This window comes from Aquarana catesbeiana, linkage group LG03 (genome assembly GCF_042186555.1).
Source record: "Aquarana catesbeiana isolate 2022-GZ linkage group LG03, ASM4218655v1, whole genome shotgun sequence".
Classification (NCBI taxonomy): Eukaryota; Metazoa; Chordata; class Amphibia; order Anura; family Ranidae; genus Aquarana; species Aquarana catesbeiana.
In genome coordinates, this window is record NC_133326.1 from 313,021,237 (window position 1) to 313,165,415 (window position 144,179).

Here is a 144,179-nt window from a genome sequence, read left to right on the forward strand (position 1 = left end):
TCCGTTTGAGGAGAAGGGCACGCTTAGGGATCTGATGGATAAAAGGAGATATCTATTTTAAGTCTTAAAACCAGCCTTAGCGTCTACGTGTGTAGCCAGAAACCTGGAGGTATGGTCGACACAAATACAAAAACACATCTTTTGGCAGGAACTTCAAGAGAACAAATTCTTAAATCCTTCCCACTCCTCTCGGCATTTGGTTTTCTGGCAGATTCTTCCGCGGAGTCGGTTAGAATAACAGCTAGGTGAATTTGGCCTTGGTGAATTTGGCAAGAAGTCTCTGGCTTAAAGCCTGGTCAGGTGACTCTCCTCAGTTGCGCCTATGTGATCTACCCTTAACAGGGGACCATCTTTTTGGCCCTGGTCTGCAAGATGCACTAGAGCGCACGGCTGACAGGAAAAAGGCCTTTCCTGAAAACAAGAAAAAGCCGACAGACAGAAAAAAATTGTGTGGCCAAAGCAGGCAGCAGGGTCCAAGGGAAAAGGACAAGAGGCCCAAAAAGCATTGGACGGGGCACAAAGGCAGAGGTGAGGGGGGTCTTGCTTAACCCTCCACAACCCGCCCCCCTCCCCCCTGAGACAGAGTTAAAGCGACAGCTCTGGGCCTCCAGATTGGAGACTTATTAGATCAGAAGGTCCTGATCCCGGTCCTTCGGTCAGAACCGGGCAAAGGCTTTTGTAACCATATCTTTGTCATAAGGAAGCCTACGGGGAAAGTATCGTCTTATCCTGAACCTCAGGTCTCTAAACTACACGATCAGGTACAGGACATTTTCGCATGGAAATAGTGTTTTCAATCAGAAATCTGCTTTACCTGAACTGCTACACTGGATTTGAGGGATGCATATTTGCACATCCCTTTTCATCCAGCTTGGCAAAAAATTGAGGCTAGCCGTCAAGATGGGATCATAGATTTTTCACTTTCAATTCCAGGCCCCACCCTTCAAGTTGTCATCAGCCCCACACATCTTTTCAAAAGGTCTTGGGAGAAGCACTGGCTCCGTTGAGGTTAAAAGCGATTGCAATCATCCCTTATTTGGACAACCTCCTAATGGTGGCAGAATCATACCAGAACCTAGAGGCAGATCTCCAGACCGTACAGGACTTCCTACAGTTGCTGGGCTGGTCAACAGAGAGAAGTCTTCCCTGATTCTGGCCCAGAGGGTGACTTATCTGGGATACGAAATTTGTTTGATAAAATCAGATTTTCCTCCCGCAAGAAAAAATCTCAAAGATAGTTCAGCCGATTTCAGCCTTGCAGACCAATCACTGGATCTCGCTCAGAAAAATCTCAAAAGCAGTAGGTCTGATGACCTCTTGCTTTCCGCAGTTCCATGGGCAAGGTTACACCAACGACCACTGCAGCGGTTTCTGTTAAGAAACTGGGATGGATACACAAGTTCCCTAGAGATGAGGGTTTGGATACCCTCCAGGATAAAAAGAAGCTTGTGGTAGTGGAGGTCACAACCTCACTTGACAAAAGGTCTGCAATGGTCCATTCCAATATCCCAAAGGATCACAACAGATGCAAGTTTCTGGGGATGGGGAGCCCATCTAAAACAACACAGTAGTACAGGGAAGATGGTGCCCCAGGGAAGCAAAGGCTTCATCAAATCAGAGGGAGCTTCTGGCGGTACAAAGAGCCTTGGAAGCATTTTAAAACAGATGTCAGGGGTCACAATCTGCAGATTCTAGTCGACAACATTGCTACTGTTGTATACCTCAACAAACAAGGAGGAACGAGAAGTCGGATCCATCAATTTATAGCCCAGGGGATCTTATCATGGGCGGAAGGGAATCTGGCCTTCGATCACAGCAGTACACTTAAAAATGAACGCAAAATTGCCTGGCAGATTATCTCAGCCGCTACCAGGTGTGTCGAGACAATTGGTCCCTCCACCCGGAGGTTTTTGCAGAACTTACCTAAGGATGAGGATCTCCCGAAGTAGATCTTTTTGCAAATCAGAGCATGCAAGACAGAGAAGTTCTTTTCCCTGAACCCAGCAGATCAATCTCTGGGGATCGATGCTCTAGCAAATCTACCTCTGCTATGCCTTCCCGCCTATCAGGCTAATTTTGGTAGTCCTCTGCAAGTTTCTTCTGGAAGAAACAGATCTCATCTTAATAGCTCCTTTTTGGCCCAAGTGGCCATATTTTTCCCTGCTGTAGATTCTGGTTTCAGAGCCTCCACTCAGCCTCCCAAAGAGACAATACTTATTGTCTCAAGGTCCAGTGTTGCACCCGCAGGTGGCATCCGTAAACTTGATGGCTTGGTATCTGAAGAGAAGATACTAAGCTCCCAGGGATTTTCAGACAAAGTGGTCAATACCCTAGTTAATTGTAGGAAGCCACTTACAAGAGCTATATATTCCAAGGTTTGGAAGAAATGCAACTCTTGGTTATCTGAAAAATCAAAGACTGACTCGCAACGTTCCATCAATTTTGGAATTTTTTCAGGAGGGTGTCGACAAGGGTCTTTCCATTAGTATGTTAAAAAGGTACACAGGTATTAGTGTTTTTCTCCAGTATTCTTTCTAGGAAAATCCCACTATAGTTAGGTTCTTTAAATCAATATCTAGAGCTAAGCCAATAGTTGTTAGAACATGTCTAACCTGGGACCTGTCTCTAGTCCGTCAGGCTCTGGTAGAGTTCCCATGAAAGATAATTCAGTTAAAATACTTACGCTAAAGACAATTTTCCTGGCAATTATCTCAGCTCGTAGGGCAAGCGAGTTGCAGGCCCTTTCAGTCAGGTAGCCTTTCCCCACAATCTTTGAGGATCGGGTTGTGTTAAAAACAAACCCGGGGTTTTTGCCTAAAAGGTAGCCAGTTCCTTCCACAGATCTCAGGATATTGTGCTACCAACCTTTTGCAGTATGCGAAGGACGAGAAAGAAAATAAATGTAGTTTCTTAGATGTCAGGGGAGTTCTTCTCGTCTATCTAGAAATCACCAAAACCTTTAGGAAAACAGATGCCTTTGTTCTCTTTTCAGGAACACACAAAAGGAAAGTGTGCATTAAAGCCACCTTAGCCAGAGGGATAAAGAAGACTATTGCTGAATTCTACAGGGTTATAAAGGTTTCTTCACCTTTTGTTAATGCGCATTCAACAAGAGCTTTGTCTGCGTCTTGGGCTGAAAGGGATGAAGCAAATATGCAAAGCTGCCACCTGGTCCAGTTTTTCGACCTTCATTAAACATTATCGCCTGGACCTCCTATCTTCTCAGGAGCAGGCGTTTGGTCATGAGGTACTTCAGGCAGTGGTCCCTCCATAGACTGGTAAGTTCTGGCTCATTGTCTCATGGGCTGTCTTGGAAGACGCCTTGAGAAAAACAGAGTTAGACTTACCGATAACTCCTTTTCTGAGAGCCTTCCAGGACAGCTGGATTCCCACCCAGTTATGTCTTGAGTTATGTGTATTATGCACATGTTTTGCAGGTACCTCCTACGGTTCTTGAGAAATACTGACATGGGACCTGAAGGACTGCCCTTTTATCCGGTGAGGGTTAACGCGTTTCCTGTCCTAGTAGGAGCAGCCCTAGGTTTCATGGGCTGTCCGGCAAGACTCTCAAAAAAGGAGTTACCGGGTAAGTCTGACTCAGCTTTTTTTCATATTTACTGTTGATACTACTCTATTAGGCCAGGTTCACATATGTGTGGACGCGGGTTCGTGCCTGGGGTCCGGTTTAGGTGTGATTCGGGTCTGAATTTTTGCCTGAATTTGCACCTGAAGCAGACCCACAGGACCCTTTTGCAATTCACTCCGCGGCCTCCCCGGACCTGTGTGAACCGGCTCCATTGAGAGGCGCATCCAATTCACATATATGTGAACCCAGCCTTACACGGAGACCCCAAAATGAATTACACAGAAGCTCAACATTTCTGAAGCTTTTTATTTTGTGGACAAATTAAAGAAAAAAAAAAAAAAAAGCATACTTTAAAATATGTTGGCTTACAATGTTGTAAAAGATTATATCATATCATCAATATATCAGAAACAACTTTTAAATAGACCAACAGCAGTATGAAAACCCTAATCAAAAAAAGGAAAAATATTGATGTGACAACCAGAGAAAACAAAAAAACGGTAATGGCATCATCCAGATGATTGGAAGGCAATTCATGAATATGACATGACCATTCTACATATAGTACCATAAAGTGGTCCCATATTTGATATTTCCAACCTGATTTTTATATAGTGTCATTAGAGGTTTACTACAAAACTGTAATAATGCAGAGCTAAAGAATGCATGATGCCCATGGTGTGAATTATGTACTTATTATGTGTAAACACTAGCACAGCTGCGCGAGATAAAAAGGAAAGGTCATCACCTTCCTTGCCATGGTTTGTAAGCAATTTCCAGCAGCCCTAAGGCTCCATTCACACTAGCGCATTTTTTGATGCATTTTGCATTTTGCAGAAATGCACGGGGATTTTTTAACATGGGTTCCTATGGAACATGTTCACATCAATGCCTTTTTGTTTCTCTGCATTTTTGGAAAGGGTCAGGGACTTTTTTTCATGCAAAATGCAGCGTTTTGCATGTAATAGAATTCAATGGACAAGCATCAAAAACGCAAGTGCACCGTTTTTGCAGCGTTTTTGCCGTTTTTTTTTTTTAATTTTTTTTTTAGACTGTAAAAAAAAAAAAAAAAAAAAAAAAACAAAAAAAACAAACAAAAAAAAAAAAAAACCGCAAAAACGCAAATCGCAGCAAAAATGCCGCAAAAACGCTGCTCAAAAACGTGGCAAGCATGAAAAAAAAACCTCCAAAAACGCCCAAAAGCAACATGCATAGGTGTGAATCGAGTCTCAGAAACCAGTTGCTTATCTTTCCCAATAGAGGTCTTCTTATACAACTCAATACACAGCCTTCAAGCAGTTATAAACATCCTAAACGGCTGAAAGTTACAGTTTTGTCAACAATCCAGGCACGAAAGGGAATACACTTTATTCTTTTTCACAGGCTGTAAAGCAAGGGCACACATATTTTACACTGTAAATTCAATTCATCTTTAATACCTAACAAACCATATATAAAATCTGTTACACAGATAAGAATTTGAAAAACATGATGTGAATTGCCCTGCAGCAACAAATCACATACAAATTCCAGCTTTTTTTTTTGCACTACAAAAGTGTCCAAGTCAAAATATCCATACACAGTCCAGGATTTTAGGACTTGCATAAATTGTTTTGCTTAAAGCAGTATTAAACCCTTAGGCAAATATCATATTGCAGTTTACCAATTCTTAGATGCGATTGATGCATTTGTTTTTTTAAGTTGCTTTTCTTAATTGTCACCTAGTTATCTAGCTAGCAAGTCTGTTTCAACCGAACAAGCTATCCTCCAGATGTAGCAGCCAGAGGGTTGAGAAAAACAATTTAAAAGCGGTTGTAAAGGCTAGAGGTTTTTTACTTTAATGCATTCTATGCATGAATGTAAAAAAAAAAAAAAAACCTTCTGTGTGTAGCATCCCCACAGCCCCTCCTACCCTAATAATTACCCAAGCCCCATCTCTATCCAGCGATGTGCACACTATCCCGGGTCTCTCTATCCTCATTGGCTGAGACACAGCAGCGGGAGCCATTGGCTCTTACTGCTGTCAATCACAGGCAGTAAGGAGGGAGCAGGGCCATGCTGTGCCCTATGTGTCTTGTGTGCTCTAGGTGTGTCTATAGCGGCTTGCTACAGGGGCACTCACCAAGAGGGAGGGGGCAGGAACACTGACGGGGGACTAAGAGGAGAATCTGGGCTGGTCTGTGCAAAACCACTGCACATATCATGCAAGTATAACCTGTATTTTAAATGTTTTCTTTTTTGTGAGCTTTTAAATATCCCTTTACCACTAACAGGGGTGCTTACTAGCTGGCAAGATGGGCTCGGATGTGTTCGGGATCCTAGTCCCAACCCACCTGCCCGATCCTGCCAGGAATCCGACACTGCACACAGCTAATCACAGGCAGTGAGGCATTTCCCGATCGCTGCAGCTGCGGATCAGGAAAGGTCTCACTGTCTGTGATTAGCGGTGTGCAGTGTCAGCTTCCTGGTAGGATCGGCAGGTGGGATCTCGAACACGCCCGAGCCCATTCCTACTAGCTGGATCACCAAGTGAAAAGAGGGAAGAGCCTAAAAAAAGAACACCAATGCAGCCACCGCATTTAGGGATTGGTAAGCTGAAATATATTATATTTTGGTTGTGGGTTTAATACCGCTTTAATGCCAAGGCATTTCTAAGGGGCAGGGCATGTGAGGACTAAACTGGACATCACTTTATGATTAAATTAGCCATGCAATAGGGAAGAACTGAAGTACAAGCACATACAACGTGTACTTTACATAGCAACTTTCAGCAATGAACTAGCCAATTTCTGATTGGCTTTTATAAGCCTCTGCACACTGATGTTCATTGTGCAAGTTTTGACCTTACCTTGCTACAAAAGTACTTTGCTATACAATGGCTAAGGTGGTAAAAATATGAGCTCCTGTTTGTTGCATCCTTTTCGATGCACAATGATATCACTTACACTCCATTCAACCACATACAATAAAAAAAATAAAATAAATAACAGCCTTGACATGGGATTAAAAATGAGAGCGTTCTTAAATTATGCAATTCAAGTACAAAAACACTTTGTAAGACATTAAATAAAGAACATAATATTTACTCATCTTTAACTACTGCCATTGGGTTAAGTTCACTACTAATTTATTGCAAGGAACTAAATTGGTCTGTAGCCAGTCAGAATGGACTAAAGTATTATATTCCATAAAAACCTTCCCTGCAGAGAACTTCGCCTGACAAATATTCTGTATGCATAAATACAGTATGCATAAACATGGTAAAAGAATGCTCAAGCACAATCCAGCTTGAGAAGAAAATCACATATTTTGCTACTTCGTTAAAAGTAAACAAAATGTTTGATGTCCAAAAGTTACAGCACCACTGTTATATCCATATAAAAAAATGGAACAATTGATAATTTCCTAAAAGAAGTGTAGAGCATGCAGTTCATGAACAACTGCATCACACAGCCAACATTAAATACAAAGCGCAACTGTGACTACTCTAATATGCTTTTTCCCAAAAATTTAAATTTTTTTAAAATTCCTACCATAAAATAATTGTTACTACTACAGCTTACAGTTTAATAAAAATAAGGGAGGTAACATTTTAAACAAAAAAGGCTTCAGTTAGTCAACTGCAACTGAGGTTCAGTTCTTTGTGACTGCAATAAAACTGCAGCGACACTTGCATAGCTTGGAACACGCAGCAAATCTTAAGCACTGCTGCTTTCTTGTGGTTGGTCCTCACAGTGGTTACGCATAGACACATGCTCAGTATGGGGCTGAGATGGCGGCTGCCCGTTCTGAACAGACTCCGAGTTACAGGGTGCTGGAAAATAACAAAAATCAAAACAGTTAAATCAAATCAATTCTATCAAATATAAAACTTCTTACAATTTTCACTGCACAAAAAAACTTGCAAACTTTATTGTTACGTCCTGTGCTTCTAGGAGGGATCTTTAATGGTTTTGATTTACTACTCTTCACTCAGCCTTGCCTTCAGGGTAGCACAGCACTGGAATCAAAATAGGATTCCAGCTAGGACAATCTGCCATACAAGCATAAATACCTTAAAAATTGTTTTCTGCATCTGAACCAGACACACATAGGGGGTAATTTACCAAAACTGCATGGTGCAAAATCTGGTGCAGCTCTGCATAGGAAACAATCAGCTTCCAGGTTTAATTATCAAAGTTTATTTAAACAAGCTGAAATTAGAAGCAGATTGTCTACCATGCACAGCTGCAACAGATAGAGTGCTCCAGTGTTAGTAAATCTCCCCCTTAACGTAGTGTGGGTATTTAGTGGTAACTGATGTGAAACCAGGCTCAGTATTCCAGTAGTACTTAAAGATGCCAGCATTACCTTCATCCTGTAGCTCTAGGGAGGTGGGGCCCCACTGTCAGGCAGCACAGATGTGTGGGCTGGCTAAGCATGCTGGAGTCTGGCTGGGAGGGTGCCATCAGAGGAAGTGGTTGGGGTGGAGGAGGCTCCCCGCTCTGTGCAGCTGCCCCCACCACCAGAGATTTGTATGGAGGTCTTGTCATGCCTGCCCCATTGACAGCTAACCCACCCTGGTGTGCTGCAGATTCCTCCACTGACATCATCTGGAGGAGGAGTCACAGGACTGAGAGGAACTGTCTGCAGGACTGGAGAACCAAAAGGTGTGTGTGATGGTGGAGGGGTGTGTTCGGACAGAGGTATGAGGGGTGGGAGGGGTATCTGGGTGACACAGACATGCGGAAAGGCTATGATGAGATTTACATTTTACTTTAAGCTTAATGCGATCTGTGATTTTGTTATGTGCTTTGCTTTCATTCCTCCATTCAAGACAATGTAAGTGCATTGGAAATGCAAGAAACATCTTCAAAACACATGCAAACTAGCCTTGAAGGAAAGTAAAAAACACAAGAGCACTTACCTTCCAAGTTAGGCAAGTTGCACGATCCGCTGTCTCCATTAGGCATCTGCTCATTGGAATTCCCACCAGCAGCTTCATCATAGCCAGGATCATACTTCTCTTCCTTTACAGCCTGCTTCTTTGCATCCTCTGCAGGAGAAAAAAAAAAAAAAAAAAAAAAAAAAAATTAAAAAAAGTACATATGTTTAAAAACTACAAGATAAAATTTCACACCAGTTAGAACATATATTTCAACCTATAATAACTTAGATAAGTCATTTAGTCTACAGTGCAATAGGAGGAAACATACAGAAGACACTAGCCTGTTAATACTGCTCCACCTAGACAGGCCTGTTAGTTACTAAGCTTAGTATGCAATATATAATGCTAAATGTGCACAATAAAAAAAAAACATTTTAAATAAAAAACAAAAAACCGTGGCATCTTTAAGGATTTACTTTAAAGCATAAAAATGAGGGTGATACACAGTCCAGGTAGAAAGATTAGGCAGCTTACAAACTTCTAAAGTAGCAGATGAATAAGAAAAAAAAAAAGGAATAAAAAAAAAAAAAAAGGTAAGAAGAAGCAGCAACCTACCCTGAGCCAACTGCAAGTCAAATGTATACTGCACTTCTTGAACCTCTCTGGTCCCCTCTATGCCCTTTAGATGGTCTCTTAAATCCTTTAATTTGATGTAGTGATGTACCTTGTCCTGAGCACGGGGAAACTGTGCACACCTGGCACTTGAAGAAGGCATAACATAGCAAATCTGTAAACAGGAAGCAAAAATTTGAAAGATCCCCTTTCCTATCGAGTCCTACAAATGCATTCTTTATTTTCAAGGATGACAAAAAGGTCAGTTAAGCCCTTCACTCCTAAATAGGGAGAACTATTTATGACTGAACGCATGAAACCAGAGGTGGACTAATGATTCGGGCACTCTGGCATCCCGCAGAACCGGGCTGGATTCTCCTCTAATTCACCTCTCAGGGGCTTGCTACTCTGTGCACCTGACCCTTCACTGCATGGGATTTAAATAGTAGTTTACCTGTCAGTGGGTGTTTGTACGTGTCTACTGCCTGTGTGTGCGCGCTACACCGGGACAACACTGGCTGCATGCAAAGGGACCGCTCACCCACTGTATACACAACATGTAACAGTACACAGGATCCCTGATAAAGAGACAGTCCATGACCTGGAGAGCAGTCCCTCTCCTTCACCCACTACTGAGTATGGCATCATCCAGGTCCCTGAGCAATGGGGTCAGTCCCCGTTTTAAAAACAATTCCCTCTGCCCTTCTTTTATTGGCTTCTGTCCCCCTACTAAGTGCATATATCACAGTTCTAATCCCAGATTGGTAAAGACAGTCCCTGATATATAGAGACAGTCCATGTTATAGACAGACCATTTTAAAGACAGTCCTTGTTCTGTAGAGATAGGCCCTGTTATATATAAAAGACAGAACTTGTTATAGAGAGACGGTTCTTGTTATATAGAGACAGCCCCTATTCCGCAGACTGTCCTTGTTCTGTAGACATGGTCCTTGTTGTATAGAGACAGTCCCTGTTCTGTAGAAATGGCCCTTGCTATATAGAGACAGTCCCTGTTATACTGTATATAGAGACAATCCTTGTTATATAGAAACAGTTCCCGATATACATATAGAGATAGTCCTTGTTCTTTGGAAATGGTTCTTTCTCTATAGGAGAGACATTCATTTTAGAGAGATTGTCCTGTAAAGACAGTCATTGTTTTCCCTGAAAGTTCTGAGGTTTATGTGTGTCTGCGGGACTCTTGCTTGTGGCACAGCAATCAAATACATTATACAGGTAAGCCTGGATTTTGTTTAACTATGCCCCATAGACCCCTCCCATCTGTTAAAGCAACTTTGCCTCATCCACTGTTCACCGTGGTGGGCTAAACAGGCCGCATTACTTATCTTTCTTTTCACAGGGGCCCTAGATGTAGTACCCCAACAGGGGGGATCGTTTGAGCATTAACAGGTGATCAGCAAGTGCAGCAGGTGTGTTAAATAACCGAAACAGATCTTTTGTGGCTTCCACTGCAGCAGTTAAAAGCCGACATCTCCTGCTCCAGATACTATAACAAGAGCCACAAAAGAGAAGTTTCAGTGTATTCCCTTTGTGTGGGTGTGGCTTGAGAGTGGGCAGGAACCCTGGAGGCCCCATGATCTGTTATTCGCCAGGGGTCCCACGAGTTGTCAGTCTGCCCTTGAACCCAAGACACTTTTACAGTAGTGGAAAGAGCACCTGCACAGCAAGACAAATGCCACATATTGAAGAGTACCATTTAAAAAAAAAAAAAAAAAAAAAAAAAAAAAAGAAGTTAGGTCCCTTTTTTTCACGTGTTAGGGTGCACTTTCAGCCCAAACAAAATGTATGGGTGTGGCCTTAATGCACATTAACATGTTGTGTTAACACTGTGCATAACCATTAGATATAGCTCTTGTAAAGATTATAAGATGATAATTTTGAGCCTGGCTTCACACTAGCGTGATCTCAGAGATCACATGTGATTCGCACCCGCACTGCAGGTGCCGATCACATGCAATCTCCGAGCAATGAGAGTTCAGCCATACAGTTGTATGGCTGAACTCGCACACAAAAAAGTGCAGGGACTTGTTTTTCCCCGCACTAGAATCGGATCGCATGGGTGTTCTCAGATATGCGATCCGATTCCTGTTTCAGTTCATAGTTTGCACTGCAATCTGTGAACTAAACTGGGGGTGTCATTAACTTTGTTAATGACACCCGCAGCGGTTCGCACAAGGCAGTGTGAACTGCACGCGGGAGGAGAGCACTGCGGGAACCGGCGTTGGAATCTCGCTGGTTACCCTGGGTTCACTTGTGTGAACCCAGGGTAAAGCTTCTCAAGATATAAAACACTGAATGTCCATGTGAGGACTTTTTTGGCATAACTGTTCAACCATGCACTGGACCGCGTTTGCAAAATGTAATAAATTCCAAACAAACATTTACAAACATATACTTGCCTCTGCTGTGCAGCTCGTTTTGCACAGAGTGGCCCCGATCCTCATCTTCTGGGGTCCCCCGCCTGCTCTCGCGGCTACTCACAACATCAGATAACTCCCTAGGAGAAGCGCTCTCCCGAGGGGGTTTCCTTGCGGGCACGCTCCCGAGTCCAGCATTCAGCATCCATAGATGCTGAATGTATGACTCGGCCCCGCCCGCCAGCATCATTGGATTTGATTGACAGCAGCGGGAGACAAATGGCTGTGTTGCTATCAATCTATCCCATCAAGAGCCGAGAACCCCGGCCAGAGAGACAGCGCATCCCCGCGGGTCAAGTTCCAGGGCTCAGGTAAGTAAAATGGGGGGGGGGTGCATTGTTTATGCACTTTGTAATTCCTAAATTGAAAACTAAAAACTATTCATAGCATTTTTTTTTTTTAAAGCATCCTCGCATTTTTCACAAGTTCTGGAACATTCACATTTTAGGACACAACATTAAAAACATTTTGTTGGTGAAACTTGTCATTGGATTTTCAAAGCAAAATACTGACTGTATCTGTATCAGGAACTCTGTGTGGCTGGACTCCAAAATCAAACTTTTTAATCTTGACACCAAATACTTCTTTACTGAAAATTTCATATATACCTGCAAGGAAAAGACAACAATGCTTCAGGCATGCTACGATTACAATAGCGCGTCATATAGTAAAAGAAACAGGTGTTGTCTCACATTTTCCGTTAAAGGCAGCTATACGTGGTTTATACTTCTGAAGCTTCTGTAAAAGGATTCTTCCACCTTCCCGAAATTCTTTGCTGGAAAGTAGAGAAAGAAGTGACATTAGGATATAGTGAAAACTGATGTGATGAAAATTCTGTTCTGCTTCTAAATCTAGATACATGTTACCCTCCAACATAGTCTTTTAGATCTACTAGCAACTATGCCGTGTGAAAGAATCATTAAGATGTTACTAAAGGTTAATTTCTTTTTTTTTTTAACGAACTAGTTGCCGAACGGGCCATAGTTGAATGATGGCTACAGCTACAGCGCAGTCGGATAACTCTAGGAGGCCGTCATATGAATGAATCGTGCACACACCTGGGAATGTCCGTGACCCACGGGTTATCAAGACCCAGCACATCACAGATCGGGGTAAAGGGCCAATGACAGCGGCCCTTTACCACGTGAACAGTGTGATCACTTGTAAACAAATCGGAGCATCTCTGGTTCAGCAGCTCCCATCATCGGTACAGCATGTGAGAAAGGGGGGGGGGGGGGGGGGGGGGGAGCCGGGTGCAGCAGCTCCGTGGGCTGGACCTGAAGTGCCCACAACACTGATCCCCCCCAATGCCCCATCCATGGCTCACCCGTGCCCCATCCAATTCTAAATTTATGTCCCTAGAACACCTGACGGTGCTCCCTGCATGTTGGGCCTCTATGTGGCCAAACTGTGTAAAAGTCTCATACATGTGGTATCGCCATACTCAGGAGGAGTAGCAACAAAAATGACACCCCAAATCATTTTCATGTACATGCTATGTGTTACAAATATATCTTACAAATGGACAACTTTGTGTAAAAAAAAAAAAAATAAAATAAATAAATGCGTTTTCATTTTCTTTCCACATTTTCCAAGAAAAAAAAAAAAAAAAAATATATATATATATATTTTCAAAAGGCTCATTATGCCTCATAGAATATAGGTTGGGGTGTTTACCTTCCAAGATTGAGTCATTTTTTTGGGCTTTTTCATTGCCCTGGTGCTCCAGTACCTTCAAAAGTAAGAGGTATTCTAGAAATGATATGTGTAATTTATGCTCCCAGAATGCCTGACAGTGCTCCCTGCATGTTGGACCTCTCTATGTGGCCAGGTTGTGTAAAAGTCTCACACATGTGGTACACCCAGGAGTAGCAGAATGTATTTTGGGGTGTAATTTGTTGTATGTATATGCTGTGAGAGAGAAATAAACCAGTTAACATGACAATTTTGTGAAAAAAAAATAAAATAAAATAAAAATCAATCTTCATTTTGCAAAGAATTGTGGGAAAAAAATTACAACTGAAAAAAAAACTCACCATGCATCTTACTAAATAACTTGAAATGTAGAATTTATAAAAAGGTGTAAATTTGGGGGTTATTTTTACTTAAGCTGGATTCACACCTATGCAGTTTTAGTGCTTTTCGCATTTTGCAGATGTGCACTACAGAACATGTTCCATAGAAAACAATGTTAAATGGACTGTAGTGCAAATCTGCAAAATGCAAAAAGCACTAAAACTGCATAGGTGTGAATCTAGCCTTATGATCCGCACACACACGATCTGAAAATCGGACGACAGATCGTCCGATTTTTTTTTGCCTAATAGTCGCAAGTCTAAATTGAATAGGTTACTAAAATCACGAAAATTCTTGTACGACAGAAAAAGAAATAAATACATTCGGAAGTGATGTCATGTGTTGTAATGTATTTGTATTGTATTTTCGGACGACAACTGTACTGACTAAATGAAAATCGTACGATCTGGTATCAGACGAGGAAAATTTTCTTGCTTGTTCGATCGAATAATATCGGATGAATTGTCGTGATCGGCTCTGATTTGGCCACAATTTACAAAGAAAAAAAAAAAAATACTAAATTTGCAAAATTTTAACAGAAACAAAAGAAAAATGTTTTGTTTTTTTTTTAACAAAATTTTTTGTGTTTTTTTTCAATTATAGCACGAAAAATAAAAAACCCAGTAGGGATCAAATACCACCAAAAAAAAAAAAAAAAAAAAAAGACCATTGAAAATGGTCAAAAGCCAAAATAATTGTACACATGGCCAATATAGTTCTCTAAAAATGTTTTTCAAGACATTTCTGAAGCGTCCGCTCCTCCCCTATGCTTTGGCACCAAAGCCAGGCATCCAATGGGAAGGAGAAGGGGGGTATTTATAGAGACCAATGGAGGATTTCAGAGTAGGGCCACCATGAGAGAGGGAGGACCACATCCAATGGGAAGGAGAAGGGGGGTATTTATAGAGACCAATGGAGGATTTCAGAGTAGGGCCACCATGAGAGAGGGAGGACCACATCGGGAATTTGCTGCTCCAGGTAACTTGCCTTTTCAACCTATGGGGGCTTCTTTAAAGTAGCTGTTCTTCTTTCTGACTAGATACTGACTTTTTAGGTCCCTCTAGTACATACAGGGGCTTTTGGAGTGTCAGTCGTTCCTTTAAAAGGAAGTTGTGGATGGTGATGTTGCCAACTAAACCAACCACTCAGCTGATTACAGGTAGATTTACCTTATTTTTCTTATTTACTCTGGCTATTTTATACAAATTCCCTGGGCTTATCTATTAAGCTCCTTCCATTTTCCTCTGCATATAGGTTTGGATTCCCTATTATCCTTCAGTGCTTGAGCATGTTCTGACTTACACACCACCCTCTATGGGACACCATATCCTTTCTTCTGGGTTTCCTCCTGACCTTTTGGCCCCATTTTTGCATATATATATATCTTACATTTTGCTACCAATACATCTTCATATAGGTAAATATTTGGTCCCTATGACCCCAGCCAATTTTGGGATTGAATAGATGTTTTTGTATAACTTTATGGATTTGTGTACATTGTATATCATTGTATTTATTTGTATCGTTTTTTCCTTTCAGTAGACAGTGCTTGACAAATGTAAATCTCCTGAGGAAGCTACTAATCAGTAGTGAAACATGTAGAGAATTTTGTCATTTTTGCACATTCTGAAACGGTCTCCTATTAACTTGATGAATTATATTCTGTTGATTTTAACTTTTATAAAATAAAATTATTTTTGTGTGTCTTGCACCTTAAAAAGTCCCAATTCATTTGTTTATATTGGTCTGAGAAAACACTATGGGGAAGATTTACTAAAACCGGTGCACCCAGAATCTGGTGCAGCTGTGCATAGTAACCCATCAGCTTCTAGCTTTTATTGTCAAAGCGTAAAAGATAAGTTCACCTTTCTGAACATGTTACACCCATATTTATTGTGTAACGTGTTCAGCATCAGAACTCCCCCCATGTTCAGCTTCAGACCACTGAATGACCGCTGGTTAAAGTGGTGCAGCAGCTCTAAAAATTGTTGTCACTATCCTTAAGCTGGCAATACAGAGAGCTAAATGGGCCAAAGCCATGGGTGGCCATGTTGGCACCTCCCAAACATCCTTCGATATGACAACTGAAGGAACTAGGCAGAACATTCTCAACCTATAGAGGGTCAATCAGATGCAGGCGCTGTTTGTGTATCAGATGAAAAAATACAATAAATGGGCGGCACAGTGGTGTAGTGGGTAGCACTCTCGCCTAGCAGTAGGAAGGGTCACTGGTTCGAATCCCAACCACGACACTACCTGCCTGGAGTTTGCATGTTCTCCCTGTGCCTGCGTGGGTTTCCTCCGGGTACTCCGGTTTCCTCCCACACTCCAAAGACATGCTGGTAGGTTAATTGGATCCTGTCTAAATTGTCCCTAGTATGAATGAATGTGAGTTAGGGACCTTAGATTGTAAGCTCCTTGAGGGTAGGGACTGATGTGAATGTACAATGTATATGTAAAGCGCTGCGTAAATTGACGGCGCTATATAAGTACCTGAAATAAATAAATAAAAATAAATAAGTGGCAGGGAATATTCCCTCATTCATAATGTTTAGTATAGATGTCTGAACCAGTTATTCTAACAACCGTGGGTGCCAGCTTTACAATAGCTGGCAAGGGAGAATCCCTTATCTTAACGGTTTAGCCTCAAAGGGTGAATTAATATTGTATGGCCAGCTTTTTACTAAGCAAATATGCAGCACAATTGTGGTGGGTGGGTTACAATTATGAGCATTCCTATACAATACATAGGCTTAACAATCCTTGCATATGTGTAATGTTAAGACAGGAGGTTCCCTTGAACCATCTATATTGACTCTTCTTACCTAGAGAGGTCCTTGCTCCCTGGAGTTGTTCTCTCCACCATGTTAGTGAAGCCAATGCCATATCCCTCTGGAAGCCCATGGTCATCAAGGTGGTTCAACTGTTTGTCACTGAGCCCTGATAGGAACAGACATTTCCCTGGGAAGAACACTTAGGAATTACTAGGATTTCGAGAAAATGGTGACTTACTTGTCCATGGCCATTCACATAAACCAATACATTTTATAAATTCACACAGGTGGGTTAGGGGTAAAAAGACATTTATGGAAATGCTTATGGGGCGTATACACGGTCGGACTTTTCAGCTACAAAAGTCCGACAGCCCGTCCAACAAACTTTCGGCGGACTTTCTAACGAACGGACTTGCCTACATACGATCACACAAAAGTCCAACGGATTCGTACGTGATGACGTACACCGGACTAAAATAAGGAAGTTGCCAATAGCTACCCTAGCGTGGGTTTTTGTCCGTCAGACTAGCATACAGACGAGCGGATTTCTGGGTCCGGCGGAGTTACGACGTAAAGATTCGAAGCAAGTTCCAAATCTAAAGTCCTTCAGATTTGCAACTGGAAAAGTCCGCTGAAAGTCCGGGAAAGCCCACACATGATCGGATTGTCCGCCGGATTTGGTCCGTCGGACTTTTGTAGCTGAAAAGTCCGACCGTGTGTACGCCCCATAAGTTGCCTGTCCATTTCTGCCCTTAATACTTCTGATCAACTATCTCAGAACAAGCAAGTGAGGTCAGAACCGCTGAACTGCATATTTATTCCGCACAGTGAGCCAAAGTATTGAAGTGAGAGTATAAGCACGATAGACAGCTACCTAGCATTTTTCAAAAAAAGTCAGCAAGGACTAAGTACATTTATTTCACACAGGTTCCCGTTAAAGAACATGTATACCCATTATTTCATATTCTTGATAGGTGGCTGCTGTACCACATACTTGTATGAGAAAATCTCCTGTTCTCTTTGTATTGCTTCCTGTGAGTGAAACACCATGGATTGCTCCAGCCAGTCTGCTCCTGCCAGTCCCTCTGCTTTCCTTTTAAAAAACGGACCACACTAAGCAGGAGAACGCACCATGGTCAGTTCTCTGGCCATGGTGGGAACTCCTCCAGAGATGAGACTTGTCCTGAGACAACCCCCCCCCCCACACACACAGCCATTCACTAGGAAGTTCAGTGTGCTGTAGTTTATTCTCCCAAGCTCTTATTGCAGCTGAGAACAGAGTGAATGTGACTGTTTATAAAGAAAAGGGTTATAAAAAAAGTTATTTATAACGTTTTTATATCTATACTGAGTGTTTTGCCTTTCATTTCTATTTTAAACTGAATAGGTTGTTTTAAAAGGTGAGGGTTTACAATCACTTTAAAATTCTATACCCTTTACTAACATTACTACAACAAAGTCTCAGGCTAATAATGTGTTTTACACAATTAACGAATACCAATTACTGCATTTTCCAGATATTATTTAATTGGTATATTGTCCCCAGCATCGCAAAGGGATTTATAGCAATTAAAATCTGCCACCTACACTCTGGTAAAATATTTTTTCCTATCAAATTTGTACATCAGGGAAAACTACGATGGTGATTTAAAGATAGCAAACAGTGTATTTGCTCAAGTGATTGTAAAGGCAGAAGGTTTTTTTTTTTTTTTAATCTTAATACATTCTATGCACTAAGATAAAAAGCCTTTTGTGTGCAGCAGCCTTCCTCAGCCCCCCAATATTTATATGAGCCCCATCTGGATCCAGCGATGTTGTAGGAATGTCTCGGCTGCCTGGGACTATCCCTCCTCATTGGCTGAGACAGCAGTGCAACACCATTGGCTCCCGTTGCTGTCAAAGTCAGCCAACGAGATTAGAAAAGGGTTGGGGCAGGGCCATGGCTCCGTCTCTTAATGGACACAGGGAGCTGTGGCTCGGGGGCCCTCATAGCAAGCTACTTGCTGTGGGGGGGCATTCAACATGCGGGAAGGGCCAGGAGCACCAAAGAGGGACCTGAGAAGAGGAGTATCTGGGCTGCTCTGTGCAAATCCGTTGCGCAGAGCAGGTAAGTAGGTTTGTAATTTTTAATTAAAAAAAAAAAAATTAACAATCACTTTCAGATGGGGACTGGTTCCTGTCAAGGTTGATGAAAAAATGTACTGATCAATTTACAATTATTTATATAGATAACAGAAGCTGGTGCAGTGAATATCCCAATCTGGGGTGTGGTATCACATGGATCCTGATAATGACTATCCAGATCTGGGTGATTGGTAGAACACAGAAATTTGCTGCCACAACAGATCAAAGAAGGAAAACATGCCGCAGATGACTTACAAAAATGGTTTCCAGGACCTGGGTAATGATGGCCCTTGTAAGCTGCCATGAGACCTGGGTTTATTCCAATCTGAAGAGAATTGAAAAAGTACAAGTTTAACATGACTGCATTGAAAACAACCCACAAAAAGCTGTAAAACTTCAGGCTATTGTTTACTTACAATAACTATGTCCAAGTTAAATGTAAGAATATCTGGCAAAGTTTTTGCCAAAATTTCAGCTTCAGGTACCCCGTTGAATCGGTCCACTTTCCTTTTCACTTTGAAAGTGTCAGTAATTTTCTCTTGTTTTCCTGATTTCGGGGTCTTGGCACTCTTCGCAGGTTGCTTCTTTGGTTTAGGTTCAGCTGGAGCTTTACCCCTTTTCCTCTTACCCTTTGTTGCACCTTCTGAACAAGACACAGAAACATATATACACTACATATAGCTAAATGACCTCAGCAGGCCTTTCATTCAAACTTCCTGGTCGAACGTTATAGTTCGAAAACTCTCAACTCCTGTTCCTGAGACAACTTTACATTTTAAATTTTACCCTCACTACTACTACTGCTACTAATACTGGTGACAATGATTAGCAGGACAGAAAGTGAGAGAGCATCTAGAAAGTTTTGACTAGACACACACTTGAATGTATTTGGTATATTGCCCAATATATGTACATACTACTAAGCAAACCACTTTTTTTTTTGTCTTTGCTAAACAAAATGATACTTACTTCATTCACCAATCCTGACTACAGAGGAAACTCACAGAAAACACATGCAAGGGCCCGATCACACAACATGCAGCGCTTTTTTTTCCTGCATCAAAAACTCATGGAAAGTATGTTACATGGATTCCAATGGCATAGTTCACACTAGTGCAGTCAGTTCCAGTGGGAAAAAAATAAAAAAAAGGAAGGAGGGTACAACATGATGCTTTTTTTCCCCCACGCAGAACTATACCAGTGTGCATTACAAAAGTTCACCAGACCCCAGTACAATGACAGGAAAAGGAAGAAAGATTATGTTAACTCCTCCCATGATCCTCTTCTGGTTACATGTATATCTAGACAAGACGGAGCACAGAAGGCTGTATCTGAATACTGATAGGCTCCATCAAGAGTGGATGTACCCAATAACGCTTTGCAGACTCAGTAGTGCAATGGTCAGAACCATGAATAATAAATAAGGGAAAAAAAAAATAATAAAAAACGCATCTGGAATGCATCCGAAAATGCATTAAAAAAGCGCATGCAGAAATGCACCCGGAATGGATCTGGAGGACATTTTTGTGCCGTGAACTGGCCCAAAAAAAAAAAAAAGTTGTGATCATGAATATTTGTCTAATTACCCTTAAAGGGAGTGCATGTCTGTTAGAACATCCAGTGTGTGTTATTTTATAAGTGCAGTGTGAGAGTTCTTTGTATGTGAGCGTGTTCTATCTTTATCTCTGATGTGCAGATTTAAATTGAAAAGCCTGGTATGAGAGTGACGCTGCATTGGGTGAAAATTGGGCTGACTTACAAAAATAAAACAGTAGAGTTATTACTGCAGACCCAGAACAGGTGTGTTCATACCAGGTGTCCCAGCACTTTTGATGTAGATTCATGTTCCTAAACAGTGACAAACCAAGCAGTAAGAGAAGGCTGAGGATGACAGCCCCACAGTTAAAGCAGAGTTCCACCTATATAAAAAACAACAGCTACAAAAAGTGTAGCTGCTGACTTCTATTTATCGCACACTCACCTGTGCCACGGTCCAGCGATGCAGGGGAACGAAGCCCTGCTCCTATCCTCCTCCTCCTCTCTGCGGCGCCGACATTGTCGCTGTGGCTGACGTGCCGGGCGGCATGCTCAGATAAAGGGTCTGGACCCCACGCCTTTTTTTTTTTTTTGTTCAATTCAGCTTTCAGTGGGAACCCCGTTGACAGGTGACGACTCATTGGTTGTTAGGGACACGACGGCCCCCTCCTTAGCAACCAGATTTATACAGTGTGTGTTTTACAGTGCTTTTAAAAGAGAAAAAACAAAAAACAAAAACCGCAAACTGCATGCAAAAACACATTAAAAAAACGCTGGTTTAAAAATGCATTAAAATGAAGCTGCATATGTGTGAGCCTAGACTTACAAGCTGACAAAAAAAAAATCTAAGCACTGCAATGGGTTTTAGGTCTTTTTCACATGGACTTCAGCTTGTATAACAGTAAGATTTGACAAAGCATTTGCAGGAGCATTCAGTAAGCTTTGTTGAAGCTTTTAAAGCACCATTGAACTCCAATTTGTAAATGTTGAACATAGATCCTAATGGGAGTTCTGATGGCCACTTTAAACAAGCTATTAGCGCAGTGGTTCTCAACTCCTGTCCTCAGGACCTACTAACAGGGCAGGTTTGCAAGATAACTGAAATACATCACAGGCGATATTTTCTGCTCAGTGATTGCAGTATTCTAGTCTGCATCTCTCCAAGGTAATACTTAAATTCTGGTCTGTTAGTGGGTCCTGAGGACAGGAGTTGAGAACCATTGTACTAGCGGGATTCAGAAATTCTTGAAGCTTGTTGAAAGCCTGCTAGCCACTTGCTTAAAAAGTGGAAATCAACACTCCCGTTAGACACCTTTCAAACTGGGGCTTAGTATTAGACAGGTATCTGCACCCACTTCCGGGAATAGACTCCTGCGGGAGTCACGCCCCCTCCAGCACCGCCCCGTTGTCTCCTGGGAAACACACAGGTCCCAGGAGATAGCGGGGACCACTTAGGATGTGCATCGTGACTCACGCATGCGCAGTAGGGAACCGGGAAGTGAGGCCGCAACGCTTCACTTCCTTATTCCCTCACTGAGAATGGCGACGGCAACAGCCGAGCTATTGCTCGGCTTCGGCATCGCTGGACTCCAGGACAGGTAAGTGTCCGTTTATTAAGTCAGCAGCTGCAGTATTTGTAGCTGCTGGCTTTTAATAATTTTTTTTTCAGGTGGACTCCCTCTTTAAACAGTGTTTTCGGTTTGTGGTGCTCAGAAGATGCGAAGATCTGCTTTAACAATGCCTTGCAGAGTACGTTTTCACAACACACAATAATGCATGCTGTGAATAAGCACTTACTGTTTGCTTGCACTGTGTAAAGTTAAAAGGAGACCATACAGAGCAATATGCATCAGTGTTTATAACTTGTATTTTTGTCCACACACCTACGTAAATGCTACAGGTTGTTTCTATTGTTGCAGTAGGTATGGCTAACCTTGACGTTTTCCTCGATTCCTTTTTTTAAAGTCAACTATCCATTACTGGCCAGATCATGTCACTTAATGTTTCTCATGCTGCAACCAAAAAAAATCCCAATTGGGAATTATATAAGACCCATGGCTAGAAGTCCTCCCATTATTTTCCAGAAAATGTTCAGCCATAGTATAAAATAATTACCGTAATTGAACTAACATATGCTTTAAGTGTACCAGATAAGCAGCTTTACCTTGTGTTTCCTGTGGAGGCTCTGGGGCTTCTGTTGCTTGCATTTTCATGGGCTCAGGGCCGAATACACCATTCATACTATGAAACATTTGATTCTCGTTACCAAGCATGCCAGAAAATGCTTGCAGCTCGTGGGGTGGGACATCTGTGAGGGTGTGCAGAGTCCTTTGTTCGTTGCCCAGTTCCATATTTGGTGAAGCATTCATCATTTGATGGTATGGGTAACCATAAAACGCCTGACCTTGCTGGAAGGCGTAATAGCTGAAAAGAAAACCAGCGTGAAAAAAAAAAAATTACACAAAAGTATTGGTAATGTGACAGCTGTACGCTATATTTGGACTATTTAGACGCAAGAGTGATTTCCTTGCACAATTTCTAATCTCAGTAGAGGTTTTTAAACCCACAAGATAACCTTACAAAACCACCTGGCAACACAGCAGGAAAATAAAATTAATAGAAATATTTTTACAACGGCCTTGTTCACATGAGCTTCAGCTTGTATAAAGAGTAGTGTGTAAAGCTTTCAGCAAGCTTTGAACACCTTGGTTGAAGCTTTTTAATTTATCTCTGGCTTGAGGATGTTAACTACAGATTTTAGGGCTCATACACACTAGTGCACTGTTACATGTCTTCATGCACTGTGGTGCCATTCATTGTGAATGGCACCCCAATACACCCTCCTGATGCACGTTTGTTGCAACATACTGCAACTCACTATGCAATACAAAAAAATACTGCAGGTCCTTATTTAGATCCACTGTGGTGCATCAGACAACCAATTCTAAGGATTGGACTGCCTTAACCACTTAAGGACCGAGCCTCTTTCTGAGATTTGTTGTTTACAAGTTAAAATCATTTTTTTTTGCTAGAAAATTACTTAGAACCCCCAAACATTATACATTTTTTTCCTAACACCCTAAAGAATAAAATGGCGGTCGTTGCAATACTTTGTCACACCGTATTTGTGCAGCGGTCTTACAAGCGCACTTTTTTTGAAAAAATACACTTTTTTGAATTAAAAAAATAAGACAACAGTAAAAAGTTAGTATATATATATATATATATATATATATATATATATATATATATATATATATATATATATATATATATATATATATATATATATATATATATATATATATATGACGCCGAGTAAATTGATACCCAACATGTCATGCTTCAAAATTGCGCCCGCTCGTGGAATGGCCTCAAACTTTTACCCTTTAAAATCTCCATAGGCAACGTTTAAAAAATTCTACAGGTTGCATGTTTTGAGTTACAGAGGAGGTCTAGGGCTAGAATTATTTCTCTCGCTCTACCGATCGTGGCGATACCTCACATGTGTGGTTTGAACACCATTTTCATATGCGGGCGCTGCTCACGTATGCATTTGATTCTGCACACGAGCTCAGCGGGACGGGGCGCGTTTAAAAAAAATAGGATTTTTTAAAACAGTTTACCTGTAAAATCATTTTCTTTCGAAGGACATCACGGGACACAGAGCCACAGTAATTACTGATGGGTTATATAGGTATCACTGGTGATTGGACACTGGCACACCCTATCAGGAAGTTCAACCCCCTATATAATCCCTCCCCCTTGCAGGGATACCTCAGTTTTGTAGCCAAGCAATATAGTGTATTAGAAGAGGGGCGGGACCTCTGTGTCCCGTGATGTCCTTCGAAAGAAAAGGATTTTACAGGTAAGCTGTTTTAAAAAATCCTATTTTCTTTCTCGAACATCACGGGACACAGAGCCACAGTAATTACTGATGGGATGTCCCAGAGCAATGCTACCTGAGGGGGGGGAACCACGACCAAGTAGGGTGCAATCAGACCTGAGGACCCTGTACCGCTGCCTGCAGCACACTACGCCCAAAGGCGATATCCTCATGCCTTCTCACATCCACCTGATAGAATCTGGTGAATGTATGAACTGAAGACCAGGTTGCGGCCTTGCAGATTTGAGCCATAGAGGCCCGGTGATGCACTGCCCAAGAAGCACCAATAGCCCTTGTGGAATGTGCCCTGATCTGAAACGGAGGAATCTTCTGTTTCAAACCGTAAGCTTGAATGATCAACTGTCGAATCCATTTAGAAATGGTAGCTTTTGACGCTGCCTGTCCTCTATTGGGACCCTCTGGCAGCACAAACAAAACATCCGTCTTGCGGATCTGAGTAGTTGCCCCTAGATAGGCCTTAACTGCTCTAACTACATCCAACGAATGTAGAGATCTCTCTTCCGGAGAACAGGGATCTGGAAAAAAGGAAGGTAGAACAATGTCTTGGTTTAAATGAAAATCAGAAACCACCTTCGGTAAAAAACTAGGATGAAGGCGTAGTACCACTCTATCCTTGTGTATAATCAAATAAGGCTCCTTACAGGAAAGAGCTGCTAATTCTGATACTCTTCTAGCAGAAGAGATGGCCACCAGAAAAATTAATTTCCTTGTCAACAAGACCAAAGGAATCTGACTTATTGGTTCAAAAGGCCGTTTCTGTAACACAGCCAGGACCAAATTCAAGTCTCAGGGGTTTAGGGGCGCTTTAACCGGAGGATTAAGACGCATCACCCCCTGCATAAAGTTTCGGACCAAAGAATGCGAAGCAAGTGGCCGCTGAAATAATACTGATAAAGCAGAGACCTGGCCCTTGATGGTACTCAAGGCCAGCTTCATCTCTAATCCCATCTGCAGAAAATCAAGGATTCTACCTATGACATATTTCCTGGGATGCCAACCTCTGGATTCACACCAGGTTATATAAGCCTTCCAGACTCTATGATAAATCATCCTGGAAGCTGGCTTCCTTGCATTAATCAAGGTAGATATGACAGGACCTGAGAGCCCACGACTCTTCAGAACGTGGGTCTCAATAGCCAAACCGTCAAATTTAGCGTTTGTAAGGCAGGATGGAACACTGGACCTTGAGATAACAGGTCTGGGCGTTCCGGTAGTGTCCACGGGGAACTTACCGTCATCCTTACTATTTCTGCATACCAAGTCCTTCTGGGCCAAGCGGGGGCCACCAGAAGTACCGACTTCCTTTCCTGCCTGATCCTGCGAAGGAGTCGTGATAGTAGCAGAATAGGCGGGAATGCGTAAATCAGTGAGAACCGATGCCACGGAATTACCAACGCATCCGTCCCGCATGCAAGAGGATCTTTTGTCCTTGCCACAAATCTGTCTATCTTTTTGTTGAATCGGGATGCAAAGAGATCTACATCTGGAACCCCCCATCTTTGGCATATGGCCCAAAAGACATCGGGATGCAGATAGCATTCCCCTGGAAGTAACTGCTGGCGACTTAGATAGTACGCCTGCCAATTCTCTATTCCCGGGATGAAAACTGCCGATATGCATGGCACATGCATCTCTGCCCAGACTAAGATCTGGTTCACCTCTTTTTGAGCAGCTCGGCTCCGGGTGCCTCCCTGATGATTGACATAAGCCACTGCTGTGGCATTGTCGGACTGGATCCTGACCGGACAACCCTGTAGCCTGATAGTCCAGGCCTTTAGAGCTAGATGTATCTCCCGGATCTCCAGAATGTTGATGGGTAAGGTCCTCTCTGTCTTGGACCATACCCCTTGGACCGCAGCCTGTTCCAGAACTGCTCCCCAACCTGACAGACTGGCATCTGTTGTTACCACCGTCCAGGTAACCGGTAGAAAGGATTTCCCCTTCTGCAGGTTTTCGGGTATGAGCCACCAATTGAGGCTCTGACGCACCGCATGCGACAGGTGCATCGGAAAGTCTAATGCCTGAACCTTCTTGTTCCAGGTCGACAGAATACTGTGTTGCAGCATTCTTGAGTGAAACTGAGCATAGGGAACTGCTTCGAATGAAGACACCATCTTCCTTAGTAGCCTCATACAAAGGCAGACTGAGGGACCATTCTTGGTCCTTACTGTCAGAATCAGCTCTCTCAAAGCAGTGATCTTTGCCTGGGGTAGAAATATTTTCTCCTGGCTTGTATCTATAATCAGACCTAAATACTCCAGTCTTCTTACAGGTTTTAGGAAAGACTTTTCTAAGTTGAGGATCCAACCCAGGTGTTCTAGATACCTGACCGTGGTCCTCAAGTTTCCATTCAAAGAGGCTACCGACCGGTCTATCAAGAGCAGGTCGTCTAGGTATGCTATGACAGCTATACCCTGAGCCCTTAATCTGGCCAGAGGAGGAGCCAAGATCTTTGTGAACACTCGAGGCGCAGTGGCTATCCCGAAAGGCAGAGCCACAAACTGGAAATGGCGCCCTCCTACCTCGAAGCGCAGAAACTTCTGATGAGCAGGAAAAATGGGCACATGCAGATATGCATCTCTGATGTCTATTGATGCCAGAAATTCTCCTCCCTGCAGGGTGGGAACTACTGTTCGAATTGATTCCATGCGGAAGGATTGAATCCTTAGGAATCGGTTCAGATCCCTTAAGTCCAGAATGGGCCTGACATCCCCATTTGGCTTTTGGACCGTAAAAAGGTTGGAATAGAAGCCCAATCCCTGGTCCTTTGCGGGAACTATCATAATGACCTCCTGCGACAAAAGTCGCTCTAACGCTAGAAGGAGCGACTGCTTCTTCTCTGGGTCTCTGGGAACATTTGATCTGAGGAACCGAGGAGAGGGGAATTCCTGAAACTCCAGCTTGTACCCTAAGGTTACCGTGGAGATTACCCATCTGTCCTGGAAGTCCTCCTGCCAGAGCTCTGAGAACTGTCGCAGTCTTCCCCCCACTTGAGTGAGCAGGGGCGCCCCCTCATGCAGAGGTCTTAGTGTTTTGCCTAGTAGGCTTCTTTCCCCAGGACTTCTTATGTCCCTGGGGTTGACTCTTGTCTCTGGACCCCGATGGAGGCGGCCGTCGAGACTGCCTGGAGGCTGAAGCCCCCGGTGCTGGGGAAAGAGACCGTTTGAAAGAGGGACGCTTACTCTTCTTCTTGACAGGTAAGAGAGTGGTTTTCCCACAAGAGATTCTCTTGATATAGTTATCCAAGTCCTCTCCAAACAACCTTGCACCACGAAATGGAAACCCAGCCAGTAGCTTCTTACATGGTGCTTCGGCTGACCAATTTTTCAACCATAGGATTCTACGTATATGCACCAACCCCAGTGAAAGACGGGAGGTTTGCACGATAGAATCTCTAATGGCGTCAACCACAAAGCATAAGGCCGCTGGAAGGTTAGCAAACCCCTGGGCCTGCTGTTCAGGTAATACTTTGATGACCTGCTTAACATGGTCTCTTAAGTATTGACAGACTCCAATCGCTGCTACTGCAGGTTGGGCCACTGATCCTGCTAAGGAGAAAACATCCTTCAATAGGGATTCCATCCTCTTATCTACAGGATCCCTGAGCATCTGAGCATTGTCTACAGGACAAGTCAGGCTATTATTTACGGAGGAAATGGCGGCATCAATAGCCGGTATTCCCCACATTTTAATAAACTTTTCTTCCATCGGATAAAGTGTTGAAAACTTTCTCGGCGGAAAAAAACTTTGTCTGGGTGATCCCACTCAGAATAAATGAGCTTTTCAAGTAAAGTATGAACAGGAAAAGCATGTGCTGCTTGGAAAGGTTTCAGTGACCCCAAAGCAGAAGAGGATTCTTTAGCAGTTTCAGGTATGGGCAACTTAAATGTGGAGCGGACCAATCCAGTGAGGATCTGCACTAAGACTTTCTCCTCTTGGGAAGTCGCAGAGGGTCCCTCTCCACCTGAATCCTCCGAAGAGGAATCATCCATCCCATCCCGATCCTCTGAAAGGGATTCATCTCCTTTATCCCAGAGCTCCTCTGTCTGAGGGTCTTGGGGAACAGAGGAAGGCCTAGTGCGTTTTCTTCCACTGAGTGAAGACGTAATCACGGCCATTAATCTTTCCTCTAGACCATTAATGGTTGAGGAAAAAACCTCTTGTGTAATATATACAGGGGCTGAAGTGCCAGAAGCAGGTGTAACCCCTGACCCCGATGGCTCTCCCTGGCTAGCCGTCCCTGGCCCATCTTTAGGGGGGGGGGGAGGATGCTGCCGACAGGGGGCCCTCAGAACCTGAACGAGATCCCCTAGTGTCTCTGGTTCCTGGGGTGCTTGAACCTCTTCTACCCATAGTGCAAAGCAACAAGGTGTGAGGTATACAAATGAACACTGCCCGCTGAGCGATGTAGTCTGGCTAAAAGCCTTGCTACCCAATGCTCAGTCTGGTGTTACTTCAGTAAATGCTGCCTAGGAGAATGCCTGTGTCCCACCTTACATGCGACCGTCAGCTCTGTGTCTCTCAGAAGGCTGAGTGCACCTGTACAGAGTGCCTTTAATAGCCTGCAGCTGGCCTGAGTGGGAGTCTAAGCACTCTGTGCTGACGTCCCGCCCCCTCCTCTACCGCCCCCCCCCTCGAGTTTTGAAAAAAACGAGCGCTTCCCGCGCTGCCGACTCTCCTGTCATGCTTCCGGAGAAAGGCTGGGGATGGGGGGGGGGGGGGAGGCTGGTAACAAGATCTGCCTGAACGGCTATCTTGAGAGATGGTGGCCATTAGGCCGCAGAGCCCGGGTGGTATAACCACTTTCTAGACCCCTGTGGCCCATTCTCTAGCCTGGGGGGGAACATTCAAACATGAGAAATCCCCCTTTCCACCTTACCTGTTTGCAGCCTGCTTGAGACGCTGGGACATAAACAGCGATTACAACACCTGAGACAGAGTCAGCATGTGTAGGTTTGTGCTCTTGGCAGCCCCCGGTGGTCACAATATGCATAGCATGCATTTACCTTAAAGGAGAAAAGCCACTAGAACTCAAAAATTCTGTGGAATCTCCTCTTACCTTATCCAGCCGCAGGGTGCTGTTTACACAGACCCAATCTTCACCTCTCACGGTGGGCTCCGTTTGAAAAAACCGTCAGAGACTGGGGCCCCCATCAGTAGGGGGATCCAACAGTTCTGGGACCGTAAAGCACCTCGCCAGAAATTAGGAAGTTTAAAGCCATTTTCTGATCTGCGGGGTCCAGCTCTCTAAAAAGAGAAGCATTACGGGTAAAACCTCGTTTCTTCGGACACGAGGCCCGGGTACCATTCAATTCGGCCATGAAAAGACACTTTGAATGGATCCGGTTCGCCTGGCTTGCTCCAGTATAGGATCTTAGGATATTCCCTTTGGAGCTCAGCACAGGACATCTTTACACGTCCATCACCTAAGACACTGGCGTAAAAACTGAGGTATCCCTGCAAGGGGGAGGGATTATATAGGGGGTTGAACTTCCTGATAGGGTGTGCCAGTGTCCAATCACCAGTGATACCTATATAACCCATCAGTAATTACTGTGGCTCTGTGTCCCATGATTTTCGAGAAAGAAAAATTTTTTTCTTATTTATTTTACACCGTTTAAAAAAATAAAAATAAATTGTGTCACTTTTATTCCTATTACAAGGAATGTAAACATCCCCTGTAATAGAAGAAAAGCATGACAGGACTTCTTACATACGAGATCAGATATCATAAGACCTCAGATATCATATTTACACTAAAATGCAATAAAAAAAAATAATAAAAAATAAAAATAATAATTTTGTCATTTAAAAAAAATAAAAATAAAATAAAATGGCCCTTTAAGAGCTATGGGCGGAAGTGACGTTTTGACGTCACTTCCGCCCTGCAATGATATGGAGATGGGTGGGGGCCATCTTCCCCTCACTCGTCTCCATACCCAGCAAGGGTGAAGATCCGATCGCCTCCGCCGCTGCCGATGGCTCCGGTAAGCGGCGGAGGGCACTGGAGCGTGGCAAGAAGGGGCCCTCTCCAGTCACCGATAAAAGTGATCTCGTGGTGAATCCGCCACGGAGACCACTTTTAACTGTAACTGGACCGCTCACTGAAGAGGAGGATACTGGGGTTATGGCAGCTACCTGCTGCCATAACACCACACCTCTTCAAACAGCCGACCTATAACGACGGTGGGCATTCCGGAAGTGGTAAATATACAACACACATTATTCCACACTTTAAGCCTAAATTAACATCTGATGCGATTTCACAGTGCGATTTCTGCTGTGACGGGTGTGAAATAATGCAATTTTTGAGGGGAGTGGGCATAGCTGGAGATTAACCACTTCCATACCGGGCCTATTCTGGCACTTCTCTCCTACATGTAAAAATCATAATTTTCTTGCTAGAAAATTACTCAGAACTCCCAAACATTATATATGTTTTTTTAGCAAACACCCTAAGGAATAAAATTTTCCTTGTTGCAACTTTTTATGTCACACGGTATTTGTGCAACAAATTTTTCAAACGCATTTTTAAAAAAACAAAACAAAAACAGTTTTATGAATTAAAAAGAACAAAAAACACTAAAGTTAGCCCATTTTTTTTTATGTTACGCTGAGATCTCCGCTTTGGTTACTTTCGCTAGCCCGGCGTGACATCGTAACGTTGCGCCCGGGCTTCCGACAGTCATATAGATGACTGGGGACCATCTGGTCACCGGAAATCTCTATGATCGGAGAAGCACCGGAGGGCGCCGGGAGGGATGTCCCCTCCCATCACCTGTAAGAACGATCAAGCGACTGAACTGTCGCTATGATTGTTCTTACAGTGCACAGAATCGCCAGTTTTAAAAGATGATATCTGAATGATGCCTGTAGCTGCAGGAATCATTCAGATATCCCCACTGAAAGTCAAAGATGTCATATGACGTCCTTGGGCTGGAAGTGGTTAAATTTGCACCGCATCCAAATCATGCAGGACCCCTTTTTTTAACCGTATTTTTTTTTTTTAAATCACCGGCCTTCATAGTATTGACCTCTCAACACGATTCAAGATTTAAATCGATTTTTCCCCAGCCCTACTTCATAGAAAACAATGTATTTTCAGATGACATGTGAATCTATGAATTTTGGATCGCATCAGTGTGAACTAGGCTTAAACAAGCTGCAAGTAGACTTCAGCACTACTTGAACACCTGCTAGTAGTTTGTTAAAAGTAATAGCCTGCACTCCTATTAAAGATCTGTGTTAAACTTCCCCATACTGACAATTACTTTTTTGCTTTAAATGCCTGGCAAAAGTTTTCTGTACACACTGTTCTTATACAAGCTGAAACCTGTGTTAGCAAAAGACTAAGAAGAAAACAAAGTTGAATGAGACACATTTAGTGGTCTATTATTTATTCATTTTACAAATTAGAATCTTGTGTGAAAATAAAGGCAGCCCAATAGTACTTGTGTGGCATTTGGAGGACTCCAGCAGTCTTTAGGGCTCCTGCACACAAGGGTAATTATTGCTCTACACCACCCAGCTCAGCCTATTTCTATGGCAAGTACGATAAAGGGTTTCCAATCAGCCACAGACAGGAATCCCATTTAAAGTGTTTGTTACCCCCGGATTTCATATTCCTGATGTGTTCCTGCTGTACCATTTACTTGTATGAAAAAGTATCCTGGTCTCTTTGTATAGCTTACTTTGTGTGAAATCCCTGGTGCTCCATTCACTGGAAAAAGTTCAGTATACTGTTGCTTCTCTTCCTCCTAATTTATATTTTTTTAGATCTATATACAAATATTATGCCTTTCATTTCTTTTAAATGCTCTGTCCTACCAGCAGAAATGCAGGGAAAGTAGCCCTTTTTTCTTTTTTTTTTTAAATAAAATCACACAACCATCAAGCCACATGGTACTACAGCAGCATGCAGTTTAGCATGTGTGAAAACATGTCACGTTTGCTGATGCGCAAGGATGCCATTAGGAGTTAAAGGCAACCCCACACTTCTGCTAAAGAGCAATGTGCCTGTGGGTTGGGAACACACGCAATTCTGCGTGCCTTTCAGACCCATAATGTGACTCTAGACCACATGTCAAACACAAGGCCTGCAGCCCGAATCAGACCCCCTAGGCCAGTAATGGTGAACCTTGGCACCCCTGATGTTTTGGAACTACATATCCCATGATGCTCATGCACTCTGCAGTGTAGTTGAGCATCATGAGAAATGTAGTTCCAAAAAATCTGGGGTGCCAAGGTTTGCCACCACTGCCCTAGGCCATTCTATGTGGCCCTTGCACCTCTCCTGCTGCCCCTCACTCATCTCCACATTGTCAGAAAAGTTGGCAGCAGAGAAGATAGAAATCCTCTGCCAGATCCTGCACTTCTCCATGCAGCCAGAGAGGCTCATCTCTGCCCCCGTCTCAGCAATCAGCAACAGAGTACAGAACTCTTCCTGCAGATCCTGTGGCTCTCTGTGCAGCCACAGCACCCCCTCTTCTCTGCCTCCCCTGAGCTGACCCCCAGCCCTCCTTCAAGACCCTGCGCTCTCTGCTTCCCAGCTCTGCCCCCAGCAGCACAAGGTAAAAGGTGGGTGCTCTGTGATGTAAGGCAGGGAGGGGGGGACACTAAACTTCTGATGGTGGTGTGGTGTGGGGGGGTTTGCTTTGGACATCTAGTCCTACAGATACAACTGGCTTTTTGGGAGCAAACAGAATACAAATGTGGCCCGTAATTTAATGGGGTTTGACATCCCTGCTCTAGACTAAATCAATGACAGGCTGACACTGTCTGCATGTAATTGCACATGCAGTGAATTACCTGTGGTTAAACTGAAGGCATCTACTAAAAGGCTGCAAGCAGGCAAGCTATCACAGACGAGACATGCACTGTCTCTTCTGCAATAAAATATACCTTCCTGCCTAAACATAGTCTTCTGAGACATGCAAACTGTGCAACTCAGCTTACATTGCTGGCACAGTGCCTGTGTGCTGAGCTGACTGACTCCTTCACATGCACAGGAGTTACATTGTCCTGCGCTAGCCAATGGAGATGCCCAAAGACTGCCAGGAAGAAGATGCCGGTGCCAGTGAGGGACCTGGATCACTAGAGACGAGGAAAGTTTAGTGCCACTTTAAAGTGAAACTTTAGTCAGAGATTTAAGTCCTGCTAGATCACTTCAGGATGGCCCCTTTTGCAGGTATAGCTATATAAAACATTAAAAATAAGTACCTGTACTGTTTAGAATCCAGTAATACACGGTCTTCCCCTAATCTGCACATGCTCAGTTGCTCTCCATTTTTAGGCACTGCCGAGTTTGTAGAGGCCAATTTACTGACAGCCTTAAAGTGGCATTAAACTTGTCTATCCTTTATAGCTAAGAAAGTTGCTTCTGTTTATTCTGCAACTGCCATGGTGCTGCACATGTGATCAGTTATGACAGTTTGGTTGAGGACACAGGCAAATATTAGGCCTCATGCACACTAGACGTTTTTACAGCAGCTGTTTTTGGCTGTAGACGTTTTTTTCTACAGTCATAAAACTCTCCGTCATGTTATCCTATGTGTCTATGCACACATAGGCTGTTATCTGCAGTTTTGGGCAGTGGCGTTTTTGAGCAGTAAAACCCCAAATCTAGTGGGTTCTGAGCGATGTTTTTCCGCTGTAAAAACGCTCAAAAATGTCACTCGCCAGCGTTTAACATTTTTGATCCATTGAAAAAAAATAAATACATTTTTTCCTTCAAAAAAAAAAAAAAAAACGCTAAAACACTAACCTGGAAAAACGCTAAAAAAACTCACTGCAAAGCTACTGATGTTTTTATAACGTTATTTTAACGTCCAGTGTGCATGAGGCCTTACAGTTAGCAATCCCAGCATTCCAGGAATGTAACCATTTTTTTTTAAATTGACAAGTTTTGTTCTGCTTTATGATTTACTGCTGTTCAGGGTGTCTGGGCTTAAGCAAAATGGCGGCCTCCAACAAGAAGAATCAGGAGCAATGCTGGAGGCAATTTACAGCACACAATAATTTTTGGTAGCATATTTATTAATGTAGTTATGGGAAAGGTTCCGCTTTAAGGAATGGACGTTCGCCCCATGCAAGGGGACAGTTCACATACACAGTCAGGAGTGCACATCTGTCCCTTAGACCCCTTTCACATAGGCTTTCTGATCAGGTTCACCTGTCAGTTTTTCAGGCAGACCTGATTGGACGCTCCAGCCATCTCTATGGAGCAGTGGATGTCAGCGGTGACCTGTCCATGAAATCCAGAGGGGTGGGGACCCTTTTTTTTCTATCCTTCTGGAGATCGGATGAAAATGGACAGGCGGTCCGTTTTCATCCAATCTCCCCACAGAGAAGAGCGGGACTCTGACATATCCGTCTCAGCACAGTGAGCTGAGACAGACCTGTCATCCGCTTGCTCAGCGGATGGATCCCCCGCTAAGCAAAGCGGAGTCCATTGGGCGGGCCGCCCGTGTGAAGGAGCCCTAACTGCAGATAATCATTCCAAAACGTGATCAGCTACAGCTGATGGAAAATGCCTGGCCATAGCCACCACCAAAATACACTGATCTGGGTGATGTACAGCCCTAATTGGCTGTGGGGGTCGATTTGCTAAAACTGTAAAATGTCAAATCTGGTGCAGCTCTGCATAGAAACCAATCAGCTTTCAGTTTTTTTTTGTCAAAGCTTAAATTAGAAGCTGATTGGCTCCCATGTACAGCTGCACCAGATTTTGCATTCTCCAGTTTTAGTAAATCAACCCCTATGTGTTTGAGCTGTTAGTGGGAGCCCTGATTTATAAAGGGGGGGTAATGGCCGTGATCTCCCCTAGACTCGTGTAACATGTCTGTGATCTGCATCATTTTCTCCTGGGATGTCTGCACTCTCTGACAGCCCTCTCATATGTGCATTACACATAGCAAACATTGGGGGTTATTTACTAAAGGAAAATCCACTTTGCACTGAAAGTGCACTTGAAAGTTAAGTCACTGTAGATCTTAGGGGGACATGCAAGGAAAATAAAAAACAGCATTTTAGCTTCACATGATTGGATGATAAAATCAGCAGAGCTTCCACTCATTTCAGATCTACCACTTAGATTTAGGGCGACTGTACTTCCAAGTGCATTTTCAGTGCAAAGTGGATTTGCCTTTCGTAAATAACCTCCAGTGTGTGTGGGGCCCTTGGGTGATGTCAGGGGTCTACAAACTATGGCCCTCCAGTTGTTCAGGAACTACAATTCCCATCATGCCTAGTCATGTCTGTGAATGTCAGAGTTTTACAATGCCTCATGGGACGTGTAGTTCCGCAACAGCTGGAGGGCCGTAGTTTGAGGATCCCTGCTCTATACCTTGATGAGCCCTGATCAGGACTTGGTGACTGTAAATATGTTGATGGCAGATGGGTAGCAGTCCTCCTGTCCTGTATGTGGGGCCTGCACTGCTTAATACATAGAAAGTGATCAGAGAATACAGGACAACAGCTGTTTACACTAAACAGGGGGGCCCTGCTGCTGACCCCCCACACTGTCCTGCCATCACCTAACACACCACTACCTGCACTTACCCGACTGACAACAATGCAGGGAGATCTAGCTGGACTCAGCTACACCATGGAATATTCAAGTCAGAGCCAACTGCATAGTAAAATGACAATCCCAGCCCCCTACACACTGTCCTCACATATACGATCCTATAATAGCTGTGCATTGCCTCCGATCAGAACAACTATAAAGGAATGAATGGAACTGCTGCCTTCCATCCTTCCACTTCTTCCCTCCATAACACACAATGGCCGGGGCTCTGCGCCTGCGCACTGCTCCCTCCCTGTAGGCCGCTGTTAAATACCCCCAAGAAGACAGCGCCTCCCCCAGCTCCAATGTGCGGCCATACCTGCCGGGGTCCTGAGCCTCCATGGTCCTTCTGTGTACAGTGAGGAGTCCGAGACCCCCTGAGTTCTCTCACCGAGGATTCCGTACACACTATGGAAGCACAGGGGTCTCTTCAGCCGTACAAACACACAGATCACACGTCACCGCACCGACGGCCAACCAGAGCAAGACTACGCGGCACGTGATGACATCCAAGGGGGAAGGGGGATTAACTCTCTGCCTGCTGGGGTCCAGGCTACTAAGGGGGATGGGGGGTCATTGCTGCACCCTGGTCGGCTTGTATTGTACCCCCGTGATTGTGGATTCAGCTACTCACTGCAAATAAACATTCTATAAGGAAGGGGAGTTACATAGACATTGTGTGATCACATCTGATTCCTAGTATTGATTACTGATCAAACCATCCCTATGGATCTCTATAGAAGACAATGCAGAGCTTGGAGCCCCGAGCACATAGCCGTGTTTGCTCCTCTAATGGAGGTTACATGGTAGTAATGGAGACTATTTGTTGTCACAGAAAGTAATCAGAACTCTAGGCTGGACCCAGACTTACTTCCACTCAGGAGAGCTATGAGGATCTGCTGCAGGATGTGAGAGGCCAGGTGAGGAAGGTGTAGTGCGCATGTCTGTACACCTGTCATCACACCTTCCACTCCCAGGTTGTCACTGTACTGCCTGATTATCTAGCAATCAAATATGTGCAGCTCCTTTCTAAAAAAAAGAAAGCTTCAATCTGAGACATTGCACACAGGTGTTTTCTTCTCAAAAGAATGCTTTAAATCATTCTACTGAGACTTGGAGATGTTTAAAATAACTGACACTGCAGTAGGATAACTGACATTTTAGGATAACTGCCTCCTCAGTGATCTGCTCCACGTGGCTAAACTGTACATGGATTAGATTCAGAATGAACAGTTTTCTTTTACTTACAGAGATCATTCATTCAGTACTTGTCCTCTAATTGTAGCCCCATAGCTTTCCCATTGGTCTGCTACACCTATAGACAGGGCTGATGAGAGGATTTTTGACACCATAGGCAAAACCTCATTTTGCCGCCCCCTTGGCTCCACCCCAGTCTCCACCCCTTTGCCCTGCCCATGTATACCCCACCTTTTTAATGAAGCGCCCATCAAATGCAGTCTCACCAGTGCCCATTAAATGCAGCCTCACCAGCGCCCATCAAATGCAGCCTCACCATTGTCCATCAAGGCAGCCTCACCAGCGCCCATCAATGCAGCCTCACCAGCGCTCATCAATGCAGCCTCACCAGCGCCCATCAATGCAGGCTCACCAGCATCCATCAAATGCAGCCTCACCATTGCCCATCAATGCAGCCTCACCATTGCCCATCAATGCAGCCTCACCAGGACCCATCAAATGCAGCCTCACCATTGCCCATCAATGCAGCCTCACCAGCACCCATCAATGCAGCCTACCAGCGCCCATCAATGCAGCCTCACCAGCGCCCATCAATGCAGCCTCACCAGCGCCCATCAATGTAGCCTACCAGTGCCTATCAATGCAGCCTCACCAGTGCCCATTAAACGCAGTATCACCAGCGCCCATCAAATGCAGCCTCACCAGCACCCATCAAATGCAGCCTCACCAGCACCCATCAAAGGCAGCCTCACCAGCGCCCATCAATGCAGCCTCACCTGCCCCCATCAATGCAGCCTACCAGTGCCCATTAATGCAGCCTCACCAGCACCCATCAAACACAGCATCACCAGCTTCCATCAAACGCAGCCTCACCAGCGCCCATCAAATGCAGCCTCACCAGCGCCCATCATTGTAGCCTCACCAGCGCCCATCATTGTAGCCTCACTATCGCCCATCAAATGCAGCCTCACCAGCGCCTATTAAATGCAGCCTCACCAGCGCCCATCAAATGCAGCCTCACCAGCCCCATTAAATGCAGCCTCACCAGCGTCCATCAAATCCAGCCTCACCAGCACCCATCAAATGCAGCCTCACCAGCGCCCATCAAATGCAGCTTCACCAGTGCCCATCAATGCAGCCTCACCAGCGCCCATCAAATGCAGCCTCACCAGTGCCCATCAATACAGCCTCACCAGCGCCCATCAAACGCAGCCTCACCAGCGTCCATCAAACGCAGCCTCACCAGAGTCCATCAAACGCAGCCTCACCAGCGCCCATCAAATGCAGCCTCACCAGCGCCCATCAATGCAGCCTCACCAGCGCCCATCAATGCAGCCTCACCAGCGCCCATCATTGTAGCCTCACCAGCACCCATCAAATGCAGCCTCACCAGCGCCCATCAAACGCAGCCTCACAAGCACCCATCAAATGCAGCCTCACCAGCGCCCATCAAATGCAGCCTCACCAGCACCCATCAAATGCAGCCTCACCAGCGCCCATCAAATGCAGCCTCACCAGCGCCCATCAAATGCAGCCTCACCAGTGCCCATCAATGCAGCCTCACCAGCGCCCATCAAATGCAGCCTCACCAGTGCCCATCAATGCAGCCTCACCAGCGTCCATCAAACGCAGCCTCACCAGCGCCCATCAAACGCAGCCTCACCAGCGTCCATCAAACGCAGCCTCACCAGCGTCCATCAAACGCAGCCTCACCAGCGCCTATCAAATGCAGCCTCACCAGCGCCCATCAATGCAGCCTCACCAGCGCCCATCATTGTAGCCTCACCAGCACCCATCAAATGCAGCCTCACCAGCGCCCATCAAATGCAGCCTCACCAGCGCCCATCAAATGCAGCCTCACCAGCACCCATCAAATGCAGCCTCACCAGCGCCCATCAATGACTGTTTGCTTGCTTCCATTAATTTGGGAGATTTAGCATGGAACATACATTCTACCCTAATAATTATGCTACCAACATTAGTGTGTGCTGTAAATTGCCTCCAGCATTACTCCTGTTTCTTCTTGTCAGAGGTTGCCATTTTGCTGAAGAGCAGTAAATCAAAAAACGGAATTAAACCCATTGATTTAACAGTTTCAAAAAACCTGGAATGCCAGGATTGCTAACTGTCACATTGATTGTGTCCTCAACCAAACTGTCAAACCATCAAATGGCTGGTGTCATAACTGATCACATGTGCAGCACCATGGCAGTTGCAGATCAAACAGAAACAGCTTCCTTGGCTGTAAGCCCGGGTTCATACTAAAGCGAACACAGAAATCGCATGTGATTCGCACCCACACTGCTGTGCCCATCACATGCGTTGTCTGTGCAATGCGAGTTCAGCCATACAGTTGTATGACTGAACCTGCATTGGATTCGCATTAAAAAAGGTGCAGGGACTTTTTTTTCCAGCACTGGAATCGGATCACATGGGTGTTCACACCTATGCGATCTGATTCCTGTCCGAATCCACAGTTTGCACTGCCATTTGTCATAGCTCCCAACTGTCCCTGATTTGGAGCAATGTCCCTCTGTCCCTCTTGCCTCCTCATTTATTCCTCATTTTGGTCTGATCTATATAGATGTATATAAAATGCACTTTTTATCTACCAAAAAGTGTTTTCCAGTGCTAAACCTTTCATCTAATTTCTAAATTGCTGTATTTGTAAATTCCAAAAGCCAATATAAAGGAATAGTAGTGGTAAATAAAGCACCTGTGGGTTCAACCAATCTTGTTTTTTTGTACAATTCTCCTTTAAGGGGGCGTGACCAGGAGTGTGTCCTATGCCTGCATACGTTTGCTGATAGGTGTCCCTCATTCCCATCTCAAAAAGTTGGGAGGTATGCATCTGTGAACAAGTCTGGGTGTGTCATTAACATTGTATTGACACCCGTAGCGGTTGGCAGAGGGCAGGGTGAACTGCCTTTGGGGGGGGAGGGGGGGGGGATGTGATGCAGATACCGGTGCTGGTTCCCACATCACTATAGTGGAAATCCAGGCTAAAGTATAGGAGGGTTTAGTTCCGCTTTGAGGCTGTCAGCAGATCCGCTTCTACAAACTCAGCAATGCCTAAAAATAGACAGAAACTGAGCATGTGCAGAGCAGAGTAATACAGTGTATTACTGGATTCTAAACAGTATAGACAAATATTTTTAATGTTTTACATATCTATACCTGCTAAAGGGACCATCCTGAAGTGATCTAGCAGGACTTAGTTTTCTGACTAAAGTTTCACTTTAACTCAATTTAGATCTGATTCGATCAAACAGGGTTGACCAGCCAGGGTGGCAAATTATTGATCACTTGCATTGATAAACAACATTTGGTCACGCATTTCATCGTATTTTGATGGAACAGGTTATGAGATTACATGGTTGAAACTAATGCCGCGTACACACGGTCGGACTTTTCGTCTACAAAAGTCCAACGGACGCCGACGGACTAAAGCTGGCTGGTAATCCGATCGTGTGTGGGCTTCTCCGGACTTTCAGCAGACTTTTTCAGCCTCAAATCCGACGGACTTTAGATTTGAAACATGCTTCAAATCTTTACGTCGTAACTACGACGGACCCCGAAATCCGCTCGTCTGTGTGCTAGTCCGACGGACAAAAACCCATGCTAGGGCAGCTATTGGCTACTGGCTATGAACTTCCTTATTTTAGTCCGGTGTACGTCATCACGTACGAATCCGTCGGACTTTTGTGTGGTCGTGTGTAGGCAAGTCCGTTCGTTAGAAAGTCTGCTGCAAGTCCGCCGAAAGTCCACCGGAAGTCTGTCGGACAGGCTGTCGGACTTTTGTAGACGAAAAGTCCGACCGTGTGTACGCGGCATAAGAGGCGATTGATAAGTATCTTCCAATTATTAATCAAAATTCATGTCTCTGTCTGTAGCATATTGATTGAATTGGTTGACGACTATAGATCGATTATTCTTATAGGGAGAGATTGATCGGAAAATAAATCAATCATTAAGGCTGGGTTCACACTGAAATTGGATGCGGCTGACAGCAGGGGTGCAGTGCGTTCCTGTTCTCCATTACAGGGACGAATCAGGCACGAATTTCTGCCTGAAACTGAGCCAAAGACGCACAGGACCCTTGTGCAATGCGCTCTGCGGCCACCCCTCGGGGATGTGTGAACCGGCTCCATTGATAGCCGGGCATACTCTCCTGTCATGCGAATTGGATGAAACCCGCATCCAATTTGCATAAGTGTGAACCCTGCAGGGTTAGCTACCAATATAGCTTGTTCACACTATGTCTGCTTAGCTGCCTCGATCTGCATAGATCATTACAGGGCCAACACAAGGACACATAAAAACATTCGTTTTCAATGCGCCCTTTTCACACCACAATGCTGCATTGAGGTGGGTTGTGGTGCATTGCATAAAATACAACTGATATGATATGCTGCGATGCATTGACCTAAACAAAATGTCTTTTTGTGGCACTTCAATAAAGTTTAAAAAGGAAACAGTCCCTCCCTTCCTGCCCTGCACTGCAAGGGTATTTTTATTTTGTTGTGCCTTGAGTTGGACTTTAGGCTGGGTTCACACTATTGCGAATTGGATGTGGGTTCCCTTGCATCCAATTCTCATGACAGGAGACTGTGACCGGCTCTCTATGGAGCCGGTTCACACATCTCCAGAGCGGCTCTGGTGCGAATTGTACAGGAGTCCTGTGCGTCTTCTAGTTTATTTCAGGTCCAAATTCAGACAAAAATTCAGACTGAAATCGGACCTGAAATGGTGAACGGGGTCGCACAGGACCCCTGCTGTGAGCTGCTCCGTGCTACAGTGTGAACCCAGCCTTAAAGTGGTTGTAACCCCTTACATATACCCAGTGAAGTGACTGGCCTCAGGTGAGACAGAGATGAAACAGTTCCTCCCACATAAGCTGCACCCGGTTATCTGCAGTCCTCTCTTCTCTACATTAAAGTGCAGAATTTATAAAGCTTGTCTGAGGATTCACAAAAAAAAAAGAGGCAGAGAGCTGAAATCACACACTGCAGAGCTCAGCGAGGAGAGCTCTGAGAGCTGATTGGAGGGAAGAGACACACACCTTCCTCCACACAGCACACAGGAACAGAGCTGAGGCTGTCACTCTGCTGGAAGTCCCTCCCCTGTCCCATTTTTTCTCTTGGTGTCAGGAAAACTTGTCAGATGTGGGTTATACTGATAACAGAGGAGAGGAATGAAGCAGCAGACAGAAATTACATTTAGTGTGCTCTTAAGACAATTACACACTATAGAGGGATATACCTTGTTCATATTTTATGTCTGAGGTGTACAACCACTTTGAAGTAAAATCTCAGCTAAAGCCTAACTGGTTTCAAAAATGCTCTATCCCCCCTTCCTATACTGACTAACCTCTGTAAAGCCTCATACACACGATCAGATTTTCGGACGACCGTTCGTCCATTTTTTGTGGCATGCTAGTCTCATGTCGAAAGTGAAGAGGTTACTCACAATACGAAAATTCTTGTACAACAGCATACAACATCAGAAGTGATGTCATGTGTTGACTAGTTTTGTATGTTTTCTTTTGTTTCTGAGCATGCGTAGTCTTGTTCTTACGATTTTTATCAGACGTTGAGTTCACGTACGACAAAAATGTTAAAGTCTGCACATCCAGCTTTTGTCGGACGAAAAATCGGAATAAGCTGTTGAACGCACCGTACTAATGATCTGAAAATCAATCGGTCATTCGTCAGAAGAAATTTCCGATTTCCGTATTGTGTGTATGGGGCTTTAGAAAGATATGTTTTCAGCTTGCTCATGTGAGGTGACTTGATCCAGCTCGCCTGTATCAGCCAGCGGTGACTGCAGGGGAGAGGAGGGAGCACAGGCAGCGACTGCCCCATGGGAGCCTATGAGTAATGTAATCGCTCCCAGCTTTCACAGCCCTTGTTGGGTGTGCTCTCCTTCCCTTGCAGTCTCCGTTCGCTAACACAAGGGATCATGTGACTGAACTGCAGTGGGCTAAAATAACAAAAAGTTCTATCATATGTAATGTAATTTTCAGTTTCCTGGTGCCTATCCATGGCAGCATACTACCACATGTGCATAGTTGCCAACAGTCCCGATTTTCCCGGGACAATCCCGATTTTGGGACCCTCGTCCCAGATGGAGGGTGTCCCGAATCGGGATTTTCCATAAGGAAAATCGGGAATGTTTTTTTTTTTGTTTTGGAGCAGCTGGCTCCAGCAAAATGGCAGCCGGCGCCGCTGCTCGATCTTCCCCCTAGTGACTCTCCACTGAAGGAGAAGACAACTGCGATGACGCGGCGTGTCTTGCCGAAACTAAGTTCCCCTGCCCCGTACTGCGCAAGTGCTGCGCCTGCGCAGTACAGGGGGTCCATACTTGCCGAGGGGAACTTTCTCGGCAGGCAGAACACCGGCCGGCCGCACCTGCACTGAAGGGGGGTGAGCGGGGGGTGAGGGGGGCTGCACTTATAGAGGGGGGGCTGCATTGAGGGGGGGTCTGCACTTATAGAGGGGGGCTGCATTGAGGGGGGGGTGGCTGCACTAATTGAGGGGGGGGGTGCATTGAGGGGGGGTCTGCACTTATAGAGGGGGGGCTGCATTGAGGGGGGTCTGCACTTATAGAGGGGGGGGCTGCATTGAGGGGGGGGTCTGCACTTATAGAGGGGTGGCTGCACTAATTGAGGGGGGCTGCATTGAGGGGGGGTCTGCACTTATAGAGGGGGGGTGGACTAATTGAAGGGGGGGCTGCACTAATAGAGGGGGGGCTGCACTAATAGAGGGGGGGGTCTGCACTAATAGAGGTGGGGTCTGCACTGATGGAGGGGGTCTGCACTGATGGAGGGGATCTGCACTGATGGAGGGGGTCTGCACTGATGGAGGGGGTCTGCACTGATGGAGGGGATCTGCACTGATGGAGGGGGTCTGCACTGATGGAGGGGGTATGTACTGATGGAGGGGGTCTGCACTGATGGAGGGGGTCTGCACTGGGGGGGTCTATACAGACTCTGCCGGGGGCACCTGATGCAAGGACAGACTCTGCTGGTGGCAGGCGACGTGGCTAGTGACACGCTCAGGGATCCCACTGATTCGGCATTATGGTGAGTTGAATGATTTAATTTTATATTACAATGTAATAATAGAAATAATGAGCTTCAATCATCCTGACACCATAACAACCATGGTGCCAGGATGATTGAAGCGTTAACACCTGGCGTTTGGAGTATCTTTATCTGCTGATTGTTAAACTTTTTAGAATACACATATTTCTATTGTGTAGGATCTGGGGCTGCTGTCCCCCCCCTCTCCCCCTTTCCCTCTCCATCCCTCATTTATCTCAGACTCTAACCACACCCTCTTGAGCCACACCCATTTAAGCCACGCCCACATTTACACGTAAGCCACGCCCATTTTTCGCAGCGGCGCATTGTAATTTTTTATAGGACATGCCCCGCCCCCTAATTATTACACCGCTCCACCTACAGCCAAAAAAGTGTCCCACATATTTTTTTTGCAATGTTGGCAACTATGCATGTGTGCTGCCATGGAGGCACCAGGAAAGGTAAGTATACACATCTTTCTTACAGGTTAGTTAGTATAGTGTTAGATTGGGGGGAGGGAGCATTAAGACTATTTAGGCTTTAGCTGGAATTCTACTTTAACAGTTAAGGCCCCTTTCACACGGGCGCTCCGATCAGGTCCGCCTGTCAGTTTTTCAGGTGGACCTGATTGGACAATCAATTCACCGCTATGGAGTGGCAGATGTCAGTGGTGACATGTCGGCTGACACCTGTTGCTATCCGATCCTGTCTGCCAAATCCAGACAAATGGTGGTCCTATTTTCCATCCGTCTGGTCGACAGGATCGATCTCCCCATAGAGGTGAGCGGGGCTCTGACAGGTACGTCCCTGCACAGTGAGCTGAGATGGACCTGTCATCCGCCGGCTCAGCAGAGCGATCCCTGCTGAGCAAGCGGAGTTCGTCAAATGTATCCACCACGTGTGAAGGGGGGTGTGAGGGGTTGGTTAAACCCGCTTCGAAACATGGCTTCGGACATGCTTTGTTAAAGCTCTCTGAACGCCAGTCAAAGCACCTGTCACTAAATAAAATGGTTAGCTTACAGTCCTGTTTACACCTTGCTTTTGCCTGGTGCTTCGGTGGGCTTCGATGAGGCTTTGGTGGAGCTTCGATGAGGCTTTGGTGGAGCTTCGATGGGGCTTTGATGAGCCTTTGGTGGAGCTTCGATGAGGCTTTGGTGAGGCTTCATGGGGCTTCGATGAGGCTTTGTGGGGTTTCGATGAGGCTTTGTGGGGTTTCGATGAGGCTTCGGTGGGGCTTCGTTGGGGCTTTGATGAGGCTTTTGTGGGGCTTCAGTGGGGCTTCAAGTGATCTTTGCCATTGACTTCTATGGAGGCTTTGAAGACGCTTTGAAGCACAACTAAAGCGACATGGGGTATAATTTTTTTTTTCTTGTCCAATTTATTTATTGAATTTTAGCAATTAGTATACATAAGTACATTTGGTGGCAGCAAAAGAAAAAATCACATATATGGTAATAATATTGAGTTGTAGTTCCAAGATAAACTAAAAGTAGTTTAACTAAAACAATTTTAGCATGGATATAAGAGAGTGTAGCAATAACTCTCGGTGGAGCTGCTGGTTTAAGCGGGCTTGTTACCTTCACTCTCGACACCTCTGTTTCACCGCCACCGGGTCTAGGGTTCCGTTGAGTCTACCTCTGGACGATATAAGCACCAACACTTGAGTGGGTTTTCCAATGCTTTATTAAACAAATAAGGTAAGTAGCAGGAAAGAGGTAGTAGGGAAGCTGCAGGGAAGCTCAAATACCTTTCTGTTGTATTTCTTCAAAACATTCTTTGTAATTGAACACTTGCAATTGAATAGTCCCCCTTTCGTAGGATTCAGTCTTTGCCCGCCTGGATAGACATCTCTCACTTGCCTAGCAGCCAGTACGCAGCACGAACAAAAGTCTCTGCCACAGACTTATCTGGAGTAAAACCCGTATGATCCTCTGCCACAGGATGTATTGGTTTGTAATGAATGTCAGATACAGTACTTGAACCTTTAAGCCAACCCAGCAGTACTATACTGTAAGATTACTTCGGAATGCATCCTCCAACCGAATCACCAGGCCCCTCTCCAGACCAGCACTCTGCATGATCCTTCCATGACGGGTCCTCCCCTTGGATCTCCTCGGTTGTCCAGCTTCTTCACTCAGGATAGACAGCTCAGGACCATTCCTCTGCTGCTGTGGTAGGCCCCAGACAGGCTTCTGGGCCCACCCACACGCCGCAGCGACGCGGGCCTCCAGAACGGAGGACCATGAGGTGGCACTCCCAGTGCACCCCCATCGGCCAGAAGGGCCAGCAGGTGGCTGAAAACGAACCCTAAAACATGGCGTCTGTCCCATAAATACCCTCTCCCAGAATGCAACTCGGAAGACCACCTCCACCGAGTTATCTCCCCGGGACAGAGGAGCACTCATTCGCTTCAACGCGTTGCTTTTCCAACACCTGCCGATGGTGACAACGACACCCACCAGCACAATGCGGAACTGCATGCAAAGTCAGCCAAGCTGGAACAGAGGCGAATCTAACTTCCTATAATAAGTGACCCACTAAATTTACCTATCAGTGGTAGATAAAAATCTACCAGCGCTACAAGAGGATAAAAACATCTTAGACCAGGTTAATATAAGATGACCTCAGATAATAAAAAAGGTCTTAATTATTATCAAGTGTATAGTTTAAAAATAAATAAATACATTTATTATAGAATCTAAAATCTTATACTGCATATTGGAACTATCTTTTATTGGTAAGTTCTAAACATTTTATAATGATTGAAGATGGAATAACCAGCAACTTGTATAAGGCAAATTGTGATGAGGCGATGACCCAACAAAGGTCTGTGTGAACTGTCTTAACGTGTGCGGCCATAAGATTTCAGACAGCAGGCCGCAGCTATGGGAGGAAGGTAAGGTAAGTATACATCTGTGTGCTGGGAAGGTAGGTAATCTTAGGTCTGGCGTGCTAGGCAGTGAAAGCGACTCTCAGGGTTCTGTTTATATCACTAAATGCTACGCCACATGAGGTAGAAAATACCAGATATATTGAATGATGTAGGCATTGCATCATTTATCAGATACTTATGAATAATGTTTAGAAGATACAGCCTTTAACATTACATTTTTTTTGTTGCCCCCTCATGTAATGTCCTCCTGGAGACACCACACTTGCATAGTACTTTATTCCCTGTAGTTTTTGGACAACCAGAAAAAAAGATAGAAAGTATTGTTAGCCTATAAAATGATGCAATAGGTTTATAAATGTATTATAAATATTGTAATGACTTTATTGTTTTTACACGTGACTGACAATGGACAGTTCAGCTCAGGACAAGCAGCTGCCCCGTCCACTACAGGAAAGTCCACTCCGTGGAAGAGTCGGCCGGAAGTACATTAATAGTGTCTGTGCCTCCACAGAAAACTCAGCTGCAGGTTTCTGCGGTTTCACATTCTATATGAATGTGTTTCTACAGTATGAATCTGCTGCTTAGATTTCGCGGGTTCCGTCATGTTTTTTTTTTTTTGTTTTTTTTTTTACACATGAGAGGTTGAAAGGCCGCTGTTCCAACCTCTCTGCTATTGATGCCTGCATGGTCTTCGGAGTAATGGCCGCCATTGTAGAATAGGAAACGCGCTTGGAGACCTAACTATGAAAGAGTTTGTCCTCTTGCAGCAGAAAACTTCTGATGTCATCCCGTTGTACGTGCAGGACACTGAAATAGTTACAAGGTGAGCTTACGGGAGAGGGTACTATTAGTGGTGTGTGCATAGAGGACATTAAAGTGCAAGCTTTTTTTTTATTATTAGTCTTCGTGTAAATATGTACTGTGCATATATCCATTTTCTGAACTTGCGAGAGTAATTGAGACTGTAATAACCTTGTCTAGTGTTACAGAACTAGACTCCCTTCTACCTTCTTTAGTTCTTATGCCTAGTCCCACCCTGATGTTTTCCCCTGGCTGACTAGTACGCTTGTTACTGCCATCTGCACATGCCCAGGAGACAGATCCGCTTCTTCTTGCAGCCTGCACATGTTCAGTAGAATGCCATTTGCTTCTATGGTCATGGGAGACATCCTTTTTCTTTCCTCCACTGTCTGCGCATGCCTATTACAACCTATAGGCTTCTATGGGCCCAGGAGACATCCTCTTCTTCCTGCACATGCTCAGTAGAGCACCATAGGCCTCTGTGGGAATGGGAAATTGATCATTTTCCCTGCACATGCCATTGCAACATTTGGAGATGGGAATGAGGGACTCTTACTAACAAATGTATGTAGTCTTATGAAACGCCCCTTGCCACACACCCTTAAAGGAGAATTAACCACAAGTGGCCTTTTTTTTTTTTTTTAGATAGAAATAGTTACCACCGCTCTAGGCAGACCAGGTTGAAGTCTCCTGTCTTCCACTGTGCAAAAGGGTGAGAGCCCCAGGTGCTGGCAGTTGCTGATGCAATTGTATTCGTGCAGGAAAGATCTGGACAGCCGCACACAGGGTGTGCATACCCCTGTGTGTGGCTGTCCAGATCTTTCCTGCACAAATACAATTTTTTTTTTTTTTTTTTTTACCACTACGATTCCTTTATATTGGCTTTTAAAATGTACAAATGCAGCAAATTAGAAATCAGATGAACGGTTTAGCGCTGGGAAACGCTTTTTGAAAGATAAAACGTGCATTTTATATACAACTATATAGATAAGACCAAAATGAGAGACACATGAGGAGGAAAGATGGACAAAGGGACTTTGCTCGAAATCAGGGACTGTTGGGATCTATGCATGCCCATTAAAACTTTATAGACTTCTATGGGCCCAGAAGATAGATCTTCTTCTTCCCACTGCCTGCACAAGCTCAGTGAAGCACCATAGGCTTCTATGGGCCCAAGAGACAGATCCTCTTCTTTCTGCACATGCTCAGTGGAGCACCATAGGCTTCTGTGGGAACGGGAGACTGATCCTTTTCCCTGCTGCCTGCACATGCCCATTAAAACTTTATAGACTTCTATGGGCCCAGAAGATAGATCCTCTTATTCCCACTGCCTGCACATGCTCAGTGAAGCACTATAGGCTTCTATGGGCCCAAGAGACAGATCCTCTTCTCCCTGCACATGCTCAGTGAAGCACCATAGTCTTCTGTGGGCCCAAGAGACAGATCCTCTTCTCCCTGCACATGCTCAGTGGAGCACCATGGGCCTCTGTGGGAGTGGGAAATTGATCCTTTTCCGTGCTGCCTGCACATGCCCATTAAAACTTTATAGACTTCTATGGGCCCAGAAGATAGATCTTCTTCTTCCCACTGCCTGCACATGCTCAGTGAAGCACTATAGACTTCTATGGGCCCAAGAGACAGATCCTCTTCTCCCCGCACATGCTCAGTGAAGCACCATAGTCTTCTGTGGGCCCAAGAGACAGATCCTCTTCTCCCTGCACATGCTCAGTGGAGCACCATAGGCCTCTGTGGGAGTGGGAAATTGATCCTTTTCCGTGCTGCCTGCACATGCCCATTAAAACTTAAAGACTTCTATGGGCCTAGAAGACCGATCGTCTTCTTCCTGCTGCCTGTGCATGCTCAGTGGAGCACCATAGGCTTCTATGAGCCCAGAAGACAGATTCTCTTCTTCCTGCTGCCTGCACATGCTCAGTGGAACATCGTAGGCTTCTGTGGCACTGGAGACTGATCCCTTTCCCTGCTTCTTGCGCATGCCCATTAAAACGTATAGACATCTATGGGCCCAGAAGATAGATCCTCTACTTCCCACTGCTTGCACATGCTCAGTGGAGCACCATAGGCTTCTGTGGGAATGGGAGACTGACCCTTTTTCCCCTTATTCCTGCGCATGCCCATTAAAACCTGTAGACTTCTATGGGCCTAGAAAATAGATCCTCTTCGTCCCACTGCCTGCACATGCTAAGTGGAGCACCATAGGCTTCTGTGGGAATAGGAGACTGACCCTTTTTTCCCTGATGCCTGCGCATGCCCATTAAACCCTATAGACTTCATTGGGCCCAGGAGACAAATCCTCTTCTTCCTACTGCTTGCACATGCTCATTAAAACTTACAGGCTTCTATGGGCCCAGGAGACAGATCCTCCTTCTTTCCACCACCTGCACACGCTCAATAGTACGCTATGGGTCTGGGAGAAAGATCCTCTTCTGTGGGCCCAAGAGATGACTCCTATTCCAGCTACTGCCTGTGTGTGCCCAGTGGAACCCCAATTGGCCTGGCCATGGCCAGTAAACCTAAAGGCTTCTATGGGCCCAGGTGATGGACCCTTTTCTTCCGGTCGCTTGTGCATGCCCAGTAAAACCCATAGGCTTCCATAAGCTCGGGAGACTGATTCTTTTTTCCTGCCCATGCCCAGTAAAACCTATATGCTTCTATGGGCCCGGGAGACAAATCCCCTATTTCCTGCTGCCTGGGCATGCCCAGTAGATCACTATTGGCTTCTATGACCTCCAGAGTCAGATCTTTTCCTGCTGCCTGCATTTGGCCAGTAAAACCCATGGTTTCTATGGCCCTGCAGATGAACTACATAGACTTCTATGGACATGTTAAACAGAGCTACTTCCTGCTGCCTGTGCATGCTCATTAGAAACCAATAGACTTCCGGTTCCGGCGCCACATGAGGAGGAGGTAAGCGGCTCCAGCTCCCGCACAGCTCCTCACAAAACCGGCATATAAGCCAGCCACAGCACCGGGGAAACCCCCATCGCCTCCGCTTCATCCCAGGCAGGCATGGATCGCTTTGTGGAGCGATCATACGCTCGGGCGCTGTCCTCGCCCCCCTCCACAGCTCCGCCGGCGGGAGACACAGCGGCCGAATCAGCCAAGATGGCGGCCGCTCCGGACTTAACAGAGCGGCCTCAGCAGCAGCCACAGCCTCTCCCTGCCCCAGCTGTGACAGAATCCGACCCCGCATCCCCTGCCAACATTGCCCAGGCGGTAGTTCAACTTCTGGGGCCATCCCTTACAGCCACTGTGGACGCAGCGGTACACAGGGGGCTTGAACAGCTGCACATAGAACTCCAGGCCCAGGCCCAGCGCATCTCCCAGACGGAGGAAAGAATTTCAATATTAGAAGATGACTGCACTGCCTCATCTGCAGCACTTGCACGCATAAATGCTTCCCACAGAGACATATGGGACAAATTGGACGATTTGGAAAATCGCTCAAGAAGAAATAATCTGCGCATCATTGGTCTGCCAGAGTCGATCCCAGCTTCCCACCTTACAAACATTTGTGCAAAAACCATCCCAGAACAACTTGGCCTCCGCATACCGTGTACGGTGGAACGAGCACACCGCATGGGTCAATACTCTGACACACGTGCTAAACCCCGACATGTGATAGTGAAATACTTAAACTACGCCGACAAAAACGCCATAATGCAAAAATTCCGTCGCACACGCTCCCTGGTGGTGGATGGCGCGAAACTGCTACTCTTCGCGGACTATTCCATAGAGGTAATGAAACAACGCAAGGCATTCTCCTCGGTATGCTCCACTCTGCACCACAATCAGATCCGATTCTCCCTAGCCTATCCAGCTGTCCTCCGCGTTCAAACATCTGAAGGGGAGCAACTCACCTTCTATACACCAGAAGAGGCGGAGACCTACCTAACTAACAGAAGCTCCGAAATGGAACACAGTGCCGCAGCAGAGGGGTCACCATCGTCATCTTCACAACATACCTATGGACCCCCCAAACACCCCCGAAGCCCAACCAAGCCTCCATATAAGCGCAGCCGCTTCACCACCCAGGAAGACCGTTCTGGGAATCGTTGAAGGAACTAATGGTGGACTCCACATCACCACCCTTTTGACATCGTCACCTTAGGACGGGAAGTATTAACCCATCTTTTATATTTTTTTTCCTATAAAAATCTTTATCATTAAGATGAAGACGTGTTTTTTTTTTTTTTTTTTTTTTTCTCTTCTTTCTCTCTGAGGGGTTTTATAAACTCCCGTACATGCTCCTTACAGAGCACTACCCCATCCAGCCTGTGGCTAAAGTTACACAGTTAAGAATTATAACGTTATAATGTTATAGTCATGTTAATCAATGACTGCCATAACCCCCCATTACCCGGGAAACCTTCCCTTACAAAGACACTTGAAATGTTATGTTTGTATGTATTTTCTAATTTTCGGCTACTCAAGCCTAATTTTAAGAGGAGAGCTCTCCCCTATGTTCAGTATACCTCGCCATTGATTACTTTATGCCTGCACTACCTCCTCAGGAGACCCCCCCGGACCACCCCCCCTTCCTATCCTACTCCCCCCCCCCTCCCTATTCCCCCTTCCTCTCCCTCACCCTCCCTATCCCCACCCCCCGTTGCTACCGCCCTGCCCCTAGCTGAGGAGCTGGCAATCAATGGGAGCTACGCTGGTTAGATAGGTGAGACCTCATGTGGAAAAAAGAGAAGTCCACAACTCGAGATTTGTATTTTCTTACACGATATACTGCCTTACTAATGTTTACATATTATTGTTGCTTAGAGAAGTTTAAGTTCATGTTTGCCAACCTAATTCCTATATCTTCAGGGGTTCCGAGGCGCTTTGGCGACTCCCAGGTGGTAGATAATACATCTACTCAGGGGCTTCTATACAAGCCCCTAAACCAAAACACTTTCAAATGCCAACTATGTCACAGTCTACACCAGGGAGTCACCTAAAGTTTGTCTCATGGAATGTTAAGGGGCTACGTTCCCCCAACAAACGTATGTCCATTCTCAGACACCTGCGGCGTCTCCGGGCAGATGTGGCTCTACTTCAGGAGACGCATCTGGCTGCAGACGATTTGCAACGGCTACGTAAATTGTGGGTGGGCTCTGTATATGGCTCACCAGCAGTGGGGCGTAAAGCAGGGGTTGCTATCCTCCTGCATAAAAATCTACAACACAAAGTCAGAGATATCAAGGTTGACTCAGAGGGAAGAAAAATGACTCTACATCTGACCATAGATGACAAATACATAGCACTTACTAACATTTATGCTCCCAACTCTCCTGACACCTCCTTCTTCCAGGACTTAGTGAAATGGGTGCTGACTACACCAGAGACGCTACACCTATTGGGCGGGGACTTTAACTCAGTCATGTCCCCCCTGACTGATCGTTCGGGCCCCCCTACACACAGAACACAAACCCGTACTTCCCCATCATGTACAACCACCCTATTGGCACAAACCATTGCCTCCATACAATTTGAGGATGTATGGCGCCTAATGCACCCAACGGAACGGGAATACTCCTTTTTCTCGCCCCCGCACAACACGTTTTCACGTATAGACTATTTTTTTGCCTCCCCATCCCTGAGCTCCATAATCAGTGCACCAGACATACAAGACGCAGTGATCTCAGATCACAGCCCAATCGTGATTCATCTCACCCAAACAGCTCGCTCATCTCCCTCCCCTACTTGGCGTTTCCCCTCCTATTTAAGTGACAATGAAGATTTTAAACATACATTATACTGCGCCTGGGAGGAATACATCTCCACTAATGGAGCACACATTACGAACCCTAACCTGTTCTGGGAAGCAGGCAAGGCCTTCTTAAGAGGTAAAATAATTTCGTACACAGCCCAGTTTAAAAAGAAAGCCAAGCAACAGTATAGTAAATCAAGCGAAGCCCTACGACAGGCTCATGAGCAGCTCACGTCAAATCACACCATAGAAAACATACAAAAATGGAGACAGGCCAAAAGCACTTTTGACCTGTGGGCAGAACAACATGAAGCGGCCAAAACATCTTACTCCCAATTACATTTTCATAAATTTGGAAACAAGGCTGGTAGGCTTCTGGCCAAGATGTGCTCAGGCCCCAGACATCCCACCCGTATCTCAGCTCTTAGAGCTAAGACAGGGTCTTTGACCACCTCCCCAGCTGAAATAAGCAACCTACTCGTGGAATACTATACCAATCTATACAAAGCTGACCCGACTGACTTACCTACCACTGACTTACTACTCGACAAAATTTGCTTACCCAAACTCCACCACACACAATTAGAGACGATTAATGCCCCCATCACCGTCGATGATATTCGGTTCACGATCAAAAACATGGCCTCGGCCAAAGCCCCGGGACCCGACGGTTATACCGCTGAATTCTATAAAATGACTAAAGAATTCATCCCTGATACTTTAAAACATGTCTACGCAGCTATGTGGGACGGAGGGCCCTATCTTCCTACGGGAACACAGGCTCACATCAAATTAATCTCTAAAAAAGGGAAAGACCCCCTATTACCGGGCTCATACCGACCAATTTCATTAATAAACGTTGATGTCAAAATCTTGTCCAAAATAATTGCGTCACGGCTAGCTCCCTTACTTCCATCTCTATTGCACCCAGCTCAATCTGGCTTTGTCTCGGGCAGATCGGCCACCCTAAACATCCGTAAGGTTTTAATGGCTCTAGAATACGCCAAAACTCACCCCAACCAAGACATTGCCATCATGTCATTAGACGCGGAAAAGGCCTTCGATAACATCAGTTTCTCCTGGCTCTTTAGAGTGATGACACAATTTGGATTCTCAGGACCGATTATGAGATTCTTGCTTCAAATGTATGCATCCCCCACCGCACGTCTAGTCACCCCTGATTTCATTTCGGACACGATTCCATTAACAAAAGGAACGAGACAGGGATGCCCCCTGTCTCCACTCCTGTTCAATCTAGCAATCGAACCCCTATCCAGAATACTAAATTCGGCTGATGGAATCAGTGGCATCACTCTAGAAAACCACACTCTTCGTTCGGCGCTATTCGCGGACGACATACTGCTATTTTCCACCGACCCTATCACAGACTTTGACAGACTCAAACGACTTTTTTCAGACTTTAGACTCTGCTCGGGATTCAGAATCAATTTTGACAAAAGTGAGATCCTACCATTACACCCCCATCTCTCCAGTAAATGGAAACACCTATCCCCCTTGACCATAGCCAACCAACACATTACATACCTGGGCATTAAAATAGGACGTGAGCCATCCTCCTTATATTCTTTGAACTACCCCCCTTTGATAACCAAAATTGTAAAGGAGTTGGAGGCTTGGGGATCCCTACCTCTCTCGCTCTTTGGGAGATGCCATTTATTCAAAATGGTGTCCTTTGCGCGCCTGCTCTACCCAATGCAGACCATACCTCTCCTAATTAAACATTCAGACGTCCAAAAAATCCAGAGGGCCCTAACTACTTTTATATGGTCTCACAAAAAACCACGCATAGCACTACAGAAATTATGTCTCCCGAAGGGCGAGGGTGGGGCGGGACTGCCCAATATGCGTTTTTACAACCTGGCATGTTTACTTAGACAGGGCTTAGACTGGCTAACCGGAGGTTCTAGATACTCTAACCTATACTTGGAGGAGGCTATGGTACACCCATATACCCTCTCGGCCATCCTTCATTCTAATCCCAATACACTACCCCCCCACCTCAAAACAAGTGTAATAATTAAAGATACGGTTATTGCATGGAGAGAAGTCAGAAAATTGCTTAAAGTTCCATCCAGCATTTCCAAATACCTCAAAATACAAGGCAATCCTATGTTCCTTCCATCTCTCATTCATAAAGCTTTTGGCCAATGGAAACTTAAAGGCCTCACAGATGTCTCCTCCTGCTACCTCAACAAGCCAGGCAAATTCAAACCATTTCATACCCTAATGCGGGAATATTCCCTACCACCAACACATGCTTTCTTTTATCACCAACTCATCAATTACCTCAAATCATGTTCTGGTCCTCATACCAACCCACTTGAAACATCCTGCATTGATACTCTCATCAAAAGCAATAACTACTCCATCTCCAATATTTACTCCTATCTTATACAACATCAAACAAGGAAGTATGCCCTCAAACCCTTTCAAAAGTGGACACACGTCTTGGGTGACGAATCTCTGCCAGAAAAAATCCTTGAGGGATACAAGACAATCCGCAACCTTACTTCTTCTGAATCTTGGAGGGAAACGCAATTCAAGATCATTCACAGAGCTTATTTCCCCTTCCGCTACAACAAGGTAGACCCCACCCAAGCTCAATGTCCCTGGTGCAACATGCCCCGACCCACGTTACTACATAGACTCTGGGACTGCAACAAGATCGATGCTTACTGGACTAAGGTGATCAACTATATCAACGAGGTCCACAAACTTCAGTGCACAAAGGACCGCCTACTATGCCTGTTCAGCATACCCCCTTCACCCTCATCACCAACGAGGGTCTCACAAAATATTCCACACTGGGCTCACCTGTGTCTTCTAGTGGCCCGCAGGACTATCATGTCTCACTGGATATCAGCTACTCCTCCTTCCCTAACAACGTTCAAAACAGCTTTAACATCACTTTTTAATCTAGAAAGGCTGGACACCATCACCCTTAATTTCCGATCAACTTCCCGTTTCTTCAAAAGATGGAGGAAATACATTGAAGCTACATTCGATCCGCAGGCTATGGTCGAAATAATGAACCCATTTCGATACTCGAAATGGTACTTAACAAATGATGTCACCAATTCCCTAGGTCGACTCAAAATACCTCCCACCCCAGATTCTTTTATTTTTAACCCACCGTAGGTTATCCATAAATTTATGGTACCCCTTGACATCCACCCTCTTGAGTTTAGTCAGACGCTGCCTCCACTCCTGAAGGTACTTAGATGTTAAGATTTTGTGTCTCGAGAAAAATTCTACCCGTAATGTTGAAGGGATGGCAAACATGAACCCCCCCATCTCCCCTTTCCCTTAATTTTTCTTTTTTTTTCCTATTGTTATTGTTATTTTTATGTTATTTTTGTCTCTCTGCTACTTCTCATCTGGTCCAATTGATATGACAAGAGTTTACTTTTACTACCATGGGAAGTTATGCTACTTATAGAATGTACGTTTATTACTCTGTGACTTTTGTAACACTAAGTCCTGTACTTATATATGTCATAAAACCCAATAAATATTTTTCAAAAAAAAAAAGAAACCAATAGACTGCTATAGACGTGGGAGACAGATTAGTCCATTAGTACCATAAAGTCTTGTAAATTTCTAGTGGAACTTTTAGTCAGAAAATTAAGTCCTGCTAGATCACTTCAGACTGGCCCCCTTTGCAGGTATAGCTATGTAAAATATTAAAAATAAGTGCCTGTACTGTTTAAAATCCAGTAATATACTGTCTCACCCTGCTCTGCACATGATCAGTTGCTCTTACTTTTTAGGCACTGACAAATTTGTAGAGGCTGATCTGCTGACAGATTTCTTAAAAGATGAATTAAACCCTCCTATATTTTACAGCCAATGAAGCTGCTTCTGTTTGATCTGCAACTGCCATGGTGCTGCACATGTGATCAGTTATGGCACCAGCCATTTGATGGTTTGACAGTTTGGTTGAGGACACAAGCAAATGTGACAGTTTGCAACCCCAGCATTCCTGGAATGTAACTGTTTTTTAAAACCATTGAATCGATGGGTTTAGTTCCATTTTATGAGTTACTGCTGTTCAGGGGCTCTGGGCTTCAGCAAAATGGAAGCTTCTGGCAAAAAACAAACAGGAACAATGCTGGAGGCAGTTTACAACACACATTAACTTTGGTAGCATAATTATTAATGTGGAATGTATGTTCCTTGCTAAAGAACATTATTTTTTATCAAGTTGTTATGGGTAAAGTTCTGCTTTAAGGGTTTTTTCCTTCTAGGCAAACGAGAATTGTTTGTAGATGGGGGCACTATTTAGGAGAAGTTCAGAACTTCTGATTTTGTTGAGTTCATTTTAAATATTGATAGCTGACCATATCAGTGGAATTCTTGCTTGAGTATATGAGTATAGGGAAGGATGTTTGGGATCGCTTACAGTGCCTTGCAAAAGTATTCACCCCTTGGCTTTTTACTTATTTTGTTACATTACAGCCTTTAATTCAATGTTTTTTTAATCTGAATTATATGTGATGGATCAGAACACAATAGTCTAAGTTAGTGAAGTAAAATTAGAAAAATATATACATAAAACTATTTTTCAGAAATAAAAAAAAACTGATAATTGGCATGTGCGTATGTATTCACCCTTGTGAAGCCCACACAAAGCTCTGGTGCAACCAGTTACCTTCAGAAGTGTCACATGATCTGTCATTACATATACACACCTTTTTTTGAAAGGCCCCACCTAAGCAAGAGGCACCACTAACCAAACACTGCCATGTAGACCAAGGAACTCTCCAAACAAGTAAGGGACAATGTTCTTGAGAAGTACAAGTCAGGGTTAGGTTATAAAAAAAATATCCAAATCTTTGATGATCCCTAGGAGCACCATCAAATCTTTCATACCCAAGTGGAAAGAGCATGGCACAACAGCAAACCTGCCAAGAGACGGCAGCACACCAAAACTCACGGACTGGGCAAGGAGGGCATTAATCAGAGAGGAAGCACAGAGACCTAAGGTAACCCTGGAGGAACTGCAGAGTTCCACAGCAGAGATTGGAGTATCTGTACATAGGACGACAATAAGCCGTACGCTCCAGAGTGGCCAGAAGAAAGCCATTACTTTCAGCAAAAAACAAAATGGCACGTTTTGAGTTTGCGAAAAGGCATGTGGGAGACTCCCAAAATGTATGGAGGAAGGTGCGCTGGTCTGATGAGACTAAAATTTAACTTTTTGGCCATCAAAGAAAAAGCTATGTCTGGTGCAAACCCAACACATCACATAACCCAAAGAACACCATCCCCACAGTGAAACATGGTGGTGGCAGCATCATGCTGTGGGGATGTTTTTCAGCGGTCGGGACTGGGAAACTGGCCAGACGTGAGGGAAAGCTGGGTGGTGCTAAATACAGGGATATTCTTGAGCAAAACCTGTACCACTCAGTGTGTGATTTGAGGCTAGGACAGAGGTTCACCTTCCAGCAGGACAATGACCCCAAACACACTGCTAAAGCAACACTTGAGTGGTTTAAGAGGAAACCTGTAAATGTGTTGGAATGGCCTAGTCAAAGCCCAGACCTAAATCCAATAGAAAATCTGCGATCAGACTTAAAGATTGCTGTTCACAAGCACAAACCATCCACCTTGAAGGGGCTGGAGCAGTTTTGCAAGGAGGAATGGGCAAAAATCCCAGTGGTAAGATGTGGCAAGCTCATAGAGACTTATCCAAAGCGACTTGGAGCTGTGATAGCCGCAAAAGGTGGCTCTACAAAGTATTGACTTTGGGGGGGGGGGGGGGGGGGGGGGATGGATAGTTATGCACATTAACTTTTTCTATTATTTTGTCCTATTTGTTTTTTGCTTCACAATGAAAAAAAAATAAAAAATCTTCAAAGTTGTGGTCATGTTCTGTAAATTAAATGATGCAAATCCTCAAACAATCCATGTTAATTCCAGGTTGTGAGGCAACAATACGCGAAAAATGCCAAGGGGGGTGAATACTTTTGCAAGGCACTGTATATACAAAGTGGACAGTTTATGATCAGTTTGTCCATTATGGCATTATTTTGAAGTAGTGTGACTCCAAACCCTAACAAAAAAACAGGGGGCAACACTGCCTGGTGCCTCTATGAAGTAGTGAAGTGGTACTATTATCACTTATTTTAGCTGTTGGCTGTTCATATAAGGCCATGCTCTTGTACCACATAATTGGGGCCCAAGCCCATATGTTGCAAGGTCATGAGCATAAAGGACAAGTTTACACAATTGAATGCGTTTTGACATCAGTAGATAGGAGCACAGGTGTTTTCTCTTGGTGGGCATAGTGTATAATTAAAATTGATAGTATAATATTGTCTCTGGCTTCTCTCCTCTGGACAAAGCCCACCTGGTGATGATGGATGCAGAAGCAGTTTGAGACTTAAACAAGTTGTAAAGTCAGATGGTTCAATCAAAGTCAGGCATCCAATCAGGAGATAGAGGGCAGGGCTCCATGTCTGAATGGACACAGGGAGCTGTGACTTGGCTCGGGTGCCCCCATAGCAAGCTGCTTGCTGTTGGGGCACTCGACAGGAGGGAGGGGCCAGGGGCACGAAGAACAGGGTCAACCAGGTTTTTTGCAGAATACAGAAAACAAATCTCATAGTGAGTGTGAGTATGAACAGCATGTATTACAACATATACTGATAGTTTTTTATTGATGTGGGTTTAATGACACTTTAAAACCTCTAAGGTGCAATTTAACTTCTCTGTGTGTAATGAAAACTAGATGTACAATTGTATTAGCAGTGTGATGGGTGTGATATGCTGTGGTAAATAAAAGAAAATGTTAATTTTTCTTTGTACTTTAATTATGCTTGAATGTTTGTAACTCTGCTAACCTGAAATAAAAGGGTTAACATGAATGCATTAATTGTATTGCAAACGCATGATGCAACAGAACTGCCGGCTGTGGCTCAGGGAATTAGTGGTAGATGCTGGAGAAGATAGGCAATATTTGCTCAATAATTGGCTGATTACAATTTTTTTTTCAAACTGTTTGCAATATAATACTCTATAATCATACACCTTTTATATTTTCTATGCTTTTATTTGCTATGCCACACTGAAAATGTTTGCTCTAATAGACTGCTGTCTAAATTTGTTTGAACAATGACTAGATTTTTGAACATGCTGACTAGTAAGTTGTGTGGTGTGTTTCTGTGATATAGGGCACATGTACACGGAGTTCCTGTGTTTGCTGTGTAGCATTAGTAGTGGTATTAAACCAAAAAACTAAAATGAATTAAGTTATAGCTCACTAATTCTTAGTTGTGGTGGCTGCATTAGTTTTCTTTTTTTTTTAGTCTTTTTACCTGGTGATTCAGCCAGTAAGGCCCCTTTCACACGGGGAGGACGCTGGCAGTGGATCCACCTGCTCAGCAGGGGATCCCTCCGCTGATCCCCGCTGAGTAGGTGGATGACAGGTCTGTGTCCGCTCTGCATCACCGGACACAGCCCACTGTTCTCTATAGGGCAGTCAAATAGAAACGGACTGCCTGTCGCATTCCATCTGATCTGCCAGACGGATGGGGAACGATCCCCATCCGTAAGTTTTTAGCGGATCGAATGCCGGCGAGTGTCAGCAGACACATGTCTGCTGACACTGGCTGCTCCATAAAGAAGAATGGAGGCTCTGATTGGGTCCGCCTGAAAAACTGACAGGCGGACCCGATCTGAACATCCATGTGAAAGGGGCCTCAGTCTGTTATTTGTCAGCTGAGTTAAACAGACCAAACTGTCCAGATAAAGTAGTTAGAGTGCTGAGAGAAACAATTTAATACTGACAGGGTTGCTTACAATGGTCAGCTTTTATTCATTTATGTAAAACCCTTATTCCAAAAGGAAAAAAAAAAACTGGTTGCTGTAACTGCTCAAAAGTGTTAGCTGGAGTTCATCTTTAATTTGCTAGTCAAGTCAATCTAAATCTGCTAGTTTAACACCGCTTTTTTTTCTACAAGGGTGCCTTGGCAAAATGCCTAAAAATTGCCCAACAAGCTAGCGGGTGGATCAAGCCTACACAAAGCCACAGGTTTTCATCATGCACCACTACAGCCTTCTAGCCGCTGGCATCCTAAAAACCAGTGACGTCATTTGTTGATCGGGCACCTGCACAGCTTCCTTGTTTGCCCCTCTCCATCAGCATTGGGTATCGCATTAGCTAAGCGAGGGAGAGAAACATTTGCAATACTAGTCAGTACCAGTGTGCAAAGGTGTGTTTGCTTTGGAAGAATAAATCGCCTCTAACACTCTAATCAGTTTAGTTTTTTTTACATTTAGAGCCCCTTTCACACTGGTATGGTGTGTTTCAGAAAGTGCACCAAAACAGCGAGACGTAATAGAACTCTATGGGATAGGGCAGCTAACCGCACCAAACCCGCGGGTATATTACAGTCACATCAGTGTGAAAGAGGACTTAGAATGGGTGCTTGGAGATTTGTGCAGAATTTTACCTCCCAAAGGCGAATGCATGCATTGGTCTCATACGAATACATAAATGGCGATCGCACTACACATGTGAAGTCATTTTTTTTCACAATCAAATATAGTGGACTATTTATTTTATTGGTTTACTCGTGTTTGTCACGTTCTAGAGGTTTTCAGTATCATCAGTTATCATTTTCACATTGGTTGCATTTATTTGCATCTAGGTTTATATTTATTTTTATCCACAATTGTTATATCCATTTAGGCTGGATTCACACTTATGCATTTTTAGTGTTTTTTGCATTTTGCAGATTTGCACTATAGAACGTGTTCCATAGGAAACCATGTTAAATGGACTGTAGTGCAAACCTTCAAAATGCAAAAAGCACAAAAATGCATAGGTGTGAATCCAGCCTTAGGGGGATTGGACAGCGCTGTTTGCCCAACAGGTCCTGTGCACGGCTTTAATTCACTTTTTATTTTGAACAGCAGCTGCCACATTATTAATTGTATGGTATATTCAATTCTTTGGCGTAGGTGGATTGATTTACACAAATACTGTGTAACATGAAAAATTGCAAAACTTACCAATTTATTCTCTAGGGCCTCTAATAAAAATATATATGATGTTTGGGGGTTCTAAGTAAAAAATTTTTAGCAAAGAAATTGATTTTTACTTGTAAAACAGTGTGTCGGAAGAAGGCCTGGTCTTAAAGTGGATAATGCCTAAAGGTGCTACTTGCATGATGTGGCTAGGCTGTGAAAAAGTCCCACTCATGTGGAAATGTCATGTTCAGGAGTAGCAGAATGTGTTTTGGGGTGTAGTTGCAAGTATGCTTATACCGTGTGTGATAAATAACATACCGTATATACTCGAGTATAAGTCGTTCCGAGTATAAGTCGAGGCCCTAATTTACCACAAAAAAATGGGAAAAACTTATTGACCCGAGTATAAGACGAGGGTGAGAAATGCACAGCTACTGTAGTACTGTAAGTGGAAAAAGAGGGTCAACAATGCCCATCTGCAGCCTTACTGTGCCCATTTGCAGCCATAGGTCCCCCAAACTTCAAACTCGGTAGTTACGTGTTCCTAGATGCCCCCTAGCTGCAGCCAAAATTTGGGGTCTCTGAAACTTAGTGCTAGGAACCCCAAATTTGGTGTGCAAACCCAGTGGAACTAGCACCATAAAATATCCAAAGCTGGAATTTCTAGCACCAAGTGGCCGTGATATATGGGGCCCCAAATTCGGTTCAGAAAATGTCAAGCACTTTTCTGCAGCAGAGAATGACATTTTCCGAACCGATTTTGGGGCCCTGTATCTCAGGACCACTTAGTGCTAGGAACTCCAGCTTTGGATATGTTATGGTACCAGTACCACTGGGTTTGCTCACCAAATTTGGGGTTCCTAGCACCAAGTGGCCCTGAGATACGTGGCCCCAAAGTCGGTTCGGAAAATGAAATTTTTTGCTGCAGAAAAGTGCTTGACTCGAGTATAAGTCAAGGGGGGCACTTTCAGCACAAAAAAATGTGCTGAAAAACTCGACTAATACTCGAGTATATACAGTATTTGTGAAAAAAAATGTGAAAAAACAACACGTTTTATATACTTTCTTCATTTTACAAAGAACTGTGGGAAAAAATTACAACTTCAAAAAACACACAATGCCTCTTACTAAATATCTTGGAATGTCTACTTTTTTTTTTTTAAAAAGGGGTAATTAATTGGGTATTTGTTAATTTTGGCATCAAATTTTTGATTTAGTTTTAGTAATATAGTCTTTTGACTGAAATGCCATTTTAGTTTTAGTCCCATTTTAGTCATCTGCACCGTCTGTTTTTAGTGGACAAGATCGGATGTCAGTGTTTCTGTTGTCAATGGATGGTCTGATTGGGTCCACCTAAAAAACTAACAGGTGGACACGATCGGTCTGCCTGTGTGAAAGGGGCCTTAAGTTCTTTAATGTGGTTATGTTGTTAGATTGGGGTGTCTCAAGATGTGCAGGCTTTTAAAGGGTGCTGTGACTGAAAAGGTTAAGAAATGCTGGTCTAACACAGCCATTCTCAACCAGGGATCAATGGAACCCTATGGCTCCTTCAGCTGATAGAAATTGCTCATTGTTCAAGGAACCCCTATGTCCCAGATTTCTGTTCACTGACACCTATGATCTTTTTAGCTGTTTATAAGAAGAGGATTCTTCCCACTGACCATTACACTAATGTGAGCTGTAGATGTTGTAATGAGGCTGTAGATGTTGCCTGAGGCTGGAAAGCTATTCAAGGATTCCATTAAAAAAAAAAAAAAGTTTAGAAAGGCTGGTAAAGACATACCAGTGGGATCAGAGAAGAAACGCTGTCATGTATAATACATAATAAAACATTGTTTCATTCTTGTCTGTTTCTAGGGAGCTCTTTACCACAATGCCTGCAGGAGTCTCCTGGCCTCAATACTTGAAGATGCTCAGTGCCAGCCTTCTTTCCATGTTTGCAGGTGCAGAGCTCGTACACAGATACTACAGACCTGATCTTGTACGTATGTCTAAAGCTTCTCAATACTTAAAATAATTCAGTTCGTTGTAAAGGATTTCAAGGGAATTGCATCATTCTTGCAAGTGCATGTTATAAGTGCATATTATGCAATAGCGGTTTATAACTTAAGATAAGTGTTTCTGTGGCATGGTTCCTGCAAAAACAGTCTTTTATTATCTACACCTGCAGGGTGTTGTTTTTTTTGTTTTTTTTTTCCTGAGAGTACATCATTTTTAGAGACTGTTTTGCATGAACAACTGCAGCACATTGTCACATTCTTTAGAAACACCGGTTTCCGCTGGGTTTTATTAGACTAGGGATAAACCTTCCAAGCCGAACCCAGCTTCAGGTTAACATATCTCCCTAATATATTTGATATGAAAGTTATGTGTAAATTTTATATTTTGGGGGTCCTCTGGACAGTATGAATGATTTAAGAGGAATTCAGTTTTACAGAAACAACACATAACACCTTTTATTCTGAGCTAAAGCAAATCTTTTCTTTCCTCTGCCATTGTAAAGAAACTTTCAGCAATCTAGGCGATTTCAATAAAATAAACCTGTTGGCCATTTTAAACTTTTAAGAGTAACTCTTTCCTTTTTCTCGAGATACATTGTAAGCCAATAAAACCTTCTTTGTTGTCTCTCTGATACCAGTTTTAATTTGTTACTAAGGCCCCAAATTCACTGTCTAGAGCAGGGGTAGGCAACCCCCGGCACGGGTCCCGCAAGCGGCACGCAAAGCCTCTTTTGCCAGCACTTTACTCCCTCCCCATCAGCAGAGCAGTGCAGGGAAGTGTCAGTGAGACACTAATGAATTCCAATTTCAGAATTCCCAATGCCACACCTGCACTGAGGGGGAGGCACTGTGCACCCACACATTGTAAAAGATGGGAAACATTGTTTGGTTCTCTAACTTTGCTGTAGCTGCAATCGTGAGCTTTTGTGATGGGGAAGAGATTGGGTGCAGTTCTGCTGGGGGGGGCTGTTTCCAGGAGGAGGACTGTCATTGGCCACTGCTAAAGCCAATCACAGTCCTGCTAGCCCCGCCCACCATCTGGAGGAAGATGACTCGCTTGGTTGCCACTACCAATCTCAGAAAGAAGGGATTTCACTGTGATTGAGAAAATCCCAATCAGGTAACAGTTTGTGGAATTACTGTTGAGCTTCTGGGAACTTTGTTGAAATTATTCCTGAACCTTTGCGTCACTTACTACTGAACCCCTGCACTCTGTGCCCCTTTAAGCCACAGCCAGTATTCAGTGCAATTAAAAAAATCACACCCAACCACTTTTTCTCAGCTGCGGGTCCCAACTTATGATCCTGCACACTGCTTTCAGAAAATACCCCTGACCTCATCATTGCACATCCATTCCATATTCTTGTATGTGACATCACATACAAGTACGTGGGCTGGATGCGAGAGGTGGATCAGCAGGATGAGTGTGCCAGGACAGGTAGATGTGTCTCATCTCTGCTTCCTTTCACCATATTACACATATCATAGATGAGAAGAGAGTACATCGGTGGAGCAGGTGAGCAGGAGGGTACAGCAGTCGGGAAAATGAGCAGGAGCGGTTCAAAAGGTGGAACAGAAGAGCAGGAGGGTACAGCGGTGGGGCAGATGTGCAGGGAGGTACAGTGGTGGAAGAGATGAGAAGGGGCTTCAGCAGTGGGACAGAAGAGCAAGGGGGTACAGTGATGGGGCAGATGAGAAGGGGGTTTCAGTGGTGGGGCAGATGAGAAGGGGGTTTCAGTGGTGGGACAGATGAGCAGGGGGATTTAGTGTTGGGACGGATGAGAAAGGGGTTCAGTGTTAAGCCAGATGAACAGGGGGATTCAGTGTTGGGACAGATGAGAATGGGGTTCTGTGTTGGGGCAGAAAAGCAGGGGGTGGAACAGTGGGGCAGATGTGAAAGGAGGTGTATTGGTAGGGCAGATGAGCAGGGGGTTACAGTGGTGGGGTAGATGAGCAGGGGGGTACAGAGGTGAGACAGATGTGCAGGAGGTACATTGATGGGGCAGATGAGAAAGCGGGTTACAGAGGTTGGGCAGATGAGCAGATGGGTTCAGTGTTAGGACATATGAGAAGGTTATTCAGTAGTGAGATAGAAGAGCATGGGGATACGGCGGTGAAGCAGATATGCATGGAGGTACAGTGGTGGGGCAGATGAGAAAAGGGGTACATTGATAGGGCAGATGAGCAGGAGGGTTACATTGGTGGGACAGAAGAGCAAGGGGGTACAGTGGTGGGGCAAATGTGCAGGAGGTACAGTGGTGGGAGTGATGAGAAGGGGGGGTACAGTGATGGGACAGATGAGCAGGGGGGGGGGGGTTCAGTGTTGGGCCAGATGAGAAGGGGGTTACAGTGGTGGGAAAGATGAGCAGGGGGGTTCAGCGTTGGGGCAGAGAAGAAAGGAGGTACATTGGTGGGACAGATGAGCAGGGGGTACAGAGGTGGGACAGATGTGCAGAGGGGAAAGGAGGTACATCGGTAGAACACATGAGCAATGGGTTACAGTGGTGGGGCAGAAGAGCAGGGGGAACAGAGGTAGTACAGATGTGCAGGAGGTACAGTGGTGGGGCAGATGAGAAAGGGGGTTACAGTGGTGGGGCAGATAAGCTCAGTGTTAGGACAAATGAGAAGATGGTTCAGCGGTGGAGCAAATGTGCATGGAGGTACAGTGGTGGGGCAGATATGCAGGGGATTACATTGGTGGTACAGATGAGCAGGGTGGTATAGTGGTGGGGCAGATGTGCAGGGGGTTACAGTGGTGAAACAGATTTGCAGAGGGGACAATGATCTGAGGTGTGGAGTTGAAGGAATTGGGGCTGATCTGAGGTGTGAACGTGCAGGATAATAATTTCTCACTACTAAGGCTCGATTCACACCTATGCATGTTGCTTTTGAGCGTTTTTGGAGGTTTTTTTTTCATGCTTGCCGCGTTTTTGAGCCGCGTTTTTGCCGCGATTTTGCCGCGATTTGCGTTTTGCGTTTTTTTTTTTTTTTTTCATTTTTTTTTACAGTCTTACAAAAAAATTACAAAAAAAAAAAAAAAAAAAACGGCAAAAACGCACCAAAAACGCATCAAAAACGCATCAAAAACGCTGCAAAAAAGGTGCACTTGCGTTTTTGATGCTTGTCCATTGAAAACCATTACATGCAAAACGCTGCATTTTGCATGAGAAAAACCCTTTCCAAACCCTTTCCAAAAACGCGGAGATACAAAAAAGCATTGATGTGAACATGTTCCATAGGAACCCATGTTAAAAAATTCCCGTGCATTTCTGCAAAATGCAAAATGCATCAAAAAACGCGCTAGTGTGAATGGGGCCTTAAGTAGTTTACAGCATTTACTTTATAAAAAATCCTTTTCGTGATTGAGAGTGTGAAGTTGACATTTTTTTTCGTTATAAAATCGGCACGCTCAATTTCTTTGAAAACATTTTTTGGCACACTGTGCTCAAAAGGTTGCCTACCCCTGCTCTAGAGCGCTAAGCTGTATCTGTTGTCCATCTGTCCAGTGAGAACATTTTTTTTGTGGTTCTTGAGACAGGACTTTAAAGTTTAGAAATGATGACCTAGCTGGTCTTCCGCTGAAAATGTTAGCTGTCTGGGTAAAAAAAAAATTACAACACACATGAAGCAATGTTGCAGAAATGTCAGATTTTTCTATTGGATTATTATAGGTAAGTGATGGCAACCTACATATATATATCATGACAGGTTTACATCAAGATGGCATACTCCCAATCCAACATTTAAAGCCCAATTCCAAGCAACTTAAGAATTATCTATTGCAGTGCTGCTGTACCTGCACTGCAAGGGTTAATTGCTTGTTGAGGTCTAGGGGGAAAAAAAGATGATTTACATAAAATTGATCTTCCGCTTTTCCCACAGTTAGACCAGTCCTTGCAGGGTCCATAGCTCTGCATTGGGCATCTTTGATACCGAGGAAAAGTCCACTGCCAGAGCATGGGGGAAGCGCCATCTGCCAAAGAGCAGAGGATCAGGTCAGTAATTAGTTTTTCTCCTTTCCCCTAGACAAGAGAAGCAATTAACTGATGCAGTGTAGGCGCAGCCCCACTGCAAGGGATACATTTAAATTATCTAGAGCTGGGCTTTAAAACATTTTAAGCCTGGTACACACTAGTAGGTGTTTTTTTTTTTTTTTCGTTCAACCCAGCAGGGCTGAATGAAAAAATAAACTGACGGCTCAGGAGGAGCCGCTGTACTAACTATCCAACATAAGTACAGCAATCTGCTGTGCTATTGTGATCTGACAGAGGAGATGGCCATTGGCTGAGAGAGCTGATCAGGAGCCGATCATCAGTCATCCCCCCTCGACAGAAGCCGGCCATCTGTCCAACTGCAGGTCACACGGACCAAATGTCGGACGGTTTCTATTGAACCAGCCGATGCCACCCAGCATGCGGTCCGTGTGTAGTAGGCTTTAAGCGTGGATCTAGAGATTAGAATCTTAAGAGTTCTGACTAGAATCACACTGTAGTGGTTTGCTCCTGCAGGCACATCATTGTGTGTTGTGATAAGGAAGCCTATTCATTTTGAATGGCTGCCACCACACCCCATGTAACGCACATGGAATTTTTTTTTCAATGCACCACAATGCATAGTTGGTTAACACTTCGGTGCAATATGGATGTGCGTTGGAGTTGCAGTCAAAGTAAATGGTTCCACACAGTTGTTTGCCACAACACAAAGCTGTAAATCTGGCCCATGTAATCCACACTTTGCTGCAGAAAAGAAAAAAAATCCATTCTTTAAGTTTTGGTGTAAGTTTATTGATTAGAACCCTTATTTTAAGTCTAGATTGTTTTTACACTGAAGCTTAGTCATAGTATAATCAGGGCTCAGATTGTGGAATACAACTGAAATTATGGCAAAAATTCTGCAAAGCCCCCCTTTGCCCTCTGCATTCTTTATTGCAATTAAAAATGCAGACCTCTAAGGGGATTTTGTGCATTATTAAATAGGTTTACTACATGTGTTTTTTGTTACTATTTTATCTTGCACCTACGTACATTTTAAGCCAGCCACAGACTGTTCCAATCTCGGCCAGTTCAGCAGGAACCAGTCGAGATTTAAGCCATGTATGGGCAGGTTGATTGTACCCAAGTCTATCCATCGACTAGGATGAGATTATAGCCAGCGGCTATAGCTGCTATCAATAATGACTGTCTTCTCCCGACAGGGAACAGCTCCTCAAGTCCTCCCACTGGGAGAACACAATAGCTCCGCAGGAGAGATTCCCCCATCAACACTGACTGTGTTGATGGGGGATTGAGCGATTTTCTTTCCTGCAACCCATGGTGGAAGGAAAGACAATCGCTCCATCAATGGCCTGCCTTAGCTTGGTGAATGAGGAAAAGGTGTGTGTGTGTGTGTGTGTGTGTGTGTGTGTGTGTTTTTTTTTTTTTTTTTTTTTTTCACACGTGCCTAAATATTTAAAGTGAACACAGCTTTGCCTTATTCCCCACTGGAATTTGGTCACCTAGCTAGCAAACATTTTAGTTTTGATTCTCAGAATAAATACTGGTTCTTTTCTAGTGACAGTAACCAAACATTCAATTTGGTATTTCAGAGTGTGCCTGAAATTCCACCCAAACCAGGAGAACTGAAGACACAACTTCTTGGAATAACACAAAGCAAAGAAACGAAACAGGAATCAAGCTAAATGTTATTTAAATAATTGTTTTTATAAAAGCAAACTTGCTTTATGTTTATATACATTGTTTACTTTAAGTGAACGTGATACTCAAGTGTTTGTCTATTTTTCCCGAACAGAATGATTAGAATTTACAATCTACATGCAAAACTGACCATAAACTTTGTATTTTCTTTTCTGAATGGGGAAGCCATAAATAAAACCATGTGAATGATGTATTTATATATATATATATATATATATATATATATATATATATATATATATATATATATATATATATATATATATATATATATATATATATATATATATTTTTTTTTTTTTTTTTTTCCATCTTTATTTTAGATAACCTGAGCTGAGTTCATAACAAATTTGGGTGTTAAAGGGTTACTCCACTTTTGTGAAAAAAAAATAGAGCAAAAAAAAAAATAATACAAATACAGTTTCTACACGAGCCACATAATTTAATGTTATTTAAAATTTACCTTTCCTTTTCAGTCTGCAACCACTATAACTTTCTGTAAAATTCAATACAGTATGGCAACCTGTAGGCATTCTGTATACAGTTGGTGTACAGAACCTCCGCAAAAATTTCCTTTCCTGGTTGTGTGATTGGCTCACTGATTTTCCCAGAAGTCTGCATTAAGATACAAGTCAAATTTAGGCATTTTCTGCAATAGGATTTATTTTTTTGGTGGGATACTTTGTAAGGGTTAATTCTTTTCGAAGGGATGCAAGCACTGCAACTTTCCTCAGAACACTGCAAGTGTATTAGCTGATTAGAACAAACAGACATACCCATTTAGGAATTAGTAATCCAAGGACATAGATGAACAATACAGCTTTCCTTAGAACAGAAACAGGGCAGGACTTGTGTTTTTTTTTTCTCAACAAAAGTGCAGTTACTCTTTAAGTTCTATCTTTTAGGGGTAAATATGCAAACAAGACTAAGGAGTTATGGTTGTTTAGTTTAAAAAAAGGGAAAATCTATTGGGAATTATAGCAGCATATGAAAGTTAATTTACCAAAACACTCGATTTCATTATATGTTGGTAAGTTGAGGTTATTGTGTATAATCCTCCTATACAGAATAAATAAGAGAAAAATGGTTTAAGTATTGCTGTAGGCAAATAAAATGCCTTTTATTGCAGTAATATAATATAAATATACTCCAAACATGAACAATCCCCACCCAAAAAATTAAATTTAAAATCCTACTGTAAACGTGTAAAAGACAAATGACAACATTGTCAGCCAACCAAACGCCATACCTTCCAGCACGTGCAATATCACATGCACAGTTTTACATTATTAAAAGATGGAAATGGAAAATTGTTCTTATAAAAATGTAATACATTATTTTAACTGCCAGCCAGTTTACCTTTTAGTGCTACCCACGTAGATGCATACAGCCACTGGGAAGGGATTAAGGATTTAAAGTATAGTAGATGAAAACCCAATCTGGTGATTCTGCTATGAAGGTCTTGTTCAGGTGTTATGGGCAATGCTTTGTCCCTGCCTTGTTACCCTGTCATATGTGCCTTTTTGGAGACCATAAACAGCCATTTTGGCACTTGCGCTTGCTTTTTTCCCTGTTGTCACCACCAGGTAAGCCATCCTAAACAGTGACCTGCAGCACTTCATGCAATTGCTGCTGGAGCAAGTGCATAAAGACCAAAGGTAGTTGAATGAAACTGGAGATCTCCAGCACTGAGATTCAAGAAAAGATGGAAAAAAAGTGAAAGGATATTTTTTTTTTTTCTTTCGTCAAGAAAATTGTATTTGAAAGCACAAACAAAGTTACATTTTTCCATAGATATACTGAAAAGAAACAAAACAAAACCTTTTTAATGTTAAGTGCCCATCTACTACAAGCATTACACATCAGGCATGCCAGTGGACAAAAGCACTCCATAGTTGTATAGTTTGTTTTTAACCTTTGCATTGATGTTATTTGTTTAGTTATTGACAAGTAGTACTTTTATTTATATCGGCCTCAATTTTTAAACCTTCAGACCTCAGATGAGCCACAGTTCCTGCACCTGTGGACCTCAGATCAGCCCCTATTCCGGCACCTTCACACCTCAAATCAGCCCCAAATCCTACACCTTCACACCTCAAATCAGCCCCAAATCTTGCACCTTCACACCTCAAATCAGCCCCAAATCCTGCACCTTCACACCTCAAATCAGCCCCAAATCCTGCACCTTCACACCTCAAATCAGCCCCAAATCTTACACCTCTAGACCTCAAATCAGGTGCAAACTTTTCACCTCCAGACCTCAAATCATCCCCAAATCTTGCACCTTCAGATCTCAGCCCAGCCCCAAATCCTGCACCTTCAGATCTCAGCCCAGCCCCAAATCCTGCACCTTCAGACCTCAGCCCAAATCTTGCACCTCCAGACCTCAAATTGGCCTCAATTCCTGCACCTTCAGTCCTCAGACCAGTCCTAATTCACGCTTCTTCAGCCCAGCTCCAATTTCTGTTCCTTCAAACCTCAGATCATCCCTAATTTCATGCACCTACAGACCTATGATCAGCCCTTATTGCATACACTTCAGACCTATGATAAGCCCCGATTCACACATTTCAGACCTCCGAACATAGGTATACACTTTGCACCTCAGCCCATCCATCAGAACACAACAGCTCAGGGGGGCAGATCGCTGTATTAAATTTGCAGAGTACATCGGCTCCGACCAGAGCTGACAATTTTTTTCGTGCAGCCCACTAGGTTGAACAGGGAAAAAAAAAAAAAAAAACCTATGGTGTGTACCAGGCTTTGCTATCACTAAAAATGTATTTTTCCTTTGCAGTAGTGGCACCTGTATTGGCAGGTGTGCTTGTGGGTTTCTTAGCACAGTCCATAGGTGGATTTCAGACATCAATATGCTAGCTAGGGAGCAAGCCATCATGTTGTTGCAGAAGGCATACGCTGCTGACCCCTGTAATTAAGAAAAGCAGTATACATGGTGTTAATTTTATGGGAACCAGGAGTCTTGTCTGACTTTTTTTTTTTTTTTGTCATCCTGGCTTGTGTCGTATATCAGTGTTACAGGCAGGAGGTGAGGCAGAAACAGCAGCGGGGGGGGGGGGGGGGGGGGGGCTACAATCTATGCATCTGGCTGCATAAACTGGCAGACACACCCAGTGATGGTATTCTCTAAAATCTAAAAAATGGCAATTGTTTATATTTAGATAAATTGAAATTCGGCAGCTCAGCAGGGACTGGCCGAGTTTTGATCCATCTATTACCATTCCTGCTGGAGAGAAGTACATTTTAGGATAAGCTTCTCTCAAACGGGAATGTTGGAAAATTTTCCTTTTTATCAGCACTGCTTGATCAGTGTATCCTGACAGCAGAGGAGTGCTCACTGTCAGAATAGTACAGCAGGGAGGATTTCATTGAATGTGTGGATGGGGAAATCTGTTCGGAATTCTTTTTTTTTGATCAGCCGTATGGCTGATTACAAATGATCCATTCATGCCCAATTTTAGTTCACCTTTTCACAAACAAGGAAGATGAGTTAACATGCTGTGAGTGATAAGTAAAGATGAGCTCCGGCATGTTCGCACAGCCCACGTGCAGAGCCCGCCAAGAAGTCGGCACTGCGCTGCGCTAATCACAGGCAGTGAGACATTTACCCGATGCGCGGCTGCAGAGATTGGGAAATGTCTCACTGCCTGTCATTAGGGCAGTGCTGACTTCCTGGCGGGCTCTGCACGTGGGCTGTGCTAACACGCCGGAGCTCATCCTTAGTGATAAGATGTCACTTCTTAGATCAGAGGCATTCTGCTGGCACATGACCACTTTGACCAAACGGAATACTTCTGATCCATCCCGGAAGCCCTAAGCAAAGAAGGCGAAGAAGAACAGGCAACCACAAAGGTAAATGCAGCATGGATCCAGGGGTTGTTTTGGGGTGTAGGGTCTTAGTTCATCTTTTTTGTGATAAAGTGAACTTACACTTTAAGCAAACTTAAAGTGATGGTAAAGGCTCCATTTTTTTTTTTTTTTATAAATAACAAACACATCATACTTACCTGCTCTGTGCAATGGTTTTGCACGTAGCTGTCCCTGTTCCTCCATAGCAAGCTGCTTGCTATGGGGGCACTTACAGAGCAGGGATCAGGGCCAGTTAGGGGCCAGAGAGCCAGGACAGTAGCAGCTCTCGTGCACATTGCTGGCTTGAGATTAGACTTGGGTAAGAATTAGGGTGGGAGCTGCATTAAAAAAAAAAAAAAACCTTCAGCTTTTACAACCACCTCAAAGTAGATGTAAACCCTAACTGGATGACATTTAAACAAATAAATACGTATGTTTATCAGCTCTGTAAAGAGCTGTACAGTCTAGTAAGGCTGGTGAGAATGATGCAATTAGAACATAGAGGGCCATTAGCAGGGAAATACTGGATTCCTTAATTAGATGTTCCCCTTCCCTTGGGTAATTTCAACACCTGAGTCTCTGATTTAGTGCTTTCTGGTTTAGATTGATATGTATGAAAATGAAGATCAATATTTTATGATAAAAGAGCAAAGAAAAAAAAGACACTTTCTCTCCTGAAACTACATATTGCATATGCAAAGCCAAATAAAATAACTCTCCAGATTTTATTTTTACATTATTATGATTAATAATACATAAATGGGATTAGTTCGTTGTCTGCTCAGGGAATGCTCGTTGTGGTGTACACATTCCAGAGAGCTCTATAAGGAATACACCTGTCTGTATCCATAAGGTCTGTTCAACTCCCCCAAGCCCTACCTAAACTTAGCAGCATAACATTGTCATTTAGCAAAAAAAACTAGATGCTTAGTAAAAAATTAAATAGGTGGCTTTAGAAATGCTGCCAGATGATAAATGTATCCATTGTCTTAAAGTGGTTTTTAACCCAAAACAAGCATGTGTTTTATTGCAGCTTGACAATCATTAGATATGATACCTGCACCAGTTTTTTTTTCTTTGGCTTTTTCCCCTGGTGATCTGGCCAGTAACACTCCTCCTGTATTAGAGTGCCCCCACTCTGGAGGAATGATCATTGGGGCACAGCAGCATTGTCAGTCTGGGGAGAAGGTAGTGTTAAATGTATTAGCAGATTTAGATACACTAACAAACCGAAGCCAAACTCCAGCTCACACTAAGCAGTTAGGCTACTTTCACAGGGGGGCGTCGGTGGTAAAGCACTGCTAATTTTAGCGGCGCTTTACAGTTGTTTTTGCGGAGGTTTTCGGATGCTAGAGGCCCAAAAAGGGTTAAAAGCACCCATTGATTTTGATGGGCAGGGGCGCTTTAGGAGCGGTGTAAAGATGCGACTTTCAGGACTTTTTTTGGCATCCTGCCAGCGCACCGCTCCAGTGTAAAAGCACTCAGGCTTTTACACTGGAGTGAGAGAAGTGGCTCTTTACAGGAACTATTTTTAGTGCTATAGTGCCTGTAAAGTGCCTCAGTGTGAAAGCAGCCTTACAGTAAACAGATTTTTTTAACTTTTGGGATAAAGGTTTTGCATGAATAAATACAAACTGATCATTTTATTCACCCAACCAGTGTTAAAGGGTCACATCCATGTAAACTGATACATTCTGCTGGAGAGTTTGTGCTTTGTGTGAAAAACAGACTTGCTGGATGGATCTAATGTTGCGTACACACAAGCGGACTTTGACGGACTAGGTCCGGCGGACCAGACTCCGTCAGACAATTCAACCGTGTGTGGGCTCCAGCAGGCTTTTTTTCCCAAAAGTCCGACGGTCCTAGAAATAAAACATGTTTCAAATCTTTCCGACAGGACTCGAGTCCGGTCGACAAGTCCGCTCGTCTGTATGCTAGTCCAACAGACAAAAACCGACGCTAGGGCAGCTATTGGCTGCTGGCTACGAACTTCCTTATTTTAGTCTGGTCGTACATCATCACGTACGAATCCGTTGGACTTTGGTTGATCGTGTGTAGGCAAGTCCGTTCGTTCGAAAGTACATCGGAAAGTCAGTTGAAAAGTCCGCCCGTGTGTACGCGGCATTAGTCTTCAAGACTAACCCCCCGGGGGACGGAGTGAAACAGGTTGTAGGCATGACCTGGTTGAAGTCCAGGCTGAGGTTGCCACTCTCCATTCGCCTCTCTAGGACACCTCAAATGTGCGACTTACAGGGGCTACCCCTTTCTTTCTTGCTGGATGGATCACCAGATTAAAACAGAAGAAAAAAAAAAGATTAAAAAAGGAAACCAATACAGCCATCACATCTGAGAAATGGTAAATTGCAATAAAATTAATGTTTGCTTTTAGGTTTAATATTGCTTTAAGAAAAAATCTTGTTATGTCTATCCAGGGGTGTTTAATATGTAAAATCTGAGCTCTTAAAGTAAGGTTAAGGTAGTTAACCCAAAACCAAAAATGTAATATATTGGAGTCTACCAATCCTTAGATGTAGTGGCTGCATTTGTTGTCTTTTTTTTAGGCTTTTGTCCCTCTTTTCACCTGGTGAGCTGGCCAGTAACTCCTGTATTAGAGTGCCTCCTTTCTGGAAAAAAGGAGCACAGGGGTGCCTTTGGAAATCAGCACTGTTAATCTGGCGGGAGTGTCGTGTTAGATGTACTAGCAGATTTAGATACACTCACAAATTGAAGCTGAACTTTAGCTCACTTTATAAGCAGTTACGACAAACAGGTTTTTTTTCCTTCTGAGTTAAAGGTTTTACAAAAATATTGGATTTGATTGACAGCAGCGGGAGCCAATGGCTGCGTTGCCATCAATCTATCCAATCAAGAGCCAAGAACCCCGGGCAGAAAGACAGCGCGTCCCCGCCAGGTCAAGTTCAAGGGTTCAGGTAAGTAAAACGGGGGGGGGGGGGTCACTGACAGGTGTTTTTTCACCTTAATGCATAAGATGCATTAAGGTGAAAAAACACGAAGGTTTACAACCCCTTTAAGGTAAAAAAAACCTTGTGACTTTAGAACCACGTATGCAAGGTAAGTGTCCTTTCAAAAGCCATTGGCAGTTACCTACTCCCATTCACTTGCATTGGCCACTGTATGTGGCACCTTCATCTTCCTGGGTTTAGGAAAGCACCAGCAATTTTACCCTCAGCCCTCGTTCACATTGACTGCGGCTTTGAAACTCTGCAACTCCATCTGAAATCGCATGATTTCCAAGCCACATCGCAGTGTTTCTTCAGGTGCGACTTTTGAAGACATCTGTGCAGCTTCATGCACAGGTGTCTCTTCAAGTTGCACCTGAAATCGTCAAAAGTAGTGCATTTTTTTGTACTTTTTCAAATCTGTGTGGCATTGCAAATTCAGCGTTGCACCGATTTGAACAGTGCGATTGCCAGCAATAGGATGCGACTTGCGTCATGCAATTTGACTTGTCCCTTCCAATGGAAGGGAAAATGGAACTGTAAGCGAACAACCAGGTCCGGGGGTACGGTGACATAAAGGGCGACTGTTCTATCCAAGTTAATATGTAGGCCCAAGATTGATGAGAAACGTGACAGTTTGAAAAGGGTTGTAAGGGGGCTTGTCAAGGTCAAAAGGGCATCATCTGCAAATAAGTTAAGCTTATATTCGTGGCCAGCGTAAGGGACACCTGAGATGTTCTGATCAGCCCACAGGGTCATCGCCAGAGGTTCTAGTGCGAGGATGAAGAGAGCTGGGGACAGAGGACAACCCTGTCTTGTACCTCTAAAGATCAAGAAAGGGGATGAGAAAAACCCTGCGTATGTCACTGAAGCAGAAGGGGACGAGTACAAGGCCTGAATCCAAGCTCAGATGGACTCTTCAAAACCCCAGTGGGATAGTACAAATCGGAAATACATAACAGGGTGTCAAAGGCTTTATAGAGATCTAAGGAGAGCATGAATCCCGGAATTTTCTGCTGATGTTAAAGATGTATTAGGTGGACGGCTTTGTGAACATTGTCGGCAGCCTGTCGTCCGGGACCAAAACCAACTTGGTCTATGGATTAGACGGCACAAATGTATGGTTTCGCAACCAAATTAAGCTTCCTGGCTAACAACGGGCCAGGTTTGTCTGCGCAAGTTTAAAATTTATGTTTGGTCCAATGTAAGCCCTTTTAGGCCACCAAGGTGGAAAATAAGTCCAGCTCTGTGGCCAGGGTGTCATGAGCCTTCCTGTGGGGTGTGCCTTCCAGTGTGCCTCAGAATTGACTATTAGGTGCTGCTCCCGCATCACCAGAATCTCCCACAGGTGAAACCAAGGCGCTGATGGGACCCAGGCCAAAGCCTCGACTCCTGTGCAGCCATTGTCATATCTTCTAGGGAAGGAGGGATATAGGAAGAAAGGGAAAGGGGAAGGGGGAAGAGGAGGGGAAGGGGGAAGAGGAGGGGGAGAGGGAAGGGATGGGGTTAGGGCTGTGGGACCAGGGTAAAACATAAATCAGTGACAGGGAAACTTAATAAAGTATAACAACGCCAACAGGTGGAAAAAATAAAACCAATAGGAAAGCATGAGAGCCTGAGGGAGCAGACCAAAATTTGGGCCAAAGCTTCCTATGCTCTAGGCCAAGAGAAGCTCTTAAAGTGGTGTTCCGGCCGAAATTATACTTTTTAAATAAAAATACCCCTATAATACACAAGCTTAATGTATCCTAGTAAATTTAGTCTGTAAACTAAGGTCTGTTTTGTTAGTTTATAGCAGTAGTTTGTTATTTTATAAACTTACAGCAGGCCGTGGCCATCTTAAGTGTGGGCATCTGAAGCCAGACTGTATTTCTTCCTGGATCTCATCCTTGCAGATCTCGCACATGCTCAGTGCAGCACAAGCAGTGTAATAGGTTTCAGGTCAGGTTTCCATAGCAACGGCAGTTTCAGAGGAAGTTGCCGCCCCTTCCCAGAAGGCATTGCAAACAGGAAATGATGCGATGGGCCGCGGCCAGGGAGGAGGAAGTGAAAAATGAATACAGCAGATATACAGTAGGTGCTGAGAAAAAAAAATAAAAAAAATATCCAATTTGTTTACAGTGCACAGTTTAGTGAGGCATGCTGAAGAGTTGTAAAATTGGGTGGAACTCCACTTTAAGGGGTTCAATGATGGTAATGTGGTAGTCCACACCGAGGGTGGGTGCAAGGGCCAGGCAGCGTTCACTTTCCAGACAGCAGTCCAAGGGTCCAGAAGGAGGGATAGAACTGTAGAATGTGAAATATCGGGGAGGAGAAGGATCAAGGGAGGAAGAGGCTGGAAGGAAGGAGAGAAAAGCTGTATTTGGGTGTGGAGGCCGCCCCCACCTCAGGGCTGGAGTAAAAACAAAACAGTAACATGAGTCAAAAAGGTTATCCCGCAACTGCAATCATGGTTAGAAACAAGCTGGACTGAGGGAGCAGGAGGATTGGACCTCCTTGTAATGGTTCATTGACTGCAGCGTCCCCTAGGTCTCCAGGCAGGGAAGGAAAACCTGGTCAGCCCGATAATGGTAAACAGGAGAATAGAGAGGGTGAATCTCCATAATGGGGGCACAGACACCAATAAAAACTGACAGATGTTCTAATCCCTCTTCACTCTATTCAAAACTAAAAAAAAGTTTTGCCTTTAGTTATACTTTAACCCCATTGCGCCGGCAGTACACATTTATGCAACCTCTCAGTGGGTGAGCCTTAATGCTGAGCGGCTGCATATATGCGTACCAGAATGTAAACGTAAGGCGCCAGAACTCTACTGCGCTCAGGAGCTTTCCAATCATGTGCCTGCCAATCACAGCAGTCACATGATCAGAAACCTCTTAAAGGGCTGGGGGGTGCTGGCGTTAAGTCAAACCATGACTGCTACAGTCCTAGTGCAAGCTGAAATCTTTTCTTGGGATCCAGAAGGGATTTTGATTTGCTTTGAACACCCAATTATACATTTATAATCAAAAGCACCTTCTAATATTTAGGCCCTAACCTGTTCTGAAAATCAAAAGTGCATCTTCAAAGCTTCTGACTGAGCATTTATGCCTGGAATTACGAAGGGGAGTATTTTTTTTCTATGGATTGCACAACACTGGTCATTTACAGACCACAAATACCTGTAAAATAAATCAACTGTTCTTTCAGGTGTCAGTCGCACAGTATCACAGAAGAGCACGCACCCAAGACTATTGCCAAGTGAGCGATAGTGGGGAATTTTCTTACCTGAAATTGCAGCATTTCCTATGCTAGGTTGATAAGGCATACAGCTGCAGTGTGAATCACACTTCTCCAAACAGTGCAATGTATAGCAGTTTGTAGAGTAAACAGCTCTTCCCCAGTGTTTTTGTGACTTGGGTAATGCTATTCCATAACGAAAGTTACACTGGGCTGATGTCACCCACTTATAGTTTGGTCAGCTTCACTTTAAAGTGATTCTAGTTTTTTTTTTTTTTTTTTTAACAAACATGTCATACTTACCTTTTCCGTGCAATATTTTTGTGCAGAGTATCCCCAATCCTCTTCTTCTGGGGTCCTCCCCCTTGACCAGTGCCCCCAATAGCAAACCAGTTGCTATGAGGGCACCACTGGTGTGAGCTCCCTCCCAAGCCCCGCTCTATGTGTCTATAAGACACACAGAACCATGGCTCACTGCTTTTGATTGACAGCAGGGGGGGAGCCAATGGCTGTGTCTCAGCCAATGAGGAGAGAGACCTGTGACAGCTGAGGCTCCCCCGTGCACATCACTCGATCCGGGGGAAAGGGGCTCCGGTGAGTATTAGGTGGGGCTGTGAGCAGCACACACAGAATGCATGAAGGTAAAAAAAAAAAAAAAAAAAAAAACACAAACCTTCAGCCTTTACAACTACAGTAAACTGGCAAACTTACGAGAATACTCTTTCAAACCAAAAAGGAACTGTATTAAACGCAAAAGAACAAACATTCTACTGCAGCGTACCAATACTTAGATCTGATGGCTGCATTTGTTTTCTTTTAGGCCTTCCTTCCTTTTTACCCGAAATCTGGCCAGTATTCAGTTTTTCATAAGAAAAAAAAAAACGTAATTTAAAACACTTGCGCCTTGGTGATGGATGGCAATGTATTTTGCCCACTGTCAATACTGTCCCTACTGGAGGGCAAAATTAGAAAAAATGAATAGACAGGGTCCCACATTGGGATCAAGTATAGTCTATAGGTCCCAATGTGATGCTCTGCCTTTGTGACTCAACCTTATGTGTCATATGGTGACTTCTATTGGATAAACAAATAGTAATACAACAGTGAATTGACATTTAGGTGCATACATTAATATCTATGTGAACCAAAGTCCAATGCTAGTAAATGAAACAAATGATCAAAGTGACATTATTAACCACTTGACCACTGGGCACTTAAACCCCCTTCCTAACCAGACCAATTTTCAGCTTTCGGTGCTCTCACACTTTGAATGACAATTACTCAGTCATACAATACTGTACCCATATGAAATTTTTGTCCTTTTTTTCACACAAATAGAGCTTTCTTTTGGTGGTATTTAATCACCGTTGGGTTTTTTATTTTTTGCGCTATAAAAGAAAAAAGACTGAAAATTTGGTAAAAAAATGAATTTTTCTTTGTTTCTGTTATAAAATTTAGCAAATTAGTAATTTTTCTTCGTAAATTTTGGCCAAAATTTATACTGCTACATATCTTTGGTAAAAATAAGTACAAATTTGTGTATATTATTTGGTCTTTGTGAATGTTAGAGAGTCCAAATGCTATGGTGCCAATATCTGAAAATTGATCACACCTGAAGTACTGACGGCCTATCTAATTTCTTGAGACCCCAACATGCCAGAAAAGTACAAATACCCCCCAAATGACCCCTATTTGGAAAGAAGACATTCCAAGGTATTTAGAAAGATGCATGGTGAGTTTTTTTGAAATTGTCATCTTTTCCCACAATTCTTTGCAAAATCAAGATTTTTTTTTTTCTTTTTTTTTTTTTCACAAAATTGGCATATTAGAAGGTTATTTCTCACACACCGCATATGCATACCACAAATTACACCCCAAAAAACATTCTGCTATTACTCCCGAGTACGGCGATACCACATGTGTGAGACTTTTACACAGCGTGGCCACATACAGAGGCCCAACATGCAGGGGAGCACCTTCAGGCGTTCTGGAGCACCCAGGCCAATTCTTATATTTCTCTCCTACATGTAAAAATAATAATTTATTTGCTAGAAAATTACATAGAACCCCAAAACATTATATATATTTTTTTTAGCAAAGACCCTAGAGAATACAATGGCGGTTGTTGCAACTTTTTATCTCGCACGGTATTTGCGCAGCAATTTTTCAAATGCGTTTTTTTTGGAAAAAAAACAGTTTTGTGCTTTAAAAAAAAATTAAACAGTAAAGTTAGCCCAATGTTTTTGCATAATGTGAAAGATGAAGTTACGCCGAGTAAATAGATACCTAACATGTCACCCTTCAAAATTGCACACTCTCGTGGAACGGTGCCAAACATCGCTACTTAAAAATCTCCATAGGTGACGCTTTAAAATTTTTTACTGGTTACATGTTTTGAGTTACAGAGGAGGTCTAGGGCCAAAATTATTGCTCTCGCTCCAACGTTCGCAGTGATACCTCACATGTGTGGTTTGAACACCGTTTTCATATGTGGGCGGGCCTTACGTATGTGTTCGCTTCTGCATGTGAGCACACGAACGTGGGCGCTTTAAACCTCTTTTTTTTTTTTTATTGTTTATTTTACTTTATTTATTTTAGTTTGACACTTTTTCCCCCCCCAAAAAATTTTTGATCACTTTTATTTCTATTACAAGGAATGTAAACATCCTTGTAATAGGAATATGGCATGACAGGTACTCTTTACAGTGACATATGGGGTCAATAAGACCTCACATCTCACCTCAAGGCTGGGAAGCCTGAAATAAAAAAAAAAAAAAACGATCTTGGCTTCGATCGTAGCGGTGAGTCGGTAGAAGCACCGGAGGGTGGCGGGAAGGGGGGGCGTCCCCTCTTGCCTCCCGTAAGAACGATCAAGCAGTGTAACAGCCACTATGATCATTCTTATGGTGTAGGGAATCGCCGGCTGAAAAAGCTGATATCTGAATGATGCCTGTAGCTGCACCCATCATTCAGATATCCCCGCTCAAAGTCAAGGACGTCATATGACTGTGGGTGGGAACTGGTTAAAAATTGCGGGGTATTGCAGAGTATTGCGGAGTAGTGCAGGGTATATTGCAGAGTATTGCTGGGCATATTGCAGAGTATTGTGGGGTATATTGCAGAGTAGTGCCGTGTATAATGCAGAGTATTGCAGGGTATTATGCAGAGTATTGCGGGGTATTATGCAGAGTATTGCGGGGTATTATGCAGAGTATTTCGGGTATTATGCAGAGTATTGCGAGGTATATTGCAGGGATGGCTGAGCGTGACTGCAATTGTCACTGAGCACCACTGTGGGCACTACACATGCAGCCCACAGCGGTGCTGCCATCCGATCCCTCCCCCTCTCCCCTCGCACTGTACCGATCGGTACAGAGAGGGGCGGGAGGAACCGGCGTCATAACATGACGCCGGTCTGTTGACATGTGATCGCTCCGTCATTTGACGGAGCGATCACATGGTAAACGGCTGCGTCAGTGTCATCCTTGAAAAAGTCACGTGTCAGTGATGTAACGCGTGGGAGGAACTTAGGACGTTCAGTGCTGCAATACACCTGAAGGTTAACAGCAGCTGTTTCTCTATGGGAAACCTCGTCCACAGCGGCTGACTGCAATCTGCTTATTTGAATGCTTCTAATAGACCGGGAGTTTGTGAGTGCATCTCTTGTCTCTGTTTTGCTTATGTACTATCTAGTAAGTTCACTGCACAATGATCTATTTTTTCTTTGCTTGCTTTGCATAAAACCTTTATCCTGAGAGCCGAATCACCAGCAGTATAATTGTTGAAGTGGGATGCAAGAAAAACTAAATATCCTGATACAAACGATCTAACCCAGTGAGTCAATCTGGATTAAGGGAAGGAACTGTTTAATTATTTTTACTTTCTCCCACTATTTATCTCTGCCTGGACATTGTACTCAGAGTGTCATTATTATTTTATTTATACTAACCGTCACATCACCAATTTGAAGATTTTTTTTTGGCATTTTTTTTTTTTTTTGGCAATTTTAACACATGTATTAGCACCATAATTATGTATTTATTTTATTCACATGTATGCATTTTTTATTCCTGGATTTAAGCTTAGTCGCAGCAGCATATTGTGCACTATTTATTTAAAGCGCATCAATTTTATACTTAGTACTATTTGTTTGGTTATCTGATCACCCTATATGGATAGCAGCTTTAATTTACTGATTTTTTTTTTATAGCACTAACTATATTGGTATATATATATTTTTAAGCACAATTTATTTATATCACACATATCTATCCACATCAGCACTTGGTTTTTATTCATTTTTTTAGCCGTCAGTGTCATTGCATCCACCTCATGGGGGCTGTAAAAGGTCCGCACTCACCAGATATGTTGGACTCCCTTACCTTATAGCAAGGAGTCTACTGTGCTTGTAGGTCATTAATGGGGACCAATGCGATATCCTCTGCTTTTTCTCTCTATGGTTGATTACCTCCAATGATGCGTCCAGGTTACATTTTTCACCCATGAAAGTGGAGGGGGGAATCTTCTACCCACACCTACTGTCACAATGTAAAAATAGCACAGTTGCATAATTCATTGTGTTAGTTCTGTGAATGAACTACAAGTACTGTCAGCCACCACAGCTGAGCTTGTAGTTCTCTCAATTAACTGCAAAGGCGCTGGTGAGCACTCGTAGTTTATCAATTATTCCTGCAATTCAGTAACTACCTGTCCATAGAGAGCTGGTCAAAAGCTCCTGCTATTCCGAATTGGATGCGGAGAATCCGTATTTCATTTGCAATGGTGTAAAACCAGCCTCAATGAATCCAGGCAATTAGCACTGTCCACATATTGCTAGATCTGCTTGGGCATGTGAAGACAAGTACAAAAAGGTCAATTTATCAAATTTGGATATCTCAGCTTGATCAACAACAAAAAAAAAAAAAAAAAAAAAAAAAAAAAAAAAAAAAAGGACACTGGTGCATGCTATATTTTTATGCAGTGTGCGGCGTCTGAACAGCAATCTGATGTGAACATTGCACAAAGCAGTTCTTGCACTGAAACTACATGTATCTACAACTGTACTCATAAGCTTGCATTCCCTGGCAGAATTTATGATTTCTAGGCCATTTTTCAGAGAATTTAAAACAAACTTCTTTCACTCATGGTTAGTGTTTGGCTGAAGCCATTTGTTATCAACTGTGTTTACTCTTTTTAAAATCATAATCACAACAGAAACTACCCAAATGACCCTGATCAAAAGTTTACATAGCCCAGTTCTTAAAACCGTGTATTGCCCCCTTTAAAATCAATGACAGCTTGAAGTCTTTTGTGATAGTTGTGGATGAGGCGCTTTATCTTCTGATGGTAAAGCTGCCCATTCCTCTTGGCAAAAAGCCTCAGGCTCCTGTAAATTCTTGGGCTGTCTTGCATGAACTGCACATTTGAGATCTCCCCAGAGTGGCTCAATGATATTGAGGTCAGGAGACTGAAATGGCCACTCCAGAGCCTTCACTTTATTCTGCTGTAGCCAATGACAGGTCGACTTGGCCTTGTGTTTTGGATCATTGTCATGTTGGAATGTCCAAGTACGTCCCATGCGCAGCTTCCTGGCTGATGAATGCAAATGTTCATTCAGTATTTTTTTGATAACATACTGCATGCTTCTTGCCATCAATTTTGACCAAATTTCCTGTGCCTTTGTAGCTCACACATCAGCAATCCACCTCCGTGTTTAACAGTAGGAATGGTGTACCTTTCATCATAGGCCCTGTTGCTACATTTTGGAGAGGAGGCATTTATGGTTGTGGCCAAAAACCTCAATTTTGGTCTTATCACTCCAAATGACTTTGTGCCAAAGGTTTGAGGCTTGTCTGTGTTCTGTTTGGCGTATTGTAAGCGGGATAGTTTGTGGCATTTGCATAGTAATGGCTTCCTTCTGGCAACACAACCATGCAGCCCATCTTTATTCAAGTGCCATCTTATAGTGCATCTTGAAACAGCTACACCACATGTTTTCAGTGCCCTATATTCCACCTGAAGTTGTTTGTGGGTTTTTCTTTGCATCCTGAAACAATTTTATGATTTAAAAAGAGTAAACAGTTGACTGATAATAAATGTCTTCAGCCAAACACTAACCATGAGTGAAAGAAATGTTTGTTATTCATCTTCTCTGAAAAATGGCCAAGAAAATCATAAATTCTGCCAGAGTATGTAAACTTATGAGCACAACTATATGTAGATCAGTGCAGTTCGGATATGTGAAAAAGCTGAAAGACAGGTTTTAACAATACACAGGCCTGTGTTTTTTAGTGCCACTTTAGCCCATTCACCGCTGGGTGTGTCATATGGCAACAAAATGGAAATTTGAATACTTGCCTTTTCAGTAGTTTGTTTCCTGTACCTATCCATGGCAGCATATGCATGCTTGGCCAGGGGTGCAGAAGCCAACCATGCGTATGCTGCCTAGAAGGCACCAGGAAAAGGGTATTACATGTCTAACCGCTTCAAAACCAGGCACTTTTACACCCTTCCTGCCCAGGCTGATTTTTACCTTTCAGCACTATTACCCTTTGAATGACAGTTGGTCATGCAACGCTGTACCCGAATTACATTTTTATCATTTTCTTCCAACAAACAGCCCTCTGTTGGGTTTGTTTTTGTTATTATAGAGGAAAAACAAAAGTTTGTCTGTAAATTTTGTAAATAATTAATTTCTACTTTGCTGATGAGGCAGCACCAATATGCTGCACTGATGATCAGTGCCCCAATTACCTGTACAGTCTCCCCTGCGAGGAGATGCCACCGATTGGCTCTCCTTTCACTGTCAGTGCGAGGCAAGGAGAGCTGATAAACGGCACTTCCGTGTTTACATGTGATTGACACAGCTGATCACATGGGTAAAGAGCTGCAGCATCGGACATGGCAAATGCCACGCTTCACACCCCAGTGGCCGCATGAGAGCGGTGACACTGGGGCAATGCCCTATGATGTTGCCCCAGAATGAGATCCCCACCCGCCGTCATTTTACTATATGGCAGGAAGTAATTAAAAATAAAAAAAAGGGAACCATAGGAGATCTATTGGAACATCCATTTCCCCCAAATTCCAGCAGGACCGTTTGTAAGACACCAGTCTAACAACCGGCTTCTGTTGAACAGAGGGGGCTGGGCACGAATCGAATTTTCATCCATTTTTGGCCAGCTTTAGGGACTAACTTCAGATAGCAAAACACAACTTGTTCAATAACAAAGTCACCACAACTTTATTGTTGAAAGGAGTTTGCTGTGGACATTGACTGTAAAATTGCGACAATAACTAGAAGTGTTACAAGATGAACCAGCCGCTTTTAGTCAGGGATTTTTCTCCAAGGAGACAAACATAACCATTATACTTGACATTTCACATTCGAGTCCAGTTCTGCTCTGTAGTGCTAGGCCATAGATCAGTCAACTTGGTGCGAGACAGTCCACTAAGATGAACAGATACCCAGTCCTTTTCTGGTTTGTGCAGATTAACTTTAAATCCCTTCAACATCTGGATTGAGGTTTCAGCTTGCAATGTTTGACAATCTCTTGGATGGCATTGCAGTGTTACATCTGGACAGTGAATCCGGTGTGACTTTTCAGAACGCTTGTGTTCACAGGAAAAGGATTTTACAACCATAAATAGTACAAATTTTACATTCATGAGGAATGTTTTTCTTCTTAAAAAATAAACAAACAAAAAAACTAAAAAACCCTCCCCAACACTGAAAAAGCCCACCCCCCACTAGCTGGTTGTGAGATGGCATTTAGAATTCATCTTTTATATGTGTGGATCCCTGAAATAAGAAAAAAAAAAAAAAAAGAGAAAAGATTACATTCAAGAATCAAAAACAGTATAAAAATGTCAAAAAACAAACAAAAAAAAAAAAAAAACTAGGTTTTCTAGCCACCTTAATCCAAATGGTCATATGTAAAGTTAACCCTCCTTTAGAATACAGGAGCTGCTACTAAGCTCATTCTGAAAATGTTAGTTACCTAGCCATTATTCTGACCCTCAAAATTCAGAGTGTCAGTTGCATGTGAAAACTCCAGTCTAGTACATAAAATTCTAGCAATGTGTCAGCCAAACAATTAGTATTAGCAATTAGACCATAAGGATTTAAATACCCAAAGTCTCCCTTAAAATGTAAGCCAAAAAGATAAAGGCTCGACAGCCCATACAGAATAAAGATGTAATCTTCAGATTACTAGAACATTTTCTCCATTAATAAAAACCTTTAAAAAAAATGCATCAGTGGATGAATGTGCACATCAATACATTAAATGTTTTTTATATTGTGGAACTATAAATTCTTTAACCACTTACTGGGCACTTACTTAAACCCCCTTCCTGCCCAGGCCAGCTTTCAGCACTGTCACTCTTTGAATGACAATTGCGGACATATGAAAAAAACTTCACATAAAGAGCATTTGGTGGTATTTAATCATTACTGGGGTTTTTATTTTTTGCTAAACAAAGTTTTGCAAACAGGTAATTTTTCTCCTGTGTCGATATGCGCAGATGAGGCTGCACGGGACGACTTACTTGGACGCCCTCCCAGCAATTTAGACCAGCGCTGTAGCCGCCTTTCGGCTATAGTGCGGGTGTGAATAGGTTATAGTGCCACTATCACACACACACACCTCTAAGGCCCAGTTCACACCGGTGCAACAATCTCTCAGAGTTTGAAAGCACAAGACACTTAACATGTAGAAAGCAATGTTTCCCTATGAGAGCAGTCTTAAAACTTGTGTCAGACTTTGGAAAAGGTTCCTGCACTACTGGTCAGACTTCTGTCCGATTTCAGCTCAGAGAAGTCACATCCCAGTCAGATTAGCATCTTAACTGATCTGACATGATGATAGAGATGATAGCTGGAGACACATACAATCCGGCTCTTCCAGATTATACACAGCAAGAGCTGAGCGGCAAGTACCGCAGACTATGTCTGCCGGCATCCGCCAATTGTTCAGTACACAGGCAGAAAATAAATAAGGCGGATTCCCATTCTGTCAGTAGGAAAGGCATGGATCCTATGTTCCTGCAAAGCAGACATGGATCCATGCCATCCCCTAGTAAAAGCACCTCCCACAGTACACAGAAACACTGGTTTGGCACACAGTTAACCCTTTGACCGCCCCCGATGTGAACCTTCCCAGCAAGTGTCATTAGTACAGTGAGTGCATTTTTTTGCACTGATCACTGTATTAGGGTCACTGGTCCCCAAAAAGTGAAAAGTGTCAGTCGCTGACAACTGCCATTACTGGGGGGGGGGGGGGGGGGAATATCCCAGTTTGGGCTTTGTGCAAAAGTTATAGCGTCTACAGCTTATTTGAATTTTTTTTAAACCAAATATGTAGCAGAATACATACAGTGGGGACGGAAAGTATTCAGACCCCCTTAAATTTTTCACTGTTATATTGCAGCCATTTGCTAAAATAATTTAAGTTCGTTTTTTCCTCATGTATGTACACACAGCACCCCATAATTGACAGAAAAACACAGAATTGTTGACATTTTTGCAGATAAAAAAGAAACTGAAATATCACAAGGTCCTAAGTATTCAGACCCTTTGCTGTGACACTCATTTAACTCAGGTGCTGTCCATTTCTTCTGATCATCCTTGAGATGGTTCTACACCTTCATTTGAGTCCAGCTGTGTTTGATTATATCGAGTGGACTTGATTAGGAAAGCCACACACCTGTCTATACAAGACCTTACAGCTCACAGTGCGTGTCAGAGGAAATGAGAATCATGAGGTCAAAAGGAACTGCCTGAAGAGCTCAGAGACAGAATTGTGGCAAGGCACAGATCTGGCCAAGGTTACAAAAAATTTCTGCTGCACTTAAGGTTCCTAAGAGCACAGTGGCCTCCATAATCCTTAAATGGAAGACGTTTGGGATGACCAGAACCCTTCCTAGAGCTGGCCGTCTGGCCAAACTGAGCGATCGGGGGAGAAGAGCCTTGGTGAGAGGTAAAGAAGAACCCAAAGATCACTGTGGCTGAGCTCCAGAGATGCAGTCGGGAGATGGGAGAAAGTTGTAGAAAGTCAACCATCACTGCAGCCCTCCACCAGTCGGGGCTTTATGGCAGAGTGGCCTGACAGAAGCCTCTCCTCAGTGCAAGACACATGAAAGCCCGCATGGAGTTTCCCAAAAAAAAAAAACCCCCCCCCCCCCCCCCCACACACACACCTGAAGGACTCCAAGATGGTGAGAAATAAGATTCTTTGGTCTGAAGAGACCAAGATAGAACTTTATGGCCTTAATTCTAAGCAGTATGTGTGGAGAAAACTAGGCACTGCTCATCACCTGTCCAATACAGTCCCAACAGTGAAGCATGGTGGTGGAAGCATGCTGTGGGGGTGTTTTTCAGCTGCAGCGACAGGACGACTGGTTGCAACTGAGGGAAAGATGAATGCGGCCAAGTACAGGGATATCCTGGATGAAAACCTTCTCCAGAGTGATCAGGACCTCAGACTGGGCCGAAGGTTTACCTTCCAACAAGACAATGACCCCAAGCACACAGCTAAAATAATGAAGGAGTGGCTTCACAACAACTCCGTGACTGTTCTTGAATGGCCCAGCCAGAGCCCTGACTTAAACCCAATTGAGCATCTCTGGAGAGACCTAAAAATGGCTGTCCACCAACATTTACCATCCAACCTGACAGAACTGGAGAGGATCTGCAAGGAGGAATGGCAGAGGATCCCCAAATCCAGGTGTGAAAAACTTGTTGCATCTTTCCCAAAAAGACTCATGGCTGTATTAGATCAAAAGGGTGCTTCTACTAAATACTGAGCAAAGGGTCTGAATACTTAGGACCATGTGATTTCAGTTTTTTTTTTAATAAATCTTCAAAAATGTCAACAATTCTGTGTTTTTCTGTCAATATGGGGTGCTGTGTGTACATTAATGAGGAAAAAAAAAAAATTTTAGCAAATGGCTGCAATATAATAAAGTGAAAAATTTAAGGGGGTCTGAATACTTTCCGTCCTCACTGTATTGACCTAAATAGAAGGAAAAAAAAAAAAAAAAAAAATTGGATTTTTTTTTTTTTTTTTTACGCAGAAAGTAAAAAAATCGTTTTTTCCAAAAAATTGTCCGTCTTGTTTAAAACGCAAAAAAATGTATCAAATACAATGAACAGTTAACTCTTGCAGTGCAGGCACAGCCCCACTGCTAGGGATCATTTTTAAGTTTCCTGGTGTTGGGCTTTACAGCGGGTTTGGTTGGTAGAGTTTTTCATGAGTTAAACGCGGCTAGAGTATCTTGTATGCGCAAGTTTTTAGTAATTTTATAAATAAAACGTTTGGCAATTGCTGTGCAGCAAATTTGATGAAGTGTTTTTGCTCTATTGAGGTTGTGTAAAATGGTTTGCACTCCCTGCTGCCATGCCAGAGTGGTGCAAACACCCCATGTAGCACTATAACATGGCATGGACAAGCCGATAACTGGAGATGCCATTTAAGGGATAAGTGAATCACCAGTGAAAAAGTTGACATTTGTTACAATCCAAAGACACCAACCTGTTTATCTGTCTGTTCTTCTGTTTTTGATGTTTCGTCTTTTTCTTCTGCATCAACCTCTTCAACGTCATCTGAATCTTCCTGCTCTGCTTCATCTGCTGCTGGCTCCTCTTCCTCCTCTGGTTCATCTTCAACCTGCAACCAAGTATTGAGGATAACCAATGCACCAAACCTGAATGCAGTTCATTATATAACACTGCTGTGTCATACTGAAAGAAAGCTAACTACCCAATTATAGGGATATCCAATATATTTGTCAATACAATATTTACATTTATAAAAAGACTGCATACAATATCCAATATATAGCTGTAAACCTAGCAGTACACAGGTGGTAGGGTGAGTAAAATGCAAAGATTCATCCTTTACCTTGGCATCAAGGTCGATACTTAAGCTTAGTCGCAGCATTCTTTCTATTCTTTCACTGTAGCTCTTTGTATCTGGTAACTGATATCCTGACCGTAACGTGGCAGTCTCAAGAAGTACAACTGCGAGGTCTGATACAGTCTGGTCATCTTCATTTTCCTGTTCATAAAATAAAAAAAAAAAAAAAAAAACGCAATTTTACACAATTCTTACATGACAACCTTCCTCTGTCACAGGGGCAGCAGAATGTGATCACTGTAGTTTGTGCATTTTGTACTAAAATGTTTACTGCGTTACGTTGAAGCTATTGAACACCTGAAAATAAATAAAAACTCATGCTTGAGTAAAAAGGTTTTTAAAGACCATGTCAAAACTGAATATTTTTGAAAAAGAAAAATCCTCAAAGCAAACCTGTAGCCATAACAAATGAAACACACAACATATTGACTACCTCCAGCTGTCTCCATGCCAACAGCCTAGCCATACTTCCTCTTGTGTTTCACTACTGATGCATTGCTTTGATAACCTACATGGACCAAAAAATCTGGCCAATACATACACGCTATGATGGGTGGCCTCACCAACCACGAGTGTAGTCAGACATTCTACTAAGAACTCTGGTTAATATCTGCACACAAAACTATACCAAGATGTGGAAATTGGGGATTAGCAAATTTAGAAGAAGCACACAGGGGCGGCTGAGATAGATATCCATTTTATATTGTGTTTATTTTGCAAACTCTAGACGGATCAGGAAGATTTTTTTTTTTTTTTTTTTTTTTTTTTTTTTAATTGAACAGCTCACCTTTACTCTCCGCAACATTTCCTTTATCAAAGGATGTCTCGGGTTAATCTCAAGGGTCTTTTTCTGGCTGGAGTAGTAACTGAAAAGGGGGGGAAAAAAAAAAAAAAAAAAAAAAAAGTTAAAAAACCATATGCAAAGTCAAAACCGAAAGCACTAAAATGGATAAGACCATGCCTAAAAGCCCAATAAAAAAAGAAAACAAAAAAAATAAATAAAAACTAAGCAAACACTGGTATCCAGTGTAAAAGCATTTGTTTCATTGGGTAGGTCAGCTAATGAATGCATCTTACCTTGTGGAAATGTCTTTTCCAGTCTGGTATGCTTGTGCCTTCATAATCCTTTCCATATTGCCAGACCACCCATACTGGCTAGCCACAAGTGCACATGGGGACTGTGTCAAACGTTGGGATAGGACAGCTTTTTCAATCTATAGAAAGATAGAAGTGGTAAAGTCATATGGAAAACACACACACACCCCGAATGCAGCTTTGAAAGAGTGCAACTTGAAATCACAAGATTTTTAAGCTGCATGTCAGCACAACTTGGCTGACATCTGTGCAACTTCATGCACAGATTTCTATGAAAGTCACACCTGAAAAGGGACAGAAGTATTGCAGGAACTACTTTTTCATATCAGTGCGGCACTGCAAAGTTGGCATCACCAATTTGAACAGTTCCACTTCCAATAGGGTACGACTTGTCATGCGATTTGACCTGTCAAATTGCATCGGTGTGAACAGGGGCTTAAGGTAGGGTGCAGGTGGTCTATAAATATACCTGGTCTTTCAGGGGTTTCTCTTTCAGCCAGGAGAGCAGTGGATCAAATTCCTTCTCCAGAGTCTCATGTGCTTCCTTTGACTTCTCACTTTCATCAAACTTTAACCCTTCTTTGGCAACATTCTGGAATCTCTTGCCATCAAACTCTGGCAGGGCCTGTATGCAGTACTCATCTACAGGTTCAATTAAGAAGATGACTTCATAACCTTTCTTCAACAAACGTTCAACAAATGGGGAAGATTCCACCTGAGGGAGCAGAACCAAAGTATAAGCTTGTGCATTCAGTTTCTCCTAAACACCAAGAAAATTGTAAAGCAGTTGTAAAGCTCACCTCTTTCCTGCTTGCCCCAGCCATGAAATAGATTTTATCCTGCTTCTCCTTCATTCTTTCTACATACTGCTCCAAACTGGCGAGCTCTGTCTTGTGGTTGGAAGACTGGAATCGGAGAAGCTTGGCCAAACGGGTACGGTTAGAGTGGTCTTCAATCACACCAAGTTTGACATTTGTGCCAAACTCTTTCCAGAATTTCTCATTATATTTGTCTTCTGCAATTTTCTTAATCATGTCTAAAGTTTTACGTACCAGCTTCTTTCTTATAACCTAACAGAAAAAAAGTGCCAAATAAAAGCTATACATTACTTCCAGCCCATGCATTCCCCTCTGTAATACATCTCACACCCCTTGCAGGACACTCATGAAATAGCTCTGCTTAAGGAAAAAAAAAAAAAAAAAAAAAAAAGACACTTATTTTTGTTCAACACAACGCTTAATGCCAATTAAACATATATGTTTCAAGTCAGCCATAATAAGAAAGCTGTCAGACACATACCCAAAGAATCTGACCAAATATTTTGCCAAATGACAGGGCTTAAAAAAAAAAAAAAAAAAAAAAAAAAAGACAGGCGGTAGAAAAATGTATATTCCATTTTAAAAATGGAATGGCAAATATTCATCTAGTATTCGCTTAGCATCTGCCAAGGAAGGATTTGGTTTAGGGCTTGTATAGAGAGTGCAGTCTGCCTTCACCTTGCACTTGAAAGAAGTTTGCAATACATCAGAGATCGCTGAGAGTTCCTTTACAGATGCTTATAACATGCAGTTGACCTCCTGAGCTGTATCAAGCCAATTTTGCATTCCCATTTAAGTGTATGGTAAGAAAAGTAGTTCTAAACGCAACAAAAGCCTCAGTACACAATCCCTTACGATTTACGCCTACTGTTAAAAATGGTTTACAGGTACAAGCCAGCGATGAATCAGTAAACATACCTTTAACAGTTTATGTTGCTGTAGGGTTTCTCTAGACACATTAAGAGGCAAGTCATCTGAATCAACCTAGAAAGAAAAAAAAAAAAAAAATTTACAGAACTCAAAACTCCAAAGGAAATTCCCAACTAAGCCTACTTCCAGATAAAAAACCCCAAACAAACTTACCACTCCCTTTACAAAGTTCAAGTATTTGGGCATCATGTCATGGAAGTCATCCGTTATGAAAACTCTGCGGACAAAGAGCTGCGGACAAAGACAGACAATACAATTAGCGGGTGATAGAAATAGACAGAAATGCAGTCATGATTTTGCATGTCAATAGTAACACTGCATACTTTGATATAATCACTCTTCTTGGAGCCATATTCATCAAACAGACCACGAGGAGCTGTGGAAGGCACAAACAAGATGGATTTGAAGGTAACCTCTCCTTCAGCGGTGAAGTGGATGTGAGCCAGTGGATCATCACTTTCCTGAAAGACACATTTCACATTAATACATATGTACTTGGCTTTGGCTACCTCTAAGCCACAATGAGCCATAAGATGGTAATAGACAAATTATGTGATTAGTACACCAACCGACCAGATGTCACTGATGTGTATTAGCTAATATAAATGAAAATATGAAACCCCTTAAGGGGAACTGCAGTCTGCTCACATAATTTGTAATAAAAACATCTTTGCCATCCTGAAGCTTCCCTCCAACCTCTTTGCAGATTATATCTATACAGAGATTCTGTATTTGCCAAGTTTGCTGCAGAAATCTCCCTCCACTGAGTCTGGCTGCAATCATTTTAACTGTGGGCAGCTGAAGCTGCTGCCTGTTCCCTTCCTGGATTTACAGACACCCTCTGACTCATCCCCCCCTTCCTGGCAAACTTGCACGAGATTGAGAGCTGCAGATGTCATAAGCCTAGGCTTTTTAACCAGACAAGAAACAGAAGTGGGCTGTATAAGGCATTTATACAGTAAAAAAAGTCAAAAATGTTAGCTTAGCAAATATTAAATGACCTAATAAATGTTAGTACGAAATACATGGGCAGGACGTCTGAAAAATATAAAGACAAAATTACCTTTGAGAAAGACTTATAAAAGGCTGTGTATTCATCCTCTTCTACCTCCTTGGATGGTCTCTGCCAGATGGGCTTGATGTCATTCATAAGCTCCCAGTCCCAGATAGTCTTCTCAACCTGTGTTATGGAAAACAATTGAATGCACGTTTGAAAACCAAAAAAAAAAAAAAAAAAAAACACCCCACTTATCAAGCATCACAGGCCAAGCATATAGACCACTTTTGTTTTAATGCTATCACATGCAACTTGTGGTAGCAAGTTTTGGAAGAGATATCCCTTATCCATGTATTTACATTGCTCAAGCTCACCTTCTTAGTCTTTGGTTTCTTCTCTTCTTGCTCTTCCTCCACGGCAGCTTCCTCATCAGCATCCTCATCTTTTTCCTCCTCTTTAGCTTCCTCTTCATCAATGGGCTCTTCTACAGTCTCAGTCTAAGAAGCAATACATGAGTAAACAGGTGGCTTTCCACATTACATGCTAAACAAAGTAAAACCTGTCAGGAAATAGTATCTACTCCCCCACCCCAATTGCCAAGCAAGCCCCAAGGGCTGCATTGCGGTGAGGCAGTTGAGATGTCATATGCTCCACCATACCCAGCGGTATCAGGAGTTTTTGCCATGGCAAAATCAAGTAGAGGAAAGAAGGTGGAATGGGATTGTTTGCTTTAAAGTGTGGTGTTTTGGCACTCGAATGCAAAATCCTCTAGACTTTTAGTCCCGGTTCACAGGAGCGATGTGAGAACACTGTGAATCCCCACATCGCACCTAACTCGCAAGGCAGTTCACATTGCCATATGTGAACTTCTGGGAGTGTTAATACAGTGTTAATGACACCCCCCATTTCAGTTCACATATCACACTTCAAACTGACAGTTTGGACATGAATCGGATCGCACAGGGGTTCCGATTTAGGTGCAGACCAAAAAGGGTCCTTTGCAAGTTTGGTCCGAATGTGATGCAAATTCAGCCATACTATCTGTATGGCTGAAATCGCATTGCATAAAACATTGCATTTGATTTGCCCTGCAGTGTAGTGTGAATCACATGAGATCTCATAGCACAACAGCGTGAACCCAGCCTCATGGGGTTTTTTTACTGGTCTGAATGCAGTCCTTCAGTAAGCATGTACACAAAAGTGCATAAATGAGTAAACTAGTGCAGTATTTAGAGGGGGGGGGACCCACACAAACAAATACAGGTGGTAAGTATTCCCCCTGTATATGAAAGTGACACTTCCATGCAGAACTGAGAAGAATTTGTGTACATATGGGGTATAAACGTTCACATTAATCCGACCCCATTGGCATTTTTTGGGCAGAAACTTTCTGCCGGGAGGATCCGGCATTCATACATCAGTAGCATGTGCAGGGACTAAAAGTCGAAGTTTCTGACATGCATACAAATTGAAGAATCATCCTTACCTTGCTACTCCAAACATAAATAGGGAAATTGATAAACTGAGAATATTTCCGGACCAGGTTCTTAATGGTTTCCAATTCAAGATAGTCAGTTGCCTCTTCTTTCAAAACCAAGCTGTAATAGAAAAGTAATTTATTGCTATAAATGATGTGCTAGCTTTTATAACATACCAAGATGATTTCACAGGGTTGAGCTTTCGTGAAAATGCTAGATGCCAGTTATGGTCGCACTCTTACTTCAATACGTTGAAGTACTAACCTAAAACAAGACACACCCCAATGGGCTGCAATTGAGGTAATTGAACCGTCATATCAATTAAGAGCTGCTCATAAATTAATCATGGGCTGGGTAGGACAAATGACTAAGAAGGCAGAACTTAAAGAGGAAGTAAACCCTGATGGGTTTAACATCCTCTTTTGCTACCTGCAAATTAAAAGCATAATGGGCTAGTATGCATCGCATACTAGCCCATTACGTGACACTTTCCTGCAAAGTAAGCCCATGCTGCCCCCTGTGCAAGCTGCGTCCATCTTCACCCCTCTTCCTTCCGGGGCCACGGACTCCGGCTCTGACTGGCCAGAGCCGCGTGACGTCAATACTGCACATGAGCCGTCAGTCACGGCACTTGCATGTAAAGAAATGGCACGGTGGTCCGCTTAACAGCGCATGCGCCGATGACACTGGCTTAAAAAAGGAAATATCTCCTAAACAGTGCACGTTTAGGAGATATTTCCACTACCTATAAGTAAGCCTTGTTCTAGGCTTGCCTATTAGGTAAAAGGGTAAAAGTCACACAAGAGGGTTTACAACCACTTTAAAAAAGTAGCCAGTTTTTGTATATGACCACCCACCACATGGGCAAATACTAAAATTTCAGAAGGAGAAAAAAAAAAAAAAAAAAAAAAAAAAAAAAAAAAATTTAAAACCCCCACATAAGACAAAGCTGTTGACCGACAACGCTTGCAACCATCAGGATTTAAGCATCAGTGCTTGTAACGTGTGTTGCGTTAACACATGTTGTACTGCAATGCATAGAGGTCAGCCCTTAGGGAAGGGGAACAAATAGGGCAAGCATGCTTTGTCCTAAAATGCACTTCTCCTGCATAACACAGCATTTAAGGTCCACTTACGTTATTGTTGTGCCTCTTCCCAATGTGTCACCTCGAGGATCTTCAGTCACAAAGAATTCATTGGAATCAGATTCCCAGATGTGCTGTGTGCCATTGTTGTGTTTTGAAGTTACAATTACACGATCGGCAACAAGGAAGGCAGAATAGAAGCCAACACCAAACTGTCCAATCAGCTCAGAGGTAGACTGGTCAGATTCCTGGGCTTCTGTAAACTTGTTCAAAAATTCACTTGTTCCAGATTTAGCAATCGTTCCCAAATTCTTCACTAGCTCCTCTTTTGTCATGCCAATGCCAGTGTCAGTTATATGCAGCATGTTCTTCTCTTTATCACACTAGAAGACAAATTTTAGCACATATGAGAAAATAAAAACCCCAAGAAAATGACACTTCAAAAAGAATTAGAGAAGTAGAAAAGAAGTAGAACTAAAACTATCTGCCCAGGAAGGTGCCATCTCAGCCTCCACGGTGATGTAAATGTGACCAACTGACAGCCATTTGAGGGATTAAAAGACTGGCTAAGAGCTGACATATCAATGCTGGCAATTGTGACATTTAGCCTAGGTTCACACAGACTGCGGGAATGAAATTGTGCGAGTTCAGCTGAACACGCAAAATTTCATACCTGCATGTCAGTCGCAGCTTCTGGGGGGGGGATTTCAGATACATCTGTGCGTGTTTATGCACAGATGTCAAATGGGAATCGCACCCCGAAATCGCCAAAAGTAGTACAGAAACTACTTTTGGGAATCAGTGCGGCGTCGCAGCGATTCGGACACTGCCATTGGCGCCGATTTGACATGTCAAATTGCATCAATTTGAACTAGGTCTCATCACCAGCATGCCTTGAATGTTGCAGACTAGGGTTGCACCGAAACCAAGCATTTGCAAGAGTTGGTCCAATACCTAAAACTGCTAGGTTTGTGGTGCGATTTGAGCCCATACAAAATGAATGGGCTCAAATCACACTGCAAACAATTGCATGTAATTTGAACAGGAATACGATGCGACATGCAGTTTCCCCTCCACCACTCCTGTGTGAACACAGACTGGTCATAGTCACTTCAGCCTGGGTTCACACAGGAGCTGTGCGGGAAACTGCATGTGATTCAGACAGGAATCACACCCCATTCCTGTTCAAATTGCATGCGATTCGAGCCCAATCATTTTGTATGGGCTCAAATTGCACCACAAAGATATCAATTTCAAGTATCGGAGCATTTGCACAAGTACTCTTGCAAAGTTATCTTAATGGGCATCGGCAAGTACTTTAATAAAAGTAATAATCGGTACTCGCAAAAAAAAAAAAAAAATAATTTTTCCCCTCTAAAGGAGCCTGCAGAGCATTGCACCCATAAGATGATCATGGATGAAAACTCAGGCCTCTGCAGACACTCAGCATAGCCATCTGCTCGTACTGACAGTTACCCTGGAACAGGAAGATCAATGAATTAAGGATTCTCACCAGCTTCCTTGTAGTTTGAGAGCTACAAGCCAACAGCTGACAGTCTTTTAGGCATTCAAAGGAAACTGAATGACGCAGGCAGACTCCTGCACAGCCATACTGTTTTCAAATTGTGACAGCAGGTGCAGGGAGAGTGCCTGCTGTCATGGGGAGGAGGCTGCAGATGCAACATGTTCCAAAAGGTGAACTTAGCCTTTAACTCAATCTGTTTATTTACATGAAGAGGTGAACAGTCCAACCAGAAAACCCTAAAACAGAAGAAATCCCTCTAAACCCTCCTATCTTTTACAGCCAAGGAAGCAGCCATCTTAGCTTCTTTTATATCTGCAGTTGTCACATGCTAAACTTCTGATCAGTTAGGACACCAGCCATTTGTCAGCTTGACAGTTCAGTTGAGAGTGCAAGCAACTGACAGTTTTCATCCACAGCATGTCTTGAATGTAACTTTTTTAGATATGAAATTGTTAAGTCAATGGGTTTAGTTTCACTTAAATTGCACTAGCTGTTGAGATCTAGTTGCAATATACTGCCGATTACAAAGTTTAACCAAAAAGAATACCACGCTGAAGAGAAGAGAAAAAAAAAAAAAAAAGGAAAGAAAGGGGAAGGACAAGCTACTGATGTGCTTTTATAGGTCTGTATAGGGCATCAACATACCATGTTGATTCGAATCATAGAGCCATACCTTAATCTTAATGGTAAGTTCTTCATTAGCAGCAAGTGCATCGTCGTCAGTCAAAGAAATTAACCGGATCTTGTCAAGGGCATCAGAGGCATTGGAAATCAGTTCTCGAAGGAAGATCTGCAGGAAAGTGAACAGCATTTAACATGATTCACCGTCACTGACATTATGAAGCTTAGCATCTCAAGTTTAGAAAGTCGGTTACCTCTTTGTTTTTGTAGAGGGAGTTGATAATCAGTTTCATCATTCTATTAACTTCAGCTTGGAATGCAAACTTTTCAGATTTCTCCCGGAGTTCCTTAATTTGGGCAGCATTAAGTCCATCTAGCTGAATTGCTTCCTCTTCCCTATGAAAGTAACAAAGTGTTAAATTATATTCCTTGATAAATTTTGAACAAATATTTTGTAATTAAGAGGATGGAACGATTAGACATCTTGTTTTCTTTACCAAACACACCTACGGGCATACTTTTGTCGATTGCAAGTTTAGTGTACGCAATTAAGAATGTATAACACTAAACAGAAGTCATATTTGTAATCCTGTAACTGCTCTGGCACGATGAAATCTATATTTGACTGCATCCAGTTCCTGTTTACAATTTCAACAGGTAAAATCAAAAACATTGCATGTAGTGAAGACCAACCTGCTTACAACTTCATCATCTGTTCTGGAGCCTTCCCGGCTTTTTCCAAGGTCATCTTCTACTGTTCCATCGATGTCTACTTCATCTTCAGCTCTCACAGAGACTGTAAAGATTTTTAATAGTTTAAGTTAAGTAACACTGAGAAACATGCAATGTCTCAATCCTGGCCCAAACAAATAAACTGGTTAACACATTTTATACTTGCACGTGCTAAAACACACAACAAAATCTGCATTATGTTCTTGCAGCAGACATGCCTCTGAATGCCTAGGTATTGTTCACGTGATCTAAAGTATCTTGGAAGGCTGATGTTGATTGCTTGATCATTTAATTAAGCCAAGATGCTTTCAGCATAAAGACTCCAGTGCAGGATAGTCTGTAAGCAAGAGTTGAATTGTTAGGGGCAACCGCAGTTGGGTTGGGTTGGGTTGGGGGGGGGGGGTTAGGTAATGAATCGCTTTTTGTGCTTTGAGTCTACACCAAAAGTAGACATACAGCCCTCCGAAAATGCAACGTTCATTGTGGCCAATAACTAGAACCAAGTGTTGTCATAAGTTGGGCCTACAAGTGCCACAAATCGAGTGTACTGAAGAGGGGGTGGTATTTTTATATGTGGTGACAAATTGGCTAAAAGGGAACCAGATATGGGGGATATTGGAATTGCATTTCTACCTATATGATAGACAGAACCTGCCAGCACAATAATGTAAATGACTGCTGCCTTCAAACTGAATCAATCATAGATCTACACACTCTTTGGATCATTGGGATTTGCTAAACAGCCCATTTACAGGTAGTGTACGATGCACTGCCCAAGGATACATTATTTCTGAAGTACGCTCCCACCACTACCTCGCAGTGCAAATATTTGACAGTCCCATTTAGTGTTAAAAAGGAAGGGGAAAAAAAAAAAAAAGGCAGTGTAAGGAACATAACAGAAAACAACTTTCTAGTGCTGAAGCTGGAAAGGTTACACATTAACACTTATTAGTTACTCATGCTTATTTATTCATTCCCTGATGGCTGGCAATGAGCAGCATTAAGAGAATACCATGTGGAACAGTTTCTAGAACCCTGGCCCTTTTAAGTAAATACCACCCACAGGTTCAAGTGTACACAGTTACATAAGGGGCCCTACCGACTTTAGATGGCAGCTGGAAAATACAAGCTAGATTTGGCTGAGAATGAAAGATCATTCTACAAACACACATTTGCATCAGGTGAAGGTGCATGTTCTGTCTTCTGGAAGATGGGGAAACACCAGCACTGCACAATGGTAATAAAAAAAAAAAAAAAAAAAAAAAAAGGGTAAACCCGCTCTAGGATCCAAAAGCCACAACTTTTTCTAGTTTTAGATATAGGGAAAGGTTAGACCCCTTTGAGTTTTCTTGTTGTCCTGTCTCAAAGGCACAGCAAGAAGTGAGAATAAAACTCTTCAAAGACAGTTGTCAGAGCAATTGTCCCAACTGAAAAAATTCCTCTATTCCAGTTTAAGCGAAAACGCTAAATCCCCAGTGCCCAACCTGCGGCCCTTGAACCACAGCAGTCTGTAGTGCAGGGGTCTCAAACTGGCGGCCCTCCAGCTGTTGCGAAACTACAAGTCCCATGAGGCATTGCAAGGCTGACAGTTACCAGCATGACTCCCACAGGCAGAGGCATGATGGGACTTGTAGTTTTGCAACAGCCGAAGGGCCGCCAGCTTGAGACCCCTGCTGTAGTGGAACACTGACTGGACCAATAGCATTGATCTCCAAGAGCCTCATGTAACATGTTCCCAGCCTTCTGCAGCAGATTTCCAGCCAATATATCCTGTCCACACTCTCTAACCCCCATTAGGTCTGCAGTTTGACAGTCCTCTCAAACATTACATATACTGAACATTATGTGTGGCCCTTTGGTGATGTCAGGTGCCACATTTGAGCCCCCATTTGCCCATATGTTGACAACCACTGCTCTAAAGAGTAGAATTTCCCTGCCTTTTTCCTCTTTGTGAACACAAGAGGGTAGCTAGATCCCAACACTTACTAAAGCCTCATCAGAGACAAGGAAGGAAAACCAACATATTAGGTCCTGATTACACCAGTGCGCTTTAATGCACCATCTCAGCATTGCAAAAGCACAGGAATATATTATACATACACACCTTTAAATACTAGCACACCATGGATCTTAAACTGCGTGAAGCTTGTACCTGAAAAAGGAGCATCTTCCTGGGCAGCAAGAGAACGCAGCCCATCAAGTCAATGGGCTGGCTCCATGGGACACACAAAATCACATAGCAGGAATGCTCATTCTTGCTATGCATTAATGTGAACAGGGCCTTGGTGTCCTCTTTGAAAAACCAGTCTGCTCTGGAAATGCATAAAAAAAACTCGCAAACTTTCAGTCACATGTTCATTTTTCCCCAGGTATGAAAATGCATGGAAACCCCAATAACTCCATCATCCACATGACAGATGAGGAGAAAGCTGTGCTTTCATATAAAAAGACTTCACGCTGTGCACAATGCAGTAACCCTTAGCAACCAGATGAAATCCAGCCAATGAGACAGTTGCTATGGGTGAATGAACTTTGCCATGGCAGCCATCACTACTATGGGGGCTCACTAAACATGAAGGAAGGAGCTGAGGACCCTAAACCATCATCCTATACCAGAAGAAGGAATGCACAGCATCGTGGGAGACACAAGTTCCAGAGACCCTCCCGCCTAAAGAAGGCCAGGAAGCTTCTAGAAGTCAGTGAATGAAGGATGCTGGTATAGAATAAGAAGTCCCAAGCTGCTCTCCCCCCTCCACGGGCACTCACCAAACGCTAGCAGGACGAAGCACAGGCCAATTGCCCACGACTTCCTCATGGTGACCGCACGCCGTACACCTCCGGTATGCACGTTTCTTCGTTCGCCACACAAAACTGCAGCCGTACGCCGCCTCCTAGGCTTTAATATCTGCCCCTGACAGGCACCGGGCGGACACCGAACGCCCGCCAATAGTAACCAACCACGCAAACCAAGCCACCAATCGGTGTCCTCCTCGCGGCCTACGTTTCTGTCAGCATTGCCCAATAGTTGTCTTCCATGTACGGCGTACAAGGCTAGGAGCGTGTCCCGCGCTGATTGGCTGCGACGCGGCGGCTCTCTGCTGGTCGGGCAAATGAGCTACTTTCTGCTGGTTCTGCTATCACAGATTATTGAACTCACAAGAAGGGGGGAAGAGTGAGGGTGAAAGTACCTGACATTACACACAAAGAAACCAAGGGTCAATCTCTTTTACTTCCGGGGTGCTTCCATCCATGTTTACCCTAGTTACCCAGGCTGGTGTTGTTGCTGTGAGAGCTTGGAGAGTATGTGATGACATTTCTGGTTATCTCGCTGCTGTCAGGAAATCAGCAATGATAATCTCTGTGTCTACTGTGCTACTGGTTCATTTTTAGAACTTGACCTTGACACTGTCGGTCATTTAGTATGAGATAAGTGGAACCTGTGTTTACTATACACATCTAATCGTGTTGAGGGGAATGGATAAAAAACAGACATTTCTTATCAAATACCACCATTATCCTTCCATCTCTATGCCAAGATATACACTATATTGTCAAAAGTATTGGGACACCCGCCTTTACACATGAACTTTAATGGCATCCCAGTCTTAATCTGTAGGGTTCAATATTGAGTTAGTCCACCCTTTGCATCTATAACAGCTTCAACTCTTCTGGGAAGGCTGCCCACAAGTTTAGGAGTGTGTCTATGGGAATGTTTGACCATTCTTCCAGAAGTGCATTTGTGAGGTCAGGCACGGATGTTGTATGAGAAGGCCTGGCTTGCAGTCTAATTTATCCCAAAGGTGTTCTATCGGGTTGAGGTCAGGCCGCCTCATCGGTCCGGGGCTTAGAAATCCCCCAGCTTAATCTCCTAAACGTACCTAGGCATTCTAATTGGTCAGTGCCGTCACATGGGCTGCGCCGACCAATCAGAACCCGCATAGCCTGTCCTTTCACCGCAGGCGAAGAGGAGAGAAAGCCACGGGGAGTTCAAATCCCTGGACCGGTAAAGCAGCAATATGATCTGTCAGAACGGGAGATCGCTGGCTTCAGGTACTGCGGGACCGGGTGCGATGGGAAGGGGGTCTAGTGTAAGTTCACCTTACAGAATTTCTGTAAAGGTGAACTTACACTTTAACCGCTTGCTGACCGGCCGCCGCAGTAGCACAGGCAGGCGAATCGCCATCATTGTAGGGCCGCGAAGATCGGATTCGAATGGCCTGGACCTGGTGATCGGTCCTGACAAATGAGATCCTTCCCCTGTGTAACTGTAAACACTGACAGGGGAAGTGATATCATCTCTCCTCATGTCGGTCTTTTCGTTCCAGACCAAGAGGAGAGAAGACATACAAGTAAGTGCACCAACACTACACTGACACCAGGTCACGTAGGCACACAATTCACCCCCGATTACCCCCCCAATGAACCCCTTCACCACCTGTCACTGTGTCACCCAGTACAGCAATCAGATTTTTTTTTTAATCGCTGTACTAGTGTCATTAGTGACACTGATCAGTGTTAGGGTATTTAGTATTAGGCTCAGATAGGTTTAGGGACCCCCCAACCCCCATAATAAAGGTTTAACCCCTTGATTACCCCCTGTCATCTTTGATCACAGTATAAGTGTCACAGGTGATGCAGTTTAGCTAGATTTTTTTTTTATAGCATCAGGGCACCCGCTGTATTTTACCCAATAAAGGTTTAACCCCCTGATCACGGCGGGTGATCAAAGTTAGGTTTTAGCCTCAGATAGGGTCTGCGTCACCCCAGGCAGCGTCAGATCAGTGCCATAATTGCTATCACCCACACATGCACCGTACGCCTCCCTTAGTAGTATAGCGTCCGAACGGATCAATCTCTGATCTGATCAGATCTATACTAGTGTCCCCAGCAGTTTAGGGTTCCCAAAAACACAGTGTTAGCGGGATCATCCCAGATGCCCGCTAGCACCTTCGTTTAGCCCCTCAGCCCACCCAAGTGCAGTATCGATCGATCACTGTCACTTACAAAGCACAACACACATAACTGCAGCGTTCGCAGAGTCAGGCCTGATCCCTGCGAACGCTAACAGTTTTTTTGGTAGCATTTGAATCAGTCGCTAACAATCAGGAGCTTTTTTACCTGTGAGTCTCACTACTGTACCAGTAAATTTAGAGCCCAAAATGGCAAATCGAAGGTACACTAGTGAAGAGGCCTACATGTTTCTGAGCATGACAGATAGTGAAGAGGAAGTCACTCATCTGTCAGATTCAGGCTCAGAATACGATCCTGTAGACGAAAGCGGAACCCTGACAGATAGCTCTGACGCCGGAGTTGTGGTCCCTGCCAAGGTCAGGCGTACCAGAGCCCGATCTTCTTCTGCTGTCGTTGAGGTGCAAGAACCGCAGGTCCCTCATATGGAGCAGAGAGCCAGTACTAGCGCCGCTAGTCCTTCTGGTGAACTGGCAAACGCCAGCGGCCTAGTACCATACTTACCAACTGTCCCGAATTTCCTGGGACATTTCCGTGATTTACACTATTTTCCCGAATTTATTGCTTCCCGGGAAATGTCCCGAGAAATTTGTTTTTTTCCACGATTTTCCGCCGCTAGAGGTCCGCGGCCAGCGGAGACATTGTCTCCGCCGCCCGCCATTTTTAAGAAGACCAGGAACACGGCTGGGCGGCTAGACGGAGCTCCTCTGTTGCCGCCCACCCTCCGCCCCGCCTACTCCTCAGCCCCGCTTCGCTCCCACCAGGGCCCCGCTGGGGACATCATGTAAGGGGGGGCTCCGCTCGGGAATCCTGATGTAAGGGGGGCTCTGCTGGGGAAACCTGATGTAAGGGGTGGCTCCGCTGGGGAAACCTGATGTAAGGGGGGGCACCGCTGGGGACACCTGATGTAAGGGGGGCTCCGCTGGGGACACCTGATGTAAGGGGGGCTCCGCTGGGGACACCTGATGTAAGGAGGGCCCCGCTCGGGAAACCTGATGTAAGGGGGGGCTCTGCTGGGGACATCTGATTTAAGGGGGGCCCTGCTGGGGACATCTGATGTAAGGGGGGCCCTGCTGGGGACATCTGATGTAAGGGGGGCTCCGCTGGGGACATCTGATGTAAGGGGGGCTCTGCTGGGGGCACCTGATGCAAGGACGGACTCTGCTGGGACACCTGATGCAAGGGCGGACTCTGCTGGAACACGTGATGCAAGGACGGACTCTGCTGGGGGCACCTGATGCAAGGACGGACGGCTGGTGGCAGGCGACGTGGCAGGTGACATACTCAGGGATCGCACTGATTCGGCATTATGGTTGAATGAGTTCATTTTATATTACAATGTAATAATAGAAATAATGCACTTCAATCATCCTGACACCATAACAACCACGGTGCCGGGATGATTGAAGTGCTAACACCAGGGGTTTGGAGTATCTTTATCTGCTGATTGTTAAACTTTCTGGAATACACATATTTCTATTGTTGTGTAGGATCTGGGCCTGCTGTCCCTCCATCCCTCCCTCCCTCTCCCTCCATCCCTCGTTCATCTCAGATGCTAACCACTCGCCCATTTAAGACACGCCCACTATTCTGCATAAACCACGTCCATTTTTCGCCGAGGCGCGCTCCGCGCGCTGCATTTTTACTTTTACCCTGTGCCACACCTACAAACGTATGCCTCGCATATGGGGTCAAGATGTATAAGCTCTCTGACAGGGCCACAGGCTATACATGTAGTTTTATGGTTTATGAGGGAAGAGATAGTTCCGTAGAGCCAGAGAACTGCCCTGACTACATAGGGAGCGCTGGTAAGATTGTGTGGGACTTGGTATTCGGAAAGGGGTACCACTTGTATGTGGACAATTATTACACAAGCGTGCCAAATTTTAGTCACTTGTTTGATCATCAAATTGGCGCATGTGGCACCATTCGATCTAATCGCTGGAGCTTACCCCAGCGGCTTGTAGATTCCCGTCTTAGGCTGGGGGAGAGAGTCTGCTTGAGATGTAATAATTTGCTCGCTGTGAAGTGGAGGGATAACAAGAATGTTTTCGTTCTTTCCTCCCTTCATGCAGACATGACTGTCCAAATTACTACGGCGACTGGTGTTGTGGAGAAACCCCTCTGTGTCCATGAATATAACCTCAATATGGGAGGGGTGGACCTCAACGACTTCAACTTGTTGAAGTTGTTGGCGCCGTACCTAATTGCCCGTAAGGCCAGACGCTGGTATAAAAAAGTGTCTGTTTATTTATTTCAATTGGCTTTGCTGAATGCTCATGTGCTATACAGAGCTTCAGGACGAACTGGATCCTTCCTTAAATTCCAGGAAGAGATCATCAGAGCCCTTCTGTTTCCGGTCGGTGCTCTGGCCCAACTTCCCAACGCAAATGCAGTAAGCCGGCTGCATGAGAGGTCCTCTCTGGTGCCCCTACCCAAAGAAGATGTCGTGTCTGTAGAAAGCGCGGATTTAGAAGTGACACCCGCTTTTATTGTCCCTCCTGTCCTGACCAACCTGGTCTTTGCATTGGTGACTGTTTTGAACGCTATCGCACACTAGTTGAGTAATAGCGTAAGGTACAGCACCACACAGTCATAGGCACACGTACTCAGGGTCTCGGGGTCTCGAAAGATGTGATGGCCATCACATTTTGAGAGACCCTAATCTGCAACGTTCAGTTTATAGTTTTTTTTACAGTTTTTATAAAAGTGAAAAAAGAAAAACACATAAAAATAGTTGTACTTTTCTTCTCTCTCTCTCTTTTCCACTCTACTGTTCGCTCACTATTGTTCTATATCTATCGTTCTCTCTTGGTTTTATTTTTACTATGTTTTATTGTATTTGCTTTGCAGGTATTGTATGTTATACTGTAATGTTTGTTTTATTGTTAACCATCATTTGCTTAGCAGGTACGCCATTCAGTTGCAGTGTGGATTTATTTATCTTGACAGCAACAGTGTTTGTTCCCACGATAGATAAAGCCGTGACCCCAGCGCTGTAGGAGGTGATTTCACCACCACAGTTAAAAACAAAATGGTGCATGTATGCCCATCATTAAAAGTGGGTGGATGAAGGGAGGTATTCTAATGGTGGGCATACCCACCGATCCATCTCTTTTTTTCGTTCAGCCCACAGGGTGCATGAAAAAAGATTACAATATATGCCCAACAAAGACCAGCAACGTACTGTTATGTTGCTGGACTTTGAGTGGTTATACCAGAATGATGCCTGCGGGTTTAGGTATCATCTTGGTATCATTCTTTTCAGCCAGCGGTCGGCTTTCATGTAAAAGCAATCCTAGCAGCTAATTAGCCTCTAGACTGCTTTTACAAGAAGTGGGAGGGAATGCCCCCCCCACCGTCTTCCATGGTTTTCTCTGGCTCTCCTTTCCCAACAGGGAACCTGAGAATGCAGCCGGTGGTTCCACCAGCTGACCATAGAGCTGATCAAAGACCAGAATGGCTCCAATCATCTCTATGGTTTAAGAAACCGGAAGCTACGAGCATTTCATGACTTAGATTTCGCCGGATTTAAACAGCGCCATTGGGAAATTGTGAAAGCATTTTATCACTCCGATCTTGGTGTGATCAGATGCTTTGAGGGCAGAGGAGAGATCTAGGGTCTAATAGACCCCATTTTTTTCAAAAAAAGAGTACCTGTCACTACCTATTGCTATCATAGGGGATATTTACATTCCCTATGATAACAATAAAAATGATGAAGAAAAAATGAAAGTAACAGTTTAAAAATAAGATAAAAAAGCAAAAAAAATAATTAAAAAAAAAAAGCACCCCTGTCCCCACCCTGCTCTCACGCAAAGGCGAACGCAAGCGTCGGTCTGGCGTCAAATGTAAACAGCAATTGCACCATGCATGTGAGGTATCACCACAAAGGTCAGATTAAGGGCAGTAATGTTAGCAGTAGACCTCCTCTGTAAATCTAAAGTGGTAACCTGTAAAGGCTTTTAAAGGCTTTTAAAAATGTATGTAGTTTGTCACTGCTACATGTTTGTGCGCAATTTTAAAGCATGTCGTGTTTGGTATCCGTGTACTCGGCCTAAGATCATCTTTTTTATTTCATCAAACATTTGGGCAATATAGTTTGTTTTAGTGCATTAAAATTTAAAAAAGTGTGTTTTTTCCCAAAAAAAAGCGTTTGAAAAATCGCTCCGCAAATACTGTGTGAAAAAAATGATACACCCACCATTTTAATCTGTAGGGCATTTGCTTTAAAAAAAAATATATAATGTTTGGGGGTTCAAAGTAATTTTGTTGCAAAAAAAAATATTTTTTCATGTAAACAAAAAGTGTCAGAAAGGGCTTTGTCTTCAAGTGGTTAGAAGGGTGGGTGATGTGTGACATAAGCTTCTAAATGTTGTGCATAAAATGCCAGGACAGTTCAAATCCCCCCCAAGAGGCATGCCGAGTCCATGGAATATTTTATATTTTGACACAAGTTGTGAGAAAAAGACAATTTTTTTTTTTTGCACAAAGTTGTCACTAAATGATATATTGCTCAAACATGCCATGGGCATATGTTAAATTACACCCCAAAATACATTCTGTTGCTTCTCCTGAGTATGGGGATACCACATGTGTGAGACTTTTTGGGAGCCTAGCCGCGTACGGGACCCCGAAAACCAGGCTTTCTAAGGGTGTAAATTTTTTATTTCACTCCTCACTGCCTATCACAGTTTCGGAGGCCATGGAATGACCAGATGGCACAAACCCCCCCCAAATGACCCCATTTTGCAAAGTAGACACTCTAAGCTATTTGCTGAGAGGTATGGTAAGTTTTTTGCAGACCTTACTTTTTGTCACAAAGTTTTGAAAATTGAAAAAAGAAAAAAAAAAAAAATTTTTTCTTTTCTTTCTTCATTTTCAAAAACAAATGGGAACTGCAAAATACTCACCATGCCTCTCAGCAAATAGCTTGCGGTGTCTACTTTCCAAAATGGGGTCATTTGGGGGGGTTTTGTGCCATCTTGGCATTTTATGGCCTTCAAAACTGTGATAGGTAGTGAGGAGTGAAATAAAAAATTTACACCCTTAGAAATCCTGAAGGCGGTACTCGGTTTTCGGGGCCCCGTACGCGGCTAGGCTCCCCAAAAGTCCCACACATGTGGTATCCCCGTACTCAGGAGAAGCAGCAGAATTTATTTTGGTTTGTAATTCCACATATGGCATGTGTGAGCAATATATCATTTAGTGACAACTTTGTGCAAAAAAAAAAAAAGTTTGTCATTTTCCCGCAACTTGTGGCAAAATATACAATATTCCATGGACTTAACATGCCTCTCAGCAAATTTACGCACTTAGAAATCCTGAAGACGGTGATTGGTTTTCGGGGCCCCGTACTTGGCTAGGCTCCCAAAAAGTCCCACACGTGGTATCCCCATACTCAGGAGAAGCAGCAGAATGTATTTTGGGGTTTCATTCCACATATGCCCATGGCATGTGTGAGCAATATATCATTTAGTGACAACTATGTGCAAAAAAAAAAGTTTGTCATTTTCCCGCAACTTGTGGCAAAATATAGAATATTCCATGGACTCAACATGCCTCTCAGCAAACAGCTTGGGGTATCTACTTTCCAAATTGGGGTAATTTGGGGGAGTTTTGTGCCATCTTGGCATTTTATGGCCTTCAAAACTGTGATAGGTAGTGAGGAATGAACTCAAAAAATTTACGCCCTTAGAAATCCTGAAGGCAGTGGTTGGTTTGCGGAGCCCAGTACGTGGCTAGGCTCCCAAAAAGTCCCACACATGTGGCATCCCCATACTCAGGAGAAGCAGCAGGATTTATTTTGGGGTGTAATTCCACATATGCCCATGGCATGTGTGAGCAATATATCATTTAGTGACAACTTTTTGTAAAAAAAAAATTTTTTTTTTGTCATTATTCAATCACTTGGGACAAAAAATAAAATATTCAATGGGCTCAACATGCCTCTTAGTAATTTTCTTAGGGTGTCTACTTTCCAAAATGGGGTCATTTGGGGGGGGGGGTTGTACTGCCCTGCCATTTTAGCACCTCAAGAAATGAGATAAGCAGTCATAAACTAAAAGCTGCGTAAATTCCAGAAAATGTACCCTAGTTTGTAGGCGCTATAACTTTTGCGCAAACCAATAAATATATTTTTTTTTACCAAAGACATGTGGCTGAATACATTTTGGCCTAAATGTATGACTAAAATTTAGTTAATTGGATTTGCCTAATAACAAAAAGTAGAAAATATAATTTTTTTCAAAAGTTTCAAAGTCTTTTTCCATTTATATCACAAAAAATAAAAATCGCAGAGGCAATCAAATACCAGCTAAAGAAAGTTCTATTAGAAGCAAGAATCCCAGGGGCAGAGAGATGTCTTCCCACGAAAAAGACTCTGCATAGCGTGGCCAATTCACAAAGCGCTCCAGGAACAGGGAGCAATCCAAAAATGCGGCACCTTCCTATTACATCCACCACACAGACAAGGACATGTTGCTCCTGAACTCCAACAACGATCTAGATGAAACGGTCTGTGCACAGAATAGAGGCAGTGAGGAGGTATCGATGGACAGTGAGGGTGCGGTGCCCATTCTGTGCACACAGGGATTGTCGGCGCTCCTATGTACTGATGTGGAGTGCCTCTTCCTGGGTTTGTACTGCAGCTCTATGGTGTCCTCATCGACTGTTTCTGGGTCCCATCTGCTGACCTGTAAATGCAAGAACTAGACCTGACAGGTCACGGATACCTAGAGGAGGAGGCAAGATGCCTTGCTTAATCTCTGCAAAGGAAGTGGTGCAGGCTGCGATACCCTCAGAAATGACACCCTCCAATCACTAAACCTTTCAGGAATGAGAGCCATGCCCCACGCTGTCAGAGATGTCCTCAGCTGCCAGTCCCTCACCTACCTCGACCTGTCCTCATGCCGAAACATTCCCCGAGGACTGGATCGTGTTTACCGTGGCAGAGAAGACATTGAGGGGTGTCTAACAGACCTGACCCAAAAACTTCCGGAGGAGGAAGAGCAGTGACACTAGCAGTGGGGTGCTAAGCCAAATGGAGTCCCGCTGGATACAGTACTTGGGTCCTATCCCCGAAAGGGTTAAATATTAAGAATTTGACTTGAATTGTTTTAGCAGTAATTCCGGGAAGCCCCCCCCCCCCTTACTTAGGCTTGTTTGTTCCCTTGGGTTTGTTTTTTACCTATGTTCCTAGGTCATATTGAATAAATTAGACAATGTTTAAGTGTTTTTTATTTATTTTGTATATTGGGTAAAATAACTATACAGCCCTCTCCCGGTGTATATACTCCCCCCCCCCTTTTTTTTCCTCTACCCCCTTCCTTTTACAGTGGGACAAAAAAGGATTTAGTCAGCCACCAATTGTGCAAGTTCTCCCACTTAAAAAGATGAGAGAGGCCTGTAATTGTCATCATAGGTATACCTCAACTATGAGAGACAAAATGTGGAAACAAATCCAGACAATCACATTGTCTGATTTTTGAAAGAATTTATTTGCAAATTATGGTGGAAAATAAGTATTTGGTTAATATCAAAAGTTCATCTCAATACCTTGTTATATATCCTTTGTTGGCAATGACAGAGGTCAAACGTTTTCTGTAAGTCTTCACAAGGTTCTCACACACTGTTGCTGGTATGTTGGCCCATTCCTCCATGCAGATCTCCTCTAGAGCAGTGATGTATTGGGACTGTCGCTGGGCAACACGGACTTTCAACTCACTCCAGAGGTTTTCTATGAAGTTGAGATCTGGAGACTGGCTAGGCCACTGCAGGACCTTGAAATGCTTCTTACAAAGCCACTCCTTCGTTGCCCAGGTGGTGTGTTTGGGATCATTGTCATCCTGAAAGACCCAGCCACGTTTCATCTTCAATGCCCTTGCAGATGGGAGGAGGTTTGCACTCAAAATCTCACGACACATGGCCCCATTCATTCTTTCATGTACGCGGATCAGTCGTCCTGTTCCCTTTGCAGAGAAACAGCCCCAAAGCATGATGTTGCCACCCTCATGCTTCACAGTAGGTATGGTGTTCTTTGGTTGCAACTAAGCATTCTCTCTCCTCCAAACACGACAAGTTGTGTTTCTACCAAACAGTTCTACTTTGGTTTCATCTGACCATATGACATTCTCCCAATCTTCTTCTGGATCATCCGAATGCTCTTTAGCAAACCTCAAATGGGACCGGACATGTACTGGCTTAAGCAGGGGGACACGTCTGGCACTGCAGGATCTGAGTCCTTGGCGGCGTAGTGTGTTACTGATGGTAGCCTTTGTTACGTTGGTCCCAGCTCTCTGCAGGTCATTCACTAGGTCCCCCCGTGCGGTTCTGGGATTTTTGCTCAACGTTCTTGTGATCATTTTGACCCCACGGGGTGAGATCTTGCGTGGATCCCCAGATCGAGGGAGATTATTAGTGGTCTTGTATGTCTTCCATTTTCTAATTATTGCTCCCACAGTTGATTTCTTCACACCAAGCTGCTTGCCTATTGCAGATTCAGTCTTCCCAGCCTGGTGCAGGTCTACAATTTTTTTTTGGTGTCCTTCGACAGCAATTTGGTCTTCACCATAGTGGAGTTTGGAGTGTGACTGTTTGAGGTTGTGGACAGGTGTCTTTTATACTGATAATAAGTTCAAACAGGTGCCATTAATACAGGTAATGAGTGGAGGACAGAGGAGCCTCTTAAAGAAGAAGATACAGGTCTGTGAGAGCCAGAAATCTTGCTTGTTTGTAGGTGACCAAATACTTATTTTCCACCATAATTTGCAAATAAATTCTTTCAAAAATCAGACAATGTGATTGTCTGGATTTGTTTTCTCATTTTGTCTCTCATAGTTGAGGTATACCTATGATGATAATTACGGGCCTCTCTCATCTTTTTAAGTGGGAGAACTTGCACAATTGGTGGCTGACTAAATACTTTTTTGCCCCACTGTATATATAAATAAAAAATGTAATTGTAAAAAAAAAAAAAGAAAGCTCTATTTGTGGGAAAAAAAAGATGCAGATTTTGTTTGGGTACAACATTGCATGACCGCGCAATTACCAGTTAAAACAGCGCAGTGCCAAATTGTAAAAAGTCCTCCAGTCATTGAGCTGTCAAATGGTCCGGGGCTTAAGTGGAACTTTAGTCAGAACATTAAGTCCTGCTAGATCACTGCAGGAAGGCCCCTTTTGCAGGTATAGCTATGTAAAGCAATAAAGATAAGTGTCTATACTGTTTAAAATCCACTAATACACCGTCTCACCCTGCTCTGCACATGCTCAGTTACTCTCCATTTTTAGGCACTGACAAATTTGTAGAAACCGATCTGCTGACAGCCTTAAAGTGGAATTAAACTCCTTTACTTGGCTGATCCTTTACAGCCAAGAAAGCTGCTTCCGTTTGATCTGCGACTGCCATGGTGCTGCACATGTGATTAGTTATGACACCAGCAATTAGATGGTTTGACAGTTTGATTGAGGAAACAAGCAAAGTGTGACAGTTAGCAATCCCGGCATTTCAGGAATGTAAGGTTTTTGAAACTGTTAAATTGATGGGTTTAGTTCTGCTTCATGATTTACTTCTGCTCAGGGGCTCTGGGGTTCAGCAAAATACCAGCCTGGAGCAATGATGGAGGAAATTTACAGCACACACTAATTTTGGAACATAATTATTAATGTGGAATGTATGTTCCTTGTTAAAGAACATTATTTTTGATCAAGCTGTTATGGGTAAAGTTCCACTTTATGTTTGTTCTCAACAGAACTGTCCAAGCAATCAAATCCTGGTGTCATAACTAATCACATGGGCAGCACCATGGCAAATGCAGATCAACACTGAAGCTAAGAATTTAGTTCTACTTTAATAATCCATGTAGCGATCGTCCTGTACAAGGATTATTTCCCTTTATAATACATAAATAATGCTTCTTCCTAATGGTGGCAGTGGTGTAGTTCCGTCAACATCAGAGAATAATTCTCTGGATAGTTCCCTTTTTCCTGAAAAGTGTAGAGTACTATCTCCAGGTTCAAATGGAAGGTGGTTTTCACCTTGGTAGTAAAGTTTAACATAGATACCAGGATGATCTTACCTGAATTAAAAATAAATTGATCCTCATAGTTCAAATCCCTTAGCTTTCATACATATCTGGCTAAAGTGATTGCTAATAGAAATGCCATTTTGAGAGTCAATTACCATAGAATACTAAGGGATTATCCCATCTGGGAAAAGATGGCTTTTAGGTGGTTTGAACTGGTATACTGCCTTAAAGTTTAACTATAGGCAAAAAATCCTAAATTTTATTTTGACATCAGAATACTAATAGAGGGGAAATATTCCAGTGGGGAGACAATTTCTGGTGGTCCAGGTGAAACATCAGGATTCCCTCACTTTGGAGGGATTTCCTCTCACTTAATGTTTTGGCTATGGGACAGGAAGTGAGGGAAAATCTCCCTAATATGACACAAATGGCAAAAAAACTCACTGGCTTATAATGCTCCCTTTCTCTATCCAAAATTAAGAAAGAAAAGTTTTACATCTAGTTACACTTTAGGAAACTGAACTATAGTATCCTGTGTGGCCCACTGGACCTTTGTAAAAGCAGAGCATGATGATATGTGCACTTTGTGGGTACTCCGAGTAAGATCTTTGTCCATGCCTGTCTGTAGAAATTCCAAATCGATTTGAACTTGCAGTGCTGTTGGATATCTAGACATGGTTGGAAAGCAATAAAAACCTTACAAATTCAGCAGTACATCTGGTTCATGGAGCTTTTTCTAGAATTAAGAAGGTGTTGAGGACTCTTGAAGATTAGCTTGGGGCAATCAGCCTCCTACTTTTAAGATCCATACCATGAGCTGGGATAATTCACTGGCCCTCTTGACAGCAAGTCCCAGTTGTTAGGCGGGACACAGGATCTTGGACGCTGAGGAATTTTCACAATGCAAACCACAGGCCTATTGGACAATGACATATTATAGATATTATACAGACCTTCTTAGTCTCCCAAGAAATCTCAAGACTTTTGATGCTGGAAAAAAAGGTGTATGCTGGCTGGAGATTCCAGGGAGCTGAGATTCCACTACTGTGGACATGAAATTCTGGTGAAAAAAGTCTGAAGCTTTCTGTTGATGGGAAATGCAAACAAGCCACTTTCCTGGCAGCCTTCATTATTGACTATCTGATCAAATATCTGGGGCTAAGGGTACCATTTGTTGTTGTCCAATTCGCTCTTTGAGAGATCATCTAGTTAAAGTACATTAAAACTGGTGAGCTGACCACCCCCTGGTTCAGTTCGCAGCAGAACAAGCGAACAGACAAGAAATTTGTGCGAACACGCAAACACCGTTAAAGTCTATGGGACTCGAACGTAAAGAATCTAATTTTAAAGGCTAATATGCAAGTTATTGTCATAAAAAGTGTTTGGGGACCCGGGTCCTGCCCCAGGGGACATGTATCAATGCAAAAAAAAGTTTTAAAAATGGCAGTTTTTTCGGGAGCAGTGATTTTAAGAATGCTTAAAGTGAAACAATAAAAGTGTAATATTCCTTTAAATATCGTGCCTGGGGGGTGTCTATAGTATGCCTGTAAAGTGGCGCATTTTTCCCGTGTTTAGAACAGTCCCTGCACAAAATGACATTTCTGAAGGAAAAAAAGTCATTTAAAACTGCTAGTGGCTGTAATGTAATGTTGAACAGGGGCAGAAAAATTGGGCCTTAGGCAGTGGTGGTGGTGCCACAACATTGTAAGCCTCACAGATTATCTTGGTGGGCACAGGAATGGGCCCTGCTGTGAAATATTAGATCAAAAATTGTGCAACAGAACGATGGTTCGAGAGGGAGGGGCCGGATATGGGCGTTGAGCGGGTGCTGATGCTGAGCCCAGGAAGCCTGGGAGACCCCCTCCCTGCGATGCAGGCCTAGACAGAGGCCAACTCCCAGACCTCCACAATCCCCCTGGCCCCAGCTCCCATGTACCCTCACGTGCCATTGACACTGTGGAGACATCTCTGCCGGTGTCGCAGCGGGGACGAGCGGAGAGCTCCCGGTCCACTGGAGTGGGTGAGACGAACCAAGACCTGGCTGCAGACAGTCCGACATGTCTGGGGAAGCCAGCGCTCTGATGACTGGACACCGAGACACAGAGCTGAAAGCACGCACACACATGCAGCGCTGAAGAGCAGAGGAGGACAAACGAGGTACAAGGCTTTTCGGAGATGGGAACCCAGTAAGCATCTGCCAGTGTAAGGGTAAGTGAGCTACAGGACGAGCAGCAAGTAGCAACCCTCCTCTACACTGTGCACCCACTGAAACGGCAAGTAAACTGTTCATTAATGCTGTAGGAGAGTTTTGTGTGCAATACGCAGAGAAAAGAAAGACATTTGCAGACTGTGGATAGATTGAAGTTTACTGACAGTTGGGGTTTTATGAACTGCCACACACACTGCCTTTGGTACAAGAACCATAAATAACTGCATTTAGAACGTACACTATCTAGAGATACCAATAACTAGACGTGGAGACAAGCTGTGGAAATAAGCTGGAGTGGGGGTATGTAAAGTTGAATTGGGGGAGGAAAGAGGAAGGAAAGAAAAAAGAGGGGTGCGATTGGAGAACATTGGCGGGTATAGCAGCATCAGTCGCAGGTATTTATCTAAGTTGCAGCAGTCGCATAATCCCAAAGGGATAAGAGGCACACCACTAACATAAATAATATGAAGAAATGTTATGTGGCATCATATCTATACGATAATATCAAAGTGCAAAAGTGCATAGTTGCACAGCTTTACATTGGAGGATAAAATTTCCACTACGATAAGTCTATGGCTAAATACTAACTAAAAACAAATTAATTTATAATACATCAGAATATCTACCACTAGATTAAGATAAAGCCGCACTGACAAGGAAAGGGAATAAGAAAGAAGAAAGAAAGAAGAGATACCCCCCCTCACCATCCACCCACGACTGTAAATAAAATGAAGGGGTAAAGAAGGAATGAGGGGTAAAGCAACGAAGGGAGCTGCAGCTAACCTGCCTAGAATAAGTGCTAGCCTGGGAACTATCAGAAAATATATGGTACAGGAGGGCAGCAAAGAAAGCCCGGGTAAACAAACGGGGGTTAAAAGTAAAACCCCCGAAAGTACATCAAAGACGGGACTGAAAAGACAGTCGGCCGAGGTAGATACCCATACTGTAAGCAGCAAGAGATTAGAGGAAGAAACAGCAATGGAACCCAAACAAAAAAAAAAAAACAGCTACCAACAAAGGGTGAAATGGCAGAAATGTTTGCGAGGTTAGAAACATCTATAAAAGGGGAAATAGCAGCTCTTCATGAAGATGTGAACCATATGCTAAAAAGGGTAGAAGATGTGGAAACAAGGCTGGACTTGCAGGGGGATGAGATGAAAAGGCTTAAGAACCAGATGGAGGAGATGCAGAAGGAACAGAGGAATATAATGTACAAAATAGAGGACCAAGAGAACCGGAATAGAAGGAAAAACCTTCGGATCAGTGGAATACCAGAGATACAAGGAGAAAAAGAGGATCTACAAGTAAAATGGATAAAATCTTTGGTCATATGATAAGTACATCTGAGGCAAGCAGTAAAATAAAGTTTGAAAGAATCCATGGGCTCAGAAAACCTGCAGAAATAGCAAGGGATATCCCAAGAGATGTCATCGCAAGATTACACAACTACCAAGATAAAGAACAGATAATAGCATGCCGGAAAAATAACCAACTAGCGAAGTTTGGAGAGACTAACCTGCAGATTTTCCCAGACCTGGCAGCGGAGACGTTGACCAGGAGAAGAACTCTGAAACCTCTTCTAGACCTGCTTAAACTGCATAATGTCCAATACTCATGGGGCTTCCCAGCCTGCCTAATCGAACGCAAAGAAGGTTGATCGGCTATTTTAAGATTCCCGGAAGATACAACAAAATTCTGTTACCGCTTAGAGGTGCCTATAAAAGAGATCCCGGGTTGGTGGCAAAGAATAGAAAATAAAGCAAACACAGAGGAATAGCAAGCTTGGCTTCCAGTCTATAAAGCGAAATGATCAGAAGCAAAGAAGAAATTAAGCTCAAAAGAAACAGAAAATAAGACACTGACTATAAACGTATTGGAAAATAATTTCACAAGGGGTGCTGGGTACGGGGGGAGGCGGGCAGAGTGTGGGAAGGGTGACAGGGAGGGAGGTGGATGGGCACGGGAGCCCCCAAATCTTTAGGGGAAGTATTGGAACCAGCGGCGACCACTCCGAGCTCAACCTCTAGGGGGTTAACTGAGGGGCTGGGTGGAGTTGGTGGGGCCACGGTTTATTGGGCTATGGGGAGGCCTATTACCCCCAATTTGGAGGATGAGGGGGGGAGGTGTTGGGGAGGGGAGGGAGGAGGGGGCGGGGTGGGTAATGGGGGGATAGGTGGGAAGGAGGTTAGAGAGGTTTCCCACTGGGGGATGAATGATATCAATCCACACAGATCCCTACTCCTATGGCTGGCTCAGCACAAAAAAGGCCTTCAATGGAGAATTGATGTCTAGTTTAAAATTAATTTCATATAATGTACGTGGCTTAAATTCCCCTATTAAGAGTGCTAATATAATGGGCGAACTATAACATCTTAAAGCAGATGTGGTACTGCTACAGGAGACACATTTGTTCTTGGGTAAAAACCACAAAATTCTCTCAAAATACTTCCCAGTATGGTACTATATAGATTCTCCCATTAGTCGAGCAAAAGGAGACACTATAGGGTTTGCCAGGGGAGTAAGGTTCGATTTGGAAGAGAGAAAGACTGATCCTGAAGGACTATATTTATTTCTTAGAGGAAAATTAAATGGAACTGAATGCTCCTTGGCAAACATATACGATTCTAACAAAAATCCAAATCGATACCTGCTGGGGGTCTTGGCTGGGGTTTATGGCATTTAAGAAAGGGGGGCCATAATGGCAGGCGATTTTAACTTTTGTTTAGAACCAGGAAGAGATAATACATCACATGCACGGGAGACAGGAATGGTATGGATGAACAAAGTGAAAAAGAAATTACATCAGTGTCAACTAGTTGATGTATGGAGGACGCAACACATCAATGTAAGGGATTACACATTCCACTCCCCCGTGCATGGGACGTATTCTAGATTAGATTTTTTTCTGGTGGAGCATAGACTACTGGAGGCAGTGACCAGCACAAATATTGGAATAATGACCTTCTCAGACCATGTGGCTGTTAGTTTACAACTGAAAATTGGGGAAATTCAAAAAAAGAGTAATATATGGAGGTTAAATGAAGAACTATTACATCATAAAGAAATAGAAAAGCGATTAAAGGAAGAATTAGAACTTTACTTCAAAATAAATGAAGTAGGGGACACATCAGAAGCCATAGTTTGGGAAGCCCATAAAGCCTATATCAGGGGTATTTTAATCATGGTGGGGTCAGAGAAAAAAAAAAGGATTAAGCAAGAGAAAATAGCTCTAATAAAAGAAATTTTAGGAATTAGAACAGCAGCACAAGGTAACTGGAGATGGGGAGGTATTAAAACTTTATTGTAAAAGGGAGGCCATGAGAGACCTAGTAGAACAAGAAACACGCACGGCATACAATTTGACTAAGAAAGAAAGGTATCTAGGCGGGAACAAACTGGGGAAATTCTTGTCGAAGGTATTAAAAAAAAAAGAAAACAATCCACTTTATTGAGAGAATAAAGACAAGGACAGGGGAAATGAGACATACAACCAGAGAAATTGCCAAGATTTTCCAAGACTATTATGGGGGGCTATATTCAATTAATAAAAAAGCTACGATAGAAGAAGCTGAAAAAAACAGGAGAAAATAAAAGCTTTCTTAAAAGATATAGGACTAAATAAAATAGCAGAAAACAAACGGTGCGAGCTAGAAGCTCCAATAACAGAAGAAGAGATTAAAAAAATGTTAAAAGAAATACCAACCGGTAAAAGCCCTGGGCCTGATGGCCTGACAATTTTATATTATAAAAAATTTCAGGACCTATTAATCCCCAAAATGTGCTCCTATATGAACGAGATTGGGGTAGATTGGGAGATGAGGAAGGAGGCGCTGGAAGCCAATGTCACAATCATCTTAAAAGATGGCAAAGACAGTACACTCTGCTCTAGTTATAGGCCCATATCACACTTAAATATGGATATGAAATTATTTGCAAAAATATTAGCTGGAAGAATGAAAAACATAATGAATGAGATAGTACACCCAGATCAAGTTGGGTTTATACCCGGAAGAGAGGGGAGGGACAATGGTATTAGAACACTCTTGGCAGTTCAGAAAATTAAAGATAGTGGAGCCCCAGGACTACTCCTGTCAATAGATGCTGAACAAGCCTTTGAGAGGGTAGACTGGTGCTTCTTGCTGAGCATGTTAGAGGTAATAGGACTTGGGGAAAATATGACCATAAAGGCCTTATATTCCTGACCCACAGCGAGTGTGAAGGTAAATGGAATACTTTCAGAACCGTTTGAAATGTTCAACGGCACAAGACAGGGGTGCCCCCTGTCCCCTTTATTGTTTGTCCTAGCTCTCTAACCACTTTTAACAAAGATAAGGCAGAACCCGGACATCAGAGGGATTAAAGTTGGGGAAGAAATCCATAAACTGGCGGCTTTTGCAGATGACATATTATTTTATATTACCCGTCCTTGAGTTACCCTCCCAAATTTGATTTCAGCCCTAAAAGAATATGGGGAATTATCCAATTTCAAGATAAACCCGGCTAGATCTGAAACATTAGAAATTAATAAAGGTAAAATAGGCAAAGATACGTATCAAAGGGACTTCCCATTCGTGTGGTGGGAAAAAAGAACTTAAGTGCCTCGGAGTCAAGATAACTACATCGAGAGAGACATTATACCAGGCTAATTATGTCCCACTCCTTAACAAGATAAAAGGTGAGTTAAATAGAATTACAAGAGGACAGTTATCGTGGGGGGGAAGAATTAATATATATGAGATGGCAATTCTACCCAAAATATTATATAAGATACAAATGCTCCCAATCCCACTCCCACAGGTCTATCTTAGAACATTGCATACTATGTTTTTAAGGTTTATTTGGAGAGGGCAAAAATCACGTATTTTAATTTTTATTTTAAGTTTTACACAGTTAAGTAAAGATAAGGTGAAGGGGGGGGGGGGGGGGGGGCACCTGATATTAGGAACTATTATGAGGCAATCATACTATCAAGAATAATAGAATGGGCAAAAAACAATAAGGAAAAGCGTTGGGTTAAAATAGAGAACACAATTAGCAATGTCACATTGGGAAAGATAATATGGATACCATCACAATTTAGGAAACTTAGCACAGATACACATGATATCACTAGACACGCACTAAAAACTTGGGATATTTTGCACAAAAGGGAGAAATGGAAGTATAACTCAACCCTTAATCCCACTGAAGGATACAGAATATTTTACATCGGGGATCGAGGATTTGTCAGGGAAATGGATTTTACAGGAGGATGCACAACTAAAGGATGTAATGGTACAGGGTAAGATATGCACATATCAGGAATTAAAAAACAAAGGTGAATTGATGGTTATAGATTTATGGCGGTACAACCAACTGAACCACTTTATCAAAACACTCCCTCAGCCCTTTAGAAAACTTACGGCCCTTGGAGAAAATTTGTGTGGATAAAACAGGGAAGAGGGGGATTTCTAAGATCTATAGAGTGTTAATAGAAACGAAGGGTTCGGAGGTACCGCCATTCACCAAGAAGTGGGAGAAGGAATTAGATATACAGCTTAAAGAGCCAGAAATGTGGCAATTACTGAGGAGGATTAACTTCACATCGGTTAATTATAAGATGCTGGAATTAAACTATAAATGCCTGGCAAGATGGTATATCACCTCTGATAGAGCACATAAGTATCGGAATGATACTTCGTAACTTTGTTGGAGAGGATGCAAAGAGATTGGGACAATGGCGCACATTTGGTGGCATTGCCCGGAAATTAAAAAATACTGGGGGGGGGGGGGGTGGGCTCAGGCAAATCATCAGCGAAATAACTAACATTGAAGTTCCAGATGATCCGTGGGTGTGCTTATTTCATGGGATTAGATTGCCTACAAAAAATTACCTGAGAACGTTGCTACCACAGCTCTTGAATGCGGCCAAAGCCTTATACCTAGATACTGGCAAAAAAAGGGAGACCCACGTTGCAGAACTGGTTTAATAAAACAAACGAAATACAAAGTCTAGAATACTTAAGGTTCAGCAAAGGGATGAGAATGGAAGAATTTGAAGAGAAATGGAGGAAATGGGTAGAATTCAAGCGCTCAATGAGGTGTGCCGAGGTGATGGGAACGTAAAATAAAAAGGGGTTGAGGCCCCAAAGCAGTTAAACAGTTGGACAGTAGGAAGATAATTTTAGGAGTTGAGTCCAGAACCGGTAGGAGTAGGGAGTGAGGAGTAGACGGGTAGGATAAGTGTGGAAGGGGGGTGTGCTTGGGGGGGGTGGAAGGAGGGGGAAAAATAGGGGATAATATTTGGTCTACGTGTTTTAATGGTTTGTAACTATTGAAGTGGGGGTCTATTAAATGTATCATGATATACAACTTAGATCAAATCAATAAGGAAAAAAAAAAAGGCTTTAAAAAATGCCACAATGATGTGAAGACGAGTAGGGACCAGAATGAACTGAAAAGTTGAAATAAGTCTCTCGGAAAAAGTTCACTGAAGTGGCAAAAAAAAAAAGAAAAAAAAAATCAAAAATTGTAATTACAATACAGTGCAGTCGTAGTGCAGTTGCTACTACTTTTCTGGTGGTGTACACAGTACACAATACAGTGCAGCCGTAGTGCAGTTGCTACTACTTTTCTGGTGGTGTACACAGTACACAATACAGTGCAGCCGTAGTGCAGTTGCTACTACTTTTCTGGTGGTGTACACAGTACACAATACAGTGCAGCCGTAGTGCAGTTGCTACTACTTTTCTGGTGGTGTACACAGTACACAATACAGTGCAGCTGTAGTGCAGTTGCTACTACTTTTCTGGTGGTGTACACAGTACATAATACAGTGTAGTGCGGTGTTGCAAAACAAAATATACATCATGTCCAGAAGGCCACCAAAGAGAGGCAGACGCTCACAGGCCACTAAAAGAGGGCAAGCAGGCTCTGTGTCTACAGTCAACCATGCTGGTCATGGACATGGTGCATCCTCTGCCGGTGGCCGTGGGGCACACTTGTCCTTTTTTTCTGCTATTGAGCCAGAACATGCAGAAGAGTTGGTGGAGTGGATAACAAAGCCGTCCTCATCCTCCTCACCCTCTGCCACCCATGCTCAGAGTAGTTTTCCTTCCTATGCAGCGGCCTATTTCACCGGCTCCTTGTCCACAGTCACTCCTTCCGTAGCCCCACCATCATGCGCGGAGGAGTCCCCCAAACTATTCGACCACAGTCGGGTACATGCTGCTGGAGGATTCGCAGCGATTTGAAGGCTCCGATGTTGGTTCTCAGGTTGAGGAAGGGAGTAACGTGAGCCTAGAGAGAGGGAGTGCCCAAGTAGGACAAGAAACTGGCAGTCATGTTCCCCCAGCTGCAGCATAGTGCCAAGTTTGCTCCAGTGACAAGGAGGGAGGGGATGATGAGGTCACTGCCTCTACTTGGGTGCCTGATATAATAGAGTAGGAGGAGGAGGCACAACTCCAACGAGGCAGGATGTCCTCTAGGGGGCAGCTTAAGGGTAGCCACCCTACTGCATCACACCGCAGAGCTCCGCAGGTGCAGGGCGCTGCTGACTCCCGCTTATTTTGAAAAGTTCCTTGGTGTGGGCCTTTTTGGACACGTGTGCAGCAGATCGCACCGTTGCTGTTTGCAACCTATGTCTGAAGCGGATCAAGAGTGGCCACAACAGCAGCTGTTTGGGCACCACAAGCTTGACCAGACATATGACGACCTCCCATGCAGTCTTTTTCCCGTATACTATATTTGACATTTAATATCTCTCAGATATGATTTGGGTTAAATGAGAGTTCTTTGACCATGAGTGAAAGCTTTAACACAATAACAACATTTTTTGGTGAGTAGTTGAAAGTCTATCTAATCTATCTATAGTCTACACCAAGGAAGAAAATATTAGGTTAAAATAAGAGAATTACATGAAGGAATACAGAGTATATTCCTGAAAACATTAATCTACAAACATATTTAGTTACAAGTAAAATTCAGACCTTTCCCATAATTACCCTTTGCACCAAGGTTCCATTCTGATGGTTGCTCTCCCATAAAAGTATGTGTTTCCTTCCCATCTAGTCTGTGTATATCATTACATGCTGATGGCTTATTGGTTGGCATAGCGTGGCTCTGATTGGTGAGCTTCCCTTTTCCTGGTTAAGGACTGGCTACATCTCCAATCCCTGCATAAGTCACCCCCCTTTAATGCAAATCCTTGTGACTATTCTGAGCAGGAGCCTAACTTGAATTTACCCGGGAAGTTAAGTAATGATTACGGGTTGGTCTCCCTTCATTGCATATCCCAGCATGGGATCCTTTAAAGTGAGTATGTGTAAAACAATGAGGTTTGGATCCCATTGTTTGTATACACAAGCCTAGGCACCGACTTGTCTGGTCTACCAGAGATTTCTGTGAAGATAATATGTTCCGCCCTAAATAGATAAAAGCTAAATTAATACCTGTATACTGGATTGGAGCAGACACGGAACCTTGAAACAATGGGTACAAATAGAGAACTCCTTGGTGGGGGTTCGGTTGGAACAACTCCCCTGGTGCCAGCAAACGTTATCGAAACAGATACTGTCTCACCCTACGGTGGGTGTGACAATCCGGACCGCCTGGAGGGTTTTCGGAGACTTGTCTATTGCGCCTCTCCCCTCTCCACTTACCCCTATAGTAGATAACCAGTCTTTCACTCCTGGACTAAGGGATCCTAGATTCCTGGATCTGAAGTTGACTGAGAGATCTCAGGCTAGACATTTTCTCATAGACGAGAGATGGAAAACTAGACAACAAATCATAGATGATTTATCATAGATTGCAAGGACTCTCCTTTTGGCAGAAGATACAGCTCTCGCACTACATTAGTTCCTTACTACCACCAGCTGCATTTAAGAGGCAACTAACACCCTTTGAGACGCTTTGCCTAGACCAGACACCACTGAGACACGTGATCTCTCTAACATACCAACTACTGGTGTCTCCACAGCCAGACGCTAGACCACCTTACATAGACATATGGGAGTGTGATCTCGGACTTAAATTCACGGATAAGCAGGTTGATCGGATCATCCTTTTTTCTAATAAGACTTCCATCTGTGCAAGACACCAAGAAGCGGGATATAAATTGTTATCCCGCTGGTACTACACACCAGTTAAGATACACAAAATGTTCCCTCGGTCCACAGATCTGTGCTGGAGATGTGGAGAGGAAGTTGGAACACCTTTACATGTTTTCTGGTCATGCAGGTTAATACGGCCTTTCTGAACAGAGGTGTACTGGATCATCCAGAAATTCACAGATCGTGAGCTGCCGGAGTCCCCTGAGTTCTTCCTTCTGCACCATCACAAAATCCTGACCAAGGGCTACAGGAAATCCATACTACCATTCTTGCTCACGGCAGCAAAAGGTTGCATCCCGCTGTATTGGAAACAGACCCAGTCACTGACAGTAGCAGTATGGCTGAAAAGAGTAGCAGACATACATGCAATGGAGGACTTGGTGGCCAACGAAAAAGGCCTAAATGAGAAATTCTCCAAAAAATGGTATTACTGGCACGAGTTTATGTACTCCAAGGAATATGGACAGCTAATAAACCAACCCCCATGAAGGGAAATAATTGCAAAACAGCCCGGCAGGAGTGGAGGTGACTGGCGGGGGAGATGTACCCTTTCCTCTCCCCCTCTTTTTTTTTTGTCTCTCGCTCTCCCTCCACCCTCTATGTTCTCATCTCCTCTCAGATTCTCCTCTTCCCTACATTCTAATCTCCCCTCTCTATCCTTTTCATTTCCTGTTTCTGTTTCTCCTCCTACCCGATGCGGTTGCATCGGACTTAGACTTTCTAGGGTCGGTGTGAACCGGCTCCAAACCTACACCTAATCCTGTAAAATACGGCGATTAGCGGAAAAACAATTAAAGGGGTCATGCGGGGTGCGGAGGTTTCCTATTCGATAGACATACATTCTGCATTGCTCCAGAGAAGGAAGTTTGCGAAAGATTCCCCTAGGATTATAGATAATAGGGGTGTAGAGTTGTACAACATGTATTGTCTTTGTAACGTTTCTTGTTGAGCTTTCTGTATCACCGCATGATATACCCTGTTGAATAAATAAAGAATTTACAAAAAAAAAAAAAAAAAAGCTAAAGTAAATATATTCATAATTCGAATATTTTACAGCTATTAATGTAGATTTCACATAAACTCATAAGGCAACAAGTCCGTTGGCAACAGCACTTGAAAGACCCACATCAAAGAAAAAGGCGGACTTCTCCTTGCTCCTCATCTGGGATCTCCAACCCTACTATACCTCCAGTCCTCTCCAAAACCTGCACTGAGAGGAATGAAGGTATAGCAATAGGGGTCCCAAGTACTTGTAGTCAGCTAGCAGTACACCACCATGTGATTTTAGCAGGCAAATTTCCCTATCCCAGTTGCTAAACCGTAAAAAGAAATTCGGTCCCAGCCATCCACATGCTCAGCGTCTGAATGCTAGCTTGGCCAAATTGCTAGCACTGCAACTACTGCCTTTTCAGCTGGTAGACTCTGCCCCCTTTCGTGAATTTGTGGAATGTGCTGTACTTCAGTTGCAGGTTCCAAAAACGCCATTTCTTTTCGCAGAAGGCCATTCCAGCTCTCTACCGGCATGTGGAAGGCAATGTTTTTGTCTTGTTGGACAGGGCGGTCAGCAGTAAGGTGTATATTACCGCAGACTCATGGTCTAGCAGGCATGGGCAGGGATGTTACCTTTCCTTCACGGCGCACTGGGTAACTCTGCTGGCAGCTGGGAAGGATGCAGGACAGGGTTCAGTATTGTTGGAGCTTGTTCTGCCACCACGCCTCCAAAATGCTAGGGGTGACGAATGGTGGATTCACCAACTAGAAAGAATGCCCTGTTAGATCTATTAACTATGAACTATCCAAGTCTGATCTCAGATGTGGAGATACGTGACAGCTTTGGATCTAGCGATCATAGGATGATTGCGTTTATCATAAATCACAGGAAAAGGAGGCATAAGAGTGGTACAAAAACACTAAATTTCAAACAAGCAAATTTTCCTGAACTACGGTCCTTGCTACATGACATTAATTGGGACCAAATTCTGGGGTCATGAAACACAGAAAAGAAATGGGAATGCTTTAGGAGCATATTAAATAAAGGTTTCAAGCAGTGCATTAAAATGGGCAATAAATATAGGAGAGCAAAAATTCAACCTGGGTGGTTAAACCGTAATGTGAGTAGCCGCATCAAGAAGAAAATTATGGCCTTTAAAAAATATAAAGGGAATGGGTCAATACCAGCATGCCTACACTACAAGGAATGCAACAAGAAATGTAAAATTGCAATCAAGGCAGCTAAAAAAGATTATGAGAGACACATAGCGGAAGAAAAAAGATATATTAACAGTAAAAAGACAAAAACAGAGCACATTGCACACTTAAAAGATGAGGGTGGTTACAGATGACGCAAAGAAGGCAACTGTACTAAATACCTTAATCTCCACAGTTTTTAACGTAAGAAAAAAAAGGGTTTACCGACAGCGACTGTAGTGTTAGTGGCACAGCACCAGACATACCCACGTGGCTAAAAGAGGCCGGAGTCAAAGATAGACTTAGTAGGCTCAGCACAAAAAAATCACAGGGAGCAGATGGCCTACACCCGCAAGTCCTCAGAGAACTCAGTCAAGTTATAGCCAGATCATTGTTCCTGATCTTTGTGGACAGCATAATGACAGGATTGGTACCAGCTGATCGGAGAAAAGCCAAAGTGGTACCAATATTCAAAAAAGGACAGAGACATATTCCTGGGAATTATAGGCCCGTCAGCCTAACATCAGTAGTGGCTAAATTATTGGAGGGGATGATTAGGGACTATATCCAAAGTTTTACTGAGGAGAAGAATATCATTAGTGGTAATCAGCATGGGTTTATGAGGGGACATTCCTGCCAGACCAATCTGCTAACATTCTACGAGGAAGTGAGCAGCCATCTATATATGGGGAGGGCTGTGGATGTGGTGTATCTGGACTTTGCAAAAGCATTTGATACGGTCCCCCATAAATGTTTAATTTACAAGCTAAGGTTTGCAGGCTTATGCAGCGTACATACGAGCGGACTTTTCTATCGGACTGGTCCGACGGACCAAGTCCGGCGGTCAATCCGATTGTGTGTGGGCTTCATCGGACCTTCAGCGGACTTTTTCTGTCGAAGGTCTGACGGACTTTAGATTTGGAACATGCTTCAAATCTTTACGTCGTAACTCCGCCGGACCCAGAAATCCACTTGTCTGTATGCTAGTCCGACAGACAAAAAACGACGCTAGGACAGCTATTGGCTACTGGCTATCAACTTCCTTATTTTAGTCCGGTGTACGTCATCATGTATGAATACGTCGGACTTTGGTGTGATCGTGTGTAGGCAAGTCTGTTCGTTAAAAGTCCATCGGAAGTCTGTCAAAAGTCCGTCGAAAGTCCGTCGGACCAGTCCGGTCGAAAAGTCCGCCCGTGTGTATGCGGCTTTAGACCATAAGGTTTGTGCTTGGGTAAAAAAACTGGTTACAGGAATGGGTCCAAAGGGTAGTGATAAATTACATGTACTCAGACTGGTCTGGTGTAGTGAGTGGGGTACCCCAAGGTTCTGTCTTGGGACCAATTCTATTCAACATATTCATAAATGACATAGAGGATGTGATAAATAGTTCAGTCTCAGTTTTTGCGGATGACACAAAGTTAAGTAGAGTAATAAACTCTCATCAGGACATGGAAATTTTGCAGAATGACCTGCATAAAATAAAGGAGTGGGCAGACAAATGGCAAATGAGGATTAATGTGGAGAAATGTAAAGTAATGCACTTAGGGTCAAAAAACAAATGTAAAATATTCACTAGGTGGAATACAGCTGGGGGAGTCAAGGATGGAGAAGGATCTAGGGGTACTAGTAGATGACAGGTTGTGCAACAGCATGCAGTGCTAAGCTGCAGCTGCCAAAGCCAGCAGAATATTAGCATGCATAAAAAAGGGGATATACTCCAGGGACAAAACCATAATTCTGCCACTTTAAACTCTGGTTAGGCCTCATCTGGTTTTCAGTCCAGTTCTGGTCACCAGTCCTCCGAAGGGATGTGCTGGAGCTGGAGAGAGTCCAAGGAAGGGCAACAAAACTAATAAGGGGACTGGAGGACCTCAGTTACCAGGAACGACTGCAAACACTAAATTTATTCTCGCTGGAGAAAAGATGCTTGAGAGGAGATATGATAGCAATCTACAAATATCTCAATGGGGATCCCAGCATATGAAATAAACTATTCAGTCATAGGGAGTGTAAAAGGACATGGGGCCACACAATGAGACTGGAGACGAAGCGGTTTAACTTTAAACTGCATAAGGGGTTCTTCGCTGTTAGGGCAATAAGGATATGGAACTCTCTCCCACAATTTGTGGTGGCTGCGGGGAGTATGGAAATCTTTAAAAGAATTTTAGATGTACTTTTTAAAGGACACAACATACAGGGATATGGGAAAGCATTATAGACACTGATACACATGCACCCACACAGGTTGAACTGGATGCACTATTGTCTTTTTTTAGCCTTACCTACTATGTAAGTATGTAAGCATCACCCCCACTTTCCTGATGGGTCCCTGGCTTAGCACTCCAGATACTCCTCAAGCGTCACCCCTCAGGCTGGGTCCCTGGCTTGGCACCTGCTGAAGTTTCCAGATTCTTCACCGACCCGGTTTGTGAGAATACTGCTCTGGTACTTGCTTCAGCTACTCACTGTGGTCCCTGATAACATGGTGGATGGTCCCTTAGTGGCGACAGCTTTCCCTCTACCTCTGACCACGACAGGTTCTCCGGCCGGCAGAACTGTCACTTCTGGTTGGACTGCAAGCCGCAGTCCCAACCCTAAGCTGCTCTCTTCTGGATAGGCCCTCAGACATCCTAGCAGCCAGATGTGCCCGGGATAAGCCCAAACTCTGGCCTAGCAGCCAGGGCAGCATAACACATGTCCACCCAGACAGCCGTCCAGGTGGCACAGAACACCGATCACCTGACTCCACCCAAATAAATAAGTTCTCCCAGCAGGCCAAGGGATTTAAGAAAACCCCTGCCCATTGGCTGAGATACCCCATATACTCCTAATCTGTCCTTGCTTTGCCCTTGTCTTATCTAATGTCACCAGGTGCCCAGCCACCTAATGGCAGAAGAGAGAAGTGCAGTAATTCCAGACTTATGCCCTGTACACACGGTCGGACTTTGTTCGGACATTCCGACAACAAAATCCTAGGATTTTTTCCGACGGATGTTGACTCAAACTTGTCTTGCATACACACGGTCACACAAAGTTGTCAGAAAATCCGATCGTTCTAAACGCGGTGACGTAAAACACGTACGTCGGGACTATAAACGGGGCAGTGGCCAATAGCTTTCATCTCTTTATTTATTCTGAGCATGCATGGCACTTTGTCCGTCGGATTTGTGTACACTTTGTGTGTCGGAAAATCCGATGGAAAATGTGTGATGGGGCCTACACACGGTCGGAATTTCCGACAACAAGGTCCTATCACACATTTTCTGTCGGAAAATCCGACCGTGTGTACGGGGCATTAGAGTAAACTCAATTGATCCCTCACAATTGGTCAAGGGCAAATACACCTGGCAGGTAAATTTAGGAGCAACCCTGCCTAAACATCAGGGTGCTACACTTAGAAGCACTGCTTTACCAAGTAATATATGTGAAATGCTCAGAGAGTGCAGGCAGCCACTCTTGACTTAAAGTCATTCAGCACCATTCCCTTTGCCACAAAAAACAATTCATTTTCATGATTGTCCCAGACAGTGTGCTTCTCAATCCTTCAGGCTTGCAGCTGTTGTAAGTGTGGTATTTGAGGGGTGTAGCGCAGACCTCTTAACTGGTCCTGCTGTTTAACCCAGGTACTGATCCCAATTTTGTGCAATAAGCCAGTCATAGAGTATTTTCAGCCAGGTGCACAAAGTTCATCACACAGTGATCAGGCACATAGTGTCTTTTTTGTGTTTTTTATTTGTTTTGTAGAACTGGGATAGGAGTTGGGAAAAGCCTTGGGAATGGGATACCCAGAATTAACAAACTTGAAGGAGGACACTATCTAGCAAACGGTTAACTGTAGTAGCAAAAGGTCTTCTGTACAGGATACAGGAAATAGCAAGCGATTCAGCACATGGGGCTCCCATAATGGAAACAACCTTGGCCTGTAGGTCTGGAACAGTCCCTCTAGCAAAAAAGGGGCACAATGGCAATGGTCTCTCTCCTAGGATTTATTCCAGGCCTACTCACTGTGTCACTGGCTATTTGGATACCTCCTTCAAGTTTCAAAGTGAGGTGGATTGAGTGCACTCTGGGTGAGCATGCAGCTGATAAACCAGCACATAAATGATTTAAATAAAGTCCATTTGGCAATGTCCATAAAAGCAATAAAAACTAGTAGGAAGGAAGGCTGCCTGCTTGCAGATAGAAGTTGATCTGAAATGAAGTGAGGGAAAGAAAGGGGCGCCTTCTAAGCGTATTATATTAAAAATTTAATGGATTCAAATGTAAAAAAATAGCGAATACACTCACAAACAGATGAGAGAGACAGGCATGTATAATGGGTGTCATCCGCACTTATCCAGAGGATGCAGTGCTGGGACCAGTGTGTACCGAGAAGCCGTCCTCGGTAGCGTACGCAGTGGTGGAGTCCAATGCCTTCAGTGCTCAGTAGAATAAAAACACAAAGTTCGATACCCACTGTGAGCGCATCCCTTTCCTTTTTCAACCTCAAGGGAATGTATTATTGCAAAAAACCCCTGTGTCTCACATGCAATCACGTTACTCACAGACAAAAAGAATTTAAATGTAAAGGTAAATCATACACTATAACTGATTTTTTCACCTGTTCCTCAGAGTATGTCGTGTATTGTCTGACATGTCCTTGCGGCCTACTTTATATAGGCCGCACCATCCGGACCCTTCGCAAAAGGTTCGGTGTGCACCGGAATTTTGTTGAAAAAGGGCTGGACAAATATAGTGTCGCCAGGCACTTCAAGGAATTCCATCAACAGTCCTCCGCAGGACTGCGTGTCTGGGTCAAAGAGGCCATTCCCAAGCAGCTCCCCTCAGCCGAACGCTATAAGAGGTTATGTGAAAGGGAAAATTATTGGATCTTTACCTTGGATAGCCTTTCGCCTGGGGGCCTAAATGAAGGCATAGAAATTAATGTCTTATTATAAGTAACAATTACTGCTCCCGTTGCCCATATTTGTTCAACCACTTAGTGGCCCATCCAATACCATATACATGTATAATCCATCATCACAGGTTCACTTGTTTTGCATTGGCAATGGATACATGCAGATGTGTATGTATATGTATGTATATATATGTATGTATGTGTATATATAATTTTTCTATTGACCCCACTCAGCCACCCATGACTGTCTCCGATCGACCAGGTTATTGATTTTAATTTGATGTATTACTTCATACTCTTTGCTGTTTAGGTGCCATACTCTTTGCTGTTTAGGTGTCTATGCATCTGCACCTCTACACACATGTATGCACCACTACACATACATGTGTACACATGCGTCAGTATTCACATCTTTATATGTGACAATTTGATGTTCAGTCCAATTCACTCAGTCCTTTACCCTTACTAGCAATTTCACGTCTTTTATCTTTATTCTTTTTTATTATGATTTTTATTTTTATCTTTATTTTTATTTCCATCTTTATTTTTATTTTTACATTTTTTTATCTTTATCTATTTCTATTTTTATTTTTAATTTTATTTTTATTTTTATTTATTTTACTTTATTTTAATTTTTTCCATTTGCTTTTGTCTTTATTTTTATTTTCATTTCTAATTTTATTTTTATTCTTATTTCTATTTTTATTTTAATTTTTTTTCATTATCCATTTTTATTTTATTTATTTTTCATCTTTATTTTTCATTTATTTTTATCTTTTTTTTTTTTTTTTTGTATTTTCTTTTCTCCTTCTCTATACATTATCCATCTCCAACGATTGGCCACTTTCATACAGTCATATTAGGAATACATTTTCCCTTTTCCCATACACATTTCCTGTCATCAATTGATGCATCGATGGAGTTATTATAGCTTCGTTTTTCTTATTTTATCATTCTAAGTGTTCCGTTTTTTCCATTATTACCTTTTATACTTTATACTTCATCTATCATGTTCTTGTTTTTTTCACCACCTGTCATTTAACTTTTATTTTCCATCACAGTCTTATTTCATCACCAGTTCACTTTAGCATAGATGATAGTTGTCTATATTAGTTTTGATTGTGTTAATTGAACAAGCCTGATCTCCATTAGTGCTCATTGTGGTTTATCTCTGGCTTATCATGTGACTGGGAGCATAATATATACTACTTCTAAGATGGCCCCATCAGAGCCTGAGGAAGAAGCATGCATGCTTCGAACGTGCGCACCCTCCCGCTGAACTTTAATCCGGAAGTGACAACATCGCAGCAGGATGTTCCGGTGTTCACGGATCCCTTCCCCTGGATACTGAAGGCATTGGACTCCACCACTGCGTTCGCTACCGAGGACGGCTTCTTGGTACACACCGGTCCCAGCCCTGCATCCTCTGGATAAGTGCGGATGACACCCATTATACATGCCTGTCTCTCTCATCTGTTTGTGAGTGTATTTGCTATTTTTTTTTACATTTGAATCCATTCAATTTTTAATATACCATGCTTAGAAGGCGCCGCTTTCTTTCCCTCACTCCTTTAAGTTTCAACTGACAATGCACCAATCACCTCCTGGTAAGATCCTCTGTAGAATAGTCTGGTTGTTGCTACGACTTGGGGGTGATCCTTCAGACACTTGGTGAGCCAGAATCATCCAGAACTTCTTGCAGCTTCTCAAAGCCTTAGAAGGTTTAACAGCACTTCCAGGCTGGGTTACTCTTCAGCAGCCAAGGGACCCTACTACCATAGCTCCCAACTGTGCCTGATTTCGAGGGACCATCCCTGATTTGGAGCAATGTCCCTCTGTCCCTCTTTCCCCCTCATTTGTCCCTCATTTTGGTCTGATCTATATAGTTGTATATAAAATGTACTTTTTATCTTTTAACCACTTGCCGACAGCCTAACGACGATATACGTCGGCAGAATGGCACGGGCAGGCAGAATCACGTATATATACGTGATCTGCCTCCCGCGGGCGGGGGGTCTGATCAGACCCCCCCCGGTGCCCGAGGCGGTCGGCTTCTGACTGGGAGCGATCAGAGGTGAGGGGGAAACCATCCGTTCGTGGCCCCCCCCCTCGCGATTGCTCCCAGCCAATGAGAATCTTCTTTTGCTGCTGTATGCTAAACAGCAGCAAAGGAAATTATGTCATCTCTCCTCGGCTCGGTATTTTCCGTTCCGGCGCTGAGAAGACATCACTGGGAGTGTAAAACACAAACACACACAGTAGAACATGCCAGGTACACATTACACCCCCGATCCCCCCCCCGATCGCCCCCCCCGATCACCCCCCAATCACCCCCCCCCCCCCCGTCACACTGACACCAAGCAGTTTTTTTTTTTTATTACTGCATGGTGTCAGTTTGTGACAGTTATAGGGCGTACACACGGTCGGACTTTGTTCTGACATTCTGACAACAAAATCCTAGGATTTTTTCCGATGGATGTTGGCTCAAACTTGTTTTGCCTACACACGGTCGCACAAAGTTGTCGGAATTTCCGATCGGCAACCACGCGGTCACGTACACCACGTACGACGAGACTAGAAAAGGCCGGTTCAGAACCAAGCGCGGCACCCTTTGGGCTCCTTTTGCTAATCTCGTGTTAGTAAAAGTTTGGTGAGAGACGATTCGCGCTTTTTCAGACTCGTGGCTTTCAGATCGTTTTCTGCCGTTCAGTTTGTGCTTGTGGGTTTGTATCTGCTCTTCAGTGCGTGCAGTCAGTTCGTATCAGAGTTTTCTGTGTGATCTTGCCTGCTCGTTGCTGTTTTTCAGGTCGCTCTTCACAGGCCTTGCTGTTCTTCAGTGCATTCTGTTACTTCGTTCTGAGCAGCCGACCGTTTTCTAGCCATGTTTCGTATGCGTACTCCTCGTAGAGTTCGTGCTGTGCGGGGGCTTGGTGTTGGGGTCCTGACCTTGACACAAGTCCAGTCCATGAACAGGGTGAGGAGGAGTTCATGGACCAAGAATTGGTTGCTTCAGCGTGACCAGTTCTGTCACATGCCTTTGCTCCGTGAGATCCGTGAGAATAATCCTGATGATTTCAGGAATTTTCTCCGGATGACGGACCCCGTATTTCACCGTTTGTTGGCTTCGCTGACCCCCTATATCAGCAGGCAGGATACCTGCATGAGGCAAGCCATCACTCCGGAGCAGAGGTTTGTCGCTACCCTGCGGTATTTGGCCACAGGGAGAAGTCTGCAGGACTTAAAGTTCTCGACAGGCATCTCCCCCCAGGCTCTGGGGATCATTATCCCAGAGACCTGTTCTGCCATCATCCAGGTCCTTCAGAAGGAGTATATGAAGGTAAGATTTTTATCCTTTTATATCACATTTTATTGTATTGAATGTTTGCTAATATATTGTATTTCTTTCCTCATTCCCTAATTACCATGATTGTAATATGCTGTGAATGTCCCCTTTGTTCTCATGCATGCTGGATTTTTATGTAATTATTATTTTATGTCCTTCATACATATTTGCCCTTCAATAACCTCTCCAGCATGGTGTCTCCTGCCCTATATTCACCTCATGTAGTCACTTAACAATGTATTTTATCAGCTCCATAGTAGTGCTTTACCCCAAACACCCCCTAAAATGTTTGGAAATGTTATTTTTGAGTTAAATTCAGGCAGAGTGGCAGAGGCTTTTTTTTGTGGTGTCCCCAAATAATTTTTAGTAACCCTCCCTCCCCCCAACTGCTAAGTCAGCTGATTCCAATTCTCTATCTATCCTCAATCATCTATCTGCTGACTTTGCCAAACCCATACACGCTATACCCACCTCTTTAGTGCTCAGATTTATGAATGAATTCCCCAAAGCATGTAGTGCAAGGGCCTGCCTGTATACTTTACAATGGTACTGTTTAAAGTTTTTGTATCCTATTATTATCTTGATAGGTAATAGCAGAATGTCCAAATGTCCTCAAATGTGTACAGTGTGTATTTATATCTTTGTATTATGACACTTCTTACCTGTCCAGTGGTCTGCCAATAGTGTAACTAAGGAGGGGCTGTTCCAAGTAATACCCTGTATTTAGGCATTCATCTCTCAATGAAGTGAAGAGGGTTACCTGTCCAAGAGTTACCCCCCCTATAATGTTAGAAATGGCCCATGAGAGGGGGGGGGGGGAGGGGAATATGATAGGTGTACCTTATACTTTGGCCTTGTTAAATTCCCCTTAATAAATGCTATCTGGAGGTTGCCCCAGAATGTTTGTGTCTAATCTGCTTGCCATGTTTCTGTGAAAAAATCGTAATGTTTATTGTTTTTTCCTCAACAGTTTCCTTCCACGCCACAGGAATGGCAGACTGTGGCCTCCCACTTTGCCGAGCGGTGGGACTTTCCTAACTGCGGAGGGGCAATTGATGGGAAACACGTCCACATCGTCCCACCACCCAACTCGGGGTCGTACTATTATAATTACAAGGGGTTTAATAGTATAGTGATGTTGGCGGTGGTGTCGGCTAACTACGACTTTCTGTATGTGGACATGGGGAAGAATGGCCGGATGTCCGATGGTGGAGTCATCGCCCAGACGGAGTTCTACAGGTGTCTCCAGAATGGCAGCTTGGACTTGCCAGCTCCACAGGACAATGTGGAAGGTCTCCCATTTGTGTTCGTTGCTGATGAAGCGTTTGCGCTGGGGGACCACCTGATGCGGCGATTCCCGATGAGGACCCTCACCCCGGAACAGAGGGTTTTTAATTACCGGCTGGCAAGAGCCCGAAGAGTGGTGGAGAACACATTTGGAATCCTGGCCAGCCGTTTCCGACTATTTCTGACACCCATCCATATGGCGGAGTATAAACTGAACCATATAATACTGGCGTGCTGTGTTCTCCATAATTTTTTTAAGAAAACATTCTGCCAACTATGCTGGCTCAGTTGGGCCTGAGGCCGGAATCCTACATCCAACAACACTGACGGCACTTGAAAGTGGCCGTCCTGGCTTGCCCTCCCTGAGTGCCCGTGATGTCCGGTTACGATACCTGGAGTTCTTTGCGGGTAGGGGGGCTATCAATATGCCAGACAATATGTGAAGCCTTTTTATAATAAAAAAACCAAAGAAATTCTTGGTGGACATTTACTGCTTGTGTTTGTTTTAGCTGACCCTGACAGAAATGTTTTGAGTGCAGAAAATGTCGTGATTGGGTAACCTTATACAAAGCACTGTTAGCTGTTATTTACTAAATGCAAAAACACATTTCACTACAAGTGCACTTGCAACTGCACTGAACCTGCACTTGTAGTGCAAAGTGGATTTGCCCTTAGGAAATAACCCCCATTTTTGCATAAAACAGCTATTACATCACCCCAAAAGTGTTGTAGTGTTGAGACAATAATCCACACATTCTTGAGTAAGCCACTTTTTTATACCTGCACAATCACATGTGCATTTACCAAAGGTTTTTAAAACAAACCAACATGTTTGTTGTATAACAATTTTTGCAGTAGCATTATCAAAAATCGAAATATCCATTTCAGATAAAACAGGCCTGTGTAAAACCAACAAGAAAGCCAAAAAACTTGAACTTACAAAGTTCACATTAGGTAAAACCTGAAGGCTATATCAGACATCAGTATTTAGGAACTGGGTTTGATATAGCGTTCAGATGGGGGGAAATCACCCCTGGAAAAGCCAAATTTGGAAGATGCACACCAATTTACGAATGTCAACATGTGCTATCTGCCATCAGGGGGGATCAAGGGACGTTTTTTGGGGGAGCAAGCCCTTCCTCAACGCGACTTTATAATTGAGGAAGGGGTTGCACCCCCAAAACGCGTCCATTGATCTCCCGTGATGGCAGATAGCACATGTTGGCACACTGTGTGCATCCTCCAAATTTGGCTTTTCTAAACATTGCAAAAAATTTTAAAATCTTGAACCACAATACAAAAAGTGATTTTGTGGGGTTTAAATTCGCCCCAAAACATCAATGATGTTATTATTTTTTTTAATAACATCATGGATTTTTTGCTGGATGTTTTGCAGTTCGGCATTACACCCCATGATCTCCCCGATCAGGATCTGGGCACTTTCAGAAGTAAAGCGTTGGGGATCCACAACCTCACGATCACCTAAAAAGAGATAAATAAAAAAAAAAAAAAGGTCTCAGAAATCTGCCACCATCCATCTCTTTTACCTGAGCCTGTGGTCGCAGACACTCACCTGTTGTGGTGCCAATCTCCACCACATCTTCTTCTTCCTCCTGCTCAGCTTCGTTTGGGGGTATTTCACCTTCTTCCATAGGTGGGGGGTCTGTGGTCTCCTCGGATGAGGGGTGTCCTCCGAGTCTTTTCTCCCCTATGTAAAACAAAAATGGTATAATTAGCACACAGATATTTGATGGCAGAACTAGAAATAGTAAACATTGCTTGGAAGTGGAGTACAATTGTCTATTTTAGCAGAGTTCCAAGATGTATATTTTTTATTGGCCTTTGTCAAGCTGCAATACTTTACCTGTTTGGTACAAGCTTCATAGATGTAGCCCCCCCTATAGTATACACTGGAGCACCTGTGTGCCCCCCTAATAAAAATGGTGTTCTTGTGTCCCACACTAGTGCTCCAGTGTCCAGATGTGAAAACAGCTGCTCCTCTCCTTACACACAATCTAGTTGGCATTTCATTCTAGTAACAAACCCATCTACACAAACAAATATTTGGCATCCAAGTAGGCCCAAAAAAAATGTGTGAAAATGCATATGGCCTAAACAATGGTGTTCTAGAGGCCGAAAGAAAAATGTTAGATACGAACGAATAATGGGCCCATGAACATTAAAGTTGCCCTTTTAAACGTTACAATTAATAAAAGCATATGGAGCAGAACGAACGGAATAAAGACAGAAAGAATAGGAACACAGCACAACTACTTACTTTTTTGCAGCACTCTCCGGATCTTTCGGTACTGCTCTGGCTCTCTCAACTTCAGGTCCGACCACCGCTTCCTGAGCTGATCTTTAGATCTTCGTACCTCGAAATTCCTGTGAAGGCTTTTGATCACTTTAGCAATGATTTTGGCCTTTCGGATGTTGGGGTGGGGGTAAGGCCCATATTTTCTGTCATAGTCGGACTTCCTCATGATGTCGACCATCTCCAACATCTCCCCAAAGGACATATTTGTGGCCTTAAAATGTCTCCTTCTGGATCGGGACGTGCCTGGATCCGGGCTTTCCTCCTCCTCGTTGCTATAATTAGCACACACCTGCTCTAAATCCGCCATCATGCTCTTCACCCACTGCGCCGAACAAAAAGGGGCGGGGAATAGACTAGAAAGAATGTCAGGGGCGGGCGGAGTTACACGCATGCGCAGTGTGTATAAAGCGTAACACACGTGCGTATTACGTACGATCTGTGAGCGGAGGAAGGAGCATTGGACGCGCCGATCGTAAGAACGAAGGTAAGAGACAAACTTGTGCCTATACTGCTTCTACATTGAAGCCTATATTGTAACAAGATTAGGAGAGTTTTGTCTGACATTAGGCTTTGTCTTGTGTTGTGTCTTGCAGTGAACATGGATATGCTACTCAAAGATAATAACTTCATGTCAGTATTTATAGAGATGCTAAGGGAGCTGCCCTGTCTGTGGGAGATTAAACACCCCCATTTCAAGAACCAAGCAAAGAGGAAGGCAGCACTGGTGCAATTGTGTGAAATTGTGAAGCAGGTGATCCCCACGGCAGACATCACCTATTTAAAGATATTAATTGGTTGCCTGAGGAGTACATATCTGAGGGAGCGCAAAAAAGTCCTGGATTCACAGAGATCCGGAGCAGCAGATGACATCTATGTCCCCAGGATGTTGTACTACGACAGGCTGCACTTTCTGGCAGGCTAGACTGAACCCAGGCCATCCCTCTCAAGTCTTCCTTCCACGCTTCCTTCCCCCCTGGCTGAGGCTTCTGACGCCCAACCTGGGCCTTCCAGGCCACATGTGGAGGAGCCCAAATTGAGCCAGGTATAGCATTCCTCTAAAGATTTCTGCTTGTCCAATCAATGATGTTAACTAGATGTTAGTTGGGAGTACTAATTTATGATTGTGATTGATGATGCAACAACTAAAACCATTTCCCTTTTTCATACACAGGGAAGTCTCAGCCAGGAGGTGACCGGGCCGAGCCGGCTGGCTGATCTGCAGGTCCCTCCACCCCCCCTGAAAACAGAAAGTGGCAGTAGGAGGAGTGCCCTAGAGGAGGCTGCTATAGGATTCTTTTGGAGGGCTACAGAGGTCCTGGGAGCACCCCACACCATGGAGGAGAACATTGCTGCCTTCATTGCATATAAAATGCAGAGGATGGAGAAGGGCCAAAAAGTAATGTGTGAGGCCCTCATATCGGAGGCTCTGGAGAAAGGTATGAGGGGTCAAATTACACCTCAGATACACCTTCGCGATGGTCCTCCTCCTCCTCCTGCAGGTCCTCCTCCTCCTCCTCCCTCTCCTCCAGGTCCTCCCAGTCCTCCTCCAGGTCCTCCCAGTCCTCCTCCTCCTGCAGGTCCTCCTCCTCCTCCAGGTCCTACTCCTCCTCCTGCCACATCTCCAACTGCACAGCCACAGCCAGGAAGGAAGCGTGAAAGGAAGACCAGACAATGATTGCCCTGGGTTCAGTCTGGTCGGCCAAAAAATGCAGCCTCTTGTGGTACCACAGCCTGGGGACACAGATGTCATCTGCTGCTATCTGGATCTCTGCGAATTCTGGACCAGACTGCCCTCCCTTACATATGGACTCCTCAGGCCACCAATTTTGATGTTGAAGAATTGATGTCTGCCGTGGGGGTCCCAGGCTTCACTAATTTCTCCTGTTGATCCAGTGTTGCCTTCCTCTTTGTTTGGTTCTGATCCCTTAATAAAGGATTTTTGTTTTGAATTATACTCTCCTATGTGTTTTACTTCAAAAATGACAGTTGGTTTGTGAGGATTCAGGTTCATTTCAAATATACAATGTGAAATGAACATGGGACACCAACACCAAACAATCTCCTGGAGATTAAATAATAAAAGATATCAATGGTGTTGGGCTAACTTGACACACAAAACACACACAAAAATATTCTGGAGTAAAAATAAAAATAACATTGAACAAAGATCAGCCTTGGAAAAAAATCCAAACATTAAATAAAAAAAAAGGCTTAAAATCCAAAAAAACAAACAAACAAAAAAATATAAAACTGTCAGATGTGACAACTAATAACAATATATTCAGGGAATCCCACTAAAAAAACACAAATAAAACTTTGTGAGAAGTGTGTGTGAATATGAGCAGCAAAACTACTTAATTCTTGTCACATTATAAAGAAGAAGAGAGTGCGCTGTATTAAACCATTTTGAACATTGCAGCGTGACGAAAGTGCTGTATCCATTGCGAACGCTAAGTTTACCAGAATGAGCTGTCCCGTCTTGGAATTTCTTCTGAGCATGCGTGGCACTTTGTGCGTCGGAACAGGCCACACACGGTCGGAATTGACGCGATCGGATTTTGTTGTCGAAAAATTTTATCTCCTGCTGTCCAACTTTGTGTGTCGGAAAATCCGATGGAAAATGTCCGATGGCGCCCACACACGGTCTGAATTTCCGACAACACGCTCCGATCGGACATATTCCATCGGAAAATCCGACCGTGTGTACGAGGCATTAGTGTGGTGGGACAGTTACTGTTA

At 43.6% G+C, this 144,179-nt stretch overlaps 3 protein-coding genes across 5 annotated transcripts; 1 reads left to right on the forward strand and 2 right to left on the reverse strand.

Annotated features, from left to right (window-relative positions):
* Window positions 1-4,661: 4,661 nt before the first annotated feature.
* TDG (thymine DNA glycosylase) lies at window positions 4,662-36,430 on the reverse strand. 3 transcript variants are annotated; one of them, XR_012242865.1, is made up of 11 exons: window positions 36,358-36,430; window positions 22,178-22,437; window positions 18,894-19,120; window positions 18,733-18,802; window positions 16,405-16,540; window positions 12,196-12,278; window positions 12,017-12,111; window positions 9,069-9,240; window positions 8,493-8,621; window positions 6,091-7,400; window positions 4,662-5,929 (listed from the first exon to the last, which is right to left on the reverse strand). XR_012242865.1 is itself a non-coding variant. In XM_073620299.1 (10 exons), exons 1-10 carry the CDS (start codon window positions 36,426-36,428, stop codon window positions 7,285-7,287), a joined length of 1,359 nt encoding a protein of 452 aa, XP_073476400.1. In that variant the 5' UTR covers window positions 36,429-36,430; the 3' UTR covers window positions 4,662-7,284. The 3 variants fall into 3 exon arrangements, 2 of the variants coding, with proteins under 2 accessions (XP_073476400.1, XP_073476402.1); XM_073620299.1 differs by having other exon boundaries at window positions 4,662-7,400; XM_073620301.1 differs by lacking the exon at window positions 36,358-36,430 and adding an exon at window positions 35,806-35,984 and having other exon boundaries at window positions 4,662-7,400.
* Window positions 36,431-47,345: 10,915 nt separating this feature from the next.
* Window positions 47,346-70,056, forward strand: UQCC6 (ubiquinol-cytochrome c reductase complex assembly factor 6). The gene is made up of 3 exons (XM_073620302.1): window positions 47,346-47,483; window positions 64,035-64,158; window positions 69,762-70,056. The coding sequence occupies exons 1-3, from the start codon at window positions 47,404-47,406 to the stop codon at window positions 69,852-69,854; spliced, it is 297 nt and encodes a 98-aa protein (XP_073476403.1). The 5' UTR covers window positions 47,346-47,403; the 3' UTR covers window positions 69,855-70,056.
* A 17,076-nt stretch (window positions 70,057-87,132) lies between these two features.
* HSP90B1 (heat shock protein 90 beta family member 1) lies at window positions 87,133-104,065 on the reverse strand. Its single transcript, XM_073620303.1, has 18 exons — window positions 103,882-104,065; window positions 101,077-101,179; window positions 100,638-100,779; window positions 100,436-100,552; window positions 98,289-98,620; window positions 97,161-97,272; window positions 96,049-96,171; window positions 95,741-95,857; window positions 95,001-95,138; window positions 94,831-94,908; window positions 94,666-94,731; window positions 93,730-93,999; window positions 93,399-93,644; window positions 92,912-93,048; window positions 92,622-92,700; window positions 91,820-91,975; window positions 91,451-91,585; window positions 87,133-87,717 (listed from the first exon to the last, which is right to left on the reverse strand). The coding sequence occupies exons 1-18, from the start codon at window positions 103,928-103,930 to the stop codon at window positions 87,688-87,690; spliced, it is 2,430 nt and encodes an 809-aa protein (XP_073476404.1). The 5' UTR covers window positions 103,931-104,065; the 3' UTR covers window positions 87,133-87,687.
* Between the last annotated feature and the right edge of the window lie 40,114 nt (window positions 104,066-144,179).

What these genes read in the sequence shown, in the direction of transcription:
- TDG (XM_073620299.1), bottom strand. Translation starts at nt 36,428, where the DNA reads ATGCGCACTACACCTTCCTCACCTGGCCTCTCACATCCTGCAGCAGAT. An exon ending in CATAGCTCTCCTGAGTGGAA is followed by an intron (nt 22,438 to 36,357) that starts GTAAGTCTGGGT and finishes TTTTCTTTTCAG; the next exon opens with CTATTACGCCTTCCAGCAAG. An exon ending in CAACTTGCCTAACTTGGAAG is followed by an intron (nt 7,401 to 8,492) that starts GTAAGTGCTCTT and finishes GTTATTTTCCAG; the next exon opens with CACCCTGTAACTCGGAGTCT.
- UQCC6 (XM_073620302.1), top strand. Translation starts at nt 47,404, where the DNA reads ATGAAAGAGTTTGTCCTCTTGCAGCAGAAAACTTCTGATGTCATCCCG. An exon ending in GACACTGAAATAGTTACAAG is followed by an intron (nt 47,484 to 64,034) that starts GTGAGCTTACGG and finishes GTCTGTTTCTAG; the next exon opens with GGAGCTCTTTACCACAATGC. An exon ending in GATACTACAGACCTGATCTT is followed by an intron (nt 64,159 to 69,761) that starts GTACGTATGTCT and finishes TTGGTATTTCAG; the next exon opens with AGTGTGCCTGAAATTCCACC.
- HSP90B1 (XM_073620303.1), bottom strand. Translation starts at nt 103,930, where the DNA reads ATGAGGAAGTCGTGGGCAATTGGCCTGTGCTTCGTCCTGCTAGCGTTT. An exon ending in AGAAGAGTGATTATATCAAA is followed by an intron (nt 94,909 to 95,000) that starts GTATGCAGTGTT and finishes CTTTGTCCGCAG; the next exon opens with CTCTTTGTCCGCAGAGTTTT. An exon ending in AAGAACAGACAGATAAACAG is followed by an intron (nt 87,718 to 91,450) that starts GTTGGTGTCTTT and finishes TTCTTATTTCAG; the next exon opens with GGATCCACACATATAAAAGA.